This window comes from Salvelinus alpinus, chromosome 3 (assembly GCF_045679555.1).
Source record: "Salvelinus alpinus chromosome 3, SLU_Salpinus.1, whole genome shotgun sequence".
Classification (NCBI taxonomy): domain Eukaryota; kingdom Metazoa; phylum Chordata; class Actinopteri; order Salmoniformes; family Salmonidae; genus Salvelinus; species Salvelinus alpinus.
Window position 1 is genome coordinate 73,944,586 of NC_092088.1, and position 144,179 is coordinate 74,088,764.

Here is a 144,179-nt window from a genome sequence, read left to right on the forward strand (position 1 = left end):
ACTTCTGACCAATCTTTCCTTTTCTCTACCAAGGTTAGATAAAGAACAGGATCTGGCACTAACCATGGAGGAACATCCCCTATCACCACAGAAGAGCCAACCTCTAACTCCCTCAAACCACTCTCACCAGCAAGCTTTCCAACTGTCCAACCAAAATCATTGCCTTGTCTACTAGTATATTCCCAACAGTCATCTAGAACAGTAGTAGTGGGATGCTCAACCTCACAGCTTTTCAACCTAACCCAATAAGATAATGACAATTTTTTAGAGGTTATATCCAAAGGCATCTCACCTGCCTCCACTAGTAAGGCACATACAGATGTTGATTTAAATGCACCAATACATATCCTTAAAGCTTTATACTGGATTCTGTCCAGCTTCTGAAGCCAAGTCTTCGGCGCTGTTCCATAAACTATACACCCGTAATCAATTGTCACCCTGCACAGTCTCATTAAAGATCTTGATACATTTTCTAGCCTCTCTGGATTAAAACCTAATTATGACAAGTGCATCATATCACGTATTGGGAATGTTAAAAAACACAGTGTTTACACTACCTTGTAGTTTACCAATAAAATGGGCAGATGGTGAGGTAGACATACTTGGTATTCACATCTCAAAAAATATAAATGAACTTACCACAATCAATTTCAATAGTAAGTTAGCAAAAATAGATAAGATTCTGCAACAATGGAGAGATAAATACTTGCCTATTTATGGAAAAATCACATTGATTAACTCTTTGGTCCTATCACAGTTTATTTACTTACTAATGGCACTGCCTACTAAATCATATGAGCAAAAAATATTTCATTTTATTTGGAATGCTAAGCCAGACAAAATTAAACGTGCCTATTTATATAATGAATATGAGTTTGGGGGGCTAAAATGATTAAATATTAAAGCTTTAAACCTCTCACTAAAAGCTTCACTCATACATAAATTATACTTAAATCCAAAATGGTTCTCCAGTAGATTATTAAGAAAGGCTCGTCCTGTTCAATAGCCTTCTCATTTCCGACTAATTGAAAAGGAAATTTTGTTTAAAGTATCGCCCTTTCTTAAACAAGCCATACAAAGCTGGTTACAATTTCAGTTTTATCCTCCAGAAAATATAGAACAAATATTACAACAAATGTTATGGTTCAACTCAAATATACTGATTAATAAAAAAAAACATTATTTATGGAAAACAATGTTATAAAATGGTATTATAGTTATTAATGATATTATTAATAGAAACAGGGGAGTTATGTCACATATGCAGCTATCGAAAATATATGGTTATATCTGCTCAAGCCAAACTTACAACCAACTGATTGCAGCATTACCACAAAAATGGAGGAGGCAAGTGGAAAAGGGAGAAAGTAGGGAACTTGTTTGGGTGCCATATATTAAAGATACTAATTGGCTGAAAGGAACTGGCATAATTTGTGGCGGCAGGTAGCCTAGTGTTGGACTAGTAACCGAAAGGTTGCAAGATCAAATCCCCGAGCTGACGAGGTAAAGATCTGTCGTTCTGCCCCTGAACAAGGCAGTTTACCCACTGTTCCTAGGCTGTCATTGAACATAAGAATTTGTTCTTAATTAACTGACTTGCCTAGTGTTGGGGATGAATCAGAATTAGTTGGGTAACTTAGATAAGATGTTTTATTTTCATAATATGCTTGTGAGATACTTGTCATTAGAATGTTTCCCTTCGGACTATAGGGTTGGCAGTTGCAGCCATCCCTTCTCAGCTAGGGCTTAGTCACTTGGGGCCCAGAGAGGGGAGAGGTTAGGCTTGTCTTCATATGTGAATGTGTCTGTAACTATTCCTAAACCATGTGAAGGGATGGCGTGATTAATGGGGAACCAGTTAGTTATCTCCACAATGTCTGTACGCTAGTCACTCCCTCCTTTTCCCATTGGGGGGAGGAGTATGGCAGTGTCTGGAACCATTGTATTACGCCTCTGATGTTGCCCTTCTCTTGACCTAGTATATGACCTAGAAGCTCACTCCCCTCCGTGAGCTTGTCCAGGAGGGGGTGTATTTGAGATGGGAGGATCTAGAATTGACAATTGATATATGCCATTGGATGAGGTAATGTTTTGGTACCAAGAACGAGATTAGAACCTCGTTTAGGAGACCAAACTGAATGATAACTTATAGCGAATGCTGTCTGGCTATGGGATACTCCTCTCTCAAGTAAAAGTCTTTCTTTGTAAACAGTTCCTATTATCTGTGGTTTGTCATGTCGACTAGGGGGTGGATCTTTGCTATAAAAGATCTCAGGTGCCATTATGTTGACCACTCTTTACTTTTTATTAGAGATACTGAAATGTTGAAAGTCAAATGCTATTGCAAAAGCTTAATTATTATTAAAGGTGAAGTTTAAGTATAACTCTGACTGGTGTGTGGTTTGCTCTCTCATCATTTGGTAATACAGGAAATTGCCACAACACTAGTTAAATAAAAGTAAAAGAAATTTGAGGATAAAAATGTTGACAGCTGTGCTGTACAGGTTGCAAAATAAATGGGAAGAGATTTTTGATGTACCAATTCCATGGCACATGGTTTATGAACTGGTACAAAAAAACTACACTTGATTCAACACTTAGTTTTTCAATTTAAATTATTATATCAAATTCTTGCCACTAACAGAATGCTATATAAATGGGGCATACAGCAATCTCAGCTCTGTAGATTTTTCTGCGAAGAGACAGAATTAATAGATAATTTATTATGGTATTGCCCCTATGTAGCTTGTTTCTGGTCACAGGTTCAGGAATGGTTAAAAAATCACAACATACGCTTAAAATGAACCTTACGAATAGCAGTGTTGGTGATTTGGAAAGCCATAGTCAGTCAATAAATAATATAATACTCGTAGGACAGGTTTTCATCTTTAGCTCACAATCTGTGGATACTATACGATTAGAAAGGTTAAAAAATGATGTAAAACATGGCTGAGGGTTGGGATTAAAGAGCTTATGTTTGGTAAAGTATTATTGTTATGTGACTGTTTTATATAACAGTACCATGTATGCTAAATGTATATGTAAAATGTATGTTCTGTATATGTAGCAGAAAAGCTGTAAAAAAAAATATATATATTTGTCCTCCGTGGAGGTGTTAATAAAAAATAAAAAATAATTAAATAAAAAAATAATTGTCGTCCTGATCAGACCTCTATAAATATCCATCAACAATTGTCTGTCAGCGCCCCATTCATAACCAGAGACCGAGCGCATAAGATTCACCACCTACACTTTGTTTTCAACATTTATGACAAAATCTTTCCATGTATATCGCTCATTGAACCATAGACCCAAATATTTGTCCTTAGAAACCCTCCCCATAGTCTGTCCATACAGAAACAACTGTATATTATCAGCAACTTTCTTCTTTGAGAAGAACATACAACAAGACTTCGCCACTGACAATTTAAAATCCCAGTCAATCGACCATCTTTCAACATACACTATAGATTGTTGAATAGATTTGATCACGAGAGACATTCCTTCCCCTCTTCCAAATAGCTCAATCATCAGCATATAGGGAAGCCCCAATACCCATACCTACATTCAAAAACACATCGTTAATCATAATGTTGAACAAAATAGGACTGATAGCGCTGCCTTGAAGAATACCATTGTCAACTCCATAGGCATCAGATAAAATGGATCCTATTTTAACTCGAACAGAGCGATTTAAATAAGAAGGCCAAAACCCAGTTATATAATCTCACACCAATACCAAGTCTTTCCATCTTAATCAGTAGGCCTTCTCTCCACATAGTGTCACAAGCCTTTTCAATGTCAAAAAACACAGTAGCCATTACTTATTTTATGACCAAAGTTTTTCAACTTCAATGCTCACCTTTACTAATGCATCCAAAGTAGATCTACCTTTATGGAATCCACTTTGACATTGACTCAATAAACCTCTATGTTCCAGGAAATACAACAATCTATTGACTGTCATCTTTTCCATCAGTTTACAAAAGTTAGAGGTCAGTGCTATTGGTCTATAACTATCAGCACATGAAGGGTCCTTACCAGGCTTTACATAAGGTCATATTACTGCACGTTTACAACCAGAAGGTATAACCCCCTCACTCCAAATCTTTTTAAATAATCCCAGGAGAACATGTACTGTTTGACCTCATCAGGTAAATGCTTAAACATTACATAGCACAACTGATCATGACCTGGGGCTGTATATCCACAACCTATTAAGGCTGAACGCATCTCATGTATGGTAAAATCAGCATCCAATGAATAGTCAACACTATCCCTTTTCTTATACACATTAACATGAGCATGTAAAATCTCACATCTGCGTTGCTTATATACTTCATCCAAGGTAACCCCACTATGTACCCTAGCAAATGTCTTCCCCAACAAGCTTTTTCTTTATCCGTTATGGCCATTTCTTGACCCACAACCAAAACTGGAATTCGAGTGGACTTTGTGGTGTATTGAGAAATGTATTATGTGTTAATGAGTTTAAAGGGTTTGCAAATAGCCAATGGGATTTGTATGCAGGGGTTGAGTTATTTGAATTATCAAATGACAATGGGGTTTCCATTCTTGCATTGAAGTGATTGGATTATGAGATGCAAGGGCGGTAAAAGTTCAATGATGTATGGGAGAGTTGGGCTGAAGACACTGTAGAGAGTAGTCGACTGTAATGTGTTAAGGAGAACATTAAATAAATCTGTTCCGTTTATTATAAGTACGCCTCAGAGTCTTCAGTAAATAGATTCAGGTTGGATATTCGACAGATATTCACCTGTAGTTTTCCTTATGTCCACCAACAGCAGTTAGGGACCGTCAACATAGTGACAAATCTTTTTATTTTTTTAATGTCAATAGCTCTTTAACCATTACTCCTAAAACTTTCAAAACTGGTTCTAGCTAACCCGATGGCCTAGACACACCTTGCACACACTTTATTTTGTCGGTTTACATCTCACACTATTTTAATTATTTATTCTAATTTTTGAAATTCAATAGTGCCTTGGTCATGTGACCCACACACCTCAAACAAGGTCCATAATGTACACCCAGTGGGCCTTGTGGTAGAATTATTGTAATCAAAAGGAGAGACTTAAATTTCTTCAAAACAATCAAACTTGATTATTTAATTACAACAGTAATGGAGCTGGTCGGTAATCACCCCTGGAGGTGATCACTGAGAACTCAACGAGCTGGTTTGAGCCACAGCATTTTATAGCAAAGTCCATCCTCCTTCAGTTGACGTGACAAACAACATATGTATGGAATGGGTCACAAGGTTAAGATTTGTATGAAAGATACTTATAATTCACAGCAGACAGTATTTGCTGTAAAAACAGTTCTCATTGTGTAGACTCCAATGTCTGGCCCTGGGGTCATCTCTCCCTGGTACCTTATAGAACAGAAACATTAACTCATGCTCTGGAATGCGGTATCACCCAAAGACATTGTAAATCTCCCAGAGGCCCATCCTCAGTAGAATACACACAGATGAGCGTTCTAACAACCCCTTATTCTGTTGCATAAAACAACCATTTGATGCAATTACAGCATTATAACATAATCTTGCAAATTTGCTCTCACAGCCTACACATTGCACACCCTTTTGTTTCAATAGCTTCTTAGTCTTATGACTAGCCTTATATGTAGCATAACCTTTTGTTTGTCCATTTTCATCTCACACGTTTTTACATAAATATTCAATGTTTTTCAGTGTTTCTAATTTCAATAGCTCCTTGGTCATGTGACCTACAACCCTCAAACTACTTTCAGAACATACAGTCACTAGCCTTACATATTGCATACCCTTTTGTTTGTCCATTTTCATCTAAAAAATGTTACATACATTTTTCAAACTTTCCCATTTCAATAGCTCCTTGGTCATGTGACCTACAACCCTCAAACTGGTGTCAGAATATCCACTGAGTAGCCTTATATGTAGCACAACCTTTTGTTTGTTCATTTTAGTCTCACTCGATTTTGCATCCTATATTACATTTTATCCAAAAACTGTTTTGATTGCATGGAAATGCGCGTCTTGGCGTGCATCCCAATTGGACTTTTAATTTTCGAGATATTTTTGTATTTATTTTTCCTTTATTTTACCAGGTAAGTTGACTGAGAACACATTCTCATTTGCAGCAATGACCTGGGGAATAGTTACAGGGGAGAGGAGGGGGATGAAAGAGCCAATTGTAAACTGGGGATTATTAGGTGACCGTGATGGTTTGAGGGCCAGATTGGGAATTTAGCCAGGACACCGGGGTTAACACCCCTACTCTTACGATAAGTGCCATGGGATCTTTAATGACCTCAGAGAGTCAGGACACCCGTTTAACGTCCCATCCGAAAGACAGCACCCTACACAGGGCAGTGTTCCCAATCACTGCCCTGGGGCATTGGGATATTTTTTTTAGACCAGAGGAAAGAGTGCCTCCTACTGGCCCTCCAACACCACTTCCAGCAGCATCTAGTCTCCCATCCAGGGACTGACCAGGACCAACCCTGCTTAGCTTCAGAAGCAAGCCAGCAGTGGTATGCAGGGTGGTATATTAACGTTTAAAGATGTACCGAGGGTTGGGGGATTTGTAAAAGTAAAACGTCGTAACAAGGTTTCTGTAGGTGAAGGGTCATTAACGGGTTGCCAGCCGCCGGCGCGGGGCTGTGCTCCAAAAACAAAAATCTGCTGTGGGCTGGGTAGGGCAGGGGGCTCACGCCCCCGCCTCTCCCTTCCCTCTGCATGGGGTTCTTGGCCGGGAGGGTGGCTTTGGCTCGGACCGGCTACACCCCCCCTTTCCCAGCTAGGCACAGCCCCATGGTGCACATGTGGGCAGGTGCATTGGCCGTGTCCAAAGAGGATCGGGGTGAACCGGGTCTTCTGGTATCCAACATCGAGCGCTTGGGTCTCGCCCAGGACCCTTGTGTGGCTCCGGGTACCTAGCTAACCGCTCTGCGCCCCGGCGCCGGCGGAGTTTAATGGCTCCCCTCCCGTTGCTACGGCGGCGGCGGAGCGCTCGGACACTTTCATTTCATTTCAACCTCAAACCTTTTTGCTCCGTAAACTGTGGCCTCTCGCTCTGGCGAAGGGCAGGTGGGGGAAAGGACAAACTAAAGGGTATGCAATGTGTAGGCCCAATAAGTGTACATTCTGAACCTTGTTTGAGGTCAGTAGGTGACATGACCAAGGAGCAATTGAAATTCAAAAGTTTACAAAATTCATGTGAAATCACCTGAGATGAAAATGGACAAACTAAAAGGTGTGCAATGTGTAGGCCAACTGAGTGTACATTCTGAACCTTGTTTGAGGTCAGTAGGTCACATGACCAAGGAGCTATTGAAATTTGAAAGTTTGAAAAATGTATGTAAAATCATGTGAGATTAAAATGGACAAACAAAAGGGTGTGCAATATATAAGGCTAGTCAGCAGATATTCTGAAAGTAGTTTGAGGGTTGTAGGTCACACGGCCAGGGAACTATTGAAACTAAAAATGTTTAAAAATGCCACGGCGGTCAGCAGCGCTTATAGCACGGCCATTCTTTTTCCTTTTCACCACAGACCATCCAAGTCCATGACTTTCATCATCCCCACCTATACCATCAGAACTATCATCCATGTCAACCACAGTCCAGCACAGCTGTTGCTACAATAATATAGAACAATGGATTCTATTTTGAAGTCAAACCTTGCGCGTCCCGGTAGCTGCAGTTGCGATCACTGAGGTATACAGAACGATTCACTCTGCACTCTAATTACTATTACTCTACCTAGTTCAACAATTCATAAAGAAATGTGGAAATGTTCATCCCGTTTTTCTTGTTTTTCAAGTGAAGCCCTTTCCCCTTTAAGGGAGTATGCGAGCATGTAGAGTAGAAGTGGTGCTTCCTCTTGAAAACTCTTTGCTTCTTGGAAGTAGGCGTGAACCTATTCTAGTAAGTAAGTAAATACATTGTGAAAATGTTTAAAAAATATATATTATTAGCTAGCTGGCTGGCTACAGCAGGCCACTGTGTGCAGGCTAATGAGCTGGTTGTTAGCTAGCAAGCCAACTTTACATACTATAGCTAAGTGAAATATCATAATTTAGTGCTGTCCCCGACTAAAAAAAACTTGGTGGACCAAGAGTTGTCTGTTCTTCGTATTTTTCCATATATAGACTCATCCTATGATTGAATAAAATCAGCTATATGTAGACTACTGAGCTCGTCTGATGCTTTAAGCACTGCGATTTAAAAATGAAGACACAAATTACTAAAGAGGGAGCCAGAGATCAATATAGCCTAACCCGAATAAAAAAATACTGTTCCCGACCCTCCTCCTCCCGCTCCTCGCTGCTGCTGGCCTTAGCAGATTCTGCCATTATGCATCTGAAGTTGCCGGTAATAGGCTACACCAGCGGTCGGCAACCTTTTCCATTCGGAGTGCCAAGTTATCGTACCATTTCTATTGATCTGTGTGCCCTGCTGATTGATTATTGAAAGGGAGAGAACTTGAAAGATTTTTTAAATAGGATACATTGAGGAACTATTGTCATTCTCAATGGATGTAAAAACAGGCTTTGTTTACTTGCTGTTTGAGGCAAAGAAAACATTACTTTGAGAAGCTCTATAGTGATGGTGAGTTAAGACAATAAGAAATAGTATCAGATCCCCAAATAGGCACATTTCAAAGCCTACATTTGCGCACAGGCCAGGTAATCTAGGCCTAATTCTATGCGTAATCAGGTGCTTGTCCTTACTCAAGATTGACAGAAGAGCTCCAAACAAAAGACAATTAATAAATTGACAACTTATAAATGGAATGAAATAAACCAAAACTTTTCTCACAAGTGTAGCCTAGGTTGTGTGCTCTGCAAACAACGTGTCCACTCCTACAATGACAACGGTAAGACTGTAATAATAATATATTGAATGCATTAACAGAAATGACCATAACCAAACAAGAATTGTAGATTACAAATTATGGTAATTAATGGTAAATGTACTACTGGTGATACTGATGTGCAATCCCCGCGGCCTCCACAGGCGTGAATCAAACAGGTGCCATACAATATGTTTATATATATTTACCACTGCTTGACTAAAAAAACATAGTTCGACCAACAGCCTATCGACCAAACAATCAACCAGTCCCTATGGCGTCAGCCCTAATTGATGTAGGCCTATTTAACATTGTAAATTAAAAACTCATGCTCCAAATGTACTAGTTGGACAGGGCAGGTTGTGGGATGACATGAAAATATTCCTCAGTTTTAGTCCCTAGAGAGGAAAACTAAGAAGACAGACAGAGCGGTAATAGTCAGGCTGTCTAATTGTAATAAAATGAAGCCTGTTTCTTTGATGTCTGTCCTCAGATATGGATAGCTGTCAAAGCCTGTCTGGCGATGAAGAGGTCCCAGTAAATGTCCCAAGAGACTGCTTGCACATCCTTTTATGCCATGGTTTGTATGTGTACTTATGTTAGCAAATGTTGTATACAACAATACAGTTGAAAGTCACACACAATGTAATGTAGGCTACAAATGTATTACACTGTAGCAGGCCAATCCTTCTCCTGGAAGTATGCTGTGTGTGTAGGCTTCTGTTCTAGCCCAGCACTAACACACCTGATTTAACTTATCAAATCTAATGAGTTGATAATAATGTGTATTATTGCTGGGCTGGAATAGAAGTCTGCTCACCCAGTAGATCAGGGAGTGGAGCAAGGTTGGCCACATCTGATATGGACTTATTTTTTCACCCAAAATTATGCTTTAGTAATAAAGCCTACCTACTAATATGTCTAACATTTACAAACAAATTTGATTATTTGTACATTTTGAAATTATATTTTGATTAATTCAATGGTAATTCATTGACGTGAAGTGTCAATGTTCATTCATGTGTCAATGTTCGTTTCTCTTTGCTTATTTGAGCTGTTCTTGCCATAATATGGACTTGGTCTTTTACCAAATAGGGCTATCTTCTGTACACCACCCCTACCTTGTCACAACACAACTGATTGGCTCAAATGCATTAAGAAGGAAAGAAATTCCACAAATTAACTTTTAACAAGGCACATCTGTTAATTGAAATACATTCCAGGTGGCTACCTCATGAACCTGGTTGAGAGAATGCCAAGAGTGTGCAAAGCTATCATCAAGGCAAATGGTGGCTACCTTGAAGAATCTAAAATATATTTTGATTTGTTTTTTGGTTACTACATGATTCCATATATGTTATTTCATAGTTTTGATGTCTTCACTATTATTCTACAATGTAGAAAATAGTAAAAACAAAGAAACCCTTGAATAAGTAGGTGTGTCCAAACTCTTGACTGGTACTGTATATATTTAACAAACAAAAGAATACAGTATGACCCACACACCAAATACAGGATATGCCCCACCACATTTGATATGATGCATTGGTGGAGGATGCCCTGGCGTTCTGCAACGTTCACCACGTTGTCCTGAATGCCTAGACATGACAATTTAAGCCTCTCAAGGGAACAAGCCCAATGGGGTCCCATGCTATGGGGTCCCGGAGAGGAGGGACAACAGGAGGCTGAACAATTGTCGTCTCGGCTAGTTATTGGGCGATCAGGAGCAGCCAGTGGCCCTTAAAACTGACCCTGTCTAGCGTAGCTGTGATCAGGGGAAATGGTGGGAACTGTGTTGTTGCCGGCCAATCGTGAGCGAGGGCTTCCAAACCCAAAGGGCCTGGAGGGTTCGACATCGAGAACCAGCTAAGACAATGAGTGTTCTCCTGAGATGCAAACAGGTTGCGCTCTCCTGAACCGTTCCCACAGCTGTAACACCACCTGAGGGTGTAGACTCCAGTCCACCTCCGGCGGGCCATTTCTCGAAAGCATGTCCGCTGCCTGGTTCAAGATGTGCGCTGCCAGCAGTGACGAGCCCACAGCGAGAGCTCCCGAGACATTTTGTGGAGGTGCTGTCATCTCAGTACCCCCTGGTGATTGATATACGCCACTACCATGGTGTTGTCTGATCTGACCAGGACATGCTTCCCCTCCAAGTAGGGCAGGAACTGTTGGAAGTGCATCGCGAACTGCCCTGAGCTCCAGCACATTGATTGGCTTGCCACTCCATGGGGGCTCCAGCGTCCGCTCACTGCCATGCCTCTGAACACTGCCCCCCAACGCCAGCGAGGTATCGGTGCACACTAGCTCCCTGCAGTGGACTCTGTTCATTATCACTCCCTCCAACAGGGAGGAGTGTGAGTGCCATTTCAACAGAGTCCTCACATACGCATTTGTCACCGATAGCGGACGATGTCTACGTCGTCTCCAATAGAAACTCTTGTTTATTGTTTTGCGTTTGGACTAATGATCATGGTCTGTTAATAGCTATGTTGTATTAAAATACCCTTTTGTTTGACAATCATTTATAACGGTAGCGTGGCCGAGTGGTCTAAGGCGCTGGATTTAGGCTCCAGTCATTTCGATGGCGTGGGTTCGAATCCCACCGCTGCCAGAATATTTTAATGTTGTTTTTTCTTTCTCAACCAACCAGGTCGAACAATGTTATATGCTTTTGGTAATCCAGGTAAACTACAAAATATGTGACAAGTGTCTGGACTGTTGCATAGACTGGTGATAGTAGTACATGACGCACCCATTTCGTGGTAGAACGGCCATGACAAAGACCTGTAGTGACATCTTGTGGCGTTTCATAGTCATTACATTTCAATGAGAGCACTCGAGGGCAGCTGCTTGTTGACAATCCCATAATTTATTAGTTTCTTAGTTAGAAAGACTTACCTCTAACAAATACGTCTGTATAAGAAACATATTCCCAAAATAAAGTATAGTACCTGTATTTAAATTCATGAAAAGCTGTTATGATTAATATACATATTATTCATAAAATAATCCAAATGAAAATCAACTCTTCGCAAAGTGCTTCAAGTGAATCCCTCTAAATGAGAGATCAATGATCAGGGGCCCAACCAGCAGCTCGTCATGTTGGGGTTAAATCTATGCGAGGCTTCATTGGGCCCTGAGCCTCTGCTGAGAGTGTTGCCTGGCCACAAACTGCAGCTTTTGGATGGCCAGCTGAGTGTCCTCCAGTGAGATGCCCAGATGCCAGACGGCCCTGACCGAGCCTCCAATGTGGGGGAACATGAGTACCCGTACCCCCTGCCCCATAGCGGCCTGCTCGCCTTCCCCCACCCTAGCCATCAGGGCACAGAACTCTGTTGGGGTCAACGAGGCGTCCCGCAGACGAAACCGCAGGATGTTGGTTTCCACAGCAGCCATGTCGACCTCGTAGAGAGGCGGGTCGCACTCCAACAGAGCTACACACACACACACACACACACACACACACAGGTTGTGACAGAGTGGTCAAGAATATATGATGAAATAGAAACGTCCACGTGTGTGTCTTGCAGGTGTACATTTGTGTGTTTGTGTGCCCACCCTGTGCGAAGGTCCTGGCATGACGGTGGTCTTCCTCCAGCCTGTTGATCATGTCCCCCAATGCCAGCTTGCCAGCGGCTGCCAGAATTCCCACCTGGCGCAGCCCTCCGCCCAGGGCTTTACGACAACGCACCGCCCTGGAAATGAAGTCCTGAGGGCCAGCCAGCATGGTGCCCACTGGAGCACCCAGACCCTGCAACACACAGGATCATACGCAGGAGCATACGCAGGATCACACAGCAGGTAACACATAGCAGGTAACACACAGCAGGTAACACACAGTGTCTATCTCACAAATACATAATTCCAGCTGATGGTGTGTGTGTGTGTATGTATATGTGTTCTGACCTTGGACAGGCAGACGCTGACGGTGTGTGTGTTTTGTAGGATTGTAGATGGGGCGACTTTCTGGGCAATGGCTGCATTCATCATTCTTGCTCCGTCCATGTGTACAGCCAGACAATATCTGTCTGCTAACGCCTTTACCTGAGGGAGAGACACACAACAAAGCAGAGTTACAACACCATACCTTTCTGCAAGACTCTCGAGCACTCACCTGAGGGATACACAACACACACACACACACACACACACACACACACACACACACACACACACACACACACACACACACACACACACACACACACACACACACACACAGACCTTCTGCAGGAAGGGTAGGGGCAGCACGCGGCCTCCCTGTATGTTGTGTGTGTTCTCCACACACACCAGGCGTGAGCGGGGGTAGTGGGCGTCGGGGTAACCATGGCGAATCTTGGACTCCAGCTGATCCAGGTCAAAGGTCCCGTCAGGTAGATTGGTCACCGTGGTGGAGTGGACACCAGCCAGCTGACACACACATTACAATCACGTGTTTTAGTGTGCACTTTAAGTTTGTGTGTCCAGTGGCTGTGTGAGTAATCTGTGTGTGTTCACTGTACCTGAGCACTCCCTCCCTGCTCGTAGATGTGGAGGTGTGACAGATCTCCAACAATCATCTCGTCTCCTCTCTCCCTGCAGTGCACCATTACTGGACAACACATAAACACACCCAAAAAATATTACACAATTACTACTATGTTGATCCACCTTCTGCACAGCCATGTAGAAAGATCAGCTGTAAACCCATTGCAGATCCAGTCTCCTCTCACCAACACAACTGAACACACACACACACACACACACACACACACACACACACACACACACACACACACACACACACACACACACACACACACACACACACACTTCTCTCACCTGCTATGAGGTTTGCCATGGTTCCAGATGGGACATAGAGAGCTGCCTCCATCCCAAACACCTCTGCAGCCATCTTCTGGAGCTCTGTACATGCCCACCCAAATTTGCCAAATTAAATCAGGTTCATAAAAATGGAAAGGATGCATCATAAAATGATACAAACAGGTCCAAGTCAGTGCAACCAGATCACAGTACCACACGAATGAATTATGCAGTGTGTGCACCCCATGCACTTCACTACAAAATGCTTATTACACTGTTTTACATATTTTTATTGATCGGCCAGAACTTTGATCGGTGAAAGATCAGTATAAAATAATCAGGTCATAATGATGAGCACCTTCTTACAAATCAGTTAAGCAACTCCATATGCTTGCCAAAACTCATACATCATCTAATTTCTCTGACCATTTACTGTTGGATCCTCCCCGAATACATCGTCCCCAACCTCGGCCTCTGCCATGGCCTGACGCATGGCCGCTCCAGGCTTGGTCACGGTGTCGCTACGGAGGTCCACTGTCCGGGCAGAGGATGCCCCGGACAGGGAAGGGTCCACTGGTTGAGCGGTCTCGTAGTAGAGTCGAGAGGGTCCTCGTCCAAGCCCCACGGGGCACACATGGCGATGTTTTGGTGAGATGACACCCCGGTTTACACACTGCAACAATGCACGGGCCGGAATCGTTAACGTTTTTAAAAACATGTTTGCTGTCGTTTTGAGCACCGCAGAAAACCAGTTCACTCATCCATTTTTAGCTGTGAACTTTGGATCGTTGTATTCGACAATCATTGATTAGAACTGCCTTTCGCTGTCAGGCCAGAGTAATGGAAAAAGATCAGAAATGTACCAGAAGGTAGCGCCACAGAACATGTATTTTATTCCACCAGCCCACAACACAGAAAGAGTTCATTGCCATGATCTAACCCTGAGTTTAATGTCTATGAATTCAACTTCTCTTCATGCAAAAACAATGCCACAAAGCAAATACATGTATGCCATACATTAATCTATATTATTCCCCAAGCAGTTAACATCTCATCCAGTCGTGTGGTACTTCAAGTTGTTGCTTACTATAAGGAATTACGGATGTGCATTTCTAGCTGAGAGGAGGGTTTTCCGGTCAAAGTTTCCTTTGTGAGTCGAAGTGGTGCACCACTAAAGCCAAAGCCGTTTAACCTCGTTAACAACATTAATAACTAAAATGATAAGTAGCTAACGAGAACACGTATTAATTTAAATAATAAAGTCACGACACAGAGAAAGATACCTTGCAATTTGGTTGAAAGCTACAGGCTCCACCGCGTGACTAGACTGACAGGTAGCTGCTAGCATCAGATGCTAAGCTAACTATTTATTGTAGCTAACTGTCTGGAGCGGGGGAGGTGGACTTGTCTAGCTATCTTTACTGTCGATATATTCGCATAAAACCATTTTCTGTTTGCTGCTGTGGAAGTATTGGATTTCGTTATTCAATAGTTCTGCGTTGGACCATTCAGGTAAGCTCCCACTGCGTAACTAGCTAGTTTGCTGGATAGCTAACGTTAGCTATTGTATTGTTGTCTAAGGGTATTGTGTAACATTAGCTACGTTATTTGCTAGCTAGCTGCCACATGAGCCGATGACAGCTGTCGTGACATCAGTGGTTAGCGCAATAGTTAACTGTGGATTTGTTATCTAATCATACACATTGCCCTTGATACCGACGTTTTAACTAAGTTATCAGGCCATCATGTTGCACCATACATCTACATACACACATACATAGATAGCTGACCAGGTCCGTGTAATAATAGTTTGTATTCATGTCATGAATGATGATCTGCATCAAGATGGGGATGGAACAAATTATTGATGAAGAGTAGGCCTAACTGTAGCAATGTGCTTGGACTAAAGACACTCTCTTTCCCTTCCTCTCCTTCAGCACTCATCCCAACTGTGTGCTGAAATGGAAAAACCCTCCCATTTGTTTTCAAGTATTTAGAGGAACAGGTAAGCTCACATTTCCTGTTTAACATCCAGTCCCATCACTAATTTCCTGTTGTCAGAACAGAGCTTAGCTAGATTTCTATTTACCTTCCATTGATGAATGTAACTTATAGATATAGCTATAATACATCATCACTGTGCATTTCTCCTGAGACAAGCTGGTGACAGATGAAGGTTGCTAATAGTCAGTGTTCCTATTCATTAGTAGCTGTTTTGCACTTCTAAGATGCAAAACCCACATTCCAGCCAGGTGGGAGGCATGCCTGCTGTGTTACTTGTGAACGTGATGAGCACAGATCTGCACATAGTATTGTAGGCGTGCAGTTGGAGGAATGCCAGAGAACTGTCCCTTCCCAATGCCATTATGTTAGCACAATGGACTACATGTTTCAACAATAACCCTCATACAGGAGAGGTGCTGGCAATGCCAAAACAACCATCAGCGATCCAGATCATTTATCTTTTTGTGATAATGTATAATATACGAAAACCTGATATTGATGTTTGGGTGTTATATAAGATATCTTTGTTGCTGTGAGAACTTGTGTGCTCAAGGATTGTGATAAACTACATGGTGACATCGCGTTCACCTCCAAAACTTGACTATGTTCTGATAATACATTGTTATTGTGACATTACGCCACCTATTGAATTGATTGTGATGTGTTCTATTGTGACTCTACCATATCTTGCATTGCAACATTATTCAAGTTCTACTGCTGCACTATGACCTCATCCACACTCAAGAATGTTGAGTTCTTGACTTGCATTGTGATGCATTGCATTGTGACATTTATTGTGTTTTGCTGCATAATGACATCATCCACCAAATGTTTAGTTCTTAGTTTACATTGTGAAGTATTTCTTTGTGACACACCATCTTAGCCTATTTGAGTTCTACTCAGTGGTGTAAATTACTTAAGTAAAAATACTTTAAAGTACTACTTAAGTATATTTTTGGGTATCTGCACTTAACTTTACTATTTATATTTTGCACTACTTTTACTTCACTACATTCCTATAGAAAATATAGTACTTTTTTCTCCATACATTATCCCTGACACCCAAAAGTACTTGTTACATTTTGAATGCTTAGCAGGACAGGAAAATTGTGAAATTCACGCACTTATCAAGAAAATACATGGTCATCCCTACTGCCTATGGTCTGGCGGACTCAATAAACACAAATGCATATTTTGTAAATAATGTTGGAGTGTTCCCCTGGCTATTAGCACCATTTTCATATTTTTAAAATGTACGGTCTGCTTTGCTTAATATAAGGGATTTTTTATTTATTTATACATTTACTTCTACTTTTGATACTTAAGTATATTTAAAGCCAAATATTTTTTGACTTTTACTCAAGTAGTATTTTACTGGGTGACTAATTTACTTGAATGACTTTCTATTAAGGTATCTATACTTTTACTCAAGTATGACAATTGGGTACTTTTTCCTCCACTGGTTCTACTTCTGCATAGGGCTGGGAATTGCCAGGGACCTCACGAAACAATATTATCATGATACTTAGGTGCTGCTGTGATATGTATTGCAATTCTCACTTTTCTATATGCATTGAGATTCAATACTGTGATTCTATTGCAGTTCTATGGTCCAAACATATCGCTCACCATATGTCTACTGCAGAGGGACGAGAGAGCCATGAGAAAACAAGTTTTGATCAGTCATGGAAATAAAAGTGCTGAAAAAATTGTGGCTCCCTATTAAATTTTTTGATGCAGAACAAGCTATGAAGGAAAAATACTGGAGTTTCAGTGCAGGTACAGCCAACTAGCGCAAAGATGATATTGTCAAAACTATACGATATATCGGCAAAAAATAATATAGTTAAAAATACTTCCAGTTCGCTGCAGCTAGCGACTGGAACAAGCTGCAAAAACCACTCAAACTGGACAGTTTTATCTCCATCTCTTCATTCAATGACTCAATCATGGACACTCTTAATGACAGTTGTGGCTGCTTTGCGTGATGTATTGTTGTCTCTACCTTCTTGCCTTTGTGCTGTTGTCTGTGCCCAATAATGTTTGTACCATGTTGTACTGCTGCCATGTTGTTGTCATGTGGTGTTGATACCATGCTGTGTTGTCCTGTTGCTGCCATGCGATGTTGTTGTTTTAGGTCTCTCTTTATGTAGTGTTGTGGTGTGTCTCTCTTGTCGTGATGGGTTTTGTACTATATTTTTATTGTTAATCCCAGCGCCCGTGACCGCAGGAGGCCTTTTGCCTTTTTTACTACTGCATTGTGACATCACCCCATGCTTCGAAAACATGGCCTACAATATGAGTCTTTCAATGGACTGTCTTTCTCTCCCACATATCACTAAAGGGTTAAATGTAATTCTCTCTAAGTTGACCTGTTTCACAGATTTATTTGAAGCTGTTTCTGCTAGTCCAAGATCTCGTTCATGATAGCCTCAATTAGATCAGTGAGGGAACCACGGGGTGAGGTGGTCGCTGATGAGATGAGGTCATTGGTGGGGGGTCTACAGTTATGCAATAGGACATTGGATGATTCGATCAGACTCAATGTGCTGTAATAAACCATAATAAAGGTCAATTACGTTTTGTTGTGGTAAATTGGGTGGAAATGCCTCATGATGTGAGGTCTGAAGGATGAAACAGAGTGTTTCACCGTTTCACCGTGGAAACCCTGTTGAGATTGACCAGAAGAGGTTTTTCGGTTGGGGTGTGTCGTCTGACTGGAGACGACTTCCTCAGGCTGCTGGAACACTCAGAAGACAGAAATCCTCTCTGGCCATATGAGTTTTGTGTTTTTTTTTCCTGAGCCAGTGCCAGGAAACTGCTCCAAATCAAATTGTATTGGTCACATACACATTTTTAGCAAATGCTATTGCGGGTGTAGCGAAATGCGTGCTTCTACATCTGCATTGCTTGCTGTTTGGGGTTTTAGGCTGGGTTTCTATATAGCATTTTGTAACATCGGCTGATGTAAAAAGAGCTTTATAAATACATTTGATTGATTCCCAGTTCAAACAGTGCAGTAGTGTATAACAATTCACACATCTAAAAGTAAAATAATGTTATTAAGAAATATCTAAATATTAGGACGAGCAATGTCGGAGTGCCATTGACTAAAATACAGTATACAGTCGTGGCAAAAAGTTTTGAGAATGACACAAATATTAATTTTCACAAAGTCTGCAGCCTCGGTTTGTATGATGGCAATTTGCATATACTCCAGAATGTTATGAAGAGTGATCAGATGAATTGCAATTAATTGCAAAGTCCCTCTTTGCCATGCAAATGAACTGAATCCCCCCCCCAAAATTTCCAATGCATTTCAGCCCTGCCACAAAAGGACCAGCTCACATCATGTCAGTGATTCTCTCGTTAACACAGGTGTGAGTGTTGACGAGGACAAGGCTGGAGATCACTCTGTCATGCTGATTGAGTTCGAATAACAGACCGGAAGCTTCAAAAGGAGGGTGGTGCTTAGAATCATTGTTCTTTCTCTGTCAACCATGGTTACCTGCAAGGAAACACGTGCAGTCATCATTGCTTTGCACAAAAAGGGCTTCACAGGCAAGGCACCTAAATCAACCATTTATCGGATCATCAAGAACTTCAAGGAGAGCGGTTCAATTGTTGTGAAGAAAGTTTCAGGGCGCCCAAAAAAGTCCAGCAAGCGCCAGGACCGTCTCCTAAAGTTGATTCAGCTGCGGGGTCGGGGCACCACCAGTACAGAGCTTGCTCAGGAATGGCAGCAGGCAGGTGTGAGTGCATCTGGGACAGACTGATATTCTGCAAAAGGTACAGGGATTGGACTGCTGAGGACTGGGGTAAAGTCATTTTCTCTGATGAATCCCCTTTCCGATTGTTTGGGGCATCCGGAAAAAGCTTGTCCTGAGAAGACAAGGTGAGCGCTACCATCAGTCCTATGTCATGCCAACAGTAAAGCATCCTGAGACCATTCATGTGTGGGGTTGCTTCTCAGCCAAGGGAGTGGGCTCACTCACAATTTTGCCTAAGAACACAGCCATGAATAAAGAATGGTACCAACACATCCTCCGAGAGCAACTTCTCCCAACCATCCAGGAACAGTTTGGTGACAAACAATGCCTTTTCCAGCATGATGGAGCACCTTGCCATAAGGCAAAAGTGATAACTAAGTGGCTCGGGGAACAAAACATCGATATTTAGGGTCCATGGCCAGGAAACTCCCCAGACCTTAATCCCATTGAGAACTTGTGGTCAATCCTCAAGAAGCGGGTGGACAAACAAAAACCCACAAATTCTGACCAACTCAAAGCATTGATTGTGTAAGAATGGGCTGCCATCAGGCAGGATGTGGCCCAGAAGTTAATTGACAGCATGCCAGGGCGGATTGCAGAGGTCTTGAAAAAGAAGGGTCAACACTGCAAATATTGACTCTTTGCATCAACTTCATGTAATTGTCAATAAAAGCCTTTGACACATATGAAATGCTTGTAATTATACTTCTGTATTACATAGTAACATCTGACAAAAATATCTAAAGACACTGAGGTAGCAAACTTTGTGAAAATGAATATTTTGTCATTCTCAACCTTTGGCCACGAATGTATACGGTTGAAGTCGGAAGTTTACATACAGCTTAGCCAAAGACATTTAAACTCAGCTTTTCACAATTCCTGACATTTAATCCTAGTAAAAATTCCCAGTCTTAGGTCAGTTAGGATCACCACTTGATATTGAGAATGTGAAATGTCAGAATAATAGTAGAGAGTGATTTATTTCAGCTTTTATTTCTTTCATCACATTCCCAGTGGGTCAGAAGTTTACATACACTCAGTATTTGGTAGCATTGCCTTTAAATTGTTTAACTTGGGTCAAACGTTTCAGGTAGCCTTCCACAAGCTTCTCACAATAAGTTGGGTGAATTTTGGCCCATTCCTCCAGACAGAGCTGTTGTAACTGAGTCAGGTTTGTAGGTCTCCTTGCTCGCACACATTTTTTTCAGTTCTGCCCACAAATGTCTATAGGATTGAGGTCAGGGCTTTGTGATGGCCACTCCAATACCTTGACTTTGTTGTCCTTAAGCCATTTTGCCACAACTTTGGAAGTATTCTTGGGGTCATTGTCCATTTGGAAGACCCATTTGAGACCAAGCTTTAACTTCCTGACTGATGTCTTGAGATGTTGCTTAAAGATATCCACATGATATTCCCTCTTCATGATGCCATCTATTTTGTGAAGTGCACCAGTCCCTACTGCAGCAGAGCACCCGCGCAACATGATGCTGCCACCCCCGTGCTTCACGGTTGGGATGGTGTTCTTCGGCTTGCAAGCCTCCCCTTTTTTCCTCCAAACATAACGATGGTCATTATGGCCAAACAGTTCTATTTTTGTTTCATCAGACCAGAGGACATTTCTCCAAAAAGTACAATCTTTGTCCCCATGTGTAGTTACAAACCGTAGTCTGGCTTTTTTATGGCAGGTTTTGGAGCAGTGACTTCTTCCTTGCTGCGTGGCCTTTCAGGTTATGTTTATATAGGACTTGTTTTACTGTGGATATAGATACTTTTGTACCTGTTTCCTCCAGCATCTTCACTAGGTACTTTGCTGTTGTTCTGGGATTGATTTGCACTATGCACCAAAGTACGTTAATCTCTAGGAGACGGAACGCGTCTCCTTCCTAAGAGGTATGACGGCTGCATAGTCCCATGGTGTTTATACTTGCGTACTATTGTTTGTACAGATGAACGTGGTACTTTCAGGCATTTGGAAATTGCTCCCAAGGATGAACCAGACTTGTGGTCTACAATTCTTTTTCTGGGGTCTTGGCTGATTTCTTTATATTTTCCCATGATGTCAAGCAAAGAGGCACTGAGTTTGAAGTTAGGCCTTGAAATACATCCACAGGTACACCTCCAATTGACTCAAATTTAACATTAACATTTAACATTTTAACATTTACATTTAGCAGACGCTCTTATCCAGAGCGACTTACATTTTTAAACTTTATTTAACTAGGCAAGTCAGTTAAGAACAAACTCTTATTTTCAATGACGGCCTAGGAACAGTGGGTTAACTGCCTTGTTCAGGGGCAGAACGACAGATTTGTACCTTGTCAGCTCGGGGATTTGAACTTGCAACCTTTCGGTTACTAGCCCAACGCTCTAACCACTAGGCTACCCTGCCGCCCCTGCCGCCCCACAAATGATGTCAATTAGCCTATCAGAAGCTTTTAAAGCCATGACATCCTTTTCTGGAATTGTCTAAGCTGTTTAAAGGCACAGCCAACTTATTGTATGTAAACTTCTGACACACTGGAATTGTGATACAGTGAAATAATCTGTAAACAATTGTTTGAAAAATTTCTTGTGTCATGCACAAAGTAGATGTCCTAACCGACTTCCCAAAACTATAGTTTGTTAACAAGAAATTTGTGAAGTGGTTGAAAAACAAGTTTTATTGACTCCAACCTAAGTGTATGTAAACTTCTGATTTGAACTGTACATATGAAATGAGTAAAACAGTATGTAAAGTGTTCTGGACTAATGATGTAAGAAATAACACACAAAAAAACGAAATACTGCAAGGTTGCTAAGGAGCTAGAAGTAGAGCTGCAATGTCTGTCGGCTCAATCTCTCCAGAGAGTGCTGTATGCTGCCCCACCCAGACAGACATGGGGAGAGGGGCATTGAGGGAGACTGAGACAGATAGTAGGTTGAGCCTTGGTAGAGCAAGACAACCCCCCCCCCCCCCCCCCAAAAAAAAACATATCAGCAATAACCTGAGGTTAACACAGAGATGGAGAGAGTGAACATGAGTGAGTAAGTGTGTGAGAATGAGGGAGGGAGGGAGAGATCCTCAGACAACACAACCTCATTGACATGCCAGGCCTGCTTTGTTCTAGTAGCATTCCTTTGCTGCAGTCCATGGGTAGAAAACACACTCATGAAAACAAACAGAATCGACCCTGCAGTGTTATCATTTTGTCTTTTGTCGTGAGCAAAAGCTCATGACAAATATATATATATATATATATATATATATATATATATATATATATGGATTCCTTGTGTCTTATTGTTAGGAAGAATTATAGTCCAAATCAGATGTTCTGTACTATAGGATTATATAATATATTAAATACATAATCTTATCTGTTTCTAACTACAACTATTTTGTCAAAAGCTGAGATGGGGGGTGTACATCCTCTCTTGTGCTTTTTGAGGTCCAACGACCCTAAAGGGCAGGTATTCCCAAACTACGTGCAATGCCGTCGGGGATACGCCAAATAAAAATGTGATTCACCTTGACATTTTCTAACAGTCCATTAATATTTTCGTTCGGGGCTATACATTTGGGTAAGGTTTTTTTCTTGCCTGAGTAGCTTCGTTTCACTGCCAAAATAAAACCATCCAGTGTTGCGCGAAATAACAACACAATGTCAAATACAGGTAGCCTAGTCTAATAATTAACATCCGATCACATTAACCGTTACTCTCTCGCGGGAATTCCACTAATGGTCCGTATGTAGCCAAACGTAGCTGCTGCTCTTTCCGTTTGCTCGAAAATCACTAAATGTTTTAAAACAGTAAGGCCCGCGTCCGTAGAGACACATACCAGCTCTACTGGTAGTACTGTTTCTACCAGCAGTACTACACCTGCACCTGTCGACGACACAAGTTGTTCTGCTTCCACGAGCACATCCAATGCTAGCATCAGTATTTCTACATTTGTTGTTAGCCCAGCTAGTATGGACACTGACAGTTGTGAATCTGATGCAGCCGAAGAGCTCCTGCCCACTTACCCGGGAAAGCGCCGAACAACAGACATGGACGTTGGACCATCGAAGAGGCGCAAATATGATGAGAACTACATTGATTTGTGGTTCACTTACATTGGGAGTAGTGCCTTTCCTCAACCATAGTACTTTAACACATATAAACACACTATCTCACAACTCGATGAAACCTTCACTCTTGCGCAGACATTTAGAAACAAAACATGCCAATTTGAAAAATAAGCCACGGGATATTTTTTAGCGAGAATTAAGACGACTTTCGAGTAGTAAGACATGTATATAAGCAACGGATACCATTAATAAGAATGGGCTAGAAGCGTCTTACATGGTGAGCTACCGAGTGGCTAGGATAGGCAAGCCCCATACTAATGTGCAGGACTTAATTCTTCCTGCTGCCGCAGATATGGCTGGGACAATGCTGGGGAAAAATGCCCAAAAAACTATACAGACAATTTCTTCATCAAACACACTGTTTCACAACGCATCAGTGACATGGCAGGAGATGTTTTGAAACAATTACTGCTTTGCATACATGCCAGTGAATTCTATGCGTTACAGCTGGATGAGTCAACAGACGTGGCGGGCCTAGCACCTGTCTGTTATGTTTATGGGGGGTCAATTAATGAAGACATCCTCTTCTGCAAACCACTGGAAACCAGGACAACAGGAGAGGATATTTTTAAAGTACTGGACAGCTTTGCGACATCAAATGAACTTGTGGTTAAGATGTGTTGGTATCTGTACTGATGACGCAAAAGCCATGACAGCGCATGCAAGCAGTTGCTCCCGACACCACTTGGGTACACTGCAGCATCCACCGAGAGGCTTTTGCTGCCAAGGGAATGCCTGACAGCTTGAAAGACGTTTTGGACAGTACAGTGAAAATGGTTAACTTTGTTAACTTAACTCTTGTCAGGGGGCGCTGTTTCCACTTTGGGAAAAATTGTGCCCAAATTAAACTGCCTCGTACTCTATTCTAGATCGTACAATATGCATATTATTATTACTATTGGATAGAAAACACTCTCTAGTTTCTAAAACCGTTTGAATTATATCTGTGAGTAAAACAGAACTCATTTGGCAGCAAACTTCCTGACCAGGAAGTGGAAAGTCTGAAAACGATGCTCTGTTCTAGGGCAAGAATTGAGTACGAGGCCGTTTGAAATGGGCACCTTTTATCAGAGCTACTCAATACTGCCCCTGCAGCCCAAACAGGTTAATGGGACTTTTGGAGTTTTCTGTTCTCTGCGTCGAGAGAAATTGGGAACGTCATCAACATTGGCTAGCCTTGTGGAGCGAATTCGACAGGAGAGAAGGACATTCTAAAACCAAACAACGATTTATTCTTGACCAAGGACTCCTTGTACAAGATTCTGATGGAAGCTCAGCAAAAGTAAGAACAATTTATGATGTTATTTCGTATTTCTGTGGAAAATGTTGAGTCCTATTCTCTGCCGTTTTGGCGGGCGCTGTCTCGCTATAACGTAAGCTGTTTGTTATGGTAAAGTTATTTGTAAAAATCTAACACGGCGGTTGCATTAAGAACCAGTGTATCTTTCATTTGCTGTCCAACATGTATTTTTTAGTAAAGTTTATGATGAGTTCTTTGGTCAGATTAGGTGAGTGTCCAAACTAGCTCCGGACATTCTGGTGAATCGATGCTACATATTCACAATGTATAACCACGGTTTGCAGCTCTAAATATGCACATTTTTGAACAGAACATAAGTGTATTGTATAACCTGATGTTATAAGACTGTCATCTGATGAAGTTGGTCAAGGTTAGTGATTAATTGTATATCTTTTGCTGGTTTTTGCGATCGCTACCTTTTGCTGCTAATAAATGCATTTGTGTGTTTGGCTATTGTGGTAAGCTAATATAATGCTATATTGTGTTTTCGCTGTAAAACACTTAAAAAATCTGAAATATTGGCTGGATTCACAAGATGTTTATCTTTCATTTGCTGTACACCATGTATTTTTCATAAATGTTTTATGATGAGTATTTAGGTATTTCACGTTGCTCTCTGTAATTGTTCTAGCTGCTTTGGTGATATTTTTGATGGTAGCTGCAATGTAAAACTATGATTTATACCTCAAATATGCACATTTTCAAACAAAACATACATTTATTGTATAACATGTTATAAGACTGTCATCTGATGAAGTTGTTTCTTGGTTAGTGACTAATTATATCTCTATTTGGTCGGTTTTGTGATAGCTACCTATGCGGTAGAAAAATGGTGAAAATATGCGGTTGAGTCTTTTGCTATTGTGGTTAGCTAATAGAAATACATATTGTGTTTTCGCTGTAAAACATAAAAAAAATTGGAAATGATGGCTGGATTCACAAGATATTTATCTTTCATTTGCTCTATTGGACTTGTGATTTCATGAAAATTATATTATATGATATCCCTGTCGCGTTAGGCTAGGCTATGCTAGTCAGCTTTTTTGATGAGGAGGATCCTGGATCCGGGAGAGAGAAGGGGTAGAGGTTAAAGCAAGGCCCCTGAACTCTCGTGTATTTTCTGTACTATACAATGATATGGGCAGCGACCATGTAACGCTTTTACAACATACAGAAGTGCGCTGGTTATCAAGGGGCAAAGTATTTACACGTTTTTTTTATTTTTATTGAGAGACGAGCTTAAAAACGTCTTATGGCTGCAATCCCGGTAACGGGATCGATATGACAACAGCCAGTGAAAGTGCAGGGCGCCAAATTCAAACAACAGAAATCTCATAATTAAAATTCCTCAAACATACATATGTCTTATATCATTTTAAAGGTGATCTTGTTGTTAATCCCACCAAAGTGTCCGATTTCAAATATGCTTTTCAGCGAAAGCACTACAAACGATTATGTTAGGTCACCACCAAACCACAATAAGCACAGCCATTTTTCTAGCGAAGGATAGCAGTCACAAAAAGCAGAAATAGATATCAAATTAATCACTAAACTTTGATGATCTTCATCAGATGACACTCATAGGACTTCATGTTACACAATAAATGCATGTTTTGTTTGATAAAGTTCATATTTATATTAAAAAATCTGTTTACATTGGCGCGTTACGTTCACTAGTTCCAAAAACATCAAGTGATTTTGCATAGCCACATCGTTTCAACAGAAATACTCATCATAAATGTAGATGATAATACAAGTTATACACATGGAATTATAGATATACCTCTCCTTAATGCAACTGCTGTGTCAGATTTCAAAAAAACTTTACGGAAAAAGCTAACCATGCCATAATCTGAGACGGCGCTCAGAACAATAGCCAAATTAGCCGCCATGTTGGGGTCAACAGAAACCAGAAAATACATGATAAATGTTTCATTACCTTTGATGAACTTCATCAGAATGCAGTCCTAGGAATCCCAGGTCCATAATAAATGCTTGATTTGTTCGATAATGTCCGTTATTTATGTCCAATTAGCTACTTTGGTTAGCGCGTTTGGTAAACAATTCCAAAGTCAAAAAGCGCGTCCACTATAACGTGACGAAATGTCCAAAAGTTCTGTAACAGTCAGTAGAAACATGTCAAACGATGTATTGAATCAATCTTAAGAATGTTGTTAACTTCTACTTGGTACTCATCCCGGATCCGGGAGCACCCCCATCAGTAAAAAAGCTGACTAGCATAGCCTAGCATAGCGCCACAAGTAAATACTAGCATCTAAATATCATGAAATCACAAGTCCAAGACACCAGATGAAAGATACACATCTTGTGAATCCAGCCATCATTTCTGATTTTTAAAATGTTTTACAGGGAAGACACTATGTATTTCTATTAGCTAACCACGATAGCAAAAGACTCAACTTTTTTTTCTCCACCATTTTCTTACTGCATAGGTAGCTATCACAACTTCGACCAAATAAAGATATAAATAGTCACTAACCAAGAAACAACTTCATCAGATGACAGTCTGATAACATATTTATTGTATAGCATATGTTTTGTTTGGAAAATGTGCATATTTCAGGTATAAATCATAGTTTGACATTGCAGCCACCATCACAAAATCTCACCAAAGCGGCTAGAATAACTACAGAGACCAACGTGAATTACCTAAATACCCATCATAAAACATTTATGAAAAATACACAGCGTACAGCAAATGAAAGACGAACATCTTGTGAATCCAGCCAATATTTCAGATTCTTTAAGTGTTTTACAGCGAAAACACAATATAGCATTGTATTAGCTTACTACAATAGCCAACCACACCGCAGCATTGATTCATGCACGTTAGCGATTGCGAATAAACCAGCAAAAGATATTAATTTTTTCACTAACCTTCTCAAAACTTCATCAGATGACAGTCCTATAACATCATATTATACAATACATATATTGTTTGTTCGAAAATGTGCATATTTAGCGGCACAAATCGTGGTTATACAATGAGAATAGTGGCCAAAATGCAAACAAAATGTCGGGAGACATCTTGGGAGAGGCACCTAATCTAATCAATAACTAATCATAAACTTGACAAACAAATACAGGTTGGACAGCAAATGAAAGATACATTAGTTCTTAATGCAACCGCTGAGTTAGATTTTTTTAAATTAACGTTACTACGACATACAGCGTGCGGTAAAGCGAGACCGCACCGAAAATAATGGCGGAATAATAATTTCACTTTTTTGACAAATTACGAATTAACATCATAAATAGTTCTTACTTTTTTGATGAGCTTCCATCAGAATCTTGGGCAAGTCGTCCTTTGTCCAGAATCATCGTTGCTCGGTTGTAGATTGCCATCTTCAACTTAGGAATTAGCAGCAAACATTAGCCATGTGGCGAAGACGTGTCCAACTCACTATAACGCAGCACAAATGAAATACCGAAAATCGCAATATACTGACATAAACTGATATAACTCGGTTTAAAATAACGACATTATGATGTCTTTAACACCTATATCGAATAAAATCAGAGCCGGATATATCTAAGGCCTATAACGAGAGCTTTCAGAATGCCATCGTGAGGTCCTCCTTTGCGCCATGACGAATGTCGAAAAGAGGGCACCCCAGGTTCCATGAGTATTTATATGGCCTCAGAACTGCCTAGCAACACCATTCCAATTCTCACTGCTTGCTGACATCTAGGGGAAGGCGCATGCAGTGCATGTCGCCCCATAGAATACATGATAATTTATAAACTGACCCTGGAACAGAGACCTCGATTTGAGATTTTTCAGTTCCTGACAGGAAGTGTGCTGCAGAATGAGTTCTGTTTCACTCAGAGAAATAATTCAAACGGTTTTAGAAACTAGAGTGTTTTCTATCCAATAGTAATAATAATATGCATATTGTACGAGCAAGAATTGAGTACGAGGCAGTTTAATTTGGGAACTAATTTTTACAAAGTCGAAATGGCGCCCCCATATTGACAAAAGGTTAACATACATCTTGAATAACGTTCCAACCGGAGAATTACATTGACTTCAGTTGAGCGATGGAACGGAGCTGCCTCTCACATGAACGCGCGTGTTCAATGCGTGGTCACCTCATGGCAGTGATTACTCATTCCTGTCTGCTTCGGCCCCCCACCACAGCAGAGTCATTAGACAAAGTTCTATTGACTGTTGACATCATCTAGTGGAAGCCGTAGGAAGTGAAAACTCATCCATATCTCGCTGTAATTTCAATGAGAGTGTTAGTAAAACGTTTACTGGAGACAGGAGATCAAGTAGAGACATAGGACGAGGTGGATAATTACAGTGGGGAGAACAAGTATTTGATACACTGACAATTTTGCAGGTTTTCCTACTTACAAAGCATGTAGAGTTCTGTAATTTTTATCATAGGTACACTTCAACTGTGAGAGAAGGAATCTAAAACAAAAATCCAGAAAATCACATTGTATGATTTTTAAGTAATTAATTTGCATTTTATTGCATGACATAAGTATTTGATACATCAGAAAAGCAGAACTGAATATTTGGTACAGAAACCTTAGTTTGCAATTACAGAGATCATACGTTTCCTGTAGTTCTTGACCAGGTTTGCACACACTGCAGCAGGGATTTTGGCCCACTCCTCCATACAGACCTTCTCCAGATCCTTCAAGTTTCGGGGCTGTCGCTGGGCAATACGGACTTTCGGCTCCCTCCAAAGATTTTCTATTGGGTTCAGGTCTGGAGACTGGCTAGGCCACTCCAGGACCTTGAGATGCTTCTTACGGAGCCACTCCTTAGTTGCCCTGGCTGTGTGTTTCGGGTCGTTGTCATGCTGGAAGACCCAGCCACGACCCATCTTCAATGCTCTTACTGAGGGAAGGAGGTTGTTGGTCAAGATCTCGCGATACATGGCCCCATCCATCCTCCCCTCAATACGGTGCAGTCGTCCTGTCCCCTTTGCAGAAAAGCATCCCCAAAGAATGATGTTTCCACCTCCATGCTTCACGGTTGGGATGGTGTTCTTGGGGTTGTACTCATCCTTCTATTCCTCCAAACACGGCGAGTGGAGTTTAGAGCAAAAAGCTCTATTTTTGTCTCATCAGACCACATGACCTTCTCCCATTCCTCCTCTGGATCATCCAGATGGTCATTGGCAAACTTCAGACGGTCCTGGACATGCGCTGGCTTGAGCAGGGGGACCTTGCGTGCGCTGCAGGATTTTAATCCATGACGGCGTAGTGTGTTACTAATGGTTTTCTTTGAGACTGTGGTCCCAGCTCTCTTCAGGTCATTGACCAGGTCCTGCCGTGTAGTTCTGGGCTGATCCCTCACATTCCTCATGATCATTGATGCCCCACGAGGTGAGATCTTGCATGGAGCCCCAGACCGAGGGTGATTGACCGTCATCTTGAACTTCTTCCATTTTCTAATAATTGTGCCAACAGTTGTTGCCTTCTCACCAAGCTGCTTGGCTATTGTCCTGTAGCCCATCCCAGCCTTGTACAGGTCTACAATTTATCCCTGATGTCCTTACACAGCTCTCTGGTCTTGGCCATTGTGGAGAGGTTGGAGTCTGTTTGATTGAGTGTGTGGACAGGTGTCTTTTATACAGGTAACGAGTTCAAACAGGTGCAGTTAATACAGGTAATGAGTGGAGAACAGGAGGGCTTCTTAAAGAAAAACTAACAGGTCTGTGAGAGCCGGAATTCTTACTGGTTGGTAGGTGATCAAATACTTATGTCATGCAATAAAATGCAAATTAATTACTTAAAAATCATACAATGTGATTTTCTGGATTTTTGTTTTAGATTCCGTCTCTCACAGTTGAAGTGTACCTATGATAAAAATGACAGACCTCTACATGCTTTGTAAGTAGGAAAACCTGCAAAATCGGCAGTGTATCAAATACTTGTTCTCCCCACTGTATATAATAAGGCCGTTTATTCAGATGCAAAGATATCTTAGTAAATCGTGCAGCACGGCTCCTTCTGTCTGACTCGTATGGAATCGTCGGAAGAGAGGCCTCTAAAACAGTTCATACAGATTATATAGGCAACAAGCAAAGTAGGTTGATCTGGTAGTCTGGCCTTCCGATTGGTCGATCTGGGTCGTGGGTAGTCCTGTTCGGCCTGATGTCGACGTTTCCATTGGCCCTTCCCACAGTTCTTTGTCTTAAAGTCTCATCCTTGAGCAGAATGCATGTGCGTCTGTTTTAACAGGGGCCTATTCATGGGGGAGGGTTGAGTGTGTGGGTCTGTGGTTACTTAATAGGGTACAAAGTGTGGGGGTATAGTGGGGGATGGGTGCATGTTGTGCCAAGTTATAGCTTATGTTGAGAAGTGGTTAAAACAAGTTACCAGTATCTTATACAATTTCTTACAAGAGCTTGGTTGAAAAACTACCAGCCTCAGAAAAATTCCAAACAGGAAGTGGAACTTCTCAGGTTTTTGCCTGCCATATGAGTTCTGCTATACTCACAGACATAATTCAAACAGTTTTAGAAACTTCAGAGTGTTTTCTATCCAATACTAATAATAATATGCATATATTAGCAACTATGACTGAGGAGCAAGCCGTTTACTCTGGGCACCTCTGTGCACCTTTCATCCAAGCTACTCAATACTGCTCTGCAGCCATAAGAAGTTAAAGTTTTCTTTACTGACCATTTTCACTTGTCTGACTGCTTGCATGATGACGAGTTTCTCACACACCTGGCCTATCTGGGTGATGTTTTTTCTTGCCTGAATCTAGGATTACCGTGACTCTCCGCAAATATATTCAACGTGCGGAACAAAATTGAGGCTATGATTAAGAAGTTAGAGCTCTTCTCTGTCTGCATCAACAAGGACAACACACAGGTCTTTCCATAATTGTATGATTTTTTTGTGTGCAAATGAACTCAAGCTTACGGACAATGTCAAATGTGATATAGCGAAGCACCTGAGTGTGTTGGGTGCGCAATTACGCAGGTACTTTCCTGAAACGGATGACACAAACAACTGGATTCGTTATCCCTTTCATGCCCTGCCTGCAGTACACTTACCGATATCTGAACAAGAGAGCCTCATCGAAATTTCAACAAGCGGTTCTGTGAAAATGTTATTTAATCAGAAGCCACTGCCAGATTTCTGGATCCTGCCTTTGCAAATCTCGCTGTTAAGACACTGATGCCCTTTGCAACCACGTACCTATGTGAGAGTGGATTCTTAGCCCTCACTAGCATGAAAACGAAATACAGGCACAGACTGTGTGTGGATAATGATTTAAGACACTCTCTCCAATACAGCCCAACATTGCAGAGTTATGTGCGTCCTTTCAAGCACACCCTTCTCATTAACCTGTGGTTCGGTATTCACAATTTTCGATGAACAAATAAGGTTTTATATGTAAGATGGTTAAATAAAGAACAAAATTATGGATGACTATTATTTGTGCGCTGGTCCTATAAGAGCTCAGTGTAACTTCCCACAAACCGGGTTGTGACAAACTCACACTCATTCTTATGCTTAATATATATACACTGCTCAAAAAAATAAAGGGAACACTTAAACAACACAATGTAACTCCAAGTCAATCACACTTCTGTGAAATCAAACTGTCCACTTAGGAAGCAACACCGATTGACAATAAATTTCACATGCTGTTGTGCAAATGGAATAGACAACAGGTGGAAATTATAGGCAATTAGCAAGACACCCCCAATAAAGGAGTGGTTATGCAGGTGGTGACCACAGACCACTTCTCAGTTCCTATGCTTCCTGGCTGATGTGTTGGTCACTTTTGAATGCTGGCGGTGCTTTCACTCTAGTGGTAGCATGAGACGGAGTCTACAACCCACACAAGTGGCTCAGGTAGTGCAGCTCATCCAGGATGGCACATCAATGCGAGCTGTGGCAAGAAGGTTTGCTGTGTCTGTCAGCGTAGTGTCCAGAGCATGGAGGCGCTACCAGGAGACAGGCCAGTACATCAGGAGACGTGGAGGAGGCCGTAGGAGGGCAACAACCCAGCAGCAGGACCGCTACCTCCGCCTTTGTGCAAGGAGGAGCAGGAGGAGCACTGCCAGAGCCCTGCAAAATGACCTCCAGCAGGCCACAAATGTGCATGTGTCTGCTCAAACGGTCAGAAACAGACTCCATGAGGGTGGTATGAGGGCCCGACGTCCACAGGTGGGGGTTGTGCTTACAGCCCAACACCGTGCAGGACGTTTGGCATTTGCCAGAGAACACCAAGATTGGCAAATTCGCCACTGGCGCCCTGTGCTCTTCACAGATGAAAGCAGGTTCACACTGAGCACATGTGACAGACGTGACAGAGTCTGGAGACGCTGTGGAGAACGTTCTGCTGCCTGCAACATCCTCCAGCATGACCGGTTTGGCGGTGGGTCAGTCATGGTGTGGGGTGGCATTTCTTTGGGGGCCGCACAGCCCTCCATGTGCTCGCCAGAGGTAGCCTGACTGCCATTAGGTACCGAGATGAGATCCTCAGACCCCTTGTGAGACCATATGCTGGTGCGGTTGGCCCTGGGTTCCTCCTAATGCTGGACAATGCTAGACCTCATGTGGCTGGAGTGTGTCAGCAGTTCCTGCAAGAGGAAGGCATTGATGCTATGGACTGGCCCGCCCGTTCCCCAGACCTGAATCCAATTGAGCACATCTGGGACATCATGTCTCGCTCCGTCCACCAACGCCACGTTGCACCACAGACTGTCCAGGAGTTGGCGGATGCTTTAGTCCAGGTCTGGGAGGAGATCCCTCAGGAGACCATCCGCCACCTCATCAGGAGCATGCCCAGGCGTTGTAGGGAGGTCATACAGGCACGTGGAGGCCACACACACTACTGAGCCTCATTTTGACTTGTTTTAAGGACATTACATCAAAGTTGGATCAGCCTGTAGTGTGGTTTTCCACTTTAATTTTGAGTGTGACTCCAAATCCAGACCTCCATGGGTTGATAAATTTGATTTCCATTGATAATTTTTGTGTGATTTTGTTGTCAGCACATTCAACTATGTAAAGAAAAAAGTATTTAATAAGAATATTTCATTCATTCAGATCTAGGATGTGTTATTTTAGTGTTCCCTTTATTTTTTTAAGCAGTGTATATGTGTGTGTGTGTGGCAGGCTTACAATGATGTAAAAAAACAAAAAAACATTTGAGAGTGCGCTGACCCTGGTGCTAGAGGGGGTACGCAGCTGGAGGTTGAATGTTTGAAGGGGTACGGGACTATAAAAAGTTTGGGAACCACTGCAATAGGGTAACGACCCTATATGGTAAAGACTGCGCTGAAGTCAACCATAACTTCAACAAGTGTCAGAGGTCAAGGGAAACGCAAGATGCTAATTCCTCATGATGGTTTACTTTATAATCCTTAGCCTGCAGCCATGCATTCTTAAGTTGGGTGTTCTTTCTGTGTCTGAGAGTTCCATAATTGCACAAGTGTTATGGGTTCTACCTCAGCCCTGAGCAACAGACAGATGTAGCTTACTCTCCTATCTATCCTAACCCTCCGCCAAAGTCTTTACAGATCTGGTCATGATGGGAGAGGGTGGGCAAAATTGGTCTTGGACAACCACAGATTTTAGTCCCACCCCAGGTCAAATACACACCTCATAAAACTAAGTGGTCTAAATGTAAATCCAATATTAAGCTAAACGATACTAAACAATATCATAACCGCCATCGATAAAAGACAGTACTGTGCAGCTGTCTTCATCGACCTGGCCAAGGTTTTCAACTCTGTCAATCACCGTATTTTTATCGGCAGACTCAACAGCCTTGGTTTCTCAAATGACTGCCTCGCCTGGTTCACCAACTACTTCTCAGACAGAGTTCAGTGTGTCAAATCGGAGGGCCTGTTGTCCGGACCTCTCGCAGTCTCTATGGGGGTACCACAGGGTTCAATTCTCGGGCCAACGCTCTTCTCTGTATATATCAATGATGTCGCTCTTGCTGCGGGTGGTTCCCTGATCCACCTCTACGCAGACGACACCATTCTGTATACTTCTGGCCCTTCCTTGGACACTGTGCTATCTAACCTCCAAACGAGCTTCAATGCCATACAACACTCCTTCCGTGGCCTCCAACTGCTCTTAAACGCTAGTAAAACCAAATGCATGCTTTTCAACCGTTCGCTGCCTGCACCCGCACGCCCGACTAGCATCACCACCCTGGACGGTTCCGACCTAGAATATGTGGACATCTAAGTACCTAGGTGTCTGGCTAGACTGCAAACTCTCCTTCCAGACTCATATCAAACATCTCCAATCCAAAGTTAAATCTAGAGTCGGCTTTCTATTTCGCAACAAAGCCTCCTTCACTCACGCCGCCAAACTTACCCTAGTAAAACTGACTATCCTACCGATCCTCGACTTCGGCGATGTCATCTACAAAATAGCTTCCAATACTCTACTCAGCAAACTGGATGCAGTTTATCACAGTGCCATCCGTTTTGTTACTAAAGCACCTTATACGACCCACCACTGCGACCTGTATGCCCTAGTCGGCTGGCCCTCGCTACATGTTCATCGTCAGACCCACTGGCTCCAGGTCATCTACAAGGCTATGCTAGGTAAAGTGCCGCCTTATCTCAGTTCACTGGTCACGATGGCTACACCCACCCGTAGCACGCGCTCCAGCAGGTGTATCTCACTGATCATCCCTAAAGCCAAAACCTCATTTGGACGCCTTTCCTTCCAGTTCTCTGCTGCCTGCGACTGGAACGAATTGCAAAAATCTCTGAAGTTGGAGACTTTTATCTCCCTCAACAACTTTAAACATCTGCTATCCGAGCAGCTAACCGATCGCTGCAGCTGTACATAGTCCATCGGTATATAGCCCACCCAATTTACCTACCTCACCCCCCATACTGCTTTTATTTATTTACTTTTCTGCTCTTTTGCACACCAGTATCTCTACTTGCACATGATCATCTGATGATTTATCACTCCAGTGTTAATCTGCTAAATTGTAATTATTCGATTTATTGCCTACCTCCTCATGCCTTTTGCACACATTGTATATAGATTCTCTTTTTTCTACCATGTTATTGACTTGTTTATTGTTTACTCCATGTGTAACTCTGTGTTGTTGTCTGTTCACACTGCTATGCTTTATCTTGGCCAGGTCGCAGTTGCAAATGAGAACTTGTTCTCAACTAGCCTACCTGGTTAAATAAAGGTGAAAAAATAAAAAAATAAACAATACGCAAACGACACCATTCTGTATACATCTGGCCCTTCTTTGGACACTGTTAACAAATCTCCAGACGAGCTTCAACGCCATACAACACTCCTTCCGTGGCCTCCAACTGCACTTAACCTCTCTGGGATATGTGGAACAGTAGCGTCCCACCTGGCCAATATCCAGTGAAAATGCAGAGCGCCAAATTCAAATAAATTACTATAAAAATTAAACTTTCATGAAATCACACATTCAATATACCAAATTAAAGCTACACTTGTTGTGAATCCAGCCAACGTGTCAGATTTCAAAAATGCTTTACGGCGAAAGCAAACAATGCTATTATCTGAGGATACCACCCCAGCTAACAATCACAGACCATCATATTTCAACCCTCCCGGCGCAACACAAAATGCAGAAATAAAGATATAATTCATGCCTTACCTTTGACGAGCTTCCTCTGTTGGCACTCCAATATGTCCCATAAACATCACAAATGGTCCTTTTGTTCGATTAATTCCGTCGATATATATTTCCAAAATGTCAATTTATTTGGCGCGTTTGATCCAGAAAAACACCGGTTCCAACTTGCACAACGTGACTACAAAATATCTCAAAAGTTACCTGTAAGCTTTGTCCAAATATTTCAAACTACTTTTGTAATAAAACTTTAAGTATTTTTTTCACGTAAATAATCAATAAAATTGAAGACGGGATGATCTGTGTTCAATACCGGAGGAAAACAATGTGTAGCATGCTTTCTGGTCACGCGCCTCTAACAAACAGTACACTTCACTGGAGCCTCATTCTGAACATGGCTACTTCTTCATTTCTCAACAACAAAAAAACTCAACCAAATTCTAAAGACTGTTGACATCCAGTGGAAGCGATAGGAACTGCAGGAAGGTCCCTTAGAAATCTGGATTCCCAATGAAAACCCATTGAAAAGAGTGACCTCAACAACAAAAAAGAAATCTGAAGGGTTTGTCCTCGGGGTTTTGCCTGCCAAATAAGTTCTGTTATAGTCACAGACATGATTCAAACAGTTTTAGAAACTTCAGAGTGTTTTCTATCCAATACTATTAATAATATGCATATATTAGCATCTGGAACTGAGTAGGAGGCAGTTTACTCTGGGCACGCTTTTCATCCAAACGTGAAAATGCTGCCCCCTATCCTAGAGAAGTTAAACGCTAGTAAAACGAAATGCATGCTCTTCAACCGATCGCTGCCCGTACCCGCCCGCCCGACAAGCATCACTAGTCTGGACGGTTCTGACTTAGAAAATGTGGACATCTACAAATACCTAGGTGTCTGGCTAGACTGTAAACTCTCCTTCCAGACTCATATTAAACATCTCCAATCCAAAATTAAATCTAGAATTGGCTTCCTATTTCTCAACAAAGCCTCCTTCACTCATGCTGCCAAACATGCCCTCGTAAAACTGACTATCCTACCGATCCTTGACTTGGGCGATGTCATTTACAAAATAGCCTCCAACACTCTACTCAACAAACTGGATGCTGTCTATCACAGTGCCATCCATTTTGTCACCAAAGCCCCATATACTACCCACCGCTGTGACCTGTATGCTTTCATCGGCTGGCCCTCGCTACATATTCGTCGCCAGACCCACTGGCTCCAGGTCATCTATAAGTCTTTGCTAGGTAAAGCCCCGCCTTATCTCAGCTCACTGCTCATCATAACAACACTCACCCGTAACACGCGCTCCAGCAGGTATATGTCACTGGTCATCCCCAAAGCCAACACCTCCTTTTGCCGCCTTTCCTTCCAGTTCTTTGCTGCCAATGACTGGAACGAATTGCAAAAATCACTGAAGTTGAAGTCTTATATCTCCCTCACTAACTTTAAGCATCAGCTATCTGAGCAGCTTACCGATCGCTGCAGCTGTAAATAGCCTATCCAATCTACCTACCTCATCCCCATATTGTTTTTATTTACTTTTTTGCTCTTTTGCACACCAGTATTTCTACTTGCACATCTATCTATCCACATCTATTCATTTGCAAAGTTGTAATTACTTTGCTACTATTGCCTATTTATTTCCTTGCCTCTTGCCATTTGCACACACTGTGTATATATATACTTTTTCTGTTGTGTTATTGACTGTACGTTTGTTTATTCCACATGTAACTCTGTTGTTTGTGTTGTTGTTTTTGTCGCACTGCTTTCCTTTATCTTGGCCAGATTGCAGTTGTAAATGTGAACTTGTTCTCAACTGGCCTACCTGGTTAAATAAAGGTGAAAAAATAAAGAAAAAGCTGATAAGCTAAATCAAGTGTTTTAGTGCCGGGGTGGAACGAAAGCCTGCATACCCTGCAGTTTCTTGGATCAGAGTTCCCCACCTCGTTCAAATGATCTTTTCTGCGTAGGACCATTTACAAACCTAACCAACCTCCTTTTAAATTTTTTCCCTTTTCTCACAGGTCTCTCTGTCACCCTAGCAACGCTGGAGCCACAGGATGGGACGGAGCCAAATACCGGCATCATGGTTGTTGCTGTAGCACCCGGCTCCGCACCTAGCCTGCGGAGCGAAGCAGTGACTAATGAGCTACAGGAGATGACTCTGCAGCCCGCCTCCAACAACATGCCTGTGCGGGACAGGAAGAATGGTGAGTTGGTGTTACAGGGAAAACGTTCCCTATTGTCCTATACAATTCTCTTTCATCAACTATCAGACATACTGTATCAATCAAATTTATTTAGAACTTATTCCATAATTTTCCTGAGTTCACTGTCCTATGTGTTACACTCTATGCAATGCACTGCCATTCTGTTTAAATTTCCATTAATTACATTTCCATTCAGAGGTGGGGGAAAGAAAATGTCACTTTTTACATTTGCATATGTAAAAGGAATAGATTACATGCAGGTAACTTCCAAAATAAAGGAAACGCCAACATAAAGTGCCTTAATAGGGCGTTGGGCCACCACGAGCAGCCATAACAGCTTCAATGCGCCTTGGAATAGATTCTACAAGTGTCTGGAACTCTATTGGAGGGATGCGACACCATTCTTCCATGAGAAATGACATAAATTGGTGTTTTGTGGTGGTGGAAAACGATGTCAGGCACTGCTCCAGATTCTCCCATAAGTTTTCAATCGGGTTGAGATTTGGTGACTGAGACACACACACACCCTTTAAACCCCCTATGTACCTTTGAGACTCCTCTTTCAAAGTCACTGAGATCTCTTCTAGCCATGGTAGCCATAATAATGGGCAACTGGGCATTTTCCTACATGACGCTAAGCATGATGGCATGTTAATTGCTTAATTAATTCCTGAACCACACCTGTATGGATGCACCTGCTTTCAGTATACGTCGTAACCCTCATTTACTCAAGTGTTTTTCCTTTGTTTTGGCAGTTACCTGCAAGTGTTAAGGTGGGAAAAAAACTGTTCATGAAAAGCAGAAGTTCAGTATGAGGTGTTTCTGTACAGCTCTCCCAGCCATGTACCAGTGGACAGCTTACATCTCCACAGGAGAGGGTTTAGAGAGATGGAGATTAGCTGGTCAGATGAGGATGAAGGAGATGGAGGGTATGTATGATGTCATAGGGCAGTAGGAAGTAAAGTATCATTGCTGATACTGAGACTGGTAGTGTTCATGATGTTGCTGCATTGATTCGTTATCTGCTACTGTTGTTATTGTGACTAGGTCCCTAGATTGTATCTCATTGAGACAGCTAATTGTAAGGGGAGTGAAATGGTCAAAGTTACATTAAGTTTGCTTAACAAGATTTGCTTAAGAACCAGATGGGAGTCTCAGTGAAGGCCAGGATGGATAGACCCTCCCTGCAAAGTGAATTACAATGCTAGAAGGTTGAGGTTTAGAGTTTACCCCCCCAGCCCCAGGGCACCACTCCCCGTTTTAAGCAATCCCTACCTGGGCTAATAACGCTTCATACAGGGCATGTTGGCTGGCTGCTAGTTGCAGACATGTTGTAGCAGGACCTTCCCAGTCTCTTATTTGACAACATGGTGGAAGAGACAGAGGAATGTTAGCGAGGCTATCAGTCCATTACATTGATCTAGTCTACCATCTTATTGCTCTCTGAACGGCAGCTATGACCCACCACATCAATGAAACCCTATTTACTCTATGGGCCCTGGTCAAAAGTAGTACACAACATTTGGGATGCAACCTCCTATCTAGTCTATGACAATCTTGATGCCCTGTGCACGGCAGCTATGAGGTTGGTGCTCTCTCTCTTCCAAGTAGAGTTATGCAATCTCTCATTCCACGTGTAAAACCAAGCTCATGCTGTTCTCTAGGTCACAAAATGTTGACCCTGAGGACCTGCATATTTGCGCTATAAATTGTGCCAAAATTGAGCTTGTTTCTCAATATAAGTACCTGGGTGTCTGGATTGAAGACAAGTTATCCTTTGTAACGCATATAGAAAATCTGACTAAGAAGCTAAGATCCAAGATAATTTTTTATATAGAAATAAATCATGCCTCAGTATTAACAATAGGAGAAAGATTGTTCAAACAACGCTTCTCCCTGTATTGAATTTTGGTGATATTGTTTACATGCATGCGGCAACCTCTGTTTTGAAACCCTTGGACGCAGTCTACCATTCAGCAATGCGTTTTATCACAAGGGACAATTTTAGGACATTGTAGTCTGTATAAAAATGTGGGATGTACCTCTGTCTTTAAGAAGAGAGCTGCTTTCTCTATTTCTGTATTTACAGTCAATCTTACAGACACTCCCTTCATATGTAACTTTATTAATGAAGTTAAGAATCATAAGTTACCAAACCCGTTCTCATGAATGGATAACACTAGAGATCCCTTTAATCTCCACAGATCTGGGAATATCTTCATTTTGTTTTTTTGCCCCTAATTTGTCGAACAGAGTTCACTGCAGTTACATGTGCTGGTACCACTCAATGTAAATGATTGATTGAGGACCTCTATGTAGTTGAATGTAATTGCTATTGTTATTGTGTGCTGAATTACATTGTTCTATACACATATACAGTACCTGTCAAAAGTTTGGAGACACCTACTCATTCAAGGGGTTTTCTTCATTTTATGATCTACATTGTAGAATATTGGTGAAGACATCAACACAATGAAATAACAATATGGAATCATGTAGTAACCAAAAAACTGTTAAACAAATCAAAATATATTTTATATTTGAGATTCTTCAAAGTAGCCACCCTTTGCCTTGATGACAGCTTTGCACACTCTTTTGACTGGTACTGTATGTGTGTTTTATTATTAAGTTTAAAATAGATTTTTAATCTCAATGTGACTCCCTGTTTAAATAAAAAAACGTAGTACTTTGCTTTATAGAGGAGAGGAGGGCTGAGGAAGATTTATTGTTGTAAATATTTACGTTTTCATGTCAAGGTTTTGTGTGGGCTCAGCACTCGGCACACTGTGTGTGGGCCTAGATGTCAGAGAAACAAAGGAGGAAAGACTGAAAGAAAAGAGCAAATGTTGCTTTACTTTAGCACTTTTCTTTTTGATAGTATGGCCCTGAAGGAGAAAGGTGATAGCAATGTTTTCTGCTGGCGTGAGGTGCTTTGTTTAGAACGGTGATTTTACTTTATTAACGGCTTTATTACAGGTGTTGCTCACGAGGCTTTAGCCTTGTTACTGTAAGACGATAGGCTTGCTATTGTTGCAGATTTCCATTAAGCTCTTAATGAAAAATGTCCTGTCTTTGTATGCATGCATACAAAGTGGAAGAGGCAAATATCTCCAAAACAATCCCAATATGTTTCTATGGGCTTATTTTGGGCGTAAACTGTCTTCCCTCCTTAGGATTGACTCCCATTGTTAGGGCGGAAACATAAGCATCTCGTCATTATATACAGATAGTTTTTTCTGTTGGTCACATTTTACTGTTAAGAGAAAATGTAACCGTTTGTTGACCGGTTAAGGGGGGTCAGTTAGTTGGCAGCAAAATGGACCAAAATTTGCATCCCTATTTCTAATGTACTAGAACTTAGTGGAAAGAGTGGGAGACCCGGGTGTAATAACAGAGAGTATGGAGACCCGGGTGTAATAACAGAGAGTATGGAGACCCGGGTGTAATAACAGAGAGTATGGAGACCCGGGTGTAATAACAGAGAGTATGGAGACCCGGGTGTAATAACAGAGAGTAGGGAGAACAGGGTGTAATAACGGAGAGTAGGGAGAACAGGGTGTAATAACAGAGAGTAGGGAGAACAGGGTGTAATAACGGAGAGTAGGGAGAACAGGGTGTAATAACAGAGAGTAGGGAGAACAGGGTGTAATAACGGAGAGTAGGGAGAACAGGGTGTAATAACGGAGAGTAGGGAGAACGGGGCGTAATAACGGAGAGTAGGGAGAACGGGGCGTAATAACGGAGAGTAGGGAGAACGGGGCGTAATAACGGAGAGTAGGGAGAACGGGGCGTAATAACGGAGAGTAGGGAGAACGGGGCGTAATAACGGAGAGTAGGGAGAACGGGGCGTAATAACGGAGAGTAGGGAGAACGGGGCGTAATAACGGAGAGTAGGGAGAACGGGGCGTAATAACGGAGAGTAGGGAGAACGGGGCGTAATAACGGAGAGTAGGGAGAACGGGGCGTAATAACGGAGAGTAGGGAGAACGGGGCGTAATAACGGAGAGTAGGGAGAACGGGGCGTAATAACGGAGAGTAGGGAGAACGGGGCGTAATAACGGAGAGTAGGGAGAACGGGGCGTAATAACGGAGAGTAGGGAGAACGGGGCGTAATAACGGAGAGTAGGGAGAACGGGGCGTAATAACGGAGAGTAGGGAGAACGGGGCGTAATAACGGAGAGTAGGGAGAACGGGGCGTAATAACGGAGAGTAGGGAGAACGGGGCGTAATAACGGAGAGTAGGGGGACCCGGGCGTAATAACGGAGAGTAGGGAGAACGGGGCGTAATAACGGAGAGTAGGGAGAACGGGGCGTAATAACGGAGAGTAGGGGGAACGGGGCGTTATAACGGAGAGTAGGGGGAACGGGGCGTAATAACGGAGAGTAGGGAGAACGGGGCGTAATAACGGAGAGTAGGGAGAACGGGGCGTAATAACGGAGAGTAGGGAGAACGGGGCGTAATAACGGAGAGTAGGGAGAACGGGGCGTAATAACGGAGAGTAGGGAGAACGGGGCGTAATAACGGAGAGTAGGGAGAACGGGGCGTAATAACGGAGTGTAGGGAGAACGGGGCGTAATAACGGAGAGTAGGGAGAACGGGGCGTAATAACGGAGAGTAGGGAGAACGGGGCGTAATAACGGAGAGTAGGGAGAACGAGGCCTTATAACGGAGAGTAGGGAGAACGGGGCGTAATAACGGAGAGTAGGGTGAACGGGGCGTAATAACGGTGAGTAGGGAGACCTGCGTGTAATAACGGTGAGTAGGGAGACCTGCGTGTAATAGAGTAGGGAGAACAGGGTGTAATAACGGAGAGTAGGGAGAACAGGGTATAATAACGGAGAGTAGGGAGAACAGGGTGTAATAACGGAGAGTAGGGCTGGTCCGTTGTTTGATTGGTCTAAATGTCTAACCTTTTCCATATATAGACAGAATATATTTTAATAAAATCAACTACATATGCATTGAGCTTGTTTGATGCTTTAAGCACACCATTTGATGAAATAATTAAGACACAATTGACGGAAAAGCCCGATGGTCACCCTATGTTAAAAAAATAAAAATAAAATGACAGCGAGTGCCTGTGGGACTGGCGAACGTTGTCTCACTCTCCTCACTACTGCAGCGAAAAGGCACCACAGCACATCAAGTGTTTATTGTGCTGTCCATGCTGAAGCAGCAACATCATTTCAGCCATTTAGTTTCTTACTTGTTTCTCACTGAAAATATCTATTCCCTCAACCCGTGATCCTCTTTACGTGAAACATGTAAGCATCGCATGCATGTGACAATAGGGCCTGACCTATAGCCTGTCATAATCACATCAATAAATTGGTTATGTACAAACTCCGAACATAGTAACATGTGACAGCAAAACGGATGCGGAGGACGTGAAAAAGAAACTTGAAATGGGCGAATGTTTACTGGTTGCTCAGGAGGGAAAGGGTTGCGTGAGTATTATGTGTGCCAAACAGTTGCTGTAGATTACAATATTATACATTTTTTGGACTATTTCGAACAGTGTAAACAACACTAAATAAGTATATGAAATTGTTAGAACAGACTAAAAACCGTTGCATGCATTTGTGAATTGCAGTTTATTTATTGTTTAGACAAATTTTTAAAGTTCCCTTTGTTATTTAATTTTAAAACTAAAATGCTTGATTGCATTTCAGAGCATGAATGTCTCATATGCTGTGTGATGGCATGAACAAATTAATGATTGATACAAAAGCTTATATATTTAAAGTTACGGTGTTAAGACTGAATAGGACACACTCTTAGGCCTACAGCTCGATGGGGGTTATACAAGGCTACTTATACAAAGCCTACTAACGACATTACTTATTTTTATAATGATTATCATAATAATAATCAGAAGGAGAAGGGCATAGGAGTGAGAGATGCGCGCATATTATGTGTGACAAGCAGGTGCTGTTAGATTACAATATTATTTATCTGCTTGTTTGGAACAGTGTAAACAACACTAAATAAGTAAAACCAGTATATTCGAAACCCAAAAAATGTTAACTCCTTTATTACAGCTGAATCTGTGAAATTGCTTTAGCCAATATTTTGCCGTTGCATGAGGCCTGCTGCTCACGGAATCAGGAGGCCATTAACTTCTTGCCGCACGGATCCCTTTAGCGGGATCATTTTCGTAAACAACCGCTGAATTGCAGAGCGCCAAATTCAAAAAATAATACAAAAAATATTTATAATCATGAAATCACAAGTGAAATATACCAAAACACAGCTTAGCTTGTTAATCCACCTATCGTGTCAGATTTTGAAAATATGCTTTACAGCGAAAGCAATCCAAGCGTTTGTGAGTTTATCAATCACTAGACAAAACGGTAAGAACAGCTAGCCCCAAATTAGCTTGGTCACGAAAGTCAGAAAAGCAATAAAATTAATCGCTTACCTTTGATAATCTTCGGATGTTTGCACTCACGAGACTCCCAGTTACACAATAAATGATATTTTTGTTCGATAAAGATTAGTTTTATAACCAGAAACCGCCATTTGGTTTGCGCGTTATGTTCAGAAAACCAAAGCCTCGTTCCGGTCCTGAAAGGTAGACGAAAATTCCAAAAAGTATCCGTAATGTTCGTAGAAACATGTCAAACGTTTTTTATAATCAATCCTCAGGTTGTTTTTAACATACATAATCGATAATATTTCAACCGGACGGTAACCTATTCAATACTACAGAGAAAGAAAATGTCGAGCTTCATCTCTCGCGCGCAGGAACTAATCAAAGGACACCTGACGCATTTTGAAAAATCTCGCTCATTTTTCAAAATAAAAGCTTGAAACTATGTCTAAAGCCTGGTCACAGCCTGAGGAAGCCATTGGAAAAGGAATCTGGTTGATACCCCTTTAAATGGAGGAGGGGCAGGCAACGGAACAGGGATTTTTTCAAATAAAAGGCACTTCCGGGTTGGATTTCCTCAGGTTTTCGACCTGTAAAATCAGTTCTGTTATACTCACAGACAATATTTTGACAGTTTTGGAAACTTTAGAGTGTTTTCTATCCTAATCTGTCAATTATGTGCATATTCTAGCATCTGGACCTGAGAAATAGTCCGTTTACCTTGGGAACGTTATTTTTCCAAACATAACAATTCTGCCCCCTAGCTGAAATAAGTTAAACAAACACTCAAACAGGAAACAGAAGCACGCTCTGGCTTATTTCTGTATATATACAGTGTATTCAGAAAGTATTCAGACCCCTTGATTTGTTCCACATTTTGTTACATTATAGCCTTATTCTAAAATGGATTAAATAGTTTTTCCCCTCATTAATCTACACACAATACACCATAATTACAAAGCAAAAACTGTTTTTTTTTTATGCATTTTTGAAAATGTATAAATATATATATAAAAAGAACATCACATTTACAAAAGTATTCAGACCCTTTACTTAGTACTTTGTTGAAGCACCTTTGGCAGCGATTACAGCCTCGAGTCTTCTTGGGTATGACGCTACGAGCTTGACACACCTGTATTTGGGAAGTTTCTCCCATTCTTTTCTGCAGATTCTCTCAAGCTCAGTCAGGTTGGATGGGGAGCTCACAGCTATTTTCAGGTCTCTCCAGAGATGTTCGATCGGGTTCAAGTCCGGGCTCTGGCAGGGCCACTCAAGGATATTCAGAGACTTGTCCTGAAGCCACTGCTGCGTTGTCTTGGCTGTGTGCTTAGGGTTATTGTCCTGTTGGAAGGTGAACCTTCACCCCAGTCTGAGGTCCTGAGCTCTCTGGAGCAGGTTTTCATCAAGGATCTCTCTGTACTTTGCTCCGTTCATCTTTCCCTTGATCCTGACTAGTCTTCCAGTTCCTGCCGCTGAAAAACATCCCCACAGCATGATGCTGCCACCACCATGCTTCACAGTAGGCATGGTGCCAGGTTTCCTCCAGATGTGACACTTGGCATTCAGGCCATAGAGTTAAATCTTGGTTTCATCAGACCAGAGAATCTTGTTTTTAATTTTTTGAGTGTCCTTTAGGTGCCTTTTGGCAAACTCCAACCTGGCTGTCATGTGCCTTTTTACTGAGGAGTGGCTTCTGTCTGGCCACTCTACCATAAAGGCCTGATTTGGTGGAGTGCTTCAGAGATGGTTGGCCTCATGGAAGGTTCTCCCATCTCCACAGAGGAACTCTGGAGCTCTGTGAAAATGACCATTGGGTTCTTGGTCACCTCCCTGATCAAGGCCCTTCTCCCCTGATTGCTCAGTTTGGCTGGGCGGTCAGCTCTAGGAAGAGTCTTGGTGGTTCCAAACTTCTTCCATTTAAGAATTATGGAGGCCACTGTGTTCTTGGGGACCTTCAATGCTGCAGACATTTTTTGGTACCCTTCCCCAGATCTGTGCCTCGACACAATCCTGTCTCGGAGCTTTACGGAAATTCCTTCGACCTCATGGCTTGGTTTTTGGTCTGACATGCACTGTCAACTGTGGGACCTTATATAGACAGGTGTGTGCCTTTCCAAACCATGTCAATCAATTGACTTTACCGCAGGTGGACTCCAATCAAGTTGTAAAAACATCTCAAGGATCAATTTCAAGTCTCAAGTCTCTTTGCTAACATTTCTAAAAACCTGTTTTTGCTTTGTCATTATGGCTTATTGTGTGTAGATTGAGGATTTGTATTTATTTAATCATTTTTAGAATAAGCCTGTAACCTAACAAAATGTGGAAAAAGTCGAGGGGTATGAATACTTTCTGAATGCACTGTATTTCTTTTTTTTCTGTTTTATACATTTGCTAAAACGTCTAAAAACCTGTTTTCACTTTGTCATTATTTTGTATTGTGTGTAGATTGAGGAAAGTGTTTTTAATCCATTTTAGAACAAGTTTGTAAAATAACAAAATGTGGAAAATGGGAATGGGTCTGAATACTTTCCGAATGCACTGTATATGGATGATATTTAAAGCCAGGCACATTTTAACAGTTAGGCTATTGATTATAGACCTAATTAAGTTGGGGTTTCCTCATTTTCTTAGGCAATTAAGCTAAGGCAAGGGCTGTTTCCTCGTCTCTGCTGCTGCTGCCTCCACCGCATTGTTGCCTGCCCGCTCGTCCGGCATCACTACTCTGGACGGTTCTGACTTAGAATATGTGGACAACAACAAATACCTAGGTGTCTGGCTAGACTGTAAACTCTCCTTTCGGACTAAACGTTAAGCATCTCCAATCCAAAATTAAATCTAGAATCGGCTTCCTATTCCGCAACAAAGCATCCTTCACTCATACTGCCAAACATACCCTCGTAAAACTAACCATCCTACCGATCCTCGACTTCGGCGATGTCATTTACAAAATAGCCTCCAACACTCTACTCAACAAATTGGATGCAGTCTATCACAGTGCCATCCGTTTTGTCACCAAAGCCCCATATATTACCCACCACTGCGACCTGTACGCTCTCGTTGGCTGGCCCTCGCTTCATACTCGTCGCCAAATCCACTGGCTCCAGATCATCTACAAGTCTCTGCTAGGTAAAGCCCCGCCTTATCTCAGCTCACTGGTCACCATAGCAGCACCCACCCGTAGCATGCGCTCCAGCAGGTATATCACACTGGTCAACCCCAAAGCCAATTCCTCCTTTGGCCGCCTTTCCTTCCAGTTCTCTGCTGCCAATGACTGGAACGAACTGCAAAAATCACTGTAGCTGGAGACTCATATCTCCCTCACTAGCTTTAAGCACCAGCTATCAGAGCAGCTCACAGAGCACTGCACCTGTACATAGCCCATCCAACTACCTCATCCCCATACTGTATTTATTTATTTATCTTGCTCCTTTGCACCCCAGTATCTCTACTTGCACATTCATCTTCTGCACATCTACCATTCCAGTGTCTAATTGCTATATTGTAATTACTTTGCAACCATGGCCTATTTATTGCCTTACCTCCCTTATCTTACCTCATTTGCACTCACTGTATATAGATTTTTATTTTTTCTACTGTATTATTGACTGTATGTTAGTTTATTCCATGTGTCACTCTGATGTTGTATGTGTCGAACTGCTGTGCTTTATCTTGGCCAGGTCGCAGTTGTAAATGAGAACTTGTTCTCAACTAGCCTACCTGGCTAAATAAAGGTGAAAAAAAAAATGTGTTCTCAATCCCAATATGGTGGTACACTTTGCTAATAGGCGCGAATCAGACAGGTGTCTTGTGCACCATAAAAATGTGACTGCTCATCTAAAGAAATCTCGGTTGACCAATAGCCTGACGACCAGTCGACTAAATGGGGTCAGCCCTAATGGAGAGAGTGGGAGAATCAGGGTGTAATAATGCCTTTTGAGATAATTTAGAACTTGGAGGCGTAGGGGGTTTGAAAGAGGGGGAGGCTAGGAGGAGGAGGAGTGGGAAATGAAAAGGAGTCATCCAAAATATGCAGAGTTGCTTAACTCTGTAGAGTAGAGGGAGGGAGAGAGGAAAACAGCTCGAGACTGGAGGGGAGAAGTGTTAATGCTTGAGAGGCCAAAAGGGGACCTGTGATGAAGATCAGATCGGCAAGCACCAGTGTTTTCCCTTGTTTTCTGCCTGAGCAAAAACAGCAGTGAGTCACCTTCTGCCTGCAGCCTGCCTTTTTAAAGAAAAAAAAGTAGGAGTCGCCCCAGAGAGGTTCAGAACTCAGGGCTGGACTTGGATTGAATCCAAGGAGCAATAAGAAAGAAAATCTCACTGCCTCACACACAGGCCTACACACACCCTTTCTGTCAGGGCGTCCACACACTCGCAGACAGGCACAGCAGGCTAGGGTTGGGTGCAGCCAGTGTTTAGAAGACGTGGGGTGTACGCACACTCAAACACGCTGTGTTGTTTGTGGATCTTGTGGAGAAATCCTGCTACAGAGAAGGGCGGCATCAAACTTTCTTGTTCTTGGAAACGCGACTCTGCCGGCAGCCTCTCTTTCCTGATATTCTCTTTGGAGTATGGATCCCTAAAATTTAAGGGAGGTTGTACTTAATCCTTCTACTGAAGAGGGACATGGCTATACAGTCAGGTAAAGATCTCTCTCTTTGCTGAGTATTTGTTTATATCAGCTTTTTGTTGTGGGTGTTGTCACTGTGTGTGTGCGTGCGTGTCATAGTGGCAGTTTAACTTTAACGGAGTGTTATATGTTAATGGCCAGGCTCTCCATTGTGTGAAGTATTTATTCCCATGTCACAGCTTCCTGTTAAAGTTTCACAGCCGCTCTGTAGGCCAATTGAACAGAGGAAAATAACTGTAATCATACTGAATCACACTGCCATAGCCAGACAGCATTATTTTGGTTTTACACCATCATTTGACGCGAATATAAAATGAGAACATGTATTTCAATTAGATTTCCATCACATTTATTTCTGCTTCTGTGGGAACGGTGGCTAAGTAAATGAATGAATGCAATTTTGGCATGTGTGCCTGTATGCTCTGGTGTTTTCTGTGGTAAAGTAACCTGACAACTATCCTACCTGGTTGAAAGAAGAAAGATCACGCTGTAAAAGAAGCCCAGATGTGGCAGGGGAGCCCGGAGCTGGGGTGCCCTGGAGGGGCTTCCCCGCTAAGAGGGGGGCTGGGGTGGGGTGAGCTGGGCTGGGATGGATGGACATATGGATGGAGGGTGGATAGGCAAGTCAGTGGGGATGATGGATTTGACTGTTCTCTCTGAGACGACAGCACTTCATTGAAAGCAGCTGGCCTGGCTATGACTGTCCTCTCCCGCAGGATAGATCTGGGACACTGATCCATGTCCCAGCTTTTCTGACTGTTGTGAATTTTGGGTTGGGACTGCAGAGCACAGATGAGCTAGACCTGCAACCCCCAGAGAGGTTGTCTGACTGGCTGGGTGTTGTGGAGCCCAGCCCAGCTCAGGGTTTGTCATGTTAAGCATGCTAGCTCCAGGGTTGTTTAGGGTGTGATTGACTGGGACTGTCTGGCCAGTCTGGCAGGGCAGGTCGTCAGTCTTGTCCTGTCTGTCACACTTGGCAACAGAGCAAGTTGGGGTATGTTAACGCATGACTAAAGGTGTGGCTCAGGGGCCTAAACTACTAGAGCTGGGAGAGAATGGGGGGAATAGTCATCGGGTTCTTTCAGAAAATATTCTGTCCATTTAACACGTCTTCTCCCCGTGTAGTGCAAGCCTAGGGATTTTTCATGGTTAGAGGAACAACATTTATTTGGGGAAATCAATTCTTAGAGCCCGCCTGAGGTTAGAACATTCCATTAATGTCATCCATGTGAAAAGGGACGTTATCATTTGTAGGCTTCAGGCTACATAATTACATAAATGTACACAAAAACACATGTTGTATGGAAACTTGGAAAGTACCCTAGAGATGTCCCTCTCCCACATTCTGTCCCCCTCTCTCGTTGGTCTCCGTGTGGGTACGGTGTGATCGGAGGCAGCCTGGAGGCTGTGAAGATTTCTAGCAGCAGTGGTAGGCTGTGGAGGAGCTGTGTGATTGAGTTTATGTAATTTGGAGGGAAGAGTGCCAGCAGCCTGGCAGGGATAGGAGGAGGAGAGGAGAGAAGAGGGGATGAAACAAAGAGAGGAGAGCAGGAAAGGGTTGAGGAAAGAGGTCCTAGAGGGGTCTCGGCTTAGCTAATGCAGGTGAGACACACCGCCGTTTCTGTCATCCATAGATTTTCAAGCAGAGTTAAGTCAAAACTGTAACTAGGCCACTCAGGAACATGGTAAACAATTCCAGTGTAGATTTGGCCTTTTGTTTTAGGTTGTTGTCTTGCTGAAAGGTGAATCTGTCTCCCAGTGTCTGTCGGAAAGCAGACTGAACCAGGTTTTCCTTTAGGATTTTGCCTGTACTTAGCGCTATTCCGTTTATTTGTATCCTTAAAATACTCCCTAGTCCTTGCCAATGACAAGCATACCCATAACATGATGCAGCCACCACCATGCTTGAAAATATAAGAGTGGTACTCAGTGTTGTGTTGGATTTGCCCCAAACATAATGCTTTTTATTCAGGACATAAAGTTAATTTCTTTGGGGGGTAAGACGCTACAAGCTTTGCACACGGATATACGTCATCAGATATGTCATCAGAGCGCGCAACAGAACATTGTACTGTCTACACTCGGTTTGTTGTTTATATTAAAACATTTGAATTAACAGGATCGACTTGACAACAGCCAGTGAAAGTGCAGGGCGCCAAATTCAAACAGAAATCTCATAATTAAAATTCCTCAAACATACAAGTATTTTACACAATTTTAAAGATAAACTTGTTGTTAATCCCACCACAGTGTCCGATTTCCAAAACACTTTACGACAAAAGCACACCATCTGATTATGTTAGGTCAGTACGTAGTCACAGAAAAAAGCAGCCATTTTTCCAGCCAAAGAGAGGAGTCACAAAAAGCAGAAATAGAGATAAAATTAATCACTAACCTTTGATGATCTTCATCAGATGACACTCATAGGACTTCATGTTACACAATACATATATGTTTTGTTCGATAAAGTTCATATTGATATCCCAAAATCTTAGTTTACATTGGCGCGTTATGTTCAGTAATGTTTTGCCTCCAAAACATCCGGTGATTTTGCAGAGAGCCACATCAATTTACAGAAATACTCATCATAAATGTTGATGAACAGATTTTAAAAAACTTTATGGAAAAAGCACACCATGCTATAATCTGAGTACGGCGCTAAGACACAAAAACAAGCCATACAGGTACCCGCCATGTTGTGGAGTCAACAGAAGTCAGAAATAGCATTATAAATATTCACTTACCTTTGATGATCTTCATCAGAATGCACTGCCAGGAATCCCAGTTCCACAATAAATGTTTGTTTTGTTCGATAAAGTCCATAATTTATGTCCAAACCTTTTTTTGTTCGCGCGTTTAGTTCAAAAATCCAAATTCATGACGCGCAGGCACACTTAGTTCGTAGAAACAAGTCAAACGATGTATAGAATCAATCTTTAGGATGTTTTTAACATAAATCTTCAATAATGTTTCAACCGGAGAATTCCTTTGTCTGTAGAAATGCAATGGAACGCAGCTAACTCTCACGGGGGCGCACCTGAGTGAGCTCGTGGCACTCTGCCAGACCCCTGACTCAATCAGCTCTTATTCCCTCATCCTTCACACTAAAAGCATCAAACAAGGTTCTAAAGACTGTTGACATCTAGTGGAAGCCTTAGGAAGTGCAATCGGACAAAATTTTACACTGTATATTGGATAGGCAAAGACTTGAAAACCTACAAACCTCAGATTTCCCACTTCCTGGTTGGATTTTTTCTCAGGTTTTTGCCTGCCATATGAGTTCTGTTATATTCACATACATCATTCAAACAGTTTTAGAAACTTCAGAGTGTTTTCTATCCAAATCTACTAATGATATGCATATCTTAGCTTCTGGGCCTGAGTAGCAGGCAGTTTACTCTGGGCACCTTATTCATCCAAGTTACTCAATACTGCCCCCAGCCATAAGAAGTCAATTAATATCATCACACCTTTTGAGATCCTTTGTCCATGAGAGAAAATTATTTCACCACCCCATTCCTTTTTCCACGCAACTTCATCTAAGAATGTAGAGTGAGTTTCCTGTTGACAGTACATGTCATATTCCTTTTCTTTTAGCCTGATCTTTTTTTATAATCTACTAAACCATTACTATCCAAACTGGCTATACTTATTTCACCCCTTCCAATAACAGGATACTATTCAGTATACATTGACCATAATTAGTGCTTGTAAAGTTACTGCCATCAGAGGTATTATGATGGTCAAAATCAGAGCTTTCAAAATGTCTGATATTTTTAATTCAAGAAATAGGTTCTAGCAATATTTGCTTTATTCCCTTGCCTGTTTGCCTGTGAGCCAATGCCACAGATGTTAGAAAATTAACACAAGACATTATGTGTGTAGTAAATCTGATTAGGTTGATATGTTTGACTTTGGATGTGATTTAGTGAGAGTGTGTATGTTGTCTGTATAAGAGTAATTCTTAACGTGTGATGTCCATATAACTCCGCCAATTTGCATGGTTGAGTGTCTATGTGTGTAACATCTGTGTATAGGCTTAATATTCATGATGATAATTGTAATCCATATCGTATCACCGTCATAGTTGCAACATAATTACCTTTAACATCATTGAAAAACACATCCCAGCATTTCAATAGCAATTGATGTTTCACATGATCATGAAAGAGACCTTGCATTACTTTAGAGACGGCTTCACTACAGTACAAGTGTATTCCGTACAATATGTTATTATTCCCCAATGCCCCTATTCTGATATCTTCACCTTGCTTGTTGTAAACATATATAAACTTGTAGACAAATACATAAAAAAGATAAACATTAAATTATAAAACAGTTCGACAACAGACAGGGAGAGAAGAGAAAAGAGAGAAAGAGAGAGAGAAGAGAGCGAGATCAGGTGTGTGTGTGTGTGTGTGTGTGTGTGTGTGTGTGTGTGTGAGCATGTAATTGAGTACGTGTGTGTTCATATCCATTTCATAGTGTTCAGATATATTTACAATTCCCATACTTTCTTTTTTTCGTAACCTGAAGTCCCTGTAGAATTTAGTACAGTCATAGTGTTATGGAGCTGTCTCAGAATAGCTGTCCATCTATATAGAGTTTGTCCACAATGAGAAAGGCACGCTTACCCTTCTCCCTTTCTTGCCTTTGTACCGGATACAGTCTCATACGACGTTCGTTTCTCTCCCTTGGAAATTGGTAATTGAGACCGAATTTGGTCCCTTTTAGCTACCTTCCCCTGCTTTTGATCAGCTCCTTTTGTTGGTAGTGTTCAAATTTTGCGATGATCGGTTGGGGAACCTTGCTCTTGTCGCTCCAAGTCCGTGTACTCGGTGGAAAGCCACCTTGTTAAGTCTCTATAGGAAGTTTCAAGGCGGATTGCATGAATTCTTTGATCGCGCCCTCTGGATTATTGGATGCGTCCTCAGGAATCCCAGGAAAAAAATATTTTCACGCATGCTACGACTTTGTATGTCTAGTAGCGACTCCGTCATCACCCTGTTTTCCTTGAGTAGACAATCCATGCTGGAATCGTGGATTTTTACCTTGGCTGTGAGTGCCTTATTTTCTCCTTGGAGCGTGAGAATTTCACTCTGGCTAAACGCCAAACTCCCCCTCAGCCCTGCTACCTCCGCACACAATTTTTCCAGTGTTGCATGGATTCCAGTCAGAGCACTAGCCTCTACTTACTTACTCTACAACGGTAAGTAAATTACCCTTGTCTGTAGATTAATCTGTTTTTCTTTTTTTTGTCGGGTTAAAGTTATTTTGTGAGGTATTCAGATCTTTCCATGATGGAGTATGTTGTTCCTCCATAGCGTAAAGCTGTTGGTACTCGTCGATTTCCCTATGGATCTCCTTAGTATCCAGGTTGGCTCTTTACTGCAAGCAGTTGTTTTACGAAAAGATAACAATGAGTCTTTCCCACGACGACGACAGGTGTCTGTGGTACAACCAGCTTGCACTCGCGGAATCCACGCAACAACAAAAAATGGAACACAAGCTTGCAGTCCCAGCCGTAAAGGCTAAGCGCGTCGTGGAATCCTTAGCAACAAAACTTTAGTTCTGATTAAAATCGATTTAACTTCTAATTGCACACCATCCCGGATCCGGGAGCACCCCCATCAGTAAAAAAGCTGACTAGCATAGCCTAGCATAGCGTCACAAGTAAATACTAGCATCTAAATATCATTAAATCACAAGTCCAAGACACCAGATGAAAGATACACATCTTGTGAATCCAGCCATCATTTCTGATTTTTAAAATGTTTTACAGGGAAGACACAATATGTAAATCTATTAGCTAACCACGATAGCAAAAGACACAACTTTTTTTTCCCACCATTTTTTTCCTGCATAGGTAGCTATCACAATTTCGACCAAATAAAGATATATATAGCCACTAACCAAGAAACAACTTCATCAGATGACAGTCTGATAACATATTTATTGTATAGCATATGTTTTGTTCGAAAAATGTGCATATTTCAGGTATAAATCACAGTTCTACATTGCAGCTGCAATCTGAAATAGTGCCGAAGCAGCCAGAATAATTACAGAGACCAACGTCAAATACCGAAATACTCATCATAAAACATTTCTGAAAAATACACAGCGTACAGCAAATTAAAGACCAACATCTTGTGAATCCAGCCAATATTTCAGATTTTTTAAGTGTTTTACAGCGAAAACACAATATAGCATTATATTAGCTTACCACAATAGCCAGAAACACAAGCCGTTTACCAGCAGCAAAGGTTAGCGATCGTAACAAGCCAGCAAAAGATATATAATTTTTGACTAACCTTCATAAACTTCTTCAGATGACAGTCCTGTAACATCATATTACACAATGCATATAGGGTTTGTTCGAAAATATGCATATTTAGCGGCACAAATCGTGGTTATACAATGTGATTAGTAGTCAAACTTCAAGCAATCTGTCCGGCGCCATCTTGGAGAGGCACCTAATCTAATCGATAACTAATCGTAAACTTGACTAAAAAATACAGGTTGGACAGCAAATGACACATTAGTTCTTAATGCAACCGCTGTGTTAGATTTTTAAAATTAACGTTACTCGACATACAGCGTGCGTTACAGCGAGACCATGCCGAAATTAATGGCGGACTAATAATTTTACATGTTTCCACAGAAATACGAATTAACATCATAAATAGCTCTTACTTTTGGAAGATCTTCCATCAGAATCTTGGGCAAGTGGTCCTTTGTCCAGAACAATCGTCTTTTGGTTGAAAGATGTCCTCTACTCCTGTAGAAATTAGCTGCTAACGCCGATGTACCGGAGAGGTGTCCAACTCGCGATAACGCCTGACAAAGAAACTCCAGAAAATCGCAATAAACTGATATAAACTGCTATAAGTCGGTTTAAATTAACTACCTTATGAAGTTTTTAAGACAAAAAACAAATTAAATCAGAGGCGGAGATATAGAACTGCTAAACCGAAAGCTTTTCAAGACGCCATGCTGGTGTCCCCCCTGCGTCAGGCGCCGCGTCGAAAAGGTCGGTCCTTCCGTTCCAAGACGATTTATAGTGCCCCAGATGATGCAATCTACTCCATTCAAAGTCTCACCGCTTACTGACATCTAGTGGAAGGCGGCTGCAGTGCATGTAGCCCCATAGCTTACATTGGAATTTATAAACCGGCCATAGAACAGAGACCTCGATTTCAGAAATCTCACTTCCTGTCAGGAAGTGGGCTGCAGAATGAGTTCTGTTTCACTCAGAGAAATAATTCAAACGGTTTTAGAAACTAGAGAGTGTTTTCTATCCAATAGTAATAATAATATGCATATTGTACGAGCAAGAATTGAGTACTAGGCAGTTTAATTTGGGAACGAAAAATCTACAAAGTGTAAACAGCACCCCCTATTGAGAAAAGGTTAACTTCTTGACGCACGGATCCCTTTAGCGGGATCATTTTCATAAACAACCGCTGAATTGCAGAGCGCCAAATAAAAAAAAAAATATATATATATATTTTTATTCATGAAATCACAAGTGAAATATACCAAAACACAGCGTAGCTTGTTGTTAATCCACCTATCGTGTCAGATTAAAAAAAATAATATATATATGCTTTACAGCGAAAGCAATCCAAGCGTTTGTGAGTTTATCAATCACTAGACAAAACAGTAAGAACAGCTAGCCGCAAATTAGCTTGGTCACGAAAGTCAGAAAAGCAATAAAATTAATCGCTTACCTTTGATCTTTGGATGTTTGCATTCACGAGACTCCCAGTTACACAATAAATGTTCTTTTTGTTCGATAAAGATTAGTTTTATAACCAGAAACCGCCATTTGGTTTGCGCGTTATGTTCAGAAAACCACAGGCTAGTTCCGGTCCTGAAGGGCAGACGAAAATTCCAAAAATAATTTCTTTAATGTTCGTAAAAACATGTCAAACGTTTTTATTAATCAATCCTCAGGTTGTTTTTAACATACATAATCGATAACATTTCAACCGGACAGTAAACTATTCAATACTACAGAGAAAGAAAATGTCCAGCTACAACTCTCGGGCGCATGAACTAATCAAATGACACCTGATACGTTTTGATAAATCTCACTCATTTTTCAAAATAAAACCTTGAAACTATGTCTAAAGCCTGGTCACAGCCTGAGGAAGCCATTGGAAAAGGAATCTGGTTGATACCCCTTTAAATAGAGGAGGGGCAGGCAACGGAACAGGGATTTTTCCAAATAAAAGGCACTTCCGGGTTGGATTTCCTCAGGTTTTCGCCTGCAAAATCAGTTCTGTTATACTCACAGACAATATTTTGACAGTTTTGGAAACTTTAGAGTGTTTTCTATACTAATCTGTCAATTATATGCATATTCTAGCATCTGGGCATGAGAAATAGTCCGTTTACCTTGGGAACGTTATTTTTCATAACATAAAAATAGTGCCCCCTAGCTGAAAGAGGTTAACGGGATCTCAGCCATAAGAAGTTAACAAAATGTTGATTTGAATGTGCATATAGTCAGGAATGATTCTCAAGGAAGGTGGATCTTTTTGAATATGAAAGTGGACGAAAAAAAGATTTGGCTCATTAATCAATATGGTCCAAATCAGGATGATCCATACTTCTTCGAAAACATTTATACCAATTTATTGAACTTACAGGAAACAAAAATCAAATCATTATGGTAGGAGACTATAACACAGTGTTAAGTACCTCAACGGACCATAAAGGAAATCACTCTACAAACTATCTTCACTGTGCCCTTAAGGAAATCTCAAATATTATGGACACATTAGAAATAGTGGATATTTGGAGACTAAAAAACCCTGACCTAGTGAGATCTACATGGAGGAGACTTAATCATGCTCGTCGTCTTGACTACTTTCTTGTCTTTTTCTCTTTTGCATCAAAGGTTAAAGTTTTAATAGGAGACCGAATGCGGTCGGATCATCATCCAATTGGCATTCACATAACTCTTATAGATTTTCCACGTGAACGGGAATATTGGAAATGTAATCAAAGTTTACTGGAGGATAACCTATTTTTAAAAGAGACTAAATAATTTAACAATTTTTCCAGTATATAATAGGTTCAGCAAATCCCCTTATGGTTTGGGATACTGTTAAATGTACTTTCAGAGGTCATTCAATTCAATATTCATCAATATGAATGGAGACTTTTATTTCCCTCACCAACTTTAAACATCTGCTATCTGAGCAGCTAACTGATCGCTGTACATAATCCATCTGTAAATAGCCCACCCAATTTACCTACCTCATCCCCATACTGTTTTTATTTATTTACTTTTCTGCTCTTTTGCACACCAGTATCTCTACTTGCACATGATCATCTTATGTTTTATCACTCCAGTGTTAATCTGCTAAATTGTAAATATTCGCTCCTATGGCCTATTTATTGCCTACCTCCTCATGTCTTTTGCACACAATGTATATAGACTTTTTGAAATTTATTATTATTATTATTATATATATATTTTTTCCTACTGTGTTATTGACTTGTTTATTGTTTACTCCATGTGTAACTCTGTGTTGTTGTCTGTTCACACTGCTATGCTTTATCATGGCCAGGTCACAGTTGTAAATGAGAACTTGTTCTCAACTAGCCTACCTGGTTAAATAAAGGTGATTATTATTTTTTTTTTTATAATAATAAAATAAAAACCTGCCTAAAGAGACAAGACTAACAAGGGAAATCCATGAACTAATAGTACAGGTAGATGGCAATAAAAATGATACTACGGAGATACAAAATATGTTAGAGGAAAAATAAAAAGAACTTGAGGAACTTATTCAAGAACGATCTAATGTAATCTATTACAAAAATAAAGCAAACTGGATGGAATATGGAGAAAAATGCACAAAATTCTTCCTGAATCTCCAATACAGGAACGCTAACAAAAATTATTTGCAGAAACTCGCTACTGAAGACAGAGTCCTCTATGATTCTCCAAATTATATTTTAAAGAGGAAGCTAATTATTTTAGGCAGATGTTCTCTTTTCCATCTCATCCTCTCCCACTGAAGGAAGATTACGGTAAGGAATTCTTTCCAAATAATATAAAAAATGGAAAATTAACAAATGTACAGAAAGATAAGTGCAAAGGCCCAATTATAGAGGAATACCTTTTTGAGGCTATTAAATCCTTTAATTCTGGAAAAACCCCAGGGCTTGATGGCATACCGGTAGAGGTAAGCCTTTTTTGATATACTAAAAGCTCCATTGTTAGATTTGTTTGAACTACTCCTATAAAAATGGTAGTCTGTCAGGTTCTCAGCAGGAAGGTCTGTTTTCTCTGTTATTATAACAAGACCCAGATGGCAAATATAAAGACCCAGTCTGTCTAAAAAACTGGGGGCCCCTTACACTTCAATGTTGTGATGCGAAAATACTAGCGAAATGCATAGCACTCAGAATTAAAAGGGTTTTACCAGGTATTGTTCATCCTGATCAGCCTGGATTTTTCCATTTCGGTAATTATCTAATAAAAGGTGTTTAAAAGAATGTATAGCAACCCCAGGTGTAAAATAGTAAATAACGGCTACTTCTAAGAGAGTTTTGAATTGTCAAGAGGAGTTAAACAAGGGTGTCCGCTGTCACCATATCTATTCATTATGGCCATTGAAATGCTAGCTATTAAAATCAGATCCAATAACAACATTAGAGGATTAGAAATACAAGGCTTAACAACAAAGCTGTCCATGTATGCCGATGACTCAGGTTTTATATTAAGTCCGCAAGCTAGATCCCTGCAATGTCTCATGGAAGATCTAGATCATTTCTCTGGACTAAAACCTAATTATGATAAGTGTACAATATTACATATTGGATTTTTTTTTTTAAATACAACTTTTACATTACCCTGCAGTTAACCTATAAAATGGGCTGATGGTGAAGTAGACATACTTGGTATTCATATCACAGAAGATATAAATAAACTCTCCACAATGAATTTCAATAGAGAACTGGTAAAAATAGACAGATCCTGTAACCATGGAGAGGTAAATACCTGTCTATTTGTGGAAAAATTGCCATGATTAACTCCTTAGTCATATCTCAGTTTACTCACTTACTTATGGCGCTACCTACTCCTGATGATTTGTTTTTCAAATCATATGAGCAAATATTTTGCTTTATCTGGGACGCTAAATCAGACAAAATACAGCATGCATATCTATATTATGAATTGGGTGGGTGGGTTGAGATTATTAAATATAAAAGCACTAAACCTCTCTCTAAAAACTTCACTTATTCAAAAGTTTTACTTGAGCCCTAAATGGTTCTCAAGTAGATTACTAAGAAAAGCTCTTCCATTGTTTAAAAATGACCTTTTTTCCTTTGTGCAGATTGCAATGATTAATTGAAAATGATACTTTTTTCAAAGTATCTCTCTTTTTCAAACAAGCATTGCAGAGCTGGCTACAATTTTCAATTTCATCCCCCTGAAAAGATAACAAATATTATGGCTGAACTCAAATGTGCTGGTTGATAAAATACCTGTATTTATGGGAAAGATGTTTGAAAAGGGTATTTTGTTCTGAAATGATATTGTAAATTGGAATGGTAGAGTTATGTCCTTCATGGAGTTATCAGAATTGTACGGGAAGGTCTGCTCAATCCAAAAGTATAACCAATTGATAGCATTACCCCAAAAATGGAGGAGGCAGGTGGCAGTGGGAGGTGGTAGGGAACTGGTCTGTCTGCCCAATCTAAAGGATCAATACTGGCGAAGGAATAAAAATAGCATAAATAGGAAAGTATACCAGTTTAATTTGAGGACCAGGATGTTGACAACTGTGCCATTCAGATTGCAAAATAGTTGGGAAGAGATTTTTGATTCCATGGTACAGGGTGTATGATTTGATATATAAAACAACGCAAGATTCAAGACTTCGCGCTTTTCAGCTAAAATTATTGTATAGATTTCTTGCCACCAGCAAAATGTTGAATGTTTGGGGCATAAAATCATCGAAGCTCTGCAGATTTTGTTGTGAGGATACAGAATCAATAGACCATTTATTTTGGTATTGCCCTCAGGTAGCCTGTTTCTGGTCTCAGGTTCAGGAATGGCTGAAAATGCATAGCATTGATCTAAAATTGACCCTAGAAATAGTACTGTCAGGAGATCTGGAGAGACCGGGTCAGTCAATTACTAATATACTAATACTCTTAGTAAAAGTATTTATCTTCAACTTAAATCTGTGGGTTCTATTCAATTAGAAAGATTTAAATTATATGTTAAACATCACAGCATAGTTGAAAGATAGGTGTTACGTAGAAACTCGAAGAGGGTGGCCAGCAGAGAGAGATTGGATGGGCTGAGGGAAGCTGAGAGTTGGGATGTGGAATTGGAGACAAGTGGGAGTGGAGTTGCTGTGCGGGAGATAGAATGATGGTCAAAGATAAAAGTACAAAAAAAAGTCTAAATAAACATAATAAAATGTACGTTTGAATGACGCTAGTGGGCAGTGTTTTTACAACTAATGCTGGTTTGCCTGAGGCTGATGCCGTGCAGGAGTTTGTACACATTTATATACACACACTCTCATTCAAATAAACGCATAAAAGAACACACACATACATGTAATAGTGCCAGACATGCACACCAACATATACAGTTGGCATTGCTCTTATGATTTTAGTAGTCCTTGATGTTCTTTTGATATTTGTAAAAAAAATTGCATTGCTTTTTTCTGTCTTCTTATTTTTTCTCTTTAGTTAATTCTCTTGGTTGTTGGTGCATTGGGGGGTTCTTGTGGGTGGGGAATGGAATTAATTGTATTTTTATTTTGGGGGGGACTATGGGAGGGTTCTCGAATGGTTGAGGGACAGCTATTGGGGAACTGTGGAGGGATCTTGGAGGGTTCGTGTTCACGTTTTTGGCCTAGTGGCAGATGTATCAACGTGCCCTTGAGCAGGGCATTGACCCTGGATGTTTCTGTGTGTCTCTCTGAATGGGAGTCTGTTGGATGACTGGTATGATGTAGTTGTTGACCGGCTTCACTGCAAGCATATTGTATGTTTCGGATATTCAATACATAAAATAAAATTTAAAAAAAGGTAATTTCTTTGCCACATTTTTGCAGTTTTACTTTTGTTGCGAGCAGGATGCATGTTTTGGAATATATTTATACTGTACAGGCTTCCTTCTTTTCACTCTGTCAATTAGGTTATGTGACTTGTTAAGCACAATTTTACTCCTAAACTTATTTAGGCGTGACATAATAAAGGGTTGAATACTTATTGACTCAAGACATTTCAGCTTTACATTTTTAATTAATTTGTAAACATTTAAAAAAACATAATTCCACTTTGACATTATGTGGTATTGTGTATAGGCCAGTGGCACAATCTCAATAAAATCTATTTTAAATTCAGGCTGTAACGCAACACAATGTGGAAAAAGTCAAAGGGTTTGAATACTTTCTGAAGGCACTGTATATGTATATAGGGTTAACCCAAACTTGAACCCTTACTCCTAACCCTAATTCTAACCTTAATTCTAATTGTAACCCTGAACCTATCCCCTAAGCCTAAAATAGCCTTTGTCATCGTGGGGATTTCTGGTACCTACGACGATTCACTCTATCACTCTATCACTCTATCACTCTATCACTCTATCACTCTTTCTCTCACACTCACACTCTCACACACACACACACACACACACACACACACACACACACACACACACACACACACACACACACACACACACACACACACACACACACACACACACACACACAGAGAGAAAAATGCTTTTTACTGTTGCACTGACAGACTACAGCACATATCACAGTGCTTCATTAGTTACAGCTTTGATTTGTTATCCAATAAAGTCCTGGAGTAATACAAATTCTGAGCGTAACTAAACAGTCTCCTGGGATAGGTTGTCCCCTTAAACTATAGTAGCTGCTTTATCAGCCAACCACAGCCTGTTGCTCTTGGCAACCGCTGCTACAGTTGAAGTCGGAAGTTTACATAAACTGAGTTTAAATGTCTTTAGCTAAGGTGTTTCACAATTCCTGACATTTAATCCTGGTAAAAATTCCCTGTCTTAGGTCAGTTAGGATCACCACTTTTATTTTGAGAATGTGAAATGTCAGAATAATAATAGAGAGAATTATTTATTTCAGCTTTTTATTTCTTTCATCACATTCCCAGTGGGTCAGAAGTTCACATACACTCAGTTAGTATTTGGTAGCATTGCCTTAAAATTGTTTAACTTGGGTCAAACGTTTTGGGTAGGCTTCCCACAATAAGTTGGGTGAATTTTGGCCCATTCCTCCTGACAGAGCTGGTGTAACTGAGTCAGGTTTGTAGGCCTCCTTGCTCGCACAGGCTTTTTCAGTTCTGCCCCAAATGTTCTATAGGATTGAGGTCAGGGCTTTGTGATGGCCAATCCAATACCTTGACTTTGTTGTCCTTAAGCCATTTTGCCACAACTTTGGAAGTATTCTTGGGGTCATTGTCCATTTGGAAGACCCATTTGCGACCAAGCTTTAACTTCCTGACTGATGTCTTGAGATGTTGCTTAAATATATCCACATCTTTTTCCTCCTCCTGATGCCATCTATTTTGTGAAGTGCACCAGTCTCTCCTGCAGCAAAGCACCCGCACAACATGATGCTGCCACCCCCGTGCTTCACGGTTGGGAGGGTGTTCTTCGGCTTGCAAGCCTCCCCCTTTTCCCTCCAAACATAACGATGGTCATTATGGCCAAACAGTTCTATTTTTGTTTCATCAGACCAGAGGACATATCTCCAAAAAGTACGATCTTTGTCACCATGTGCAGTTGCAAACCGTAGTCTGGCTTTTTTATGGCGGTTTTGGAGCAGTGACTTCTTCCTTGATGACCGGCCTTTCAGGTTATGTCAGTATAGGACTCGTTTTACTGTGGATATAGATACTTTTGTTCCTGTTTCCTCCAGCATCTTCACTAGGTCCTTTGCTGCTGTTCTGGGATTGATTTGCACTTTTCGTACCAAAGTACGTTCATCTCTAGGAGACAATGTGTCTCCTTGCTGAGCGATATGACGGCTACGTGGTCCCATGGTGTTTATACTTGCGTACTATTGTTTGTACAGATGAACGTGGTACCTTCAGGCGTTTGGAAATTGCTCCCAAGGATGAACCAGACTTGTGGAGGTCTACAATTAATTTTCTGTCTTGGCTGATTTTATTTTGATTTTCCCATGATGTCAAGCAAAGAGGCACTGAGTTTGAAGTTAGTCCTTGAAATACATCCACAGCTACACCTCTAATTGACTCAAATGATGTCAATTAGCCTATCAGAAGCTTCTAAAGCCATGACATAATTTTCTAGAATTTTCCAAGTTGTTTAAAGGCACAGTCAAATTATTGTATGTAAACTTCTGACCACTGGAATTGTGACACAGTGAAATAATCTGTCTGTAAATAATTGTTGGAAAAAAGTACATTTTTGGAATTTCTTACATTAATGCGTTTGAGCAAATCAGTTGTGTTGTGACAAGGTAGGGGTGGTATACAGAAGATAGCCCTATTTGGTAAAAGACCAAGTCCATATTATGGCAAGAATAGTCCATTACTTTATGACATCAAGGTCAGTCAATCCGATAAAGCGTTTTTTTTTTACATTTTGAAAGTTTCTTCAAGTGCAGTCGCAAAAGCCATCAAGCGCTATGATGAAACTGGCTCTCACGAGGACCGTCACAGGAAAGGAAGACCCAGAGTTACCTCTGCTGCAGAGGATAAGTTCATTAGAGTTAACTGCACCTCAGATTGCAGCACAAATAAATGCTTCATAGAGTTAAAGAAACATTCACATCTCAACATCAACTGTTCAGAGGAGACTGCGTGAATCAGGCCTTCATGGTCGAATTACTGCAAAGAAACCACTACTAAAGGACACCAACAAGAAGAAGAGACTTGCTTGGGCCAAGAAAACATGAGCAATGGACATTAGACCGGTGGAAATCTGTCCTTTGGCCTGATGAGTCCAAATTTGAGATTTTTGGTTCCATCTGCCGTGTCTTTCTGAGACACAGAGTAGGTGAACAAATCTATCTCCGCATTTGTGGTTCCCACCGTGAAGCACGGAGGAGGTGTGATAGTGTCACCAGCAAAGCACCCCCACACCGTCAGTGATTTATTTTGAGTTCAAGGCACACTTAACCAGCATGTCTACCACATGAATGTATAGTTAAAGTGACTATGCATATATGATAAACAGAGAGTAGCAGCAGCATAAGAAGAGTGGTTGGGGAGGGGGGCACACAATGCAAATAGTCTGGGTAGCCATTTGATTGCCTGTTCAGGAGTCTTATGGCTTGGGGGTAAAAACGGTTGAGAAGCCTTTTTGTCCTAGACTTGGTACCGCTTCCCATGCGGTAGTAGAGAGAACAGTCTATGCCTGTGGTGGCTGGGGTCTTTGACAATTTTTAGGGCCTTCCTCTGACACCGCCTGGTGTAGAGGTCCTGGATGGCAGGCAGGCAGCTTAGCCCCAGTGATGTACTGGGCCGTACGCACTACCCTCTGTAGTGCCTTGCGGTCAGAGCAATTGCCGTATCAGGCAGTGATGCAACCAGTCAGGATGCTCTCGATGTTGCAGCTGTAGAAACTTTTGAGGATCTCAGGACCCATGCCAAGTATTTTTTGTTTCCTGAGGGGGAATTGGCTTTGTCGTGCCCTCTTCACGACTGTCTTGGTGTGTTTGGACCATTCTAGTTTGTTGGTGATGTGGACACAAAGGAACTTGAAGCTCTCAACCTGCTCCACTACAGCCCCGTCGATGAGAATGGGGGCGTGCTCGGTCCTCCTTTTCCTGTAGTCCACAATCATCTCCTTAGTCTTGGTTACGTTGAGGGATGATTGTTATTCTGGCACCACCTGGCCAGGTCTCTGACCTCCTCCCTATAGGCTGTCTCGTCGTTGTCGGTGATCAGGCCTACCACTGTTGTGTCGTCTGCAAACTTAATGATGGTGTTGGAGTAGTGCCTGGCCATGCAGTCGTGGGTGAACAGGGAGTACAGAAGGGGACTGAGTACGCGTCTCTGTGGAGCTCCAGTGTTGAGGATCAGAGCGTGGCAGATGTGTTGCTACCTACCCTCACCACCTGGGGGCGGCCCGTCTGGAAGTCCAGGATCCAGTTGCAGAGGGAGGTGTTTAGTCCCAGGATCCTTAGCTTAGTGATGAGCTTTGAGGGTACTATGGTGTTGAACGCTGAGCTGTAGTCAATGAATAGCATTCTCACATAAGTGTTCCTTTTGTCCAGGTGGGAAAGGGCAATGTGTAGTGCAATAGAGATTGCATCATCTGTGGATCTGTTTGGGTGGTATGCAAATTAGAGTGGGTCTAGGGTTTCTGGGATAATGGTGTTGTGAGCCATTACCAATCTTTCAAAGCACTTCATGGCTACGGACGTGAGTGCTACGGGTCTGTAGTCATTTAGGCAGGTTGCCTTTGTGTTCTTGGGCACAGAGACTATGGTGGTCTGCTTGAAACATGTTGGTATTACAGACTCAATCAGGGACATGTTGAAAATGTCAGTGAAGACTCCTGCCAGTTGGTCAGCACATGCCTGAAACACATGTCCTGGTAATCCGTCTGGCCCCGCAGCCTTGTGTATGTTGACCTGTTTAAAGGTCTTACTCACGTTGGCTACGGAGAGCGTGATCACACAGTCGTCCGGAACAGCTGATGCTCTCATGCATGCCTCAGTGTTGCTTGCCTCGAAGCGAGCATAGAAGTGATTTAGCTCGTCTGGTATGCTCGTGTCACTGGGCAGCTCGTGGCTGTGCTTCCTTTTGTAGTCTGTGCACGTTTGCAAACTATTACAATCTCTCACCATATAAACTCACTGACACGCCTTTGTGCACTTCAATTGAAATACGTTTTATGTTATGTTTTATGCTATCTTGGCTTGTGCCACAAGTTGTGATATAATTGATTTATGTGGTGTGTTCGCTAGTCAGCTTCATATACAGTTTGTGGGATCTATTGTTAGTGAGCCTGTGATGTTTGGGCTTTTTGCTTGGGTATGGTTGTAACACTGAAAACACATTGGGGGACTGAGGTTAGGTCTGCTGTATAGCAGTAAGGTTAAGTTTCCCTGACACACTGATATAGGCTGAGGTCAATGTTGCTTTGTATGCCCCAAATGATTTAGTTTCGGATTGAGGGAAGGTAAGCTGATCCTTGATCTGTTCATACAGGCAGTTTATGGTTATGGGTCAGATTGAGGAAAAGGTAAGCTGATCCTTGATCTGTTCCTACAGGCATCTTATGGTTATGTCCAGATTGAGGAAAAGTTAAGCTGATCCTTGATCTGTTCCTACAGGCATCTTATGGTTATGGGTCAGATTGAGGAAAAGGTAAGCTGATCCTTGATCTGTTCCTACAGGCATCTTATGGTTATGTCCAGATTGAGGAAAAGTTAAGCTGATCCCTGATCTGTTCCTACAGGCATCTTATGGTTATGTCCAGATTGAGGAAAAGTTAAGCTGATCCTTGATCTGTTCCTACAGGCATCTTATGGTTATGGGTCAGATTGAGGAAAAGATTGAGGAAAAGGTAAGCTGATCCCTGATCTGTTCGTACAGGCAGCTTCTATCCCGAGCTCCCATTGAGAGGCTGCCCACCGTCTTTTACCATCCTAATGTTACATAAGACTCAACAAGTGGAGCAGCAGGGTAGACTAGTGGTTAGAGTGGTTGGACTAGTAACCGAAAGTGAACTCAGCTCAAGATCGAATCCCCGAGCTGACAAGGTAAAAATCTATCCTTCTGCCCCTGAACTAGGCAGATAACCCATTGTTCCTAGGCCGTCATTGAAAATAAAAATTTGTTCTTAACTGTCTTGCCTAGTTCAATATAGGTTGAAAGAAAAGTGAAGACTCAAACAAGAGGAGTATTAAATGGGCAATCTGCAGTTCAAACAATAACAAAGTGAACACCACCACTGTGTCACAGCTGAGAGATGGGGCTGGAGAAATGTAACCACTTTCAAATTCATAGACGGAGAGCAATGGATGCCAGGACTGACCATCCGTGATATCAAAAAATTATCGTTTTAACCATGTTTTGAGGCTATACAGTGTTTGTTTACAATTATTATTGTTTGCCAAGGGAGTTAAACAAACACGTTTATATTTTGGGTTAGACAGTTGAACTCAGCTCATTTATAAGTTATATTCTACAAGAATCAATGGCTATATATCAAAATTGGAAGTAGTAATCACAGATTGGGCTTTCAAGAGTGATAGTGGTTCTGCAGTGATAGTGATCAGAGATGGGGATCGCTGCTCTTCTATAGACACACTCCAGCAGATGTGACTGTATTACTAGTTACTCTAATACTGTACCACTAGTGAGAGGCTGACTAGGCTTGATGTAATGTTTCCAATAAATCTCCAATAAATACCTTGGAACTAATGCTACAGCAATATACCACAGTGTGGAGTCTGCCTTTTTTGCTACACTAACTCAGTGAGGCCTCTGTTAAGAGAAGAGGACAGGTGAAGAGATGATTGAGGAAAACACTGGCATAAAAACACATGACTAAAGAGACATTAACTCTTGTAATTTGATAAATAACCATAACAAAATGAATTTGACTTTGCTGCTCTCTGTTCTCTGTTAAATTGTTAGCCTATATGACAGAATGACATGAATCATCCTCTTCTTTCCGAATGAATCAATCTGTTCTTTTCTCTTCGTCACAAGTAACCGGAACCATGTTCCAGACTGCATGCCTGCTGGTGCTTTAGGGGCTGGGCCGTAACTGTAAGGGGAATGATATGGCATCTGTTTTCTGTGAATTAGGCTAGGGGCTTATGTGGTGCAGAATGAAGTGATCTCAGATGTCTGCTATATAACAGAACTATTACCAAAACAGAGCGCCTGGAAAAGGAACCCCCTTTCTCTATTTCCTTTCTCTTTCTCCTCCTCTCCTTGTCTTCTCTCTCACTGCTCAAAACCTAACTAGCTGAACTCAGCCTCACCTCATTCCCTCACTTCCTCGCCCTCTCTCTCTCCCATCCTCGCCCTCTCTCTCTCCCTTCCTCGCCCTCTCTCTCTCCTTTCCTCGCCCTCTCTCTCTCCCTAGACCTCGCCCTCCCTCGCTCATCCTCTCTCGCCCTTCTTCTCTCTCTCTCCTCCCTCTCTTATGCTCTGCTGTCCCATATTACCAGAGTCTAACAGCTGCCCTGATTGCTCTTTCCTTCCCTCTCCCTTCTTCTCGCGCTTCTCTCGCTCTCTCTCTCCTGCTGACACTGTCTGTCTACCCCGCTGTCTGTGTCTGTCTACCCCGCTGTCTGTCTGTCTGCCCCGCTGTCTGTGTGTCTGTCCTTTGCTCTCTCTTACTCACTCTGTTTGCTGAATAGTGAGGCGTGTTGTTTTGAGGAGTCAGTGTGGACACTGATCATGTGTGGTTGCTATCACTCACCATCAAACACTTCTATTTACTCTGCATGGTATTATCCACAAGGTGCTGTCTTGCAGACTGTGACTTTACAACTTGAGTTAGCATATATCTGGTTTCTTTCTTATCATCCATGCTTTCCTTACCTTGTAAAACAACCCCCCTAACAGGTAATGAACCCACAACCCGATTCTTTTTTGGCTTCTGTTAGTCCTGCCTAACCACATACAACCTCCTCTGTTTATTTGTCCCAACACTGGTCACATTATGCAACTGGATTTTTATTACACACATCTGTTAGATATTGGCTCCAGTGCTACAGCGACAGGGTGGTGTTATTGAGATCCAGTCTGTTCAGCAATGGATACAGAGACTGACTGAACAGAGAGGTACTAGGCCTATAGATTGTTGTAAGGGAAGGGCGAGGGCATCCCAGAGTCACAGAACGTCAACACACTTGGTATGCAGTGAATTTCAAGGGAGAAAGAAACCGGAAGGGCAGAAAAAAACACCTGTTTTCGCTGGAGGAATTTTAATGACTGCCTTTATGTTTCCTTGTCACTCCCTTGTTTTGGGATCTGTTTTCTGGACGAACGGCCCATACCGCCGATTTGCTTGTAGCAGTCCCACCCTTAACAGAGCTGGTACACACACACACGAATGCACACACGTAGATACGTGTATGGAGGGATAGGAGGTTGTGGAAGGTTACTGGTCTGGCTGTGTCTCTCCAGGCGTTCCAGCCTCCTCCTCCTCCTCTTCCTCCTCCCCAGGACGGGGGCGACCCAGCAAGGTGACCTTAGTGGCAGTGCTCGACCGCCCGTACCTTCACGCTTCCCCTGGATGTTTGAGTCAATGAATTACTAAGAACTCCATAAAAATACTATATCCTGCTGAAACAACATAGAAGAGGGTTTCACTGAGGGTGCTGTGTGGCTGTTTCCTTAGCTGAATGCACCCTGGTTAAGATCGCCTTCTTAATGACTGAAATGTCAAAACAAAAATTGGATTGGCAGGGGCCCCGCTTTGCCTCATACAATGTTAGTGGTAGGTGGGAAACACTAGGCCTCAGATAATCTCCTCAATATGCCCAAGTGTGAGGCTTTGTGAGACTATGCCCGAGGGGTCTTCCTAACATGCAGTGGTTCCCAAACTGACTGGTTTTAATATAATACATCAATAAAATCAATTTAGCCTCAAATAAATAATGAAACATGTTCAATTTGGTTTAAATAATGTAAAAACAAAGTGTTGGAGAAGAAAGTGAAAGTGCAATATGTGCCATGTAAGAAAGCTAACGTTTAAGTTCCTTGCTCAAAACATGAGAACATATGAAAGCTGGTGGTTCCTTTTAACATGAGTCTTCAATATTCCCAGGTAAGAAGTTTTAAGTTGTAGTTATTATAAGAATTATAGGACTATTTCTCTCAATACCATTTGTATTTCATTAACCTTTGACTATTGGATGTTCTTATAGGCACTTTAGTATTGCCAGTGTAACAGTATAGCTTCCATCCCTCTCCTCGCTCCTACCTGGGCTCGAACCAGGAACACAACGACAACAGCCACCCTCAATGCAGCGTTACCCATGCAGAGCAAGGGGTATAACTACTACGAGTCTCAGAGCGAGTGACGTTTGAAACGCTATTAGTGCGCACCCCGCTAATTAGCTAGCCATTTCACATCGGTTACACCAGCCTAATCTCGGGAGTTGATAGGCTTGAAGCACAGCAAAGAGCTTCTGGCAAAACGCAGGAAAGTGCTGTTTGAATGAATGCTTACGAGCCTGCTGCTGCCTACCACCGCTCAATCAGACTGCTCTATCAAATCATAGACTTAGTTATAGCATAATAACACACAAAAATACGAGCCTTAGAGGTCATTAATATGGTCGAATACAGAAACTATCATCTCGAAACAAGACGTTTATTCTTTCAGTGAAATAAGGAACCGTTCCGTATTTTATCTAATGGGTGGCACCCATAAGTCTAAATATTCCTGTTACATTGCACAACCTTCAATGTTATGTCATAATTTCGTAAAATTCTGGCAAATTAGGCGGCCCAAACTGTTGCATATACACTGACTCTGCGTGCAATGAACGCAAGAGAAGTGACACAATTTCACCTGGTTAATATTGCCTGCTAACCTGGATTTCTTTTAGCTAAATATGCAAGTTTAAAAATATATACTTCTGTGTATTGATTTTAAGAAAGGCATTGATGTTTATGGTTAGGTACACATTGGAGCAACGATACGCACCGCATCGATTATATGCAACGCAGGACACGGTCGATAAACTAGTAATATCATCAACTATGTGTAGTTAACTAGTGATTATGATTGATTGATTGTTTTTTATAAGCTAAGTTTAATACTAGCTAGAAACTTACCTTGGCTTCTACTGCATTCACGTAACAGGCAGGCTCCTCGTGGAGTGCAATGTAATCAGGTGGTTAGAGCGTTGGACTAGTTAACTGTAAGGTTGCAAGATTGAATCCCCCGAGCTGACAAGGTAAAAATCTGTCGTTCTGCCCCTGAACGAGGCAGTTAACCCACCGTTCGTTCCTAGGCCGTCATTTAAAATAAGAATGTGTTCTTAACTGACTTGCCTAGTTAAATAAAGATTAAATAAAGGTGTAAAAAATACCGATTTCCGATTGTTATGAAAACTTGAAATCGGCCCTAATTAATCGGCCATTCCGATTAATCGGTCGACCTCTATATATATATATATATATATATATATATATACACTGCTCAAAAAAATAAAGGGAACACTAAAATAACACATCCTAGATCTGAATGAATGAAATATTCTTATTAAATACTTTTTTCTTTACATAGTTGAATGTGCTGACAACAAAATCACACAAAAATGATCAATGGAAATCAAATTTATCAACCCATGGAGGTCTGGATTTGGAGTCACACTCAAAATTAAAGTGGAAAACCACACTATTCTAGCCTAAAATAGCAGGGTTAATTAGAAATGTAGTCACGGGTTCAGGGTAGACAAGAGGAACAGGAGTGGGGTTTTGAGGCTCCTATATCAGTCTGATATGATGGCGTATGTCCCAAATAGCACCCTATTCCCGATACAGTGCACTACTTTTTTACCAGATCCCAATACGCTCGGGTCAGAAGTAGTGCACTCTATAGGGAGCCATTTTAGATGTACCCTGGTATCCTTACCTTGACGACTCCTAAATGAAATACATCTCCCTCTAATCTCTTCAGTTAGTTTGGGTGCACGTCATTTTGTTTTGTCATTTCTTCTTTTTTACTTGCTCTCCTTACAGGGTTTATGGGGTTTCAGTGTGCATTCTAGACCCTCCCTCTCTACACACGCATGCTGCAGACGTTGCTAATAAATTGCATCACCCTTCTGTTTCAGTACACGCACACAACACATGCAATTTGCGATGATGGTATGTTTTAACAATGATCTTAAGAATATTTTGGGAGGCCCAGAATGATACCCACATCCTGTAAAAACTACCCATTTTTTTTTGAATATTTAAAACATACAATATACTTGCAGTGAAGCCGCTCAACAACTACATCATATTAGTCATCGAACAGCCTCCCATCCAGAGAGACAGACAGAAGCAACCAGGGTCAACGTCTTGCTCAAGGGCACGTCGACAGATTTCCACAAGGTCAAAAATGGGGACCCGAACCAGCGATCCATCAGCCACCGATCCAAGCTCCCAACCACCAGGCCTCCAGCCCTCTAAGCCCCCCCCCCCACAAAAATGATCAATGGAAATCAAATGTATCAACCCATGGAGGTCTGGATTTGGAGTCACACTCAAAATTAAAGTGGAAAACCACACTACAGGCTGATCCAACTTTGATGTAAAGTCAAAATGAGGCTCAGTAGTGTGTGTGGCCTCCACGTGCCTGTATGACCTCCCTACAACGCCTGGGCATGCTCCTGATGAGGTGGCGGATGGTCTCCTGAGGGATCTCCTCCCAGACCTGGACTAAAGCATCCGCCAACTCCTGGACAGTCTGTGGTGCAACGTGGCGTTGGTGGACGGAGCGAGACATGATGTCCCAGATGTGCTCAATTGGATTCAGGTCTGGGGAACGGGCGAGCCAGTCCATAGCATCAATGCCTTCCTCTTGCAGGAACTGCTGACACACTCCAGCCACATGAGGTCTAGCATTGTCTTGCATTAGGAGGAACCCAGGGCCAACTGCACCAGCATATGGTCTCACAAGGGGTCTGAGGATCTCATCTCGGTACCTAATGGCAGTCAGGCTACCTCTGGCGAGCACATGGAGGGCTGTGCAGCCCCCAAAGAAATGCCACCCCACACCATGACTGACCCACTGCCAAACCGGTCATGCTGGAGGATGTTGCAGGCAGCAGAACGTTCTCCACGGCGTCTCCAGACTCTGTCACGTCTGTCACATGTGCTCAGTGTGAACCTGCTTTCATCTGTGAAGAGCACAGGGCGCCAGTGGCAAATTTGCCAATCTTGGTGTTCTCTGGCAAATGCCAAACGTCCTGCACGGTGTTGGGCTGTAAGCACAACCCCCACCTGTGGACGTCGGGCCCTCATACCACCCTCATGGAGTCTGTTTCTGACCGTTTGAGCAGACACATGCACATTTGTGGCCTGCTGGAGGTCATTTTGCAGGGCTCTGGCAGTGCTCCTCCTGCTCCTCCTTGCACAAAGGCGGAGGTAGCGGTCCTGCTGCTGGGTTGTTGCCCTCCTACGGCCTCCTCCACGTCTCCTGATGTACTGGCCTGTCTCCTGGTAGCGCCTCCAGGCTCTGGACACTACGCTGACAGACACAGCAAACCTTCTTGCCACAGCTCGCATTGATGTGCCATCCTGGATGAGCTGCACTACCTGAGCCACTTGTTATGGGTTGTAGACTCCGTCTCATGCTACCACTAGAGTGAAAGCACCTCCAGCATTCAAAAGTGACCAAAACATCAGCCAGGAAGCATAGGAACTGAGAAGTGGTCTGTGGTCACCACCTGCATAACCACTCCTTTATTGGGGGTGTCTTGCTAATTGCCTATAATTTCCACCTGTTGTCTATTCTATTTGCATAACAGCATGTGAAATTTATTGTCAATCAGTGTTGCTTCCTAAGTGGACAGTTTGATTTCACAGAAGTGTGATTGACTTGGAGTTACATTGTGTTGTTTAAGTGTTCCCTTTATTTTTTTGAGCAGTGTATGTATATATATCTATATATATATATATATTTATATCTATATATATATATATATATATATATATAAAAAATTGTAATCAGTCCGGCTTTCAACTTACTCTTGGAAGTTGTAATAGTAGAATGCACAGGGGGCAATTTCGAAATTGGGTAGTGCCATCTCTGTCGCTGTATTCTAGCATGTGATGCAGGAGTTGCTGCAACTCACTGCAAAATGGCATGAGGTATTCCATTGCAGTTGTTCTACTATACAAAGGTTGCAAATCACACGAAGAGCCATAGATACTCAATGTATGAATATGTTCCATCATAGAGTAAAATATACAGTACTGAGAGAAATAGAAAGCCGGTTGTACTTCAAGGTCATTGTCATCACTGATTGGATAAAGTCTCCTGCATTTTAACTATGGATGATGACTCACAAAAACCATTAACATGATCGATCTGTGTTCTCAAGTAGGTCATCAGAATAACACGTTGTTTATCAACAAAATCCTTTTCTCTGGCGGAAGGCTGGGTCTGTAGGTTGAGCTGTGAATTGGAGGGGGGAGGTACAGTACCCGTCACAAGTTTGGACGCCTACTCATTCAAGGGTTTTTCTTTATTTGTTCTATTTTCTACATTGTAAAATAATAGTGAAGACATCAAAACTATGAAATAACACATATGGAATCCTGTAGTAACCAATAAAGTGTTAAACAAATCAAAATATATTTTAGATTCTTCAAAGTAGCCACCCTTTGCCTTGACAGCTTTGCACACTCTTGGCATTCTCTCAACCAGCTTCACCTGGAATGCTTTTTCAACAGTCTTGAAGGAGTTCCCACATATGCTGAGCACTTGTTGGCTGCTTTTCCTTCACTCCGCGGTCCAACTCATCCCAAAACATCTCAATTGGGTTGAAGTCGGGTGATTGTGGAGACCAGGTCATCTGATGCAGCACTCCAACACTCTTCTTGGTCAAATAGCCTTTACACAGCCTGCAGGTGTGTTGGGTCATTGTCCTGTTGAAAAACAAATGATAGTCCCACTAAGCGCAAACCAGATGGGATGGCGTATCGCTCCAGAATGCTGTGGTAGCCATGCTGGTTAAGTGTGCCTTGAATTCTAAATATATCAACGTCAGTGTCACCAGCAAAGCACCCCCACACCATCGCACCTCCTCCATGCTTCACGGTGGGAACCACACATGCAGAGATAATCCGTTCACCTACTCTGCGTCTCACAAAGACACCCTGTTTGGAACCAAAAATCTCCAGTTTGGACTCATCAGACCAAAGGAAATTTTCCACCGGTCTAATGTCCGTCCATTGCTCGTGTTTCTTGGCCCAAGCAAGTCTTCATCTTATTGGTGTTTTAGTCGTGGTTTCTTTGCAGCAATTCGACCATGAAGGCCTGATTCACGCAGTCTCCTCTGAACAGTTGATGTTGAGATATGTCTGTTATTGAACTCTGTGAAGCATTTATTTGGGCTGCAATTTCTGAGGCTGATTACTCTAATAAACTTATTATGATAGGCTAATTGACATAATTTGAGCCAATTGGTCGTGTACCTGTGGATGTATTTCAAGGTCTACATTCAAACTCAGTGCCTCTTTGCTTGACATCATGGGAACATCAAAAGAAATCAGTCAAGACCTCAGATTTTTTGTTGTTGTAAACCTCCACAAGACTGGTTCATCCTTGGGAGCAATTTCCAAACGCCTGAAGGTACCACATCTGTAAAAACAATAGTATGCAAGTATACCATGGGACCACGCAGCCGTCATACTGCTCAGGAAGGAGACGTGTTCTGTCTCTTAGAGATGAACGCACTTTGGTGCGAAAATTGCAAATCAATCCCAGAACAACAGCAAAGGACCTTGTGAAGATGCTGGAGGAAACGGGTACAAAAGTATTTATATCCACAGTAAAACGAGACCTATATCGACATAACCAGAAAGGCCTCTCAGCAAGGACGGCTCCAAAACCGCCATAAAAAAGCCAGACTTTGCAACTGCACATGGGGACAAAGATCATACTTTTTGGAGAAATGTCCTCTGGTCTGATGAAACAAAAATAGAACTGTTTGGCCATAATGACCATCGTTATGTTTGGAGGAAAAAGGGGGAGGCTTGCAAGCCGAAGAACACCATCCCAACACCATTGTGCGGGTGCTTTGCTGCAGGAGGGACTGGTGCACTTCACAAAATAGATGGAATCATGAGGGAGGAAAGTTATGTGGATATATTGAAGCAACATCTCAAGACATCAGTCAGGAAGTTAAAGCTTGGTCGCAAATGGGTCTTCCAAATGGACAATGACCCCAAGCATGCTTCCAAATTTGTGGCAAAATGGCAACAAAGTCAAGGTATTGGAGTAGTCATCACAAAGCCCTGACCTCAATCCCATAGAAAATGTGTGTCCAGAACTGAAAAAATGTGTGCGAGCAAGGAGGCCTACAAACCTGACTCAGTTACACCAGCTCTGTCAGGAGGAATGGGCCAAAATTCACCCAGCTTATTGTGGGAAGCTTGTGGAAGGCTACCTGTAACGTTTGACCCAAGTTAAACATTTTAAAGGGAGTGCTACCAAATACTAATTGAGTGCATGTAAACTTCTGACCCACTGGGAATGTGATGAAAGAAATAAAAGCTGAAGTAAATCATTCTCTCTACTATTATTCTGACATTTCACATTCTTAAAATAAAGTGGTGATCCTAACTGACCTAAGACAGGGCATTTTTACTCTGATTATATGTCAGGAATTGTGAAAAACTGAGTTTAAATATTTTTGGCTAAGGTGTATGTAAACTTCTGACTTCAACTGTACCACCCCTACCTTGTCACATCACAACTGATTGGCTCAAACGCATTAAGAAGGAAAGAATTCCAGAAAAAAACTTTTACCAAAACACACTTGTTAATTTAAATGCATTCCAGGTGACTAGCTCATGAAGCTGGTTGAGAGAATGCCAAGAGTGTGCAAAGCTTTCATCAAGGCAAAGGATGGCTACTTTGAAGAATCTAAAATCTATATTGTATAACACTTTTTTGGTTCCTACATGATTTCACTACAGCATTCCACGCTGCATCCCGCTGCTGGCTTGCTTCAGAAGTTAAGCATGGTTGGTCCTGGTCGGTCCCTGGATGGGAGACCCAGATGCTGCTGGAAGTGGTGTTGGAGGGCCAGTAGGATGCACCCGTTCCTCTGGTCAAAAAAATATCCCAATGCCCCAAGGCAGTGATTGGGGACATTGCCCTGTGCAGGGTTCCGTCTTTCGGATGGGACGTTAAACGGCTGTCTGACTCTGTGGTCACTAAAGATCCCATGGCACTTATTGAAGGAGTAGGTGTTCTAACCCCGTTGTCCTGGCTAAATTCCTAATCTGTCCCTCATACCATCACAGTCACCTAATCATCCCCAGTTTACAATTGTCTCATTCATTCCCCTCCTCTCCCCTGTAACTATTCCCCAGGTTGTTGCTGTAAATGACAATGTGTTCCCAGTAAACTTACCTGGCAAAATATTTTTGGGTTCTTTTTAAAATTGATTTCATTGTTTCGATGTCTTTTTTTATTATTCTACAATGTAGAAAATAGTAAACATTAAGAAAAACCCTTGACACGGTGTGTCAACTTTTGAATGGTACAGTACTGTATGTGGGCAGAGATTCAGATTGTAACTGTGAATGAATGGTAACAGCTGCGTTGGAGAACTCTATCACTAACACCACCACATGCGCGCGCGTGTCGTGACTGAGGAGCCGCAAGCAGAGCAGTCTCTCTCTGGGCTCGCCTCTGCTGCTGCCCTCCTTTTTCTCTCATCCCTCATTCTCTCTCTTTTTCATCTTTGGCTTTACCCTGTCCATTTACACCGTCTCATTGGACACCTTTGTAGAGCAGCTCTATCGTTTCTAGCTGACTGTCACAACGAGAGAAAACGAGGGAAGGATGGAGAGACAGAGAAGAAAATAGACGTTCTGACCTGGAAGACAGAAGACGGCACAAGCTTTCTTGAATCGAATCACCCCCTTTTTTGATAGAATTTTCAAGCTACTTTTTCTTAAATTCTGACTGTGCTTGTCAAAGGTTGATTATCTGGACAAGCAATGAATAAGACTAACGTCTTCTCCCTGCCTCGACGTAGGTGAAAGGAAAGCCAATACGATCTTGATTTCGTCTATTGCAGACGAGACCTCTTTTTAGAGACCCGCCTGCCTTTAGCTCCATATCGGTGGCCACCGCTATATCAGCGTCCATTCAAGACTTGAACGACGACACCTCTTTATGAAAATTAAATGTTTACCAAGATAATTAATAGCAAGTCTAAATAATAATGCTGGACACCAACCACTTCCTTTCCTTTGAGCCCGCCCCCTTGGACTATGTTCCAATGGGGGAAGAGCTGGACAAGCAGGACTTGAGGATGGACTACGAGAGACATACTTATCACAGCCTAAAAAAAGGTGGGCGGGGTTAGAATACTAAAAGAAGGTGGGTGGGTGGGGTTAGAAGACTAAAAGAAGGTGGGTGGGTGGGTGGGAGGGGTTAGAAGACTAAAAGAAGGTGGGTGGGAGGGGTTAGACGACTAAAAGAAGGTGGGTGGGTGGGGTTAGACGACTAAAAGAAGGTGGGTGGGTGGGGTTAGACGACTAAAAGAAGGTGGGTGGGTGGGGTTAGACGACTAAAAGAAGGTTGGTGGGGTTAAACTAAAAGGTGGGAGGGGTTAGACGACTAAAAGAAGGTGGGTGGGTGGGGTTAGACTAAAGAAGGTGGGTGGGGTTAGAAGACTAAAAGAAGGTGGGTGGGGTTAGAAGACTAAAAGAAGGTGGGTGGGTGGATGGGGTTAGATGACTAAAAGAAGGTGGGTGGGTGGATGGGGTTAGATGACTAAAAGAAGGTGGGTGGGTGGGGTTAGACAACTAAAGAAGGTGGGTGGGTGGGGTTGGACGACTAAAAGGTGGGTGGGTGGGGTTAGACGACTAAAAGAAGGTGGGTGGGTGGGGTTAGACGACTAAAGAAGGTTGGTGGGAGGGTGGGGTTAGACGACTAAAAGAAGGTGGGTGGGTGGGGTTAGACGACTAAAAGAAGGTGGGTGGTGTTAGACGACTAAAAGAAGGTGGGTGGATGGGGTTAGACGACTAAAAGAAGGTGGGTGGGTGGGGTTAGACGACTAAAAGAAGGTGGGTGGGTGGGGTTAGACGACTAAAAGAATGTGGGTGGGTGGGGTTAGACGACTAAAGGTGGGTGGGTGGGGTTAGACGACTAAAAGAAGGGTGGGTGGGGTTAGAAGACTAAAGAAGGTGGGTGGGGTTAGACGACTAAAAGAAGGTGGGTGGGTGGGGTTAGACGACTAAAGAATGTGGGTGGGGTTAGACGACTAAAGAAGGTGGGTGGGGTTAGACGACAAAAGAAGGTGGGTGGGTGGGTGGGTGGGGTTAGACGACTAAAGGTGGGTGGGTGGGTGGGGTTAGACGACTAAAGAATGTGGGTGGGGTTAGACGACTAAAGAAGGTGGGTGGGGTTAGACGACTAAAAGAAGGTGGGTGGGTGGGGTTAGAAGACTAAAGAATGTGGGTGGGGTTAGAAGACTAAAGAAGGTGGGTGGGGTTAGACGACTAAAAGAAGGTGGGTGGGTGGGGTTAGAAGACACTCAGTGGTAAGGGGAGATGTGATTTGTGTGTTTGTCATTTTAGATGTAGGCTTCCCCAAGATGTTATAATTCACAAGTTTATTGTCTAGCACAAGCTTTGGGTTTGGTTCTGTATGGTGACCAGACAGACTTCTGTCAAGCTTCATCCATCCTCTTCTTGATCCTTTTTTATTGATCCGTGTCGTGAAGTCATTGGCTTCGGCCATTCCTCATATATCTCCCTGGTTGTGGTGTGTAATGATCAAGCTAATGTCCAAATGGTGAGGTCATTGGATGATTACTGTGCTTTCCAAATAGAACTGTTCCAATGGCCATGCCAAGTGTTCGGCCATGCCAAGTGTGTGTGCGCATGTGAGTTCATAAGGGAGACTTCTAGGTGTGTGTGTGTGTGTGTGTGTGTGTGTGTGTGTGTGTGTGTGTGTGTGTGTGTGTGTGTGTGTGTGTGTGTGTGTGTGTGTGTGTGTGTGTGTGTGTGGGCAAGGGGAAGATATACCTAGTCAGTTGCAGAACTGAATGCATTCAACTGAAATGTGTCTTGTGCATTGAACCCAACCCCTCTGAATCAGAGAGGTGTCGGGGGTGCCTTATTCAACGTCATCTGCGTTCTGGGAACAGTTGTTGTTGGGGCTTAATTGCCTTGCTCAAGGGCAGAACGTCAGATTTGGGGATTTGAACCAGCAACATTTTGGTTACTGGCTCAACGGTCTTAACCGTGTGTGTGTGTGTGTGTGTACGCACGCACGCACAGTAGGTGTGGGCTGTGCCAGGTCTGGAGGCCCTTTGGGGACAGTGGCAGACATATTTAACTAGACCTAATGACACATGAGCACACTGTTGGCCCTCCTCCCTGTTCTTTTGTCTCTTTTTTCTCTCTCACACTCTCTGCATTCTCTCTCATCTTTCTTCTCTCTCTCAATTCAATTTAAGGGGCTTTGTTGGCGTGGGAAACATATGTTAACATTGCCGAAGCAAGTGAAATAGATAATAAACATAAGTGAAATGAACAATTCAAATTTACTGTAAACATTACACTCAGAAGTTCCAAAATAATAGACATTTCAAATGCCAAATTTTGTCTATATAGAGTGTTGTAGCAATGTGCAAATAGTTAAAGTACTAAAGGGAAAATAAATATGGGTTGTATTTACAATGGTGTTTTGTTATTAACTGGTTGCCCTTTTCTTGTGGCAACAGGTCACAAATCTTGCCGCTGTGATTGCACACTGTGGTATTTCACCCAGTAGATATGGGAGTTTATCAAATTTGGGTTTGTTTCGAATTCTTTGTGGATCTGTGTAATCTGAGGTAAATATGTGTCTCTAATATGGTCATACATTTGGCAGGAGGTTAGGAAGTGCAGCTCAGTTTCCACCTAATTTTGTGGGCAGTGTGCACATAGCCTGTCTTCTCTTGAGAGCCAGGTATACGGCGACCTTTCTAAATAGCAAGGCTATGCTCACTGGGTCTGTACATAGTCAGAGCTTTCCTTAAGTTCGGGTCAGTCACAGAGGTCAGGTATTCTGCCACTGTACTCTCTGTTTAGTGCCAAATAGCATTCTAGTTTGCTCTCTCTCTGCATTCTCTCTATTCTCTCTCTCATCTTTCTTCTCTCTCTATTCTCTCTCTCATCTTCTCTCTCTCTCTGAATTCTCTCTCTCTATCCTCTCTCTCATCTTTCTTCTCTCTCTCTCTGCATTCTCTTATTTTTATTCTCTCTCAATTCAATTCAATTTAATGGCTTTATTGGCATGGGAAACATGTTAACATTGCCAAAGCAAGTGAAGTAGATAATAAACTAAAGTAAAATAAACAATACAAATGAACATTAAACATTACACTCACAAAAGTTGTAAAATAATAGACATATCACATCAAATATCACATGTCCAAATAGTTAAAGTACAAAAGGGAAAATAAATATAAATATGGGTTGTACTCTCTCTGCATTCTCTCACTCTCAACTTCTCTCACTCTCTCTCTGCATTCTCTCCCTCTCAACTTCTCTCGCTCTCTCTCTGCACTCTCCCTCTCAACTTCTCTCGCTCTCTCTGCATTCTCTCCCTCTCAACTTCTCTCGCTCTCTCTCTCTCTCGCTCTCTCTCTGCATTCTCTCCCTCTCAACTTCTCTCCCTCTCTCTCTGCATTCTCTCATCTTTCTCTCTCTCGCTCTCTCTCTGCATTCTCTCCCTCTCAACTTCTCTCCCTCTCTCTCTGCATTCTCTCCCTCTCAACTTCTCTCCCTCTCTCTCTGCATTCTCTCCCTCTCAACTTCTCTCCCTCTCTCTCTGCATTCTCTCCCTCTCAACTTCTCTCCCTCTCTCTCTGCATTCTCTCCCTCTCAACTTCTTTCCCTCTCTCTCTGCATTCTCTCCCTCTCAACTTCTCTCGCTCTCTCTGCATTCTCTCCCTCTCAACTTCTCTCGCTCTCTCTGCATTCTCTCATCTTTCTCTCTCTCGCTCTCTCTCTGCATTCTCTCCCTCTCAACTTCTCTCGCTCTCTCTCTGCACTCTCCCTCTCAACTTCTCTCGCTCTCTCTCTGCACTCTCCCTCTCAACTTCTCTCGCTCTCTCTCTCTCTCGCTCTCTCTCTGCATTCTCTCCCTCTCAACTTCTCTCCCTCTCTCTCTGCATTCTCATCTTTCTCTCTCTCGCTCTCTCTCTGCATTCTCTCTTATCTTTCTCTCTCTCGCTCTCTCTCTGCATTCTCTCCCTCTCAACTTCTCTCCCTCTCTCTCTGCATTCTCTCCCTCTCAACTTCTCTCCCTCTCTCTCTGCATTCTCTCCCTCTCAACTTCTCTCCCTCTCTCTCTGCATTCTCTCCCTCTCAACTTCTCTCCCTCTCTCTCTGCATTCTCTCCCTCTCAACTTCTCTCCCTCTCTCTCTGCATTCTCTCCCTCTCAACTTCTCTCGCTCTCTCTGCATTCTCTCCCTCTCAACTTCTCTCCCTCTCTCTCTGCATTCTCTCATCTTTCTCTCTCTCGCTCTCTCTCTGCATTCTCTCTTATCTTTCTCTCTCTCGCTCTCTCTCTGCATTCTCTCCCTCTCAACTTCTCTCGCTCTCTCTGCATTCTCTCCCTCTCAACTTCTCTCGCTCTCTCTCTGCATTCTCTCCCTCTCAACTTCTCTCCCTCTCTCTCTGCATTCTCTCCCTCTCAACTTCTCTCGCTCTCTCTCTGCATTCTCTCTTATCTTTCTCTCTCTCGCTTTCTCTCTCATCTTCTCTCTCTTCTCTCCTTATTCTTCTCTCCTCTCTAACTGTGGATGCCTGGGGCCTGTATTCTAATAAATAGTCTTCTCCTCGTCCTACTTCCTCCGTGACTACAGCAGATCCAGAGGGATCTTCATGGTGGAACTTACAACTGTGCCCCTTGCTTTCAGATGTCAGTGGTCCAGAAGGAATGACGACATGGATGGAAAGGAGAGGTGTGGAAGAGTATTTAGATTTTGGTCTGGACTGAAGGGACAGGGAAGCAGGACACTCACTTAGCCTGTGTCCTTTCAAGAGAAGTGTATCTCGTGTCACTCAAACACAAAGTAGTTTAGGTGGTTAGGTGTCAGCAATGGTGGAAAAAGTACCCAATTGTCATACTTGAGTAAAAGTAAAGATATCAAAATATAAAATTACTCAAGAAAGTCACCCAGTAAAATACTACTTAAGTAAAAATCTAAAAGTATTTGGTTTTAAATATACTTAAGTATCAAAAGTAAATGTACTTACTAAATATACTTATTTATCAAAAGTATAAATCATTTCAAATTCCCTATATTAAGCAAACCAGATGGCACCGTTTTCTTGTTTTATTTATTTATAGATAGCCAGAGGCACACTCCAACACTCAGACATAATTTACAAACGAAGCATTTGTGTTTAGTGAGTCTGCCAGATCAGAGGCAGTAGTCATGGCCAGGGATGTTCTTTTGATGAGTGTGAATTGGACCATTTGTCTGTCCTGCTAAGCATTTCAAAATGTAACAAGTACTTTTGGTTGTCAGGGAAAATGTATGGCGTAAAAAATACATTATTTTCTTTTGGAATGTAGTACAGTAAAAGTTGTAAAAAAGATGAATAGTAAAGTACAGATACCCCAAAAAACTACTTATGTAGTACTTAAAAGTATTTTTAAGTACTTTACACCACTGGGGGTCAGGTCAGTTGTTCTGACTGGAAGACTGATAAGGACCTGCTTACTTCCCTTAATTGTTGCAAGACTTGCAACAATTCTTTCTGCGTTCTTTACATTGATACCATAGCTTGGCTTGATAATACAGGCTGCTGCGAGGAATGCATAGTAATAGGTCGACCTAAGAATGGCAGTGGTAAAACAGTCTGCTGACAGAATTACCGCCTGCATCTCTCGCTCTCTCTCGCTCTCCCTTTATCTTTATTTTTCTCTCTCTAGCTCCCCCCTATCTCTCTCTTTCGCTCTCTCTAGCTCCCCCCTATCTCTCTCTCGCTCCCTCTAGCTCCCCCCTATCTCTCTCTTTCGCTCTCTCTTGCTCCCCCCTATCTATCTCTGAAGTAGATAATACAAAAAGTGAAATAAACAAGAAAAAATTGCAGTAAACATTCCAAAAGAATAAAAACATTTTGAATGTCTTTGTCTATATACAGTGTTGTAACGATGTGCAAATGGTTAAAGTACAAAAGGGAAAATAAATAAACATAAATATAGGTTCTATTTACAATGATGTTTGTTCTTCACTAGTTTCCCTTTTCTTGTGGCAACAGGTCACAAATCTTGCTGCTGTGATGGCACACTGTGGTATTTCACCCAGTAGATAAAGGAGTTTATCACAATGGGTTTGTTTTCAAATTCTTTGTGGATCTGTGTAATCTCTCTCTCCCTTTATCTTCCTCTCTATCTCTCGTTTGCGCTCTCTCACAGACACACATACATTCTGTGTGGGTTTTTATAAGCGCACTGCGCAATCAACAACCGAGAGTTTAGAAACAGGAAGTTTGTAATAAATGCCACCATACTCCACCCTCCCTTTGCCCTCTGCCACAGCTTTTTTTAAGAGTGAGGGAGGAAACGAAAGAGAATGAAAGAACGAGGGAGTGGGTTCTGTCCATTGAGTCCTGCTCTAGCTGTCTACTCCAGTGTTTGTTGACACAAGGATACCCTCTCTGCCGTGCGGATGGACGGTTCAGTGTAGGATGGCAGTCTGGGCCTGAAACTCTGGTTTTGAAGAGGTGGTTGTTTCCTTGCTGGCAGTTGCTGACTCTCCTCTATCCCTCTCTCTCTGTTGTCATGCAGTCCTCCAGCTCAAACTACAGCAGAGACGCACCCGGGAGGAGCTGGTCAGCCAAGGGATCATGCCACGTAAGTAGTGCCCAAACTCTCTATTCTTATCTCTAGAGTCTAGACCAGCAAATATAATACAATGTCACCCTCTGCATTCTTGACCAGCACAGTGTCTGTTCCTGGTCCCCATGGACTGACAGGCCTGTTCTGTTCTGTTGTAATTTGCATTGTGTTGTTGTAATTTGTGTTGTGTTATGTTCTGTGGTGGTGGTGGTGGTGTTGTTATCAAGTGGGCCAGCCAGCTTCCCCTACTGTGTCCACTTCCTGTTATGTGTTCTCTTCAGTAGCTGAAGAGACTAAGGAGACTCAGTGTTCAGCTGTTGATAGGAGGAAGTGCATGGGCTACTTCTTACAGGAGAGAGGCACTGATTGTGTTGCGTCGTGCCTAAGAACAGCCCTTACCTGTGGTATATTTGCAATCAGTGCTTCTCTCCTGCATACCACACCCCCTCAGGCCTTATTGTTTACGTGTCTAACCTGGCCATAAGATGGGCCTCTCTCTCCCCTGTGCTCCCAGTCTTATTACACAACAACAACGGGCCAGGAGAACTAGGTGTCTCTACGGTGGCCTGGCTCAGACATACAGGACTTGATTCCAGATTAGTCCAGATTACTGAGGGTCAGGTTGTCTTCTTGTGGAGGAGGAGGCATTACCAACCAGCCTTTTAAAAGGGACTTCTTATGACCATGGCCCAAAGCTATAGCAGAACTGCTTTACCGCCAAGGCTCTGTAGAGTTAATAGACCGTAATGTGCTCATGCCATGGATTTACAGTCGCAGTGCAGTTGGTGCTATAAAGCAGACTGAATTACAGAGAAGGCTGGATCCTCCATGATCCATTTGCATGTATTTGTAGGCAAAAGTCGTCTTGATTTGATTAGTTACATCACAGGAATCCCAGGCCAATATTTAGCCCTGCCAGTCTGCGACCCTCCTAGTTGACCTTCCGTAAGCCAGCATTGCGTCCCTCAATAAACACGCACACACACAGCAGGGCCAGACGTCACTGTTTGACAGTTGAGCTGATTTAAGGCTTCACATTGGTGATGATGAAATCTCCAGTGTCCCTCCAACATCCTCTTCAACCATCCAGTGTGTGTGTGTTGGTGTGCACGTCTTTGTGTTTTCCAACTTCTGAATGATGTGACACACAGGGGCATGCTGAAGACCCATACAGTTGAAGAGAGTGATAAGTGTAGAAGGTCCCTCTCTCAGAAAGTCATCCCATCACTCTTCTCTCAGCTCTCACATGTCCTCCTTAAATTTCCTGGCTGTGCTGTAATTCACATCTTTATTGATAGTTCTATGGGTTCTCATGCGTACACCTCTCTTATACTATAGCAAGCCGTTCCTCCTTCACTGTTCTGCTGAAACAGGTCACTCACTAGTCAAGACAAAAACATACTGTTCTGTTTTCTGTTCTTACTGTTTGGTGGATAGAACTCCAGTGACTTTTTCATATAGAGAGTTCTGCTTTGTGTGTGTTCCTCAGTATCAGCTCTCACACTGTCTCCACTAGTGCTTTGCGCTGTACTCATTTGTTGGAGTTTTCATTCACGGTCGTTCCCTCTCCTTTATTGTTTTCTCTCTTTCCCTCACCACAGCACTGAAGAGTCCGGCGGCCTTCCACGAGCAGCGGAGGAATCTGGAGAGAGCCAGGGTAAGTCTAGTAGTCTCTCCAGCACTTTTTCTCTTTTTAGTTCAACAAGTGCAGTCTTTGTTGAAGTGCATCCTCTCCCTCTCTCTCTCGCTTCTTTCTCCATCTCCTGTCCCTCTCCTCCCTCTCCTGTCCCTCTCCTCCCTCTCCTGTCCCTTTCTCCCTCCCTCTCCTGTCCCTTTCTCCCTCCCTCCCTCTCCTGTCCCTTTTTTTCCATCTCCTGTTCCTTTCCTCTTCTCCCCCCTCTCTCCCTTTGTATCTCTCCCCTCTCTCCTCTCATCCATCTCTCCTCCTCTCTTCCAGACTGAGGACTATCTGAAGAGGAAGATCAGGAGTCGTCCTGAGCGCTCAGAGCTGGTCAGGATGCACATACTGGAGGGTGAGTCACAGCGCCCCCTCGCTGATCACCATAGAACTACACCCCCACACACTACTTCTCTAGAGGCAGTGAGCCAAATATACCACATCTGTTTGTGCTGATCTACACTGAACAAAAATGAAAACGCAACGTGTAAAGTCTTGATCCCAGAAATGTTCCATACACACACAAACCTTATTTCCCAAAACATATGGAAAAAATGTGTTTACATTCCTCCTTTGCCAAGATAATCCATCCACCTGACAGGTGTGGCATATCAAGAATCTGATTAAACAGCATGATCATTACACAGGTGCACCTTGTGCTGGGGACAATAAAAGGCTATTCTAAAATGTGCAGTTTTGTCACACAACACTGCTACAGATTTCTCAAGTTTTGAGGGAGCGTGCAATTGGCATGCTGATTGCAGGAATGTCCACCAGAGCTGCTGCCAGAGAATGTAATGTTAATTTCTCTACCATAAGCTGCCTCCAATGTTGTTTTAGAGAATTTAGCAGTACATCTAACCGGCCTAATACCGTGTGTTTTTGTTCCTCTTCTCTCTTCACACAGAGACGTCAGCGGAGCCGTCTCTGCAGGCCAAGCAGCTGCAGCTGAAGAGGGCCAGGCTGGCTGATGACCTTAATGATAAGATCTCCCACAGACCTGGTCCTATAGAGCTCATCCACAAGAACATCCTGCCTGTAGACCTGGACTGTCCTCTGCAGCACTCACTACTGGGTATGAACACACACTGTCCACTGCAATACACACACTGTACACTGCAATACACACACACAGAATGTCCACTGAAACACTCACTTCTGTTCTTGGTATGTACCCATTCTTATTGTCCAGTGTAACATACATTACAGATCAAGTATACAACACTACTTGTCATTGCAACACTTTACTGGGTACATACACAATATAAGTTCCAGTATGTACACAACAACACCTTAGTCAACTGGGTAGGAGCGTCCTTCCTGTGCACAGTCCACTGCAACATGTTTACTGGCCAGGTGAATTAGTCCCTCACTCAGACAAATTTACCCAACCACTCCCAAACTCCCTTCAATTAGTCACTGTTCATGGTTCACGTTCAAATGTTCCTCAAATGTTATCATTGCAATACATCAATTTCACAATACTGGACTGGTGTGGGGACATTGTTATTGCTAAATCCTTGTGCTGGAGAGACTGTGACCACTTCCATCATTAGTAATTCTGGTTTGGCCATCGCCTCTTTTTGTATTGCCAATTACTATTCCCTCTGTATGAAATACAGTTGATGTTTGTTGTAGTGAGACTCAACCTCACAACTAATCAACTTGTTGTTGTAGACAATAATTTGTTTGGCGAGAAGAACGGCAAAATAGAGGTTTAATAAATGTCTCTCAGATTCTCCAAAAGGTGCAGGAGAATCCTCATTGGACGAGGACAGCAGTGATGCATTTTCTCCGGATACGCTAGCCAATCACGACTCTCCACTGGGTCCACTCTCCCAGCTGTCCCCCTCTGACATGCTCACTCAGAACAGGGACATGTCCCCCTCACAGGTAGTAGGTTGAAGTCTTATTTTTGTACAGTACGTATAGCCACATAATGGAGATAGCCACTGGTATTCCTGCAAGTTACATAGACAAGTAATCACATGAGTTGTCCCATTATTGACACTTAAACTGACCAATCAGATGTTTTCTCAGTTCCTTACCCAGGTCCCACCACCACCTCCGCTGTTGGTGAATGGCCAAGACTCATTGCCACCACAGAAGCTGACCAATGGTTCAGCGATGTCGGGAGCTTCCTGCCCTGCTACTGGTCAGACCAAGGTGAGAGACATCCCCTGTCATTTGGCTATCAGAGTATCATGGAATTTAATAATTTGTGTATACAAGCAATCATATCTTACTTACTATTTCTCTCTCTCTCCCTCTCCCCATCTCCCACTCTTCCACCACTCCCAGTCGAAGCCCAGTTCGGAGCGGCCCCCCCAGAGGCCTAAGAAGGCCAAAGACAACAAGCCCAAGGTGAAGAAGCTCAAGTACCACCAGTACATCCCTCCGGACCAGAAGGCTGACCGGGAGCCTCCCCCTCAGCTGGACTCCACCTACACCAAGATCCTCCACCAGCAGCAGCTCATCCTCCAGCTGCAGATCCTCCACCAGCAGCAGCAGCACTACAACTACCACACCATCCTCCCAGCACCACCCAAGTGAGTGTGTGGGGGAAAGAGGTGTGAGTGTGTGGGGGAAAGAGGTGTGAGTGTGTGGGGGAAAGAGGTGTGAGTGTGTGGTGAGGAAAGAGGTGTGAGTGTGTGGTGAGGAAAGAGGTGCGAGTGTGGGGTCAGGAAAGAGGTGCGAGTGTGGCGTGAGGAAAGAGGTGCGAGTGTGGGGTGAGGAAAGAGGTGCGAGTGTGGGGTGAGGAAAGAGGTGCGAGTGTGGGGTGAGGAAAGAGGTGCGAGTGTGGGGTCAGGAAAGAGGTGCGAGTGTGGGGTCAGGAAAGAGGTGCGAGTGTGGGGTCAGGAAAGAGGTGCGAGTGTGGGGTCAGGAAAGAGGTGCGAGTGTGGGGTGAGGAAAGAGGTGCGAGTGTGGGGTGGGGGAAAGAGGTGCGAGTGTGGGGTGGGGGAAAGAGGTGCGAGTGTGGGGTGGGGGAAAGAGGTGCGAGTGTGGGGTGGGGGGAAAAAGTGCGAGTGTGGAGTGGGGAAAGAGGTGCGAGTGTGGGGTGGGGAAAGAGGTGCGAGTGTGGGGTGGGGAAAGAGGTGCGAGTGTGGCGTGGGGAAAGAGGTGCGAGTGTGGCGTGGGGAAAGAGGTGCGAGTGTGGGGTGGGGAAAGAGGTGCGAGTGTGGGGTGGGGAAAGAGGTGCGAGTGTGGGGTGGGGAAAGAGGTGCGAGTGTGGCGTGGGGAAAGAGGTGCGAGTGTGGGGTGAGGAAAGAGGTGCGAGTGTGGGGTGGGGAAAGAGGTGCGAGTGTGGGGTGGGGAAAGAGGTGCGAGTGTGGGGTGAGGAAAGAGGTGAGGAAAGAGGTGCGAGTGTGGGGTGAGGAAAGAGGTGCGAGTGTGGGGTGGGGGAAAGAGGTGCGAGTGTGGGGTGGGGGAAAGAGGTGGGGGAAAGAGGTGCGAGTGTGGGGTGAGGAAAGAGGTGCGAGTGTGGGGTGAGGAAAGAGGTGCGAGTCTGGGGTGAGGAAAGAGGTGCGAGTGTGGGGTGAGGAAAGAGGTGCGAGTCTGGGGTGAGGAAAGAGGTGCGAGTGTGGGGTGAGGAAAGAGGTGCGAGTGTGGGGTGAGGAAAGAGGTGCGAGTGTGGGGTGGGGGAAAGAGGTGCGAGTGTGGGGTGGGGGAAAAAGTGCGAGTGTGGGAAAAAGTGCGAGTGTGGGGTGGGGAAAGAGGTGCGAGCGTGTGGGGGAAAGAGGTGCGAGCGTGTGGGGGAAAGAGGTGCGAGCGTGTGGGGGAAAGAGGTGCGAGCGTGTGGGGGAAAGAGGTGCGAGCGTGGCGTGGGGAAAGAGGTGCGAGCGTGGGGTGGGGAAAAAGTGCGAGCGTGGAGTGGGGAAAGAGGTGCGAGCGTGTGGGGGAAAGAGGTGCGAGCGTGTGGGGGAAAGAGGTGCGAGCGTGTGGGGGAAAGAGGTGCGAGCGTGGGGTGGGGAAAAGAGGTGCGAACGTGGGGTGGGAAAAGAGGTGCGAGCGTGTGGGGGAAAGAGGTGCGAGCGTGGGGGGGAAAGAGGTGCGAGCGTGGGGGGGAAAGAGGTGCGAGCGTGGGGGTGGAAAGAGGTGCAAGCGTGTGGGGGAAAGAGGTGCGAGCGTGGGGTGGGGAAAAGAGGTGCGAGCGTGGGGTGGGGAAAAGAGGTGCGAGCGTGGGGGGGAAAGAGGTGCGAGCGTGGGGGGGAAAGAGGTGCGAGCGTGGGGGGGAAAGAGGTGCAAGCGTGGGGGGGAAAGAGGTGCGAGCGTGTGGGGGAAAGAGGTGCGAGCGTGGGGTGGGGAAAAGAGGTGCGAACGTGGGGTGGGAAAAGAGGTGCGAGCGTGGGGGGGAAAGAGGTGCGAGCGTGGGGGGGAAAGAGGTGCGAGCTTGGGGGGGAAAGAGGTGCAAGCGTGGGGGGGAAAGAGGTGTGTGTGGGGGGGAAGAGAAGAGGTGTGTGTGTGGGGGGGGAAGAGAAGAGGTGTGAGTGGGGGGGAAAGATGTGTGTGTGTGGGGGGGAAGAGAAGGGGTGTGAGTGTCTCTCTAGAAGTCCCCACAAGAATAGTAAACAAACTAAACTTTGACCAACTGGGGACATTTTGTTGGTCCCCACAAGCTCCTTAACCTAATTCTAAACCTAAGCTAGGGTTAAGGTTAGGTTTTTGGCTTAAAGTTAGGGTTAGGGTACGGGTTAAAATAATAGGATTTTGAACTGAATTGTATGGCCCCATAAGGTTAGCTGCATAAGACTCTGTGTGTGGACTGACTCAGCTGTTGTTTCTCTCTCCTCAGACCACCTGCAGAGCAACCACCTTCAACCAACCCCGCCCCCTCCCTTTTGCGCAGTGTTCCCCCGACGACCTCTGCCTCTTCCAATCAGAATGGGTCCAGTCGTCAGAGCCAAACCCCTGTGGGAGGAACCAAACCTTTGACGCTACCAGCCAACCTGGATGACTTCAAAGTAAGTAGATAGGTGGATGCATAGAAACAGAATTCTACTTCTGTGTGTAGACACTAGCTACTGGGAATGTATTTATTTCAGATCAGTGTAGATAAAGAAAGGGAGATTAGAAGAGAACCACATTAGACTATTGATATGCACTTTTAGATGGAGAGACACAGAGAGAGAGATGGGGAGAGAGAGAGGGGCGGGGCCTTCGTCAGGGTTGTAATCTGAGCCCTGCACTCTTCAATATTTACATCAACAAATTGGCCACTATTCTAGAAAAATCCTCAGCCCCTGGTGTTAGTCTCCATAATGCAGAGGTTAAATGCCTACTCTTCGCAGATGACCTATGCCTGCTGTCACCCACAGCACATGGCCTACAGCAGAGCATGGACCTGCTAGAGCAGTACTGCCAGACCTGGGCCCTGGCAGTAAACCCCAAAAAGACTAAAATAATGATTTTCCAGAGAAGATCCAGATCTCAGGGAATTAGACCAAAGTTCTCAATTGGTACAAAATATATAGAGTACTGCAAACACTACAATTACTTAGGTTGAAAAATAAGCTCAACTGGACACCTTAATGAGGCAGTGAATGAACTGAGCGAGAAAGCACGCAGGGCATTCTACGCCATTAAAAAGCAAATTCAAATACCTATTAAAATTTGGCTAAAACTAATTGAATATGTCATTGAACCAATTGCACTTTATGGCAGCGAGGTGTGGGGTCCACTTGCAAAACAAGATTTCATCAAATGGGACAAACATCCCATTGAAACCCTGCATGCAGAGTTCTGTAAGATTCTCCCCAGAGGGAGGGAGGGAGAGAGACGGAGGGAGGGAGAGAGACGGAGGGAGGGAGAGATAGACAGAGGGAGGGATAGACGGAGGGAGGGAGGGAGGGATAGACGGAGGGAGAGAGAGAAAGAAAGAGACGGAGGGAGGGAGGGAGGGATAGATGGAGGGAGAGAGAGAAAGAAAGAGACGGAGGGAGGGAGAGAGAGACGGAGGGAGGGAGAGAGACGGAGGGAGGGAGAGAGAGAGACGGAGGGAGGGAGAGAGACGGAGGGAGGGAGGGAGAGAGACGGACGGAGGGAGGGAGGGAGAGAGACGGAGGGAGGGAGAGACGGAGGGAGGGAGGGAGGGAGAGAGACGGAGGGAGGGAGGGAGAGAGACGGAGGGAGGGAGGGAGAGAGACGGAGGGAGAGAGGGAGAGTTGGAGGGAGGGAGACGGAGGGAGGGAGAGAAATGGACGGAGGGAGGAAGAGAGAGACGGAGGGAGGGAGAGAGACGGAGGGAGGGAGGGAGACGGAGGGAGGGAGGGAGAGAGACGGAGAGAGATGGAGGGAGAGTGAGACCGAGGGAGGGAGAGCGAGACCGAGGGAGGGAGAGCGAGACCGAGGGAGGGAGGGAGGGAGAGCGAGACCGAGGGAGGGAGGGAGGGAGAGCGAGACCGAGGGAGGGAGGGAGGGAGGGAGAGCGAGACCGAGGGAGGGTGAGCGAGACCGAGGGAGGGAGGGAGGGAGGGAGAGCGAGACCGAGGGAGGGAGGGAGAAAGAGGGAGAGAGAGAAAGAAAGAGACGGAGGGAGGGAGGGAGAGAGAGACGGAGGGGGGGAGAGAGAGACGGAGGGAGGGAGAGAGAGACGGAGGGAGAGAGAGAGACGGAGGGAGGGAGAGAGACGGAGGGAGAGAGAGACGGAGAGAGACGGAGGGAGAGAGACGGAGGGAGGGAGAGAGGGAGAGTTGGAGGGAGGGAGACGGAGGGAGGGAGGGAGGGAGGAAGAGAGAGAAACGGACGGAGGGAGGAAGAGAGAGACGGAGGGAGGGAGGGAGAGAGACGGAGGGAGGGAGGGAGAGAGACGGAGAGAGAGGGAGGGAGAGAGACGGAGAGAGAGGGAGGGAGGGAGACGGAGGGAGGGAGAGAGAGAGAGACGGAGGGAGGGAGGGAGAGATAGACGGAGGGAGGGAGGGAGAGAGATGGAGAGAGAGGGAGAGAGACGGAGGGAGGGAGAGAGGGAGAGAGACGGAGGGAGGGAGAGCGAGAGGGAGAGAGACGGAGGGAGGGAGGGAGAGATAGACGGACGGAGGGAGGGAGGGAGGGAGAGATAGACGGACGGAGGGAGGGAGGGAGGGAGAGATAGACGGACGGAGGGAGGGAGGGAGAGATAGACGGACGGAGGGAGGGAGAGAAAGAAAGAGAGGGAGGGAGGGAGGAAGGGAGGGAGGGACGGAGGGAAGGAGGGAGGGAGAGATAGACGGACGGAGGGAGAGAGAGACGGAGGGAGGGAGGGAGAGAGAGACGGAGGGAGGGAGAGACGGAGGGAGAGAGACGGAGGGAGGGAGTGAGAGGGAGGGAGGGAGGAAGAGAGAGAAACGGACGGAGGGAGGAAGAGAGAGACGGAGGGAGGGAGAGAGACTGAGGGAGGGAGAGAGAGAGAGAGAGGGAGGGAGGGAGAGACGGAGGGAGGGAGGGAGAGACGAAGGGAGAGCGAGACCGAGGGAGGGAGGGAGGGAGAGCGAGACCGAGGGAGGGAGGGAGGGAGAGCGAGACCGAGGGAGGGAGGGAGGGAGGGAGAGCGAGACCGAGGGAGGGAGGGAGGGAGAGCGAGACCGAGGGAGGGAGAGCGAGACCGAGGGAGGGAGGGAGAGCGAGACCGAGGGAGAGCGAGACGGAGGGACGGAGGGAGAGATAGACAGAGGGAGGGATAGACGGAGGGAGGGAGGGATAGACGGAGGGAGGGAGGGATAGACGGAGGGAGAGAGAGAAAGAAAGAGACGGAGGGAGGGAGGGAGAGAGAGACGGAGGGGGGGAGAGAGAGACGGAGGGGGGAGAGATACGGAGGGGGGGAGAGAGAGACGGAGGGAGGGAGGGAGAGAGAGACGGAGGGAGGGGGAGAGAGAGACGGAGGGAGGGAGGGGGAGAGAGACGGAGGGAGAGAGAGACGGAGGGAGGGAGGGAGGGAGAGAGAGACGGAGGGAGGGAGGGGGAGAGAGGGAGGGGGAGATAGACGGAGGGAGGGAGGGAGAGAGACGGAGAGAGACGGAGGGAGGGAGAGAGACGGAGGGAGGGAGGGAGGGAGGGAGAGAGGGAGAGTTGGAGGGAGGGAGAGTTGGAGGGAGACGGAGGGAGGGAGGGAGGGAGAGAAACGGACGGAGGGAGGAAGAGAGAGACGGAGGGAGGAAGAGAGAGACGGAGGGAGGGAGAGAGACGGAGGGAGGGAGAGAGACGGAGGGAGGGAGAGAGACGGAGAGAGAGGGAGGGAGAGAGACGGAGAGAGAGGGAGGGAGGGAGACGGAGGGAGGGAGGGAGGAAGAGAGAGAAACGGACGGATGGAGGAAGAGAGAGAGGGAGGGAGGGAGGAAGAGAGAGAAACGGACGGATGGAGGAAGAGAGAGAGGGAGGGAGGGAGGGAGAGAGGGAGGGAGAGAGAGAGACAGGGAGAGGGAGGGAGAGACGGAGGGAGGGAGAGAGGGAGGTAGAGAGAGACGGAGGGAGGGAAAGACGGATGGAGGGAGAGAGAGACGGGGATAGGGGGAGAGGGAGAGAGAGACGGGGAGAGAGAGACGGCGGGAGGGAGAGAGAGACGGAGGGAGGGAGATAGAGACGGAGGGAGGGAGGGAGAGAGAGACGGAGGGAGGGAGGGAGGGAGAGAGACACGGAGGGAGGGAGACACGGAGGTAGGGAGGGAGGGATGGAGAGAGGGAGAGGGAGAGAGAGACGGGGAGAGGGAGAGAGAGACGGGGAGAGGGAGAGAGAGACGGGGAGAGGGAGAGAGAGACGGAGGGAGGGAGAGAGACACGGAGGGAGAGCGAGCGAGACGGAGGGAGAGAGAGACGGAGGGAGGGAGGGAGGGAGAGAGAGACGGAGGGAGGGAGGGAGGGAGGGAGAGAGAGACGGAGGAAGGGAGGGAGAGAGAGACGGAGGGAGAGATAGACGGAGGGAGGGAGGGAGAGATAGACGGAGGGAGGGAGGGAGAGATAGACGGAGGGAGGGAGGGAGAGATAGACGGAGGGAGGGAGGGAGAGAGATGGAGAGAGAGGGAGGGAGGGAGAGAGAGGGAGAGAGACGGAGGGAGGGAGAGCGAGAGGGAGAGAGACGGAGGGAGGGAGGGAGAGATAGACGGACGGAGGGAGGGAGGGAGAGATAGACGGAGGGAGAGATAGACGGACGGAGGGAGGGAGGGAGGGAGAGATAGACGGACGGAGGGAGGGAGGGAGGGAGAGATAGACGGACGGAGGGAGGGAGAGATAGACGGACGGAGGGAGGGAGGGAGAGATAGATGGACGGAGAGAGAGAAACGGAGGGAGGGAGGGAGAGATAGACGGAAGGAGGGATAGACGGAGGGAGAGAGAGAAAGAAAGAGACGGAGGGAGGGAGGGAGGAAGGGAGGGAGAGAGACGGAGGGAGGGAGGGAGGGAGAGAGAGACGGAGGGAGAGAGACGGAGGGAGGGAGAGAGACGGAGGGAGGGAGGGAGTGAGAGGGAGAGAGAGACGGAGGGAGGGAGGGAGGGAGAGAGAGACGGAGGGAGGGAGGGAGAGAGAGACGGAGAGTGAGACGAAGGGAGGGAGGGAGAGACGAAGGGAGGGAGAGAGAGACGGAGAGTGAGACGGAGGGAGGGAGAGTGAGGCGGAGGGAGGGAGGGAGGGAGATGTAACAGGAACGGGTCACGGGCGGTGACCCGTTCCTGTAGGTTCATGCTCTACAACATTCGCAGAGTACGACCCTGCCTCACACAGGAAGCGGCGCAGGTCCTAATCCAGGCACTTGTCATCTCCCGTCTGGATTACTGCAACTCGCTGTTGGCTGCGCTCCCTGCCTGTGCCATTAAACCCCTACAACTCATCCAGAACGCCACAGCCCGTCTGGTGTTCAACCTTCCCAAGTTCTCTCACGTCACCCCGCTCCTCCGCTCTCTCCACTGGCTTCCAGTTGAAGCTCGCATCCGCTACAAGACCATGGTGCTTGCCTACGGAGCTGTGAGGGGAACGGCACCTCCGTACCTTCAGGCTCTGATCAGGCCCTACACCCAAACAAGGGCACTGCGTTCATCCACCTCTGGCCTGCTCGCCTCCCTACCTCTGAGGAAGTACAGCTCCCGCTCAGCCCAGTCAAAACTGTTCGCTGCTCTGGCACCCCAATGGTGGAACAAACTCCCCCACGACGCCAGGTCAGCGGAGTCAATCACCACCTTCCGGAAACACCTGAAACACCACCTCTTTAAGGAATACCTAGGATAGGATAAAGTAATCTTTCTAACCCCCCCCCCCCCCTTAAAAGAGTTAGATGCACTATTGTAAAGTGGTTGTTCCACTGGATATCATAAGGTGAATGCACCAACTTGTAAGTCGCTCTGGATAAGAGCGTCTGCTAAATGACTTAAATGTAAAATGTAATGGATCAGAATCATAACTGTACTTCTACTTCTCTCCTCCAGGTTGCTGAGCTGAAACAGGAGCTGAAACTACGGTGTCTGACCGTGTCTGGCACCAAGATGGACCTGATCGAGAGGCTGAGGAACTACCAGGAGCAGAACGGTGGAGGTCGAGCTGGTGTTACTGCTACTGTAAGCCCTAAACCCAGCCAACCAACCCCACCGCAAGCCTCAACCGAACCTGCTGGCTCCATCAGCCCTGCCCCCTCCCAGGCCGGAACTAATCCCCACACCCACCATTCAGGAGAGGCAGCAAGGAAGATACCCGCTTTCTCATTGGCTCAGAGTGCCGCTCCGGCCTGTATTATGAGGTTTGGCAGTACGAGCTCCTCCCCTCCACTCTCCCCCACCCTGTCAGAACGGTCTCTGGCGGTGATGAGCCCCGACGAGACCAGCTGTAATGGAGACGTGTTCGGGGAGATGGTGAGCTCTCCCCTGACCCAACTCAGCCTGCACCCCTCTCCACAGCACCCCTCCCCAGCCTCCATCAAAGAGGAGAACCAGGGTCACTTATCCACCTGCAGCCTCTCCCAGTCCCGGCCTTCTACCACCAAGCTTCAGCCTGCCGCCCCACCTCAGGAGCCCCTAGCCGGGGCAACCATGGAGGCCTCCCCCTTGGACAAGGACCAGATGCTTCAGGAGAAGGACAAGCAGATTGAGGAGCTGACACGCATGCTGAGGCAGAAACAGAGGCTGGTGGAGAACCTGCGCTCCCAGTTGGAGCAGGGGCTACAGACTGGAGCAGTGAGAGAGATGGAGGGAGAAGAGATGGAGGGAGTACAGGGAGTGGTGGTGAACGGCTATGCCCAGGAGGCCCAAACCACCCCCATCAAAGCCTCTACCATCCTCCATCTCTCTCTCACCAACACAGACATGGTGAGGGTCAAGAATGAGGTAGAGACAGAAGAAGGGATGGAGGGAGTGGACGAGGCTCAGCCGACACAGTGCTCTCAGCAGACCCTGCTCAAACTGCAGCAGATCCCCCGGATACAGGTTGAACAACAGACACAACAAATACTACAGACACAACAACTGAAACAACAGCAGACACAACAACAGCAGACACAACAACAGCAGACACAACAACTACAACAACAACAGACACAACAGCATTCCAAACAGCTCCAGCAACAACAGACACAGCAGATGCAGCAGCAGAAGACTTCGGCCCAGTTGTTATTCCAGCAACAGCAGCAGCTGATCATCCAGCAGACTCAGCAGAAACAGCTCCAGCTGCAGGCCAAACAGCTGCAGGCCAAACAGCTGCAGGCCAAACAGCTGCAGGCCAAAAAGCTGCAGGCCAAACAGCTGCAGGCCAAAAAGCTGCAGGACCAACAGCTGCAGGCCAAACAGCTGCAGGACCAACAGCTGCAGGACCAACAGCTGCAGGACCAACAGCTGCAGGACCAACAGCTGCAGGCCAAACAGCTGCAGGCCAAACAGCTGCAGGCCAAACAGCTGCAGGCCAAAAAGCTGCAGGACCAACAGCTGCAGGACCAACAGCTGCAGGACCAACAGCTGCAGGCCAAACAGCTGCAGGACCAACAGCTGCAGGACCAACAGCTGCAGGACCAACAGCTGCAGGACCAACAGCTGCAGGACCAACAGCTGCAAGTACTGCAGAGGAAGCAGCAGAGACAGTCCCAGAGACAGCAGCAGAACAAACAACCGAGTCAGACAGTCACCCCACAACAGGTACATTCAATCATTACAGCTCTCGATTGTACAGTCTGTAGATTTACAGTATAGTAATACACGCCGCCACACATCAGGTCCATATTTTATATTTAACGGAATAAACTTGTCTGAAACCTGAAGACTTCAGCTCAACAGGCAAACAGTGTGGCAAGCGGGGGAGACATGTTTCAAACCTAGTCGAACCTAGTCTCTTCCCCTTCTCTGTTGGGTCATTATCATTGGCTCGTGTCTGGGCCCTGTGTTTGAATATGCCTCTTTCCTACTCTATTCTCTTCAGGTCACTCCAGTCTTCATCAGCCAACAGAATGGCACCCAGGTCCCCGCCCAGACCTTCTCATTGGACCTCCTCAAGTCGGGCACCACGCCCACCCTGGTCACCGACGGCAATGGCAACCACTACCTGATAGCACTGACCAATAACAGTGCAGAGGGCCAAAACGGCGTGACCTCATTGGGCAAAACCAGTGGATCGCAACGCATCACACTGCAGGTACAGTTACACTGTAAATCTGCTATTAAGTGTTACAAGTCTCTATGTTGGTGAAATGATTGTGTAAGATGGTATCACAGTGCAGTAAAGTTGCCCTTTTTACTCTAGCGATTGCAGTCAACTCCAAGCAAGCTCCCCAGCCAATTGCCAGCTGAGATACTGAGCCCCGATACCCAATCAAAACAACAGTTACAACCAGGCCCTGTCACCCAGTTTATCAAAAAGGTATTAAAATGACAAAACATTGTGACCGAAACAAGGTTGTCTCTCACACACACAATATTAGCGGTCACCGTCTGTAAAAAAGGATAGGGGGTAAACCTGTCCCTCTGAGGACTAAAGTAGTTTGCTGGGTTGGATGCTGTATGGATGCTGTCTTGACTGACTTGTCACACACCACTGTCAACCAACACACTGGAGATCTTTAGGGTTCTTTAATGGGTAACTGTAGGTAGTGGTTCTACAAGGTAGAAAATATATTTTTAACCTTTTATTTAACTAGGAAAGTCAGTTAAGAACAAATTCTTATTTACCATGACAGCCTACCCCGGCCAAACCCTAACCCGGACGACGCTGGGCCAATTGTGCGCCGCACTATGGGACTCCTAATCAAGGCCATTGGTATAAAATACAGCCTGGAATCGAACCAGGGTCTGTAGTGACGCCTCTAGCACTGAGATGCAGTGCCTTAGACCGCTGTGTCACTCGGGAGCCCAAAGATACCTCTTTTACATATTATTGTGTACTATAATAGGTTATGTATGGCTATACACAGATGGACCTGAAATATACATACAATATAATCTAAGATATATATTACCATACAGTATACAATACTAATACCATAATACAACTCTAATAAGTTGCCACATTTACAAGCAGGCTGTACAATACAACAAACTGCATAGAGTAAATGCAATAATAACAGGACATATATTCTTGTATCTCAATCATAAACATAACTGCAATGCAATGAGTGTGTGAACCATAGAAAATAGTTAGCCTGGCCAACTAGCTAGTAGCATCGCCATTGCGAGCAGCATATAGTGTGATAAAACATCACATATTACTCACTATTAGATGCGCGCACAAATAACGTTAAACATGGTGCAACTTGTCGTCTTGTTGCTTCTGTGGCGAACTCACAAACTGCCTGTCTTCAACGCAACTCACTGACGGGGCGGGATTTACAATTAGCAGGCTAAAGAGAAAGTCTCTGATTGGATAGAAAATTAGGGGTGACTGAGGAGCTGTCGGGCATTCTAACTAAAGGGACTAGGGGTGCGTAGGGAAATACTCAATATGAATGAGTGGCCGTGTTAACACCTTCTTAAAATGATAACAAAAATCAAGACTGGCCTTATTTAATTTCCTCTTCTTCTTCACCCTCTCGTTCTGGAACAGAAGGTGGGTCTACATCTGGAAACAAATGGCATAACCAATGGGGTGCCAGAGCCCACTCAGTCTGTCTCCGCCCCGCCCAATCTCGATCCTTTCTTTGGCGAGGTGTCCAACTTGTCTGAAAGCCAAAGCACCTCTTCCCTTTCCCTCAAGGTAAGATATATTCTGCAATGATCATTCATGGCATGTCAACGTCATCTCATATTTGATTTTTCATTAGTCTCCATGTTTTTATTCTTTCCCCTTCCCCCATCCTTTCTTTATTCTCTGCTTCCACCCTTTCAGAGAGAAGTGTGTCCGACTTTTGACCGGCACACTTTGTTCACCCCTCCCTCTCCTGAACAGACCTCTTTCTCCTTCACTCAACGCCCCAAAGTATGTCCTTCACTCCTCCCATCTCCCTCTGCTCATGTTTATTCATGTCTTTTCTCTTTTCTTCTCTTACATACTCTTATCTCTTCTCTCGTTTTCTCTGTCCATCTGTATGCGTCGGTCTCGAATCAAATTTGCTCAAAATATTTTGGTAATTTTATAGTACTGTACATGTTTGACGATTTTGTTTAAACAACCATGAGTACTGTAAACTGTTCAAAATATATGTCCTTTTCTCCCAGGAGAACGGGCTGAGCAGTCAACAGATGGACGATCTGTTTGACATCCTCTTGAAGAGTGGCGGTAAGAGAACATAGCAGCACACACAACATAACACTCACATATACAGCACCAGTAAAACATTTGGACACCTACTCATTCAAGGGTTTTTCTGAATTTTTCACTCTTTTCTACATTGTAGAATAATAGTGAAGACATCAAAACTTTGAAATAACACATATGGAATCATGTAGTAACTCAATTTTTTTTTTTACAAATCAAAATATATTTTTCAAATATTTCAGACCCTTGATGTCAGCTTTGCACACTCTTGGCATTCTCTCAACCAGCTTCATGAGGTAGTCACTTAGAATGCATTTCAATGTAACAGGTGTTTGAGCCAATCAGTTGTTGTGACAAGGTAGGGGTGGTATACAGAAGATAGCCCTATTTGGTAGAAGACCAAGTCCATATTATGGCAAGAACAGCTAAAATAAGCAAAGAGAAATGACAGTCTATCATTACTTTAAGACATGAAGGTCAGTCAATCCAAAAAATTTCAAGAAGTTTGAACGTTTCTTCAAGTGCAGTCATAAAAACCATCAAGCACTTTGATGAAACTGGCTCTCATGAGGACAACCACAGGAAAGGAAGACCCAGAGTTACCTCTGCTGCAGAGGATAAGTTCATTAGAGTTACCAGCCTCAGAAATTGCAACCCAAATAAATGCATCACAGAGTTCAAGTAACAGACACATCTCAACATCAACTGTTCAGAGTAGACTGCGTGAATCAGGCCTTCATGGTCGAATTGCTGCAAAGAAACCACTACTAAAGGACACCAACAAGAAGAGACTTGATTGGGCCAGGAAACACGAGCAATGGACATTAGATTGGTTGAAATCTGTCCTTTGGTCTGATGAGTCCAAATTAGCATTTTTTTTGTTGTTGTTGTTCCAACCGCAATGTCTTTGTGAGACGCAGAGTAGGTGAACGGATGATCTCCGCACACGTGGTTCCCACTGTGAATCATGGAGGAGGTGGTGTGATGGTGTAGGGGTGCTTTGCTGGTGACACTGTCTGATTTATTTTCGAATTCAAGGCACACTTAACCAGCATGGCTACTACAGCATTCTGCAGCAATACGCCATCCCATCTGGTTTGTGCTTAGTGGGACTATCATTTTTTTTCCAACAGGACGATAACCCAACACACCTCCAGGCTGTGTAAAGGCTATTTGACCAATAAGGAGAGCGATGGAGTTCCGCATCAGATGACCTGGCCTCCACAATCAACCTACCTCAACCCAATTGAGATGGTTTGGGATGAGTTGGACTGCAGAGTGAAGGAACAGCAGCCAACAACTGCTCAGCATATGTGGGAACTCCATCAAGGCTGTTGGAAAAGTATTCCAGGTGAAGCTGGTTGAGAGAATGCCAAGTGTGCGCAAAGCTGTCATCAAGGCAAAGGGTGGCTATTTGAAGAATATAAAATATATTTTGATTTGTTTAAAACATTCTTGTTTACTACATGATTCCATATGTGTTATTCATGGTTTTGATGTCTTCACTATTTTTCTACAATGTAGAAAATAGTACAAATAAAGAAAAACCCTTGAATGAGTAGGTGTGTCTAAACTTTTGACTGGTACTGTATATCTTCATGTCTCACTGCCAGTACATGAGCAAACCCATTATTTTTTCATCCCCAACCAGAAATCTCTGGATTCCGAGCCAACCCAGACTCTTCCCTGGCCCAAAACCACTCCGACCCCCCCACCCCTCCCTCGTCCCCTCTCCACATCTCGCCGTCCACCACCCCTCCGGAGCCCTCCCTGCCCGCTGTGCCTTCCCAGCAGCCCTCGCCATCACCCTGCACAGGAAGTGGTCGTCTGGAGGACTTCCTAGAGAGCACCACGGGCACGCCCCTCCTGGGGGTGGAGCCTGATGGCGGTCTGACTTTGATTGACGACCTCCACAGCCAAATGCTGAGCACCCCCAGCATCCTGGACCATCCCCCCTCCCCGGTGGACATGGACACTAGCGACCTGGGCTTCTCCACCCACCCGGCAGGGCTTGACTTCGGGGACCCAGCCCTGGACAGCATGGACTGGCTGGACATCTCTATGGGTGGTGTAGGTGGGAGGACGAGTCTCGCCCCTCTCGGCCCCCACACGCCCCCCAGTGTGTTCTCAGCGGACTTCCTGGACAGCTCAGACCTCACTCTGCACTGGGACTCCTGTTTGTAGCTCTTACGGAGTGAGGAGTACGCATACTGTGTACAGGCTCTCTCTGTCTTATTCGCTAAGCAGGTCCACCACTCTGGACGTACACTGAGACGGGGAGTCTTGTCCTGCGTTCACTCTGCCCTCTCGTCATGTTTGGACAGGCTAGAGAGCAAAACTGACTTTAGATCAGAGGCAGTGTGTGAAGGGAATAGTGTGGAGTTTGGTCACGCTCTGACACATCCTTCTGGTGACAAAGGGTAACACATGTGAAAGGCAGCCCCGATGTGTCAGTGGTGCCTCTAACTTTGCACTTATGCTGAGACTGTTGATTGGTGAAAAGTTGTAATGAACACATCTCATTGGTGGAAACCTACTAATGAATCAAACCTCATTGGTGCAAACCAGGGGTGCGTTCAGTACGAAAGAATGGTGTTAAGTTTTCTCCATCAAATCATTTATCTCAACGAAAACTGTACTCCACTAAATGGCCAGTTGAAGAACAGTGTGATTATGGTGGCCCAGAGGGAGATTGTAAATGGTGTGTGCTGCATGAGTTTTACGATTTTAAATGGTCACACCCATATTGGTCATGCCACACCCACCAAACGAGAGCAAACACACCTCAAAGACTTTTGATGAACGGTACACACCGTTTTGGGGAAGCGTGTCATTCAGTACAAACTGTCACGCAACGTTAAATTGAACGCACCCAAGTTGATGAAATGAACCTCATTGGAGGAGGCAGTTACTGGAGGTGTTTGCTAGACGACTATGCATTTCTGTATATGAGGTGTGTATTATCGATTATTCATATTTTTCTTCCCGGTTGCTTAGAATAACAGGTAGGGTATAAAGGGGTCTCAGCTTCCCAAAAACATTTTTATGGAAAAAAAATAATAATATATATATATATATATATATATATATATATAATAATAATAATAATAATAAAAAAATGAAAACTTGAATGCGTCTTTGTTTTATTTTTTAGAAACCTTTTACATTGTAAATTATTTGGTGACTGTATTTTTATTTTAGCAAGGAGTCCCATTGAGACTAAGGCCTCATTTTCAAGGGAGCCGCGCTTGAACAGAATTTATAACTCTTCAGCTGCTATACGTGCAGCTGAACACACCATTGGGTGCACACTGCCTCCCAACAGGACACCTACAACTCCAAGTGTCGCAGGAAGTCCAAGAGGATCATCAGGAACCCCAGGCACGCCCTGTTCTCCCCACTTCAATCACTCAGACACGGGCTTCACAGGAGCATCATGGCAAAAACGGAGACTGGCTAATAGTTTCTACCCTCTGGCTAATAGTTTCTACACTCAGACCATAAGGCTGCTGAATAGCCACCACTAGTCAGTTAGCTCCCCTGTTATTCCCCCTATGGACTTTCTCTGCTCCCACCTCAATGACAGTCATCACTGTTGCAGTTAATATGTATATTATTACAATTTATTGTTTTTAATTTCACTTGGTCCCCAGACCCCCTCAATGGTCATTCTCCCCCTACCCCCTCAACAGTTCTTACTATGCCTCCACCCCAATGGACATTTACTTATTCATCACTGCCACAGTTATGATGTGTATATAGTCCTATTTTGGTTTATTTTTTATTACCATTTTCATTATTTTATTAAACGTAGTCCTGCATGTTGGAGCTCGAAGCCTAAGTTTTTCACTGTACCCTGCAATCACACCTGCAACCCTGTACATGTGAATATCAGTTCTACCAAATCTCTATCAACATGTTAAATGTGCAACCAGAGGGGAAACAAATCTAGATCACCTGTACTCCACACACAGAGATGCGTACAAAGCTCCCTCGCCCTCCATTTGGTAAATCCGACCATAACTCTATCCTCTTGATTCCTGCTTACAAGCAAAAATTAAAGCAGGAAGCACCAGTGACTCGGTCTATAAAAAAAGTGGTCAGATGAAGCAGATGCTAAACTACAGGACTGCTTTGCTGTCACAGACTGGAACATGTTCCGAGATTCTTACGATGGCATTGAGGAGTATACCCCATCAGTCACTGGTTTGTCAATAAGTGCATCGAGGACGTCGTCCCCACAGTGACTGTATGTACATACCCCAACCAGAAGCCATGGATTACAGGCAACATTCGCACTGAGCTAAAGGGTAGAGCTGCCGCTTTCATGTTGCGGGACTCTAACCCGGAAGCTTACAAGAAATCCTGCTATGCCCTGCAACGAACCATCAAACGGGCAAAGCGTCAATACAGAGCTAAGATTGAATCATACTACACCGGCTCTGACGCTTGTCTTATGTGGCAGGGCTTGCAAACTATTTACAGACTACAAAGGGAAGCACAGCCACGAGCTGCCCAGTGACATGAGCCTACCAGACGAGCTAAATTATTCTATGCTCGCTTCGAGGCAAGCAACATTAAGGCATGCATGAGAGCATCAGCTGTTCCGGACGACTGTGTGATCACGCTCTCCGTAGCCGACGTGAGTAAGACCTTTAAACAGGTCAACATACACAAGGCTGCGCGGCCAGACGGATTACCAGGACGTGTGCTCCGGGCATGTGCTGACCAACTGGCAGGTGTCTTCACTGACATTTTCAACATGTCCCTGATTGAGTCTGTAATACCAACATGTTTCAAGCAGACCACCATAGTCCCTGTGCCCAAGAACACAAAGGCAACCTTCCTAAATGACTACAGACCCGTAGCACTCACGTCCGTAGCCATGAAGTGCTTTGAAAGATTGGTAATGGCTCACATCAACACCATTATCCCAGAAACCCTAGACCCACTCCAATTTGCATACCGCCCAAACAGATCCACAGATGATGCAATCTCTATTGCACTCCACATTGCCCTTTCCCACCTGGACAAAAGGAACACTTATGTGAGAATGCAGTTCATTGACTACAGCTCTGCGTTCAACACCATAGTACCCTCAAAGCTCATCACTAAGGTAAGGATCCTGGGACTAAACGCCTCCCTCTGCAACTGGATCCTGGACTTCCTGATGGGCCGCCCCCAGGTGGTGAGGGTAGGTAGCAACACATCTGCCACGTTGATCCTCAACACTGGAGCTCCCCAGGGGTGCATGCTCAGTCCCCTCCTGTACTCCCTATTCACCCACGACTGCATGGCCAGGCACGACTCCAACACCATCATTAAGTTTGCAGACGACACAACAGTGGTAGGCCTGATCACCGACAACGACGAGACAGCCTATAGGGAGGAGGTCAGAGACCTGGCCGGGTGGTGCCGGAATAACAACCATCCCTCAACGTAACCAAGACTAAGGAGATGATTGTGGATTACAGGAAAAGGAGGACCGAGCACGCCCCCATTCTTCTCATCGACGGGGTGGTGGAGCAGGTTGAGAGCTTCAAGTTCCATGGTGTCCACATCAACAACAAACTAACATGGTCCAAACACGCCAAGACAGTCGTGAAGAGGGCACGACAAAGCCTCTCAGGAAACTAAAAAGATTTGGCATTGGTCCTGAGAGCCTCAAAAGATTCTACAGCTGCAACATCGAGAGCATCTTGACTGGTTGCATCACTGGCTGATACAGCAACTGCTTGGCCTCTGACCGCAAGGCACTACAGAGGGTAGTGCGTACGGCCCAGTACATCACTGGGGCTAAGCTGCCTGCCATCCAGGACCTCTACACCAGGCGATGTCAGAGGAAGGCCCTAAAAATTGTCAAAGACCCTAGCCACCCCAGTCATAGACTGTTCTCTTTGCTACCGCATGGCAAGCGGTACCGGAGTGCCAAGTCTAGGACAAAAAGGCTTCTCAACTATTTGCATTGTGTGCCCCCCCCCCCAACCCCTCTTTTACGCTGCTGCTACTCTCTGTTTATCATATATGCATAGTCACTTTAACTATACATTCATAAACATACTACCTCATTTGGGCCAACCAACCAGTGCTCTCGCACATTGGCTAACCAGGCTATCTGCATTGTGTCCTGCCACCCACCACCCGCCAACCCCTCTTTTACGCTACTGCTACTTTCTGTTCATCATATATGCATAGTCACTTTAACCATATCTACATGTACATACTACCTCAATCAGCCTGACTAACCGGTGTCTGTATGTAGCCTCGCAACTTTTATAGCCTCGCTACTGTATATAGCCTGTCTTTTTACTGTTGTTTTATTTCTTAACTTTCCTATTGTTCACCTAATACCTTTTTTGCAGTATTGGTTAGAGCCTGTAAGTAAGCATTTCACTGTGAGGTCTACACCTGTTGTATTCAGCGCACGTGACAAACTTTGATTTGATATTAAACACTGAATCTGAATCTAACTTGGTACAGTATCTGTGGTACTGGATATGGCCACTGGATGGCGACATTATCATTGACAAATACCACCCTCAGATCATCTGCGCTTGTCTGTCTTTTTTATTTATTGAAACTATGCACACTCACTTTCACACTCATTCGCTCCCTAACTATTCTTCTATTTTGCTGTCAGTAATTCACTCACCCTCTAACTTGTTTCCATCCCCCTCTCTCTTACACAAAGCCATACAGTTTCTGTTCATGACACATTTATTCTAGCCTAAAATAGCAGGGTTAATTAGAAATGTAGTCACGGGTTCAGGGTAGACAAGAGGAACAGGAGTGGGGTTTTGAGGCTCCTATATCAGTCTGATATGATGGCGTATGTCCCAAATAGCACCCTATTCCCGATACAGTGCACTACTTTTTACCAGATCCCAATACGCTCGGGTCAGAAGTAGTGCACTCTATAGGGAGCCATTTTAGATGTACCCTGGTATCCTTACCTTGACTCCTCCTAAATGAAATACATCTCCCTCTAATCTCTTCAGTTAGTTTGGGTGCGCGTCATTTTGTTTTGTCATTTCACCTTTTTTACTTGCTCTCCTTACAGGGTTTATGGGGTTTCAGTGTGCATTCTAGACCCTCCCTCTCTACACACGCATGCTGCAAACGTTGCTAATAAATTGCATCACCCTTCTGTTTCAGTACACGCACACAACACATGCAATTTGCGATGAAGGTATGTTTTAACAATGATCTTAAGAGTATTTTGGGAGGCCCAGAATGATACCCACATCCTGTAAAAACCCCAAAACATTTTTTGAATATTTAAAACATACAATATACTTGCAGTGAAGCCGCTCAACAACTACATCATATTAGTCATCAAACAGCCTCCCATCCAGAGAGACACACAGAAGCAACCAGGGTCAACGTCTTGCTCAAGGGCACGTCGACAGATCTCCACAAGGTCAAAAATGGGGACCCGAACCAGCGATCCATCAGCCACCGATCCAAGCTCCCAACCACCAGGCCTCCAGCCCTCTAAGACCCCCCCACAGTTCCCCAAGAGCTGCCCCTCAACCATCAGAGAACCCCTCTCCACAGTCCACAAGAAAAAAATATATATACACTGCTCAAAAAAATAAAGGGAACACTAAAATAACACATCCTAGATCTGAATGAATGAAATATTCTTATTAAATACTTTTTTCTTTACATAGTTGAATGTGCTGACAACAAAATCACACAAAAATGATCAATGGAAATCAAATGTATCAACCCATGGAGGTCTGGATTTGGAGTCACACTCAAAATTAAAGTGGAAAACCACACTACAGGCTGATCCAACTTTGATGTAATGTCCTTAATACAAGTCAAAATGAGGCTCAGTAGTGTGTGTGGCCTCCACGTGCCTGTATGACCTCCCTACAACGCCTGGGCATGCTCCTGATGAGGTGGCGAATGGTCTCCTGAGGGATCTCCTCCCAGACCTGGACTAAAGCATCCGCCAACTCCTGGACAGTCTGTGGTGCAACGTGGCGTTGGTGGACGGAGCGAGACATGATGTCCCAGATGTGCTCAATTGGATTCAGGTCTGGGGAACGGGCGGGCCAGTCCATAGCATCAATGCCTTCCTCTTGCAGGAACTGCTGACACACTCCAGCCACATGAGGTCCAGCATTGTCTTGCATTAGGAGGAACCCAGGGCCAACCGCACCAGCATATGGTCTCACAAGGGGTCTGAGGATCTCATCTCGGTACCTAATGGCAGTCAGGCTACCTCTGGCGAGCACATGGAGGGCTGTGCGGCCCCCAAAGAAATGCCACCCCACACCATGACTGACCCACCGCCAAACCGGTCATGCTGGAGGATGTTGCAGGCAGCAGAACGTTCTCCACGGCGTCTCCAGACTCTGTCACATGTGCTCAGTGTGAACCTGCTTTCATCTGTGAAGAGCACAGGGCGCCAGTGGCGAATTTGCCAATCTTGGTGTTCTCTGGCAAATGCCAAACGTCCTGCACGGTGTTGGGTTGTAAGCACAACCCCCACCTGTGGACGTCGGGCCCTCATACCACCCTCATGGAGTCTGTTTCTGACCGTTTGAGCAGACACATGCACATTTGTGGCCTGCTGGAGGTCATTTTGCAGGGCTCTGGCAGTGCTCCTCCTGCTCCTCCTTGCACAAAGGCGGGGGTAGCGGTCCTGCTGCTGGGTTGTTGCCCTCCTACGGCCTCCTCCACGTCTCCTGATGTACTGGCCTGTCTCCTGGTAGCGCCTCCATGCTCTGGACACTACGCTGACAGACACAGCAAACCTTCTTGCCACAGCTCGCATTGATGTGCCATCCTGGATGAGCTGCACTACCTGAGCCACGTGTGTGGGTTGTAGACTCCGTCTCATGCTACCACTAGAGTGAAAGCACCGCCAGCATTCAAAAGTGACCAAAACATCAGCCAGGAAGCATAGGAAGAGAAGTGGTCTGTGGTCACCACCTGCATAACCACTCCTTTATTGGGGGTGTCTTGCTAATTGCCTATAATTTCCACCTGTTGTCTATTCCATTTGCACAACAGCATGTGAAATTTATTGTCAATCGGTGTTGCTTCCTAAGTGGACAGTTTGATTTCACAGAAGTGTGATTGACTTGGAGTTACATTGTGTTGTTTAAGTGTTCCCTTTATTTTTTTGAGCAGTGTATATCATTCCCCCCCCCCCCCAGTGCACCAACAACCAACAAAATGAACAAAGGAGGAAAAAAAAACTGTAAAAATCTAAAGACATCAAGGAACCAAAAACCACAACAGCAAGGCCAAATGAATATGTTTGAGCGTATGGCACTATTTATATGTGTGCGTGTCTGTGAATGCACGTGTGCATTCGAATGAGAGTGTGCTTATATTGCATGTGTACAAACACCTGCACGGCACCAGCCTCAGGCAAACCGGCATTAACTGTGCAATTGAAACTGACTTTTATGTTTTATTTTGACTCTATTTTTTTTGTCTTTGACGGTCATTCTATCCCCCGCCCAGCAACTCCACTCCCACATCCCAACCCTCAGCCCGTCCCACCTATCTCTGCTGGCCACCTTCTTTGGATTTCTATATACCATATATCTTTCAACTATGCTGTGATGTTTAACATACAATTTCAATCTATCTAATTGAATAGAATCCACAGATTGCGAGTTTAAGATAAATACTTTTACTTAGAATATTAATGTATTAGTAATTGACTGACCCAGTCTCTCCAGATCTCCCAACAGTACTACGAAGTCTTGAGTCATTTTATATATATATATATATATATATATATTATTTTTTTTACCTTTATTTAACTAGGCAAGTCAGTTAAGAACAAATTCTTATTTTCAATGACGGCCTAGGAACAGTGGGTTAACTGCCTGTTCAGGGGCAGAACGACAGATGTGTACCTTGTCAGCTCGGGGATTTGAACCACTAGGCTACCGTGCCGCCCCATTTCATATCAACTCATACAACTCGTACCGTGGAATCGGTACATCAAATTCTCTTCAACTATTTTGCAATCTGTATGGCACAGCTGTCAACATCCTGGTCCTCAAATGAAACTGGTATACTTTCCTATTTATGCAATCCTTATTCCTCCGCCAGTTTTGATCCTTTATATTGGGCAGACAGACCAGTTCCCTACCTACTCCTGCTGCCACCTGCCTCCATGTTTTGGGTAATGCTGTAATCAATTGGTTGTAATCTTGGATTGAGCAGACCATCCCATACAATTCTGACTGCGAGAATCAGGCCTTCATAGTCGAACTGCTGCAAAGAAACCACTACTAAAGGACACCAATAATAAGAATAGACTTGCTTGTGCCAAGAAACACGAGAAATGGATGATCTCTGCATGTGTGGTTCCCACCGTGATTCATGGAGGAGGAAGTGTGATGGTGTGGAGTGCACACTTAACCAGGCACACTTAACCAGCATTGCTACCACAGCATTCTGCAGCGATACACCATCCCATCTGGTTTGCGCTTAGTGGACTATCATTTGTTTTTCAACAGGACAATGACCCAACACACCTCCAGGCTGTGTAAGGGCTATTTGACCAAGAAGGAGAGTGATGGAGTGCTGCATCAGATGACTTGGCCTCCACAATCAGGCTTCTAATGTTAACATGCATGAAACCAAGGCTTTTACAGTTACAGAAGTCAACAAATGAGAGCGCCTGGGGAATGGGTGTGATGCTGGGGGCTGCAGGGCCTGGATTAACCTCTACATCACCTGAGGAACAGAAGAGGAGTAGGATAAGAGTACGGCTAAAGGCTAAAAGAACTGGTCGTCTCGTGCTTTCGGAACAGAGAGTTAAAGGAGCAGGTTTCTGGGTGCAAAGAGTAGATTCAAGGCATAATGTACAGACAAATGTATGGTAGGATGTGAGTGCAGTGGAGGTAAGCCTAGGCATTGAATGATGATGAGAGAGGTTTTGTCTCTAGAGGCACGATTTAAGCCAGTTGAGGTCACTGCATGTGTGGGGGGTGGAACAAAGGGCTAGCTAAGGCATATTGAGCAGGGCTGGAGGCTCTACAGTGAAATAAGACAAAAATCACTAACAAAAACAGCAATAAACAAGGCATATTGACATTAGGGAGAGGCATGTGTAGCCGAGTGATCATAGGGTCCAGTGAGTAGCTAGGCGAGCTGTAGGCACAGCGATTCAGACAGCTAGCAGGCCGAGGCTTGCAGGCTAGCAGATGGGCCTCAGGGGGACGTCGCAACGGGAGAGCCTGTTGAAACCCCCTCGGATGGTTACGTCAGCAGACCAGTCATGATGGATCGGCGGGGCTCCTTGTCGGCAGCAAAAGGTCCAGGCCAATTGGAAAAAGTGGTATTGAAGCCCAGGTATTGTCTGATGGATCTCTTCGGCTAGCCGGGAGATAGGCCTAGCTCCAGGCTAGCTCCAGGCTAACTGGTGCTTGCTTCAGGACAGAGACGTTAGCCAGGAGTAGCCACTCAGATAGTAGCTAGCTAGCTGTGATGATCCGGAGTAAAGGTTTTAGAGCTTGCAGTAGGAATTTGAAGATGTGGTAGAGAATTAACAATCCGATATGCTCTGGGTTGATATCGCGCTGTTTAGACTGGCAGGAATTGATCGGGCTGAGGCTGGCAGATGTCTGAGTTAACAGTGATGTCCGCTAGCAGTGGCTAGCGGCTAGTTAGCCGGCTAGCTTCTGGAGGGGCTTCGGGTTCTAAAGTATAAATAATAGCAGATCCGTACCACATTGGGTGAGGCGGGTTGCAGGAGAGTATGTTCAGTCCGTAGATGGAAATTGAGATTAAAAATATTTAAAATATATACGAAGAAAAACGATATATACACGGGATGGGACAAGACAATCAAAACAGACATCCGACTTCTACGCCATCTTGGAACTCATATTCGATGGACATTAGACCGGTCTTTGTGAGACCCGGTGTAGGTGAATGGATGATCTCTGCATGTGCATTTCCCACCGTAAAGCTTTTAGGAGATGGTGTTATGGTGTGGGGGTGCTTTGCTGGTGACACTGTCTGTGATTTATTTAGAATTCAAGGCACACTTAAAATCAAATAAAATCAAATGGTATTGGTCACATACACATGGTTAGCAGATGTTAATTCTTATTCTTGTAAAAATAGCCTCCTCTCTTCTTTCGCTTCCTGCCGTCCTCCCCTCCTTGACTTTCCCCTGCACTTGAAGTAAATGCCTGCCTTTAGTATCTCTATTCCACTGCTCCTGCCATCTCTGCACCATCACTGTCCATATCATGCTTTTTGCCTCTGCCTTGCTCATTGAAACTACAACATCCACATCCCCACTACTAAGTGCTTGTTCAGCCAGTACATCAGCTGCCTCATTCCCCTTCATCCCCACATGGGCTGGGACCCAAGTAAAACTTGTCTGTATACCCATCTGTCTAACCCTGTCATTGGTTTGTACTACCTCATAAAGTAGGTATTGTCTGCTACATGAGCTAAAGTTCTGAAGACTCATTAACACTGCAGAAAAACACAATTTTGACCATTCAGGTCCTTTAAATGCTCTACCCAGAACCTTCGGGGGTGTCTATGACGTGGGAGGCAGTTGTTAATGTGTTCAGAGGGCCCCTGGTTCGAACCCAGGTAGGGGTGAGGAGAGAGACGGAAGCAACATTGATGCAGTTGACCTGGATCACTGGTTGATGCGGAAAGGAGGAGGTCAAAGGGGGGTGACAGTAACCGGTGTGAAATGGTTAGCTACTTAGCGCTGTGCACTAATAGTGTTTCAATTGGTGACATCACTCGTTCTGAGACCTTGATGTAGTTGTTTCCCTTGCTCTGCTTTTGTGGAGCGATAGGTAACGATGATTCGTGGGAGGCAGTTGTTGATGTGTTCAGGGGGTCCCTGGTTCGAGCCCAGGTAAGGGCAAGGAGAGGGACGGAAGCAACACTGTTACACCTGTGTATGGGCTTCCGTGTGTGTTTGTATATATGAGTGCCCCTGTCACACGTGGTCCCGTGTGGCTCAGTTGGTAGAGCATGGCGCTTGCAACGCCAGGGTTGTGGGTTCAATTCCCACGGAGGGACCAAGATGAATATGTATGAACTTTCCAATTTGTAAGTCGCTCTGGAGAAGAGCGTCTGCTAAATGACTTAAATGTAAATGTAAATGTCTTTTCACTCACACACATGGACTCCTTAATTTCTTGGTTAATGTGTCTAGATTTGAGCCCAGAAGCTGGTGGGTTTGGCCAGTCTCTCCCTGCTGTGATGGAATGCCTTCACATCAAATCAAATCACATTTTATTTGTCACATACACATGGTTAGCAGATGTTAATGCGAGTGTAGCGAAATGCTTGTGCTTCTAGTTCCGACAGTGCAGTAATATCTAACAAGTAATCTAACAATTCCCCAACAACTACCTAATACACACAAATCTAGAGGGGTGAATGACAATATGTGCATGTAAGTAAATGGATGAGCGATGGGTGAGCGACATAGGCAAGGTGCAATAGATGGTAGAAAATACAGTACATACATGTGATATGAGTAATGTAAGATACAGTTGAAGTAGGAAGTTTACATATACTTAGGTTGGAGTCATTAAAACTCGTTTTTCAACCACTCCACAAATTTCTTGTTAACAAACTATAGTTTTGGCAAGTCGGTTAGGACATCTATTTTGTGCATGACACAAGTAATTTTTCCAACAATTGTTTACAGACAGATTATTTCACTTATAATTCACAGTATCACAATTCCAGTGGGTTAGAAGTTTACATACAATAAGTTGACAGTGCCTTTAAACAGCTTGGAAAATTCCAGAAAATTATGTCATGGCTTTAGAAGCTTCTGATAGGCAAATTGACACTTCAATTGGACTGTCAATTGGATGTGTACCTGTGGATGTATTTCAAGGCCTAACTTCAAACTCAGTGCCTCTTTGCTTGAAATCATGGGAAAATCAAAATAAATCAGCCAAGACCTCAGTAAGAAAATTGTAAATCTCCACAAGTCTGGTTCATCCTTGGGTGAAATTTCCAAACGCCTGAAGGTACCACGTTCATCTGTACAAACAATAGTACGCAAGTATAAACACCATGGGACCAAGCATGCGCCATTCCGCTTAGGGAGGAGACGCGTTCTGTCTCCTAGAGATGAACGTACTTTGGTGCGAAAAGTGCAAATCAATCCCAGAACAACAGCAAAGGACCTTGTGAAGCTGCTGGAGGAAACAGGTACAAAAGTATCTATATCCACAGTAAAACGAGTCCTATATCGACATAATTTGAAAGGCCACTCAGCAAGGAAGAAGCCACTGCTCCAAAACCGCCGTAAAAAAGCCAGACTATGGTTTGCAACTGCACATGGGGACAAAGATCGTACTTTTTGGAGAAATGTTCTCTGGTCTGATGAAAGAAAAATAGAACTGTTTGACCATAATGACCATCGTTATGTTTGGAGGATAAAGGGGGAGGCTTGCAAGCCGAAGAACACCATCCCAACCGTGAAGCACGGGGGTGGCAGCATCATGTTGTGGGGGTGCTTTGCTGCAAGAGGAACTGGTGCACTTCACAAAAGAAATTAAATCATGAGGCAGGAAAAGTATGTGGATATTTTGAAACAACATCTCAAGACATCAGTCAGGAAGTTAAAGCTTGGTCGCAAATGGGTCTTCCAAATGGACAATGACCACAAGCATACTTCCAAAGTTGTGGCAAAATGGCTTAAGGACAACAAAGTCAAGGTATTGGAGTGGCCATCACAATGCCCTGACCTCAATCCCATAGAAAATGTGTGGTCAGAACTGAAAAAGCAAGGAGGCCTACAAACCTGACTCAGTTACACCAGCTCTGTCAGGAGGAATGGGCCAAAATTCACCCAGCTTATTGTGAGAAGCTTGTGGAAGCCTACCCGAAACGTTTGACCCAAGTTTAACAATTTAAAGGCATTTCTACCAAATACTAATTGAGTGTATGTAAACTTCTGACCCACTGGGAAATGTGATGAAAGAAATAAAAGCTGAAATAAATCATTCTCTCTACTATTATTCTGACATTTCACATTCTTAAAATAAAGTGGTGATCCTAACTGACCTAAGACCGGCAATTTGTACTAGGATTAAATGTCAGGAATTGTGAGAAACTGAGTTTAAATGTTTTTGGGTAAGGTGTATGTAAACTTCCGACTTCAACTGTATGTAAGCATTATTAAAGTGGCATTATTTAGAGTGGCATTGTATTAAGTGACTAGTGATCCATTTATTAAAGTGGCCAGTGATTGGGTCTCAATGTAGGCAGCAGCCTCTCTGAGTTAGTGATTTCTGTTTAGCAGTCTGATGGCCTTGAGATAGAAGCTGTTTTTCAGTCTCTCGGTCCCATCGACTACAGCGCCGCATTGGGTCTCGACCCCGCCCTGTGCAACTGGGTCCTGGACTTCCTGACGGTCCGCCCCTAGGTGGTGAGGGTAGGAAACAACATCTCTACCCCGCTGATCCTTAACACTGGGGCCCCACAAGGGTGCGTTCTCAGCCCTCTCCTGTACTCCCTGTTCACCCATGACTGCTTGACCATGCACGCCTCCAACTCAATCATCAAGTTTGCAGACGACACTACAGTGGTAGGCTTGATTACCAACAACAACGAGACGGCCTACAGGGAGGAGGTGAGGGCTCTCGGAGTATGGTGTCAGGAAAATAACCTCACACTCAACGTCAACAAAACAAATGCGATGATCGTGGACTTCAGGAAACAGCAGAGGGAGCACCCCCCTATCCACATCGACGGGACAGTAGTGGAGAAGGTGTAACGTTTTAAGTTCCTCAGCGTACACATCACGGACAAACTGAAATGGTCCACCCACACAGACAGCGTGGTGAAGAAGGCGCAACAGCGCCTCTTCAACCTCAGGAGGCTGAAGAAATTCGGCTTGTCACCAAAAACACTCAGAAACTTCTACAGATGCACAATCGAGAGCATCCTGTTGAGCTGTATCACCACCTGGTACGGCAACTGCTCAGCCCTCAACCGCAAGGCTCTCCAGAGGGTAGTGAGGTCTGCACAACGTATCACCGGGGGCAAACTACCTGCCCTCCAGGACACCTAAACCACCAGATGTCACAGGAAGGCCGAAAAGATCATCAAGGACAACAACCACCCGAGCCACTGCCTGTTCACCCCGCTATCATCCAGAAGGCGAGGTCAGTACAGGTGCATCAAAGCTGGGACCGAGAGACTGAAAAACAGCTTCTATCTCAAGGCCATCAGACTGTTAAACAGCCATCACTAACATTGAGTGGCTGCTGCCAACATACTGACTCAATCTCTAGCCACTTTAATAATTAAAAATTGGATGTAATAAATGTATCACTAGTCACTTTAAACTATGCCACTTAATATAATGTTTACATACCCTACACTACTCATCTCATATGTATATACTGAACTCTATACCATCTACTGCATCTTGCCTATGCCGTTCGACCATCGCTCATCCATATATATTTTTAAGTACATATTCTTATTCATTCCTTACACTTGTGTATATAAGGTAGTTGTTGTGAAATTGTTAGATTACTTGTTAGATATTACTGCATGGTCGGAACTAGAAGCACAAGCATTTCGCTACACTCGCATTAACATCTGCTAACCATGTGTATATGACAAATACAATCTGATTTGATTTGAAATCACTACTAAAGGATACCAATAATAAGAAGATAATTGCTTGGGCCAAGAAACACAAGTAATGGACATTACACCGGTGGAAATCTGTCCTTTGGTCTGATGAGTCCAAATTTGAGATTTTTGGTTCCAACCGCCGTGTCTTCATGAGACGCAGAGTAGGTGAACGGTTGATCTCCGCATGTGTGGTTCCCACTGTGAAGCATGGAGGAGGAGGTGTGATGCTGTGGGGTGCTTTGCTGGTGACAATGTCAGTGATTTATTTAGAATTCAAGGTACACTTAACCAGCATGGCCAACACAGCATTCTGCAGCGATACGCCATCCATCTGGTTTACGCTTCGTGGGACTGCCATTTGTTTTTCATCAGGACAATGACCCAACACCTCCAGGCTGTTTAAGGGCTATTTGACCAACAAGGAGAGTGATGGAGTCCTGTATCAGATGACCTGGCCTCCACAATCACCCGACTTCAACCCAATTGAGATGGTTTGGGATGAGTTGGACTGCAGAGTGAAGGAAAAGAAGCCAACAAGTGCTCAGCATACTGTATGTGGGAACTCCTTCAAGACTGTTCAGGAAAAGCATTCCAGGTGAAGCTGGTTGATAGAATGCCAAGAGTGTGCAAAGCTGTTTGAAGAATATAAAATATAAAATGTGTTTTGATTTGTTTAATACTTTTTTGGTTACTACATGATTCTATGTGTTATATGCATTGCGATTCAATACTGTGGTTTTATTGTGATTCGATGTTCCTAACATATTGCTCACTATACAGTGGGGAGAACAAGTATTTGATACACTGCCGATTTTGCAGGTTTTCCTACTTACAAAGCATGTAGAGGTCTGTAATTTTTATCATAGGTACACTTCAACTGTGAGAGACGGAATCTAAAACAAAAATCCAGAAAATCACATTGTATGATTTTTAAGTAATTCATTTGCATTTTATTGCATGACATAAGTATTTGATCACCTACCAACCAGTAAGAATTCCGGCTCTCACAGACCTGTTAGTTTTTCTTTAAGAAGCCCTCCTGTTCTCCACTCATTACCTGTATTAACTGCACCTGTTTGAACTCGTTACCTGTATAAAAGACACCTGTCCACACGCTCAATCAAACAGACTCCAACCTCTCCACAATGGCCAAGACCAGAGAGCTGTGTAAGGACATCAGGGATAAAATTGTAGACCTGCACAAGGCTGGGATGGGCTACGGGACAATAGGCAAGCAGCTTGGTGAGAAGGCAACAACTGTTGGCGCAATTATTAGAAAATGGAAGAAGTTCAAGATGACGGTCAATCACCCTCGGTCTGGGGCTCCATGCAAGATATCACCTCGTGGGGCATCAATGATCATGAGGAAGGTGAGGGATCAGCCCAGAACTACACGGCAGGACCTGGTCAATGACCTGAAGAGAGCTGGGACCACAGTCTCAAAGAAAACCATTAGTAACACACTACGCCGTCATGGATTAAAATCCTGCAGCGCACGCAAGGTCCCCCTGCTCAAGCCAGCGCATGTCCAGGCCCGTCTGAAGTTTGTCAATGACCATCTGGATGATCCAGAGGAGGAATGGGAGAAGGTCATGTGGTCTGATGAGACAAAAATATAACTTTTTGGTCTAAACTCCACTCGCTGTGTTTGGAGGAAGAAGAAGGATGAGTACAACCCCAAGAACCCATCCCAAACGTGAAGCATGGAGGTGGAAACATCATTCTTTGGGGCTGCTTTTCTGCAAAGGGGACAGGACGACTGCACCGTATTGAGGGGAGGATGGATGGGGCCATGTATCGCGAGATCTTGGCCAACAACCTCCTTCCCTCAGTAAGAGCATTGAAGATGGGTCGTGGCTGGGTCTTCCAGCATGACAACAACCCAAAACACACAGCCAGGGCAACTAAGGAGTGGCTCCGTAAGAAGCATCTCAAGGTCCTGGAGTGGCCTAGCCAGTCTCCAGACCTGAACCCAATAGAAAATCTTTGGAGGGAGCTGAAAGTCCGTATTGCCCAGCGACAGCCCCGAAACCTGAAGGATCTGGAGAAGGTCTTTATGGAGGAGTGGGCCAAAATCCCTGCTGCAGTGTGTGCAAACCTGGTCAAGAACTACAGGAAACGTATGATCTCTGTAATTGCAAACAAAGGTTTCTGTACCAAATATTAAGTTCTGCTTTTCTGATGTATCAAATACTTATGTCATGCAATAAAATGCAAAGGAGTTACTTAAAAATCATACAATGTGATTTTCTGGATTTTTGTTTTAGATTCCGTCTCTCACAGTTGAAGTGTACCTATGATAAAAATTACAGACCTCTACATGCTTTGTAAGTAGGAAAACCTGCAAAATCGGCAGTGTATCAAATACTTGTTCTCCCCACTGTATGTCCACAGCAGAGGGACAAGAGAGAGCCATGAGAAAACGAGTTTTGATCAGTCATGGAAATAAAAGTGCTGAAATCAAATGGCTCCCTATTTTAAAAGAAGACCATGAAGGAAAAATACTGGAGTTTTGGTGCAGGTACAGCAAACTAGTGCAACAATTATATTGTGATATTGTCAAAACGATACATCATCCAAAATAATATCCTGATATGTATGGTGAATTAACGTAATAATGAATTCCCTCTTATGGTGAATTTACCTAGAATCAATGCATCGTTTGGAACCTTCATTTAGAATGACCATGGTGAGAGTACGCCGTCATTGTAAATAATAATTTGTTCTTAACTGACTTGCCTAGTTAAATAAAGGTTACATTTTTTTTTAAATAAAATAAAGAGTTGGGTTGATAGGGAGGGTGTCACGATTGTAATATCAATTAATTTACTCTTGTGTCATTGTCATAACGGCCCTGGGCTCCAGCCCTAACACAATGGGACGAGGTGGAGATGTAATCGGGAAAATTTTGTGAACCAATTACAGGAATTGCTAATCATTAATTGATTGGGATCCTACAGGATCACAATGATGATCGTGGGCTTTAACCCGGAGAGAAATCATCTGTGGTAAAACCATTGCTTGGGGCTGTAGATTGCAGTAGTCTTCTTCACATTTTTCTGGTTATATTCATTGATCTCATTTCCTCCCTATAGGTACAGTACTTCCCAGCCCCAACACCCCCACTAGCAACTACTAACTCCATCACCATCACCTCAGCACAGAGAACCAAAGTACTGAATCTCTTCTCTGCCTCTGCTCCAAGGTTTGGACTTAAAGCTGTGATCGTTCGTTAATGAACGAGTTATTAACGACCTCATTATCAACGTTCGCATGGTGGGGTTGAGGGGGGTGAGGGGGATTGGATGGGGGAAGCTCGAGGGGACGCTCTTGGTGGTGTTTTGGGATGTTTTATGACTCCTCTCTCCCAACACCCACTCACCGTGTTGAACTGACAGAACAGACCACCCTCCCTCGCCATCCCCCCACCACATACACACTCATACACAGTCACTTTGTTCCGTTCACACACGCTCACCCATATCTCCCAGTCCTTCCTACTACTCCCTGCAGCTAGTACAATCAGTACACACACACATATAAAGACACCAAAGTCCACCATCATCACCTTGGCCCACCCTGTGTCCCGTGGAGTCAAAGTGAAGTCAGACTCCCCTACTCTCTCTGCACTTTCAGCCCCATCTCATGGAGTTGTCCTTCTATCTCTCTGCGGCTGGCTGGTATTAAACTAACTTTCCCTGAGAGAGAGAGAAGAGAAAGAGAGAAGAGAAAGAGAAGAGAAGAGAAGAGAAGAGAGAGAGAAGAGAAGAGAAGAGAAGAGAAGAGAAGAGAGAGAGAGAGAAGAGAAGAGAAGAGAAGAGAAGAGAAGAGAAGAGAAGAGAGAGAGAAGAGAAAGAAGAGAGAAGAGAAAGAAGAGAGAAGAGAGAAAGAGAAGAGAAGAGAAGAGAAGAGAAGAGAAGAGAAGAGAAGAGAAGAGAAGAGAAGAGAAGAGAAGAGAAGAGAAGAGAAGAGAAGAGAAGAGAAGAGAAGAGAAGAGAAGAGAAGAGAAGAGAAGAGAAGAGAAAGAGAGAGAGAGTTTTTGAGTTTGAAATAATCTTTATTGGGTCTGGGAGCCCACCACACAATAAATACTCATACAAAACCACAGTTACACATCAATTAAAAACACAACTCCAACTCCTCCTCCACAGTAACTAAACACAACAGCCTCTGAATACCCCATATACTCAAAAACAGATCAATATTGTTGACAAGTTTATAATAGGCAAACTCAACCCTCAGTCTCGCTGCCAACATTCCCTCCAGCATTCCCACCACATCCACAGACCCCTGTCCCCGAATACTGTTATTTCGGGTCTTCCATATCGCTAATTTAGCTGCCCCTAACACAAAATTAAGCAACACAACGACACCCTTTTGACTGAACCTGTACTTTGGCCCAAATACAGTGGGGAGAACAAGTATTTGATACACTGACAATTTTGCAGGTTTTCCTTCTTACAAAGCATGTAGAGGTCTGTAATTTTTTATCATAGGTACACTTCAACTGTGAGAGAAGGAATCTAAAACAAAAATCCAGAAAATCACATTGTATGATTTTTAAGTAATTAATTTGCATTTTATTGCATGACATAAGTATTTGATACATCAGAAAAGCAGAACTGAATATTTGGTACAGAAACCTTAGTTTGCAATTACAGAGATCATACGTTTCCTGTAGTTCTTGACCAGGTTTGCACACACTGCAGCAGGGATTTTGGCCCACTCCTCTATACAGACCTTCTCCAGATCCTTCAGGTTTCGGGGCTGTCGCTGGGCAATACGGACTTTCGGCTCCCTCCAAAGATTTTCTATTGGGTTCAGGTCTGGAGACTGGCTAGGCCACTCCAGGACCTTGAGATGCTTCTTACGGAGCCACTCCTTAGTTGCCCTGGCTGTGTGTTTCGGGTCGTTGTCATGCTGGAAGACCCAGCCACGACCCATCTTCAATGCTCTTACTGAGGGAAGGAGGTTGTTGGTCAAGATCTCGCGATACATGGCCCCATCCATCCTCCCCTCAATACGGTGCAGTCGTCCTGTCCCCTTTGCAGAAAAGCATCCCCAAAGAATGATGTTTCCACCTCCATGCTTCACGGTTGGGATGGTGTTCTTGGGGTTGTACTCATCCTTCTATTCCTCCAAACACGGCGAGTGGAGTTTAGAGCAAAAAGCTCTATTTTTGTCTCATCAGACCACATGACCTTCTCCCATTCCTCCTCTGGATCATCCAGATGGTCATTGGCAAACTTCAGACGGGCCTGGACATGCGCTGGCTTGAGCAGGGGGACCTTGCGTGCGCTGCAGGATTTTAATCCATGACGGCGTAGTGTGTTACTAATGGTTTTCTTTGAGACTGTGGTCCCAGCTCTCTTCAGGTCATTGACCAGGTCCTGCCGTGTAGTTCTGGGCTGATCCCTCACATTCCTCATGATCATTGATGCCCCACGAGGTGAGATCTTGCATGGAGCCCCAGACCGAGGGTGATTGACCGTCATCTTGAACTTCTTCCATTTTCTAATAATTGTGCCAACAGTTGTTGCCTTCTCACCAAGCTGCTTGGCTATTGTCCTGTAGCCCATCCCAGCCTTGTACAGGTCTACAATTTATCCCTGATGTCCTTACACAGCTCTCTGGTCTTGGCCATTGTGGAGAGGTTGGAGTCTGTTTGATTGAGTGTGTGGACAGGTGTCTTTTATACAGGTAACGAGTTCAAACAGGTGCAGTTAATACAGGTAATGAGTGGAGAACAGGAGGGCTTCTTAAAGAAAAACTAACAGGTCTGTGAGAGCCGGAATTCTTACTGGTTGGTAGGTGATCAAATACTTATGTCATGCAATAAAATGCAAATTAATTACTTAAAAATCATACAATGTGATTTTCTGGATTTTTGTTTTAGATTCCGTCTCTCACAGTCGAAGTGTACCTATGATAAAAATGACAGACCTCTACATGCTTTGTAAGTAGGAAAACCTGCAAAATCGGCAGTGTATCAAATACTTGTTCTCCCCACTGTATATACAGTTGGGAAGAGAAAACCTCTCCCAACGTTGAGAACCAGTCAGTGATCAGGTCAATCATCCCGACCAACCTGGGACACAGTAAAAACAGGTGTGCCAGAGTTTCAGACTCTGCACAGAATGGACACCCTTCCCCAACAGTAGGGTCCAGGTGTACCAGATGCATGTTGGTGGCTATAGCTCCATGTATTATCCTCCATTGAAGGTCAGCTGTCCTCTTATCAATCGGCAGTTTATATAATGATCGCCAACAGCCTTTTGGGGAAGCACCTGGACCAAGCACACCTGCCCACCTCGTCGATTTTACCCCTTCCAGGGAAGAGGCATGGGACACCTTTACACATATTCTGTACATGGCCTTCTTTCCCACCTCCTTGAACTCCCCCAGCTCCGGGGTATCGAAAGAAAGCAGCATCCCCACGTCCTCCTCGAATGACCCCGCCGCAGCACTAACAATCAGTGCAGGGAACATATAATCCAGACCCTCCGTCCACCGATCAGAACTGGAAGTGTCAGTCACATACTGACGATGAAGCACTGGCAAGGAGTCACAGACCTCATCTACGACCTTCCTCAGTAGGCGAGATGATCGGATCCCCGCTCTTTCTCCCAGCTCCTCCAACGATCTGCTCCTGCTCTGCATCAGATGACCCAGCTTGGTGCACCCCACACCTAACAGGCATGAACGCAGGCTGGCTGAACCCAGAGCACTGGACTGGATGGCAGTGTTATAAAAAAGAGGCTCTTCAAAAAGCCACATCCCTGGTAGCGTGCCGGTCTTACGGGACTTGACAAAAACCCTCCAAGCCTGCATAACAGAATCATAGAATGGAGTCAGGCCAGACAACTCACTCCCCTCCAGCTTTAAGAGCAAAAGGTGCTTGTCTAAGCCCAAACAGCCCGCTCTCCTCATCAGTGTGCAGGCTGTTTCGACCCAGCTAGAACCGTCACTGTACAACAGTCTCTGGGCTGCTTGAAGCCGGAAAGCCATGATCCTAGAGGAAATGTCTACCAGACCTTGCCCCCCCTCGTGCAGTGGCAGGTACAGGGCTGCAGCTTTGATCCAGTGTTGTCCAGACCAGAAGAAATTGACAAGGTTCCTCTGAAGCTCTTGTATCAGACCCTTTGGTGGCTGCAAAATCATTAGTCTGTGCCACAGGGTAGAGGCAGCAAGATTATTAATTACCAGTACCCTTCCCCTATAAGACAACTGGGGTAGCACCCATTTCCATCTTGACAGTCTGGCACACACTTTCTCCACTACGCCCTCCCAGTTCTTTTTCTGAAAGACATCAGAGCCTAGAAAAACACCCAAAGTCTTCATCCCATCTCTGCCCCACTGAAGCCCCCCTGGTAACCGTGGAGCAGACCCCGTCTGAAGCTGACCTGCCCACAGCGCTTCACTCTTTCCCCAATTGACTCTAGCTGAGGAGGCCCCCTCATACACCTTTAAAGCATTTGAGAGAACCTTAACATCCTCAGCCCCTGTAATAAAAATGGTCACGTCATCTGCATACGCAGACAGTGCTTTCGTGGGACCCTTCATTACACCTGGCACAGAGAAACCAGTAAGCTTCGCTCTTAAAAAACAAAGCATTGGTTCAATCGCCAGACTATATACAGTGGGGAGAACAAGTATTTGATACACTGACAATTTTGCAGGTTTTCCTACTTACAAAGCATGTAGAGGTCTGTAATTTTTATCATAGGTACACTTCAACTGTGAGAGAAGGAATCTAAAACAAAAATCCAGAAAATCACATTGTATGATTTTTAAGTAATTAATTTGCATTTTATTGCATGACATAAGTATTTGATACATCAGAAAAGCAGAACTGAATATTTGGTACAGAAACCTTAGTTTGCAATTACAGAGATCATACGTTTCCTGTAGTTCTTGACCAGGTTTGCACACACTGCAGCAGGGATTTTGGCCCACTCCTCCATACAGACCTTCTCCAGATCCTTCAGGTTTCGGGGCTGTCGCTGGGCAATACGGACTTTCGGCTCCCTCCAAAGATTTTCTATTGGGTTCAGGTCTGGAGACTGGCTAGGCCACTCCAGGACCTTGAGATGCTTCTTACGGAGCCACTCCTTAGTTGCCCTGGCTGTGTGTTTCGGGTCGTTGTCATGCTGGAAGACCCAGCCACGACCCATCTTCAATGCTCTTACTGAGGGAAGGAGGTTGTTGGTCAAGATCTCGCGATACATGGCCCCATCCATCCTCCCCTCAATACGGTGCAGTCGTCCTGTCCCCTTTGCAGAAAAGCATCCCCAAAGAATGATGTTTCCACCTCCATGCTTCACGGTTGGGATGGTGTTCTTGGGGTTGTACTCATCCTTCTATTCCTCCAAACACGGCGAGTGGAGTTTAGAGCAAAAAGCTCTATTTTTGTCTCATCAGACCACATGACCTTCTCCCATTCCTCCTCTGGATCATCCAGATGGTCATTGGCAAACTTCAGACGGGCCTGGACATGCGCTGGCTTGAGCAGGGGGACCTTGCGTGCGCTGCAGGATTTTAATCCATGACGGCGTAGTGTGTTACTAATGGTTTTCTTTGAGACTGTGGTCCCAGCTCTCTTCAGGTCATTGACCAGGTCCTGCCGTGTAGTTCTGGGCTGATCCCTCACATTCCTCATGATCATTGATGCCCCAGGAGGTGAGATCTTGCATGGAGCCCCAGACCGAGGGTGATTGACCGTCATCTTGAACTTCTTCCATTTTCTAATAATTGTGCCAACAGTTGTTGCCTTCTCACCAAGCTGCTTGGCTATTGTCCTGTAGCCCATCCCAGCCTTGTACAGGTCTACAATTTATCCCTGATGTCCTTACACAGCTCTCTGGTCTTGGCCATTGTGGAGAGGTTGGAGTCTGTTTGATTGAGTGTGTGGACAGGTGTCTTTTATACAGGTAACGAGTTCAAACAGGTGCAGTTAATACAGGTAATGAGTGGAGAACAGGAGGGCTTCTTAAAGAAAAACTAACAGGTCTGTGAGAGCCGGAATTCTTACTGGTTGGTAGGTGATCAAATACTTATGTCATGCAATAAAATGCAAATTAATTACTTAAAAATCATACAATGTGATTTTCTGGATTTTTGTTTTAGATTCCGTCTCTCACAGTTGAAGTGTACCTATGATAAAAATGACAGACCTCTACATGCTTTGTAAGTAGGAAAACCTGCAAAATCGGCAGTGTATCAAATACTTGTTCTCCCCACTGTAACTGCCCTGAAATTGGGCATCCTTGCCTGATGCCCCTTTGGACAGGGGTGGGGCAACTCAAACCACCCCCCACCTTCACCATACACGAGGCCCCAGCATACAGTAAATTCATCCAAGACAAAAAAACATCCCAAAACCCAAAGGCTTTCATTGTTTTAAACAAGTACTGGTGGTCCACGCGGTCAAAAGCCTTCTCCTGATCCAAAGAAAGTAAACCTACATTTACATCAGACAGTTTACAAATGTCTAAAACATCTCTTATCAGAAACAAGTTGTCAACAATTGAGCGATCAGGTACACAGTAGGACTGGTCCTTGTGGACCAACAATCCCAGATACTCTTTCAACCTGTTTGAGAGACATTTAGAAACTATTTTGTATTCTGCACACAGCAAAGCAACAGGTCTCCAATTTTTTATGAGAGCCAAATCCCCCTTTTTTGGCAACAGTGAAAGCACCGCACGTTGACAGGATACAGGAAGAGAACCCTCATGAAAAGATTCACACACCACTTCATAAAAATCCTCTCCAATAGACCCCCAAAAGTGCTTATAAAACTCAGATGGTAAACCATCGATACCAGGGGCTCGGCCTATTGAGAGCTGCATAACTGCTGTGGACAGCTCTTGCAGAGTAATGTCAGAGTCCAAAGCAGCTCTCTGCTCAGGTCCCAATTGAGGAAGACCGTGTAACAACTGTTCAGTACACAGAGAGTCACAATCCTCCGCCTTATAGAGGGCAGAGTAGAAATCCACGGCATGTTGACGCATTTCACTGTCATCCGTGGTCACCTTCCCATCAGGGAGGCGAAGGCAGACCATCTGTTTACGTTGCAATGTCGACTGTCCAAGGTTTTAAAAAAAAGCACTAGGAGCATCCATGTCCTTGAGGGAAGCGAAACGAGACCTAATCAAGGCACCTTTCACTCTTTCATGCAGAAACGACCTCAGTTCATGTCTCTTGTCCTGTAAGTTCATGACTAGTCCAGGGTCATTCTGAGTGAGCAACTTCAATTCAATTGATTTGATGTCCTGTTCAAGGGCCTTGATAGTCTCTTTAACTTCAATTTGAGACAAAGCAGTATACTGTTGACAAAATAATCGTATTTGGGCCTTCCCAACATCCCACCATTGTCTCAAGGACTCAAAATTCCCTTTTTTAACCCTCCATTTTTCCCAAAACAACAAAAACCTTTCACAAAACTTGACATCATGTAACAATTTAACATTAAAATACCAGTAAGGTGATGACCTTCGTGGACAGGACAAGTGAATATCAACAGTAACAATATGATGATCAGAGAAACCCACAGGAGTAATGGCACACCTTCCAACCCTACTACAGTATTGATCAGATACGTACAACCTGTCTAACCTTGCTGCACTGACACGACCTTCATTAATTTTTAGCCATGTGTACTGCCTAACTTTAGCATTCCTTACTCTCCACACATCAGAAAGCTCAAACTCAGCTAATAGGCCAGACAGGAAAGTGGCTGACCGCAGGTGAGGTTCTTCAGCAGTGCGATCAACAGTAAAATCCACAGTACAGTTCCAGTCCCCCCCTATAACCATACACCCCTCTTGGTCACACTGTCTTAAGGTTTCTTTTATTTGATCAAACACAACAAGACGCTCTGTACCCTCATTAGGAGCATAGACATTCAAAAAAAAAAAAAAAAAAAACATAACATCCACCTTGACCAATAAAACCCGACCCTTGACAATCTCTGTTGTAGATATCACAGTCACCCCTAAACCTGAGGAAAACAAGATGGCCACCCCAGCACTGAAATTAGTACCATGACTGAGTATATGCTGCCCCTCCCACCACATTCTACAATTCACAACCTCTCTTTCGCCATCGCCATCTGGCTTGGATTCTCTGTCGACACAACCACGTCTGAGCAGACCCCCTCCGTCTGAGCAGACCACCCCCCGGGCTACTAACTTTATACGCCGCGTGCTAGCTTAGTGGAGGCCTCCTCTGCTCCATCTACGGCTGCCCCCTGGACACTATGATCACTTGGCTACATAGCTGATGCATGCTTGACTGTCCATTAATTCACGGTACTCCATTCTGTTTATTTGTGTTTTACCTGTCGGCTCTGTGCTTTAACTCAGGATCTGTGTGTAGTTAATCCGACCCTCTCTGCCTAGTCGTCGCCATTTTTACCTGTTGTTGCTGTGTTAGACTAACACCCTGTTATTGCTGCTGTTATCTTACCTGTTGTTTTAGCTAGCTCTCCCAATCAAGACCTGCAATCACTTTATGCCTTATTGTATGTCTCTCTCAAATATCAATATGCCTTGCATACTGTTGTTCAGGCTAGTTTTCATTATCATTGTTTTGGTTTGCAATGGACCCTGTAGTTCCACTCTCCGTACCTCTGATACCCCCTTTGTCCCACCCCCCACACATGCGGTGACCTCACCCATTGAGACCAGCATGTCCAGAGATACAACCTCTCTTATCATCACCCAGTGCCTGGGCTTGCCTCCGCTGTACCCGCGCCCCTCCATACCCCTGTCTGCACATTATGCCCAGAATCTATTCTACCACGCCCATAAATCTGCTCCTTTTATTCTTTGTCCCCAACGCTCTAGGCGACCAGTTTTGATAGCCTTCAGCCGCACCCTCATCCTACTACTCCTCTGTTCCTCGGGTGATGTGGAGGTAAACCCAGGCCCTGCATGTCCCCAGTCACCCTCATTTGTTGACTTCTGCGATCGAAAAAGCCTTGGCCTCATGCATGTCAACATCAGAAGCCTCCTCCCTAAGTTTGCCTTACTCACCGCTTTAGCACACTCTGCCAATCCTGATGTCCTTGCCGTGTCCGAATCCTGGCTTAGGAAGGCCACCAAAAATTCTGAGATTTCCATACCCAACTATAACACTTTCCGTCAAGATAGAACTGCCAAAGGGGGAGGAGTTGCAATCTACTGCAGAGATAGCCTGCAAAGTTCTGTCATACTTTCCAGGTCTATGCCCAAACAGTTCGAACTTCTAATTTTAAAAATTAATCTCTCCAGAAATAAGTCTCTCACTGTTGCCGCCTGCTACCGACCCCCCTCAGCTCCCAGCTGTGCCCTGGACACCATCTGTGAATTGATCGCTCCCCATCTAGCTTCAGAGTTTGTTCTGTTAGGTGACCTAAACTGGGATATGCTTAACACCCCGGCAGTCCTACAATCCAAGCTTGATGCCCTCAATCTCACACAAATCATCAAGGAACCCACCAGGTACAACCCTAAATCCGTAAACATGGGCACCCTAATAGACATTATCCTGACCAACCTGCCCTCCAAATACACCTCTGCTGTCTTCAATCAAGATCTCAGCGATCACTGCCTCATTGCCTGTATCCGCCACGGGTCCGCGGTCAAACGACCACCCCTCATCACTGTCAAACGCTCCCTAAAACACTTCTGCGAGCAGGCCTTTCTAATCGACCTGGCCCGGGTACCCTGGAAGGATATTGACCTCATCCCGTCAGTTGAGGATGCCTGGTCATTCTTTAAATGTTACTTCCTCACCATATTAGACAAGCATGCTCCGTTCAAAAAATGCAGAACCAAGAACAGATATAGCCCTTGGTTCACTCCAGACCTGACTGCCCTCGACCAGCACAAAAACATCCTGTGGCGAACTGCAATAGCATCGAAGAGCCCCCGCGATATGCAACTGTTCAGGGAAGTCAGGAACCAATACACGCAGTCAGTCAGGAAAGCAAAGGCCAGCTTTTTCAAGCAGAAATTCGCATCCTGTAGCTCTAACTCCAAAAAGTTCTGGGATACTGTAAAGTCCATGGAGAACAAGAGCACCTCCTCCCAGCTGCCCACTGCACTGAGGCTAGGTAACACGGTCACCACCGATAAATCCGTGATAATCGAAGACTTCAACAAGCATTTCTCAATGGCTGGCCATGCCTTCCTCCTGGCGACTCCAACCTTGGCCAACAGCCCCGCCCCCCCCGCTGCTACTCGCCCAAGCCTCCCCAGCTTCTCCTTTACCCAAATCCAGATAGCAGATGTTCTGAAAGAGCTGGAAAACCTGGACCCATACAAATCAGCTGGGCTTGACAATCTGGACCCCCTATTTCTGAAACTGTCCGCCGCCATTGTCGCACCCCCTATTACCAGCCTGTTCAACCTCTCCTTCGTATCATCTGAGATCCCCAAGGATTGGAAAGCTGCCGCGGTCATCCCCCTCTTCAAAGGGGGAGACACCCTGGACCCAAACTGTTACAGACCTATATCCATCCTGCCCTGCCTATCTAAGGTCTTCGAAAGCCAAGTCAACAAACAGATCACTGACCATCTCGAATCCCACCGTACCTTCTCCGCTGTGCAATCCGGTTTCCGAGCCGGTCACGGGTGCACCTCAGCCACGCTCAAGGTACTAAACGACATCATAACCGCCATCGATAAAAGACATTACTGTGCAGCCGTCTTCATCGACCTGGCCAAGGCTTTCGACTCTGTCAATCACCATATTCTTATCGGCAGACTCAGTAGCCTCGGTTTTTCTAATGACTGCCTTGCCTGGTTCACCAACTACTTTGCAGACAGAGTTCAGTGTGTCAAATCGGAGGGCATGTTGTCCGGTCCTCTGGCAGTCTCTATGGGGGTACCACAGGGTTCAATTCTCGGGCCGACTCTTTTCTCTGTATACATCAATGATGTTGCTCTTGCTGCGGGCGATTCCCTGATCCACCTCTACGCAGACGACACCATTCTATATACTTCCGGCCCTTCCTTGGACACTGTGCTATCTAACCTCCAAACGAGCTTCAATGCCATACAACACTCCTTCCGTGGCCTCCAACTGCTCTTAAACGCTAGTAAAACCAAATGCATGCTTTTCAACCGTTCGCTGCCTGCACCCGCACGCCCGACTAGCATCACCACCCTGGACGGTTCCGACCTAGAATATGTGGACATCTATAAGTACCTAGGTGTCTGGCTAGACTGCAAACTCTCCTTCCAGACTCATATCAAACATCTCCAATCCAAAATCAAATCAAGAATCGGCTTTCTATTCCGCAACAAAGCCTCCTTCACTCACGCCGCCAAACTTACCCTAGTAAAACTGACTATCCTACCGATCCTCGACTTCGGCGATGTCATCTACAAAATAGCTTCCAACACTCTACTCAGCAAACTGGATGCAGTTTATCACAGTGCCATTCGTTTTGTTACTAAAGCACCTTATACGACCCACCACTGCGACCTGTATGCCCTAGTCGGCTGGCCCTCGCTACATGTTCGTCGTCAGACCCACTGGCTCCAGGTCATCTACAAGGCTATGCTAGGTAAAGTGCCGCCTTATCTCAGTTCACTGGTCACGATGGCTACACCCACCCGCAGCACGCGCTCCAGCAGGTGTATCTCACTGATCATCCCTAAAGCTAAAACCTCATTTGGACGCCTTTCCTTCCAGTTCTCTGCTGCCTGCGACTGGAACGAATTGCAAAAATCTCTGAAGTTGGAGACTTTTATCTCCCTCAACAACTTTAAAAATCTGCTATCCGAGCAGCTAACCGATCGCTGCAGCTGTACATAGTCCATCTGTAAACTACCCACCCAATTTACCTACCTCACCCCCCATACTGCTTTTATTTATTTACTTTTCTGCTCTTTTGCACACCAGTATCTCTTCTTGCACATGTTCATCTGATGATTTATCACTCCAGTGTTAATCTGCTAAATTGTAATTATTCGATTTATTGCCTACCTCATGCCTTTTGCACACATTGTATATAGATTCTCTTTTTTTCTACCATGTTATTGACTTGTTTATTGTTTACTCCATGTGTAACTCTGTGTTGTCTGTTCACACTGCTATGCTTTATCTTGGCCAGGTCGCAGTTGCAAATGAGAACTTGTTCTCAACTAGCCTACCTGGTTAAATAAAGGTGAAATAAAAAATAAATAAAAATAATAATAATAAAAAATAAAAAAAAATAAAAAATTCCCCAGTCAACCTCATTTTCCTCATCACTATGTGTCTCCTGTAGGAAAACTACATTAAGCCTTTTCTGTTTTATTACTTCTAACACCCAAGCCCTCTTATTCCTGTCCCTTCCCCCATTAATATTGAGAGAGTCCACCCTTAGTACCTCCATATAGAAAAGAGAAAGGAAAAGCAGAAGATACCACAGAGAAACCAAAGAGAAAAAAGACACCCTATGAAGCATGATCATCATTATTAAAAAAAAATCTTATTAACCTGACCACGTTTCCCACCACCTTTTGCTGCTGTAACAGCAGTAACAAATTTCCTCAAGCGAAACCGCTTCTTCTCACTCAACTGGTCTAACCCCACCGTCTTCTGTAACATCACAGCTGACCTCACAAACTTATCAACATCAAAATATTCTGCCAATTTGACAGATTTCCCAAAAGTCTGATCCAGAAAACCATTTACCTCCTCTAGATCATAAATTGAGTCCTCACCAGCTGCTGTCATATCAAAAGAGATATCCATATCCTTCTCCTGATCCTCCTCAGCTGAGGCCACAGACCACTGACTCCCCTCTACCACATCCCTTTCAACACTCCCCACTTGCACCCCATCACTCGTACCAGGCATCTCCTCCACTACCTGGGAGACTAGCCCCACCTGAAACCCATTACTCGTAGTGGGCATCTCCTCCACTACCTGAGAGCCTAGCTCCACATGAACCCCCTCCTGTACCCCATTACTCGTAGTGGGCATCTCCTCCACTACCTGGGAGCCTAGCTCCACATGAACCCCCTCCTGTACTCCATTACTCGTAGTGGGCATCTCCTCCACTACCTGGGAGCCTAGCTCCACATGAACCCCCTCCTGTACCCCATTACTCGTAGTGGGCATCTCCTCCACTACCTGGGAGCCTAGCTCCACATGAACCCCCTCCTGTACTCCATTACTCGTAGTGGGCATCTCCTCCACTACCTGAGAGCCTAGCTCCACATGAACCCCCTCCTGTACTCCATTACTCGTAGTGGGCATCTCCTCCACTACATGGGAGATTAGCTCCACATGAACCCCCTCCTGTACTCCATTACTCGTAGTGGGCATCTCCTCCACTACCTGGGAGATTAGCTCCATATGAACCCCCTCCTGTGCCCCAGTACTCGTACTGGGCACCTCCTCACCAGTCTGAGGAACTGGCTCTTCAGATCCATCCTTACCTTCTACAACAATATTTTTCTGCTGCATAACATTTCCCTCTAATACAAGTTGCAAACTCGTGGCCTCAACACGGATAACTTGTTCCTCAGCAACAGGTGCTTGTGGCTGCTCAACCACTGTCGGCCCACCTCTCCCTACATCAGTGGGCCCAGGCGTTATGATGACCACCTGCGCCCCTCCCTCTGCCTTCTCCCTTTTCGGGCAAGCATGTCGCTTATGGCCAACATCCCCACACTCAAAACACCGTTGACTACCCGTACTAGCATAAGCCATATACAGTCTATTGTCATACTTGACTTTAAACGATAACTCTAAAGTCTGCTCCGGTGAGTCCAAAAACATAAACACCTGTCGCCGAAACGACATAACCTGTTTCAACGCCGGGTGTTTGCAACCCAACGGGACAACCTTAATTGAACTTGCAAACTTCCCAAAGCGCAATAACTCGCACTCCAATAGCTCATTTGGAATAAACGGTGGTACATTTGAAATCGTTACCCTTGTTGACGGAGAAAAAAGCGGCGTAACTTGAAAAAACATTCCTTTAAGAAGTACGCCATGCTCAACCATACGATCTACAAGGCGCTCTTCTTTAAGAAAAACCACCACCGCTTTATTCATTCGTGACGCATAAGCAACATTCTCATATCCTACCTTCTCTCCTACGGCGACCAGAAACTCCTCCACCGTGACAGTAGCTTCAGTAACACACCTAAAGCCGTGCCGAAGTGACAGGGATGGCATCCCAATTCGGGCTGCCATCCCCGCCAAAATCAAGGTAATTTCGATACGAAAAAAACTAAATACTTAATTCTACCACACAAAAAAAATTATAATAATCTTAATCATGCACAGAAGAAAACAAAGAATGCCACCAAGAAAGAGAAAAAACTCTACACAACACACGCACTCCCTCGATCATACAATTCCCAGCATGCAGAGAGAGAGAGAGAGAGAGAGAGAGAGAGAGAGAGAAGAGAAAGAAGAGAGAAGAGAAAGAAGAGAGAAGAGAGAGAAGAGAGAAGAGAGAAGAGAAAGAAGAGAGAAGAGAAAGAGAAGAGAGAAGAGGAGAAAAGAGAGAGAGAGAGAGAGAGAGAGAGAGAGAGAGAGAGAGAGAGAGAGAGAGAGAGAGAGAGAGAGAGAGAGAGAGAGAGAGAGAGAGAGAGAGAGAGAGAGAGAGAGAGAGAGAGAGAGAGAGAGAGAGAGAGAGAGAGAGAGAGAGAGAGAGAGAGAGAGAGAGAGAGAGAGAGAGAGAGAGAGAGAGAGAGAGAACTCCTACTTCAGCTGAATGTTTAACTGGGGGGGAGCAGAGACACGTGTTTGTGTGTGCAGGGCATCCTGCTGGCACAGACTTCCCTTTCTTGGCTTCCCAGTCACCCCTGTGCGTGTGCAAGTTTTATAGACTTCTGCACAACACACATCACTCGTCAAAAGCCCAAGAGAGAGGAGAGAGACAAAGAGATGGTTATTGTGTAGCTGAGAGAGGAGAAAGAGAGAGAGAAAGAGAGAAAGAAAGAGAGGGAGAGAGCGAGCGAGCGAGACAAAAAGAGAGAGAGGTTTGGGATGTGGATGTGGATACTGGACATTACCATATAGTGGCAGCGAATGACATTCAAACAGAGTTAATCAGAGACTGAAGATCATTAACAGGAGAAAGACAGGAGGAAGATGAGTGAAACGAAAGAAAAGGTAGAGTCAAGGGACCCTGGAGAAGACTGAGAAGAGCAGCGTTGCAGATAATAGTGGGAATCTACACTTTACAGTGATTATTTCTGAGGAAACAGGATTGCTACAGGATTTATGGAAATAGATGCTCCCTATTAATACCAACTAGTCCAACTGTCAGTCTTCTACTTCTGATTACCATTGCAGTTTTGGGAGACTTTCAGTGCAGTACTGTACATAACGTCCTGTATGGGCTGAGTATTATAAGAGTGGAGGTGCAGTGAGAGAACTCAATGTATCTTTGGTCAAAAGTAGTGCTCAAAACTAATATTTAACAATTCATAAATTACTTTGAATCCCTTTATAAAGTAAACTATAATGTAAAGTGTTACCCAACATGTTGCAGAGCAGCAGTGTTGAATTACAGTTTTGATAACTTGCTCTGTGACTTGCCACAAATTGAGATGAAAAGCAACCCAAACATATCACAGTAAGCCTTCCCACTGCCTGAGACCAACTGACCTTTACACACACACACACACACACACACACACACACACACACACACACACACACACACACACACACACACACACACACACACACACACACACACACACACACACACACACACACACACACACACACACACACACACACACACACACTCACACACACACACACTTCATAATCTTATTTGATTGTGTGTTTTAAAGAGACAGAGAGCTAGAGAGAGGGACAGAAAGCTAAAGACAGAGACAGAGAGGTAGAGACAGAGCGCTAGAGATAGAGACAGAGAACTAGAGACAGAGAGCTAGAGACAGAGAGCTAGAGACAGAGAGCTAGAGACAGAGACAGAAAGCTAGAAACAGAGAGATGAAGACAGAGAGCTAGACAGAGAGCAGAACCCCCCCTGTCAGTCACCCTGATATTCCTTCTGACAACCCCCCCCCCCCCCACACACACAATGAGGACATACACAAGACACAGATTGTTCTCCATATGGACTCAAATGGGAAATATATACAAGAAAAAAAACTTTTTCCCAAACACAGTGTGTCTAAACTCTGGTGTCCAAACACCCAGCGTGCCCTAGACCTTCTGTCTGAGGACCAACTAGGTTCACCTAGCCACATAATAATACACACAGGCACAAACGACCTGAGAGCACAGCAGGAAAGGGTGGCCACAGCACGGAAGGGAGTGATTGAAAAAGCTTCTTCTACTTTCCCCAACGCACAAGTGGTTATCTCCACCCTGCTACCAGGAAAAGACTTTCACCCTGCCACAATACAGCAGGTAAATGCAAGTATTTCCCGTGACTGTGCCTCAAAACCAAATGTTTACCTGGCCACCCTGGACCCTGGACTTGAACAGCCTCTATGACCAGGTCCACCTCTACAAGGCAGCAGTGCCCACCGTCGCCCGGACTCTAAAGGACATCGCTCTCAAACGCAGCCCTAACACTTCACATAGGAGCAACAGATCAATAGACACCCCGCCCAGACCAGCGAGACACCCTCCAAGACCTGCGGGACCCCCCCTGGACCTACACATAGAGGACCCATGCCGAGAGGACCTACAGCCAGACCACAACGCCACCTGCCACATACACTCCCCCACCCCAACCAATCAACACCCCCCCACATCAACCATGCCCACACCCCATTTAGGCCCCCTCAGATCAGATCTATGCCGCTCCTGCCTCAACATGGAAGTCACACATACGCCCAGGCAGTGAGCGGGCAAACAGGCCCAACCCCAACTTTTACATTAGCCAAAGCCAACGGCATGTACCAGATGCTCAGCAGGCTCTGCTCACACTTACTGGCCTGAGGCCAAACCACACGACCAACAACATTGGACACTTTATGGAACACAAAGCCTTCACTATCTCATCCTGGAATATCCAAGGCCTATGGGTCCTCTGCCTTTGGCCTAAAGAGCAAGAACCTGGACTTCATCAAAGAAATCGGAAATACAGACATTGTCATCCTACAAGAAACCTGGTATAGAGGAGACGGACCCACTGGTTGCCCTCTAGGTTACAGAGAGCTGGTAGTCCCATCCACCAAACTACCAGGTGTAAAACAGGGAAGGGACTCAGGGGGTATGCTAATTTGGTATAGAGCAGACCTAACTCACTCCATTAAATTAATCAAAACAGGAACATTTTACATTTGGCTAGAAATTCAAAAGGAAATGATCTTAACAGAGAAAAATGTCCTCCTGTGTACTACCTATATCCCCCCACTAGAATCCCCATACTTTAATGAAGACAGCTTCTTCATTAAAGAGGAGGAAATCAATCATTTCCAGGCCCAGGGACATGTACTAGTCTGTGGCGAGCTAAATGCCAGAACCGGACAAGAACCTGACACCCTCAGCACACAGGGGGACAAACACCTGCCTGCAGGTGACAGCATTCCCTCCCCCATATGCCCTCCTAGGCACAACTATGACAACATAACCAACAAAAACTGGTCACAACTCCTGCAGCTCTGTCGCACGCTGGGTATGTACATAGTCAATGGTAGGCTTCGAGGGGACTCCTATGGTAGGTACACCTATAGCTCATCTCTTGGCAGTACTTTATCCCTGACCTCAACCCAGAGTCTCTCAGAGCGTTCAAAGTCAGCCCACTGACACCCCTATCAGACCACAGCAAAATCACAGTCTACTTGAACAGAGCAATACTCTGTCACGTTCTGACCTTAGTTCCTTTGTTTTGTCTTTTGTTTAAGTTGGTCAGGGCGTGAGTTGGGTGGGTAATCTATGTTTTCTATTTCTGTGTTGGTTTTCTGTGTTTGGCCTGATATGGTTCTCAATCAGAGGCAGCTGTCAATCGTTGTCCCTGATTGGGAACCATATTTAGGTAGCCTGTTTTCTGTTGGGTTTTGTGGGTGGTTGTCTTCAGTCTTTGTGTGTCTGCACCAGATAGAACTGTTTCGGTTTTCACTTTTCTTGTTTTTGGATTTGAAGTGTTCAGTTTTGGATTTATTAAATTAAGATGAACACTAACCACGCTGCGCTTTGGTCCTCTCCTTCCACCGACGAAAGCCGTTACATACTCAATCATGAGGCATCAAAGCCAAAGGAACTGAGTAACATTAAGAAATGCTATAGATGGAAGGAATGCAGTTTGGAAACGTACCAAAAAACAATTAGGCAACAACAAATTCAATCCCTTTTAGACAATTTCCTGGGTAAAACGTTCCACTGTAATAGTGAATGTGTAAACTTGGCAGTAGAAAATCTTAACAGTATATTTGACCTCTCAGCTTCCCTATCAAATCTAAAAATCTCAAATAGAAAACCGAAGAAAATGAACAACAATGACAAATGGTTTGATGAAGAATGCAAAAATCTAAGAAAGAAATTGAGAAACCTGTTCAACATAGAGACCTGGAAAACCTGAGTCTACGCCTTCACTATGGTGAATCACTAAAACAATACAGAAATACATTACGGAAAAAGAAGGAACAGCACGTCAGAAATCAGCTCAATGTAATTGAAGAATCCATAGACTCTAACCACTTCTGGGAAAATTGGAAAACACTAAACAAACAACAACACGGAGTTATCTATCCAAAATGGAGATGTATGGGTAAACCACTTCTCCAATGGCTCTATAACAATGAACAAAGAGCAAAAACATATACATGATCAAATACAAATCTTAGAATCAACTATTAAAGACTAAAAGAACCCACTGGATTCTCCAATTACTTTGAATGAGCTACAGGACAAAATAAAACCCTCCAACCCAAAAAGGCCTGTGGTGTTGATGGTATCCTTAATGAAATTATCAAATATACAGACAACAAATTCCAATTGGCTATACTAAAACTCTTTAACATCATCCTTAGCTCTGGCATCTTCCCCAATATTTGGAACCAAGGACTGATCACCCCAATCCACAAAAGTGGAGACAAATTTGACCCCAATAACTACCGTGGGATATGCGTTAACAGCAACCTTGGGAAAATCCTCTGCATTATCATTAACAGCAGACTCGTACATTTCCTCAATGAAAACAATGTACTGAGCAAATGTCAAATTGGCTTTTTACCAAATTACCGTACAACAGACCATGTATTCACCCTGCACACCCTAATTGACAACCAAACAAACCAAAACAAAGGCCAAGTCTTCTCATGCTTTGTTGATTTCAAAAAAGCCTTCGACTAAATTTGGCATGAGGGTCTTGTCAGGATTTGGCCAGGATAGTTCCGGTTTTGGTCACTAGATGCCCCCATTGTGCTTTTTTGACCCTTTTGTTTTCCCTTGTTTCCAGTTATTATTTGCACCTGTGCCTCGTTTCCCTTGAATGTATTTAAACCCTTAGTTCTTTGCTCTGTGTTTGAATGTTAGCACCCAGCCCCAGCCATGCTGTGAACATTTGTTACTCCTGTTGGATTCTCTTGAGGTACTTTGTTCTCGTTTATTTATTTTTTGATTATTCTTTTGAGTTTTTTTCCCTGCTCTACTTACCACTTTGTGGATTTACCTTGTGACTTGGAGGATATACCTTTTTTCTCTTGGATTTACTTTTGACGTTGTGGATTTATATTTTTGCCTGAAGAACTTTCCTTTTTACTTTATTAAAACACCGTCTCAAGTACTGCTGTGTCTGCCTCATCTTCTGGGTTCTGCCGACTATTAGTGGCTCAGTTTGCTAAGTGACTGTTTCTCACACCGGAGACCCGAGTTCGTAACCGGATCCTGACAGAAACACAGAGCCAAATGAACCCAGAGGCAGCCTTTGTTTCTGCCTGTGGTCCACGCTGTCCCACCACGAGGGGACTGTCCAACGCCACGAAGCTGCTCTGGTTCAGCAAGAGGCCTTAATGGCTAGACATTCTCAACTTCTGTCAGAGATGCTGACTTCCATAAAGCAGATATCTGATCGACTTCCCCCGGCAACCGCTCCCACCCCAGTACCTCAGATTCAAGTGCCCGTGGCAGTTAACCCCCTGGCTGAACCTCGTCTGCCGCCTCCCCAACGGTTCTCAGGTGATCCGAGTGCTTGTAAGGGGTTTTTCACCCAATGTTCTCTCTCCTTCGAGCTGCAACCCTCGTCGTTTCCCACCGACCGGTCCAAGATCGCATATATCATCACCCTGCTGTCGGAAAAAGCCCTGGCCTGGGCTACTGCTGTGTGGGATGCCCAAAGTCCCTGCTGTGCCAGCTACTCTGCCTTTGCTGAGGAATTCAAGCGAGTGTTTCAAGGTCCTACCAGCGGCCCTGACTCTGCCAAACAGCTCCTGACTCTCCGCCAAGGTCGACGCAGCGTGACGGACTATGCCATCCAGTTCCGCACGGTGGCAGCAGCGAGTGGCTGGAACGACGAGGCGCTCACAGTGTGCTTTTTGAATGGTCTTTCCGACACCATCCAAGATGAACTGGCCACTCGGGAACCACCGGACAACCTCGAGTCCCTGATCAAGTTGGCCTCGCGCATAGACCAGCGTCTGAGAGAGAGAGAACTCAACCGTAGACCTCTCACCCTAGCTCCTATCGGTCCCAGCTCCGAGTCCCCACCTTTATCCTCGCTGGCTCCACCGGAACCCATGCATATTGGACGCATCTCCCAGGCTGAGAGAGACCGCCGGATGAGGGAGCGATGCTGTCTATATTGCGGCAAACCGGGCCATTTCCGCTCTACGTGTCCCAGGCTCCAGGGAAACGCACTGTCCCGTGCAGGCCTGGGAGGACTGTAACGGGAAACATAACCTCCTCCCATCCATCCAACTCCCGTCTGCTCATTCCAGTTACCCTTTCCTGGGACAACCACGAGCTTCCCCTTCAAGCCTTGGTAGACTCTGGAGCCGCAGGAAACTTCATGGATGGTATCTGGGCAAAGGAGAATGGCATTCCCTCTGAACTTCTAAGGGACCCCAAGAGGGTTACTACGTTGGATGGAAGCCCTCTGGGATCTGGACTACGCCCTTGCGACTTTCAGTTTCCCAACACCAGGAAGTGATGAACTTTCATCTGATCCCCTGTTCCGAGTTCCCTCTCGTCCTTGGCTACCCCTGGCTTCACAGCCATAACCCTCACATCGACTGGTCTGTGGGCACTATCAAGCAGTGGGGTCCTACGTGCCAAGCCACTTGTATCTTCTTGAGTTCCCCGAGTTCTCCTCCCGAGTCTCTAGAATCCATCGACCTGTCCCGAGTTCCCAAGTGTTACCATGACCTCAAACCGGTATTTAGCAAACAGAGGGCCACTATGCTACCACCCCATAGACCTTACGATTGCCCCATCGACCTGTTTCCGGGCACCTGCCCCCCCAGGGGTCGGATCTTTTCCCTATCTCCTCCCGAACGAGCTGCTATGGATACCTACATCAAGGACGCTCTGGCAGCAGGCCTCATGCGTCCGTCCACCTCGCCGGCGGGAGCAGGGTTTTTCTTTGTGGCCAAAAAAGACGGTGGATTACGTCCTTGCATCGACTACCGGGGACTCAATGCCATAACCGTCCGTAACCGCTAACCACTACCCCTTATGGCCACAGCATTTGAGCTGCTCCAGGAAGCAGTTGTCTTCACTAAGCTTGACCTGCGGAACGCATACCATCTTGTGCGGGTCAGACCCGGTGACGAGTGGAAGACCGCTTTCAACACGCCTACTGGTCACTACAAATACTTGGTGATGCCCTTCGTTCTGACCAACGCCCCGGCTCTGTTCCAAGCGCTCATAAACGATGTGCTTAGGGATATGCTTAACATCTTCGTGTTCGTTTACTTGGATGACATCCTCATCTTTTCGAGCTCCCTTCAAGAACACACTAAGCATTTCAGACAAGCACTCAAATGCCTCCTAGACAGCCATTTGTACGTTAAGCTGTAAAAATGTGAATTCCATTCCTCCCGAGTACAATTTCTGGGATTTGTAGTGGAACCCGGTCGAGTCCAAATGGA

At 44.5% G+C, this 144,179-nt stretch overlaps 2 protein-coding genes and 1 non-coding gene across 14 annotated transcripts; 2 read left to right on the plus strand and 1 right to left on the minus strand.

Moving 5' to 3' along the window:
• Positions 1 to 11,392: 11,392 nt before the first annotated feature.
• trnal-uag (transfer RNA leucine (anticodon UAG)) lies at positions 11,393 to 11,474 on the plus strand. The gene has a single exon. It is a non-coding gene; the product is annotated as a tRNA-Leu (tRNA).
• A 239-nt stretch (positions 11,475 to 11,713) lies between these two features.
• tha1 (threonine aldolase 1) lies at positions 11,714 to 14,606 on the minus strand. Its single transcript, XM_071393993.1, has 7 exons — positions 14,093 to 14,606; positions 13,685 to 13,768; positions 13,366 to 13,454; positions 13,088 to 13,273; positions 12,770 to 12,907; positions 12,422 to 12,614; positions 11,714 to 12,297 (listed from the first exon to the last, which is right to left on the minus strand). Exons 1-7 carry the CDS (start codon positions 14,382 to 14,384, stop codon positions 11,990 to 11,992), a joined length of 1,290 nt encoding a protein of 429 aa, XP_071250094.1. The 5' UTR covers positions 14,385 to 14,606; the 3' UTR covers positions 11,714 to 11,989.
• A 203-nt stretch (positions 14,607 to 14,809) lies between these two features.
• On the plus strand, positions 14,810 to 106,265 carry LOC139571274 (myocardin-related transcription factor A-like). 12 transcript variants are annotated; one of them, XR_011674264.1, is made up of 20 exons: positions 14,810 to 15,178; positions 15,604 to 15,671; positions 38,485 to 38,670; positions 39,501 to 39,599; positions 86,184 to 86,249; positions 87,836 to 87,891; positions 88,192 to 88,267; positions 88,820 to 88,987; positions 89,648 to 89,808; positions 89,953 to 90,078; positions 90,214 to 90,461; positions 92,705 to 92,873; positions 98,295 to 99,986; positions 100,267 to 100,479; positions 100,588 to 100,704; positions 101,884 to 102,033; positions 102,166 to 102,255; positions 102,495 to 102,555; positions 103,668 to 103,885; positions 104,186 to 104,314. XR_011674264.1 is itself a non-coding variant. In XM_071393984.1 (19 exons), exons 3-19 carry the CDS (start codon positions 38,547 to 38,549, stop codon positions 104,716 to 104,718), a joined length of 4,146 nt encoding a protein of 1,381 aa, XP_071250085.1. In that variant the 5' UTR covers positions 14,811 to 15,178; positions 15,604 to 15,671; positions 38,485 to 38,546; the 3' UTR covers positions 104,719 to 106,265. The 12 variants fall into 12 exon arrangements, 10 of the variants coding, with proteins under 10 accessions (XP_071250089.1, XP_071250085.1, XP_071250083.1 ...); XR_011674265.1 differs by lacking the exon at positions 102,166 to 102,255 and having other exon boundaries at positions 14,811 to 15,178; XM_071393984.1 differs by lacking the exon at positions 103,668 to 103,885 and having other exon boundaries at positions 14,811 to 15,178; positions 101,887 to 102,033; positions 104,186 to 106,265.
• The last annotated feature ends 37,914 nt before the right edge of the window (positions 106,266 to 144,179 follow it).

What these genes read in the sequence shown, in the direction of transcription:
- tha1 (XM_071393993.1), bottom strand. Translation starts at nt 14,384, where the DNA reads ATGTTTTTAAAAACGTTAACGATTCCGGCCCGTGCATTGTTGCAGTGT. An exon ending in GGAGGATCCAACAGTAAATG is followed by an intron (nt 13,769 to 14,092) that starts GTCAGAGAAATT and finishes GGGCATGTACAG; the next exon opens with AGCTCCAGAAGATGGCTGCA. An exon ending in TCAGCGTCTGCCTGTCCAAG is followed by an intron (nt 12,615 to 12,769) that starts GTCAGAACACAT and finishes TGTGTGTTGCAG; the next exon opens with GGTCTGGGTGCTCCAGTGGG.
- LOC139571274 (XM_071393982.1), top strand. Translation starts at nt 38,547, where the DNA reads ATGGTTGTTGCTGTAGCACCCGGCTCCGCACCTAGCCTGCGGAGCGAA. An exon ending in CAGGATGCACATACTGGAGG is followed by an intron (nt 88,268 to 88,819) that starts GTGAGTCACAGC and finishes CTCTTCACACAG; the next exon opens with AGACGTCAGCGGAGCCGTCT. An exon ending in TCTGCAGCACTCACTACTGG is followed by an intron (nt 88,988 to 89,647) that starts GTATGAACACAC and finishes AATGTCTCTCAG; the next exon opens with ATTCTCCAAAAGGTGCAGGA.